The sequence below is a fragment of the Labeo rohita genome, chromosome 5 (assembly GCF_022985175.1).
Source record: "Labeo rohita strain BAU-BD-2019 chromosome 5, IGBB_LRoh.1.0, whole genome shotgun sequence".
Lineage (NCBI taxonomy): Eukaryota > Metazoa > Chordata > Actinopteri > Cypriniformes > Cyprinidae > Labeo > Labeo rohita.
The window spans coordinates 41,514,929-41,659,107 of record NC_066873.1 but is presented as its reverse complement, the minus strand read 5'-3'; the positions used below and the strand labels follow the sequence as shown (position 1 = coordinate 41,659,107).

The 144,179-nt window shown below is 34.1% G+C and overlaps 8 protein-coding genes and 1 pseudogene across 12 annotated transcripts; 5 read left to right on the top strand and 4 right to left on the bottom strand.

Moving 5' to 3' along the window:
• LOC127165483 (E3 ubiquitin-protein ligase TRIM39-like) overlaps window positions 1-3,774 on the top strand; it is a 4,550-nt pseudogene extending 776 nt beyond the window's left edge.
• Window positions 3,775-8,174: 4,400 nt separating this feature from the next.
• fgf10b (fibroblast growth factor 10b) lies at window positions 8,175-22,426 on the bottom strand. Its single transcript, XM_051110337.1, has 3 exons — window positions 21,836-22,426; window positions 9,976-10,079; window positions 8,175-8,853 (listed from the first exon to the last, which is right to left on the bottom strand). Exons 1-3 carry the CDS (start codon window positions 22,152-22,154, stop codon window positions 8,662-8,664), a joined length of 615 nt encoding a protein of 204 aa, XP_050966294.1. The 5' UTR covers window positions 22,155-22,426; the 3' UTR covers window positions 8,175-8,661.
• A 7,852-nt stretch (window positions 22,427-30,278) lies between these two features.
• Window positions 30,279-64,502, bottom strand: adamts12 (ADAM metallopeptidase with thrombospondin type 1 motif, 12). The gene is made up of 24 exons (XM_051110335.1): window positions 64,121-64,502; window positions 62,808-63,166; window positions 54,108-54,288; window positions 53,768-54,015; window positions 53,042-53,125; window positions 52,372-52,496; window positions 50,691-50,840; window positions 49,094-49,237; window positions 48,827-48,971; window positions 48,606-48,698; window positions 48,387-48,532; window positions 45,882-46,051; window positions 44,322-44,455; window positions 42,100-42,220; window positions 41,694-41,938; window positions 40,429-40,570; window positions 40,165-40,291; window positions 39,713-39,923; window positions 36,620-37,510; window positions 34,535-34,687; window positions 34,288-34,461; window positions 32,861-33,007; window positions 32,250-32,403; window positions 30,279-31,247 (listed from the first exon to the last, which is right to left on the bottom strand). Exons 1-24 carry the CDS (start codon window positions 64,230-64,232, stop codon window positions 31,132-31,134), a joined length of 4,572 nt encoding a protein of 1,523 aa, XP_050966292.1. The 5' UTR covers window positions 64,233-64,502; the 3' UTR covers window positions 30,279-31,131.
• Window positions 64,503-67,903: 3,401 nt separating this feature from the next.
• agpat9l (1-acylglycerol-3-phosphate O-acyltransferase 9, like) lies at window positions 67,904-80,613 on the top strand. Its single transcript, XM_051110336.1, has 13 exons — window positions 67,904-68,108; window positions 68,367-68,552; window positions 69,915-69,981; window positions 72,213-72,507; window positions 72,676-72,750; window positions 75,604-75,693; window positions 75,871-75,964; window positions 77,703-77,818; window positions 79,246-79,301; window positions 79,433-79,518; window positions 79,736-79,864; window positions 79,963-80,042; window positions 80,126-80,613. Exons 2-13 carry the CDS (start codon window positions 68,409-68,411, stop codon window positions 80,223-80,225), a joined length of 1,332 nt encoding a protein of 443 aa, XP_050966293.1. The 5' UTR covers window positions 67,904-68,108; window positions 68,367-68,408; the 3' UTR covers window positions 80,226-80,613.
• A 3,824-nt stretch (window positions 80,614-84,437) lies between these two features.
• Window positions 84,438-108,057, top strand: tnksb (tankyrase, TRF1-interacting ankyrin-related ADP-ribose polymerase b). 4 transcript variants are annotated; one of them, XM_051110049.1, is made up of 28 exons: window positions 84,438-84,985; window positions 86,037-86,261; window positions 88,782-88,877; window positions 89,381-89,417; window positions 89,804-89,879; window positions 91,865-91,885; window positions 93,787-93,881; window positions 95,397-95,463; window positions 95,576-95,762; window positions 96,847-96,965; window positions 97,046-97,137; window positions 97,274-97,352; window positions 98,291-98,462; window positions 98,592-98,671; window positions 98,852-98,997; window positions 99,082-99,247; window positions 101,209-101,428; window positions 101,536-101,645; window positions 102,054-102,242; window positions 102,365-102,602; window positions 104,840-104,919; window positions 105,011-105,131; window positions 105,228-105,325; window positions 105,415-105,489; window positions 106,497-106,602; window positions 107,089-107,275; window positions 107,376-107,532; window positions 107,628-108,057. In XM_051110049.1, the coding sequence occupies exons 1-28, from the start codon at window positions 84,487-84,489 to the stop codon at window positions 107,712-107,714; spliced, it is 3,825 nt and encodes a 1,274-aa protein (XP_050966006.1). In that variant the 5' UTR covers window positions 84,438-84,486; the 3' UTR covers window positions 107,715-108,057. The 4 variants fall into 4 exon arrangements, with proteins under 4 accessions (XP_050966006.1, XP_050966003.1, XP_050966007.1 ...); XM_051110046.1 differs by having other exon boundaries at window positions 102,365-102,629; XM_051110050.1 differs by lacking the exon at window positions 91,865-91,885.
• Window positions 108,058-110,358: 2,301 nt separating this feature from the next.
• idua (alpha-L-iduronidase) lies at window positions 110,359-119,457 on the top strand. Its single transcript, XM_051110740.1, has 14 exons — window positions 110,359-110,560; window positions 110,926-111,066; window positions 112,277-112,359; window positions 112,533-112,640; window positions 112,799-112,894; window positions 113,720-113,922; window positions 115,009-115,188; window positions 115,304-115,520; window positions 116,504-116,713; window positions 116,884-117,005; window positions 117,294-117,419; window positions 118,623-118,699; window positions 118,780-118,880; window positions 118,962-119,457. The coding sequence occupies exons 1-14, from the start codon at window positions 110,394-110,396 to the stop codon at window positions 119,060-119,062; spliced, it is 1,932 nt and encodes a 643-aa protein (XP_050966697.1). The 5' UTR covers window positions 110,359-110,393; the 3' UTR covers window positions 119,063-119,457.
• A 54-nt stretch (window positions 119,458-119,511) lies between these two features.
• atp5meb (ATP synthase membrane subunit eb) lies at window positions 119,512-121,781 on the bottom strand. Its single transcript, XM_051110742.1, has 4 exons — window positions 121,618-121,781; window positions 121,338-121,392; window positions 119,922-120,020; window positions 119,512-119,832 (listed from the first exon to the last, which is right to left on the bottom strand). The coding sequence occupies exons 1-4, from the start codon at window positions 121,651-121,653 to the stop codon at window positions 119,807-119,809; spliced, it is 216 nt and encodes a 71-aa protein (XP_050966699.1). The 5' UTR covers window positions 121,654-121,781; the 3' UTR covers window positions 119,512-119,806.
• A 1,226-nt stretch (window positions 121,782-123,007) lies between these two features.
• Window positions 123,008-127,336, bottom strand: kcnv2b (potassium channel, subfamily V, member 2b). Its single transcript, XM_051110741.1, has 2 exons — window positions 125,919-127,336; window positions 123,008-123,862 (listed from the first exon to the last, which is right to left on the bottom strand). The coding sequence occupies exons 1-2, from the start codon at window positions 127,218-127,220 to the stop codon at window positions 123,590-123,592; spliced, it is 1,575 nt and encodes a 524-aa protein (XP_050966698.1). The 5' UTR covers window positions 127,221-127,336; the 3' UTR covers window positions 123,008-123,589.
• Window positions 127,337-131,731: 4,395 nt separating this feature from the next.
• rchy1 (ring finger and CHY zinc finger domain containing 1) lies at window positions 131,732-136,583 on the top strand. 2 transcript variants are annotated; one of them, XM_051108787.1, is made up of 8 exons: window positions 131,732-131,818; window positions 132,271-132,390; window positions 132,746-132,861; window positions 132,980-133,058; window positions 133,141-133,244; window positions 133,381-133,410; window positions 133,629-133,749; window positions 135,919-136,583. In XM_051108787.1, exons 1-8 carry the CDS (start codon window positions 131,765-131,767, stop codon window positions 136,102-136,104), a joined length of 810 nt encoding a protein of 269 aa, XP_050964744.1. In that variant the 5' UTR covers window positions 131,732-131,764; the 3' UTR covers window positions 136,105-136,583. The 2 variants fall into 2 exon arrangements, with proteins under 2 accessions (XP_050964744.1, XP_050964745.1); XM_051108788.1 differs by having other exon boundaries at window positions 131,761-131,786.
• Window positions 136,584-144,179: the final 7,596 nt, after the last annotated feature.

Below are 144,179 nucleotides of genomic sequence, written 5' to 3'. Positions count from 1 at the left end.
TTTAGCCTAAAGATCAGTTCAGGGGTGCATTTCCCAAAAGCAACAATGGGTGCAAATGTTGTCATTACCAAGTTCAGTAGAACTAACGACCATAGTTACCCAACAATGCTTCTGGGAAATGCACCCCAGATTGATAAACTGATTTAATGAGTCACTGTGTTTCTCAAGAAATGATTCCCCCACAAAATAGAAAATAAAAATAAAAATAATAATATAATTATAATTGATTAAACAGACATAAAATTATTTTATTGTAATATTCTAATTTGAATTTTAAAAGGAAAAATATTTGGATCACTTAACTGCACTTTTTGTTAGAAAATATTTAATTCACAAACCTGACAGACTAAAAATTATTACAAGAAGCAACTCGTTTGATTTTTATCAATTCATTAATAATAATTTATTATACTGTGAAATATTATGTTTTTTTTCTTATGAAGGCTTTGAAGAAGGGAAGAGCAATGGCAGAATCATCACCAAAAAGAAGAGAAACCAGCAGACAAGATATAAATGAACCTCTAGGTAAGTCAATGAAAAAACATTTAAATTAGTGCATGAATGATTTTATATGGAAAATAAAATAAAATGTAGACTAATGTAGGTGATTCATTGTCATCATTTCCCTTTCCAGTCATGTCATCCTCCAGCAGTCTAATGACTGAGGAGCTTCAGTGCTCTATATGTCTGGATGTGTTCACTGATCCAGTCAGCACTCCATGTGGACACAACTTCTGCAAGACCTGTCTGAATAAGTACTGGAACAACAGCCAGACCTGCAACTGTCCTTACTGTAAAGAAACATTCAAACAAAGACCTGATCTCAAAATTAATACCACGCTCAGAGAGGTTGTAGATCACTATAAGAAGAAAACACCTGAGGAAAAAAGCTGAAGTTCTGTGTGACATCTGTGAGGAAAGAAAACTGAAAGCCCTAAACTCGTGTTTGGTGTGTCAGAGCTCTTACTGTGAAACTCATCTGGAGCCTCATTTGAGAGTGGCAGGTTTAAAGAAACACAAACTGATTGAGCCTGTGAGTAATCTGGAGGACTATATATGTCAGACACATGAGAGACCTCTGGAGCTGTTCTGTAGAGATGATCAGACATGTGTGTGTTCAGTGTGTGATGTGACAGACCACAAGAACCACAACACTGTTCCTCTAGAAGAGGAGAATGAAGAGAAGAAGGTAGAAGTTACTAACAAAACTGCTTTTAAACTGCTATCATATTATGAAGAATCAAATGTTGTTTGATTTTTTTAAAAAAGAGTTAATTATGAAAACATATTGTAGGTTTCTTCAGGAAAGAGTAAAACTGTTATGATAAATGTGTCTGTATCTGATGAAAACACAGAAGGACGTGCAGCAGATGATCCAGGAGAGAATCAAGAAGATTCAAGACATCAAACACTCAGCAGAAGTTAGAAAGGTGAGTCTAAAATAGTTTATTTAAACTTATATAAGTATGTATTATACATAATTTAGTTCAGGTCCTCCAAGAGTTCACAGAGAGTTACAGCGACTCTTTCTGCAGGTTACATCGTTAATCCAATAGGTGGCGACACGTGACTGTCTTTAGTGAGTCACTGAATTTGATTAATTTGTTCAACCGATAATCAGTTGTTGACTGTTGAGCAGAGAAACACAGAGGAGGAGAAAGCAGCCCGTGTGGAGCTTTTCACTGATCTCATCCGCTTCATTGAGAGATGTCAGACTGAACAGCTGGAGATGATGGAGGAGCAGCAGAAAGCAGCAGAGAAACAGGAGGAAGAGCTCATTGAAGAGCTGGAGCAGGAGATCACTGAGCTAAAGATGAGAAACACTGAGCTGGAGCGGCTCTCACACTGAAGATCACCTCCAACTCCTACAGGTCAGTCAACATGTCTCTGATCAATGATAATGCAGTATATGACACTCCTCATGCTGAAGGATTTCTCCTCTCTCCTGCTGTAGATTTCCTCATCCCTGTGCAGCCCTACAAACACCAGGAACTGGCCTGAGATCAGTATGAAGACTCATGTGAGTCTGGAGACTCTGAGGAGAGCTCTGACTCAACTGCAGCACACTCTAGATGAGAAACTCACAACAACTGGTGTGTCAATATCAAATACGGCCTATACAGATACATACGTTATTATCTTTTAATATCAGTAATGAATAATGAGTCTAAAGATCTTATGATGTTTTATTGTTGTGTGTCTCTACAGTACTGAAGAGGATGCAGCAGTATGCAGGTACAGTGAGCTGTCTGCACTGCACTAGTTTACATTCAGATACACTACAGTCTGATTAAAAACTGTTAAATATTAAAAACATCATCATCACAGAATATTTGTATTGTGAAGTTGAGATTCATGTTTTCTGTTGTCTTAGTGGATGTGATTCTGGATCCTGATACAGCTCATCCTCAACTCATCCTGTCTGATGATGGAAAACAAGTGAGAGATGGAGATGTTAGTCAGGACCTCCCAGACAATCCAGAAAGATTTGATTCATGTGTCTGTGTCCTGGGAAAGGAGGGATTCTCCTCAGGGAGATTTTATTTTGAGGTGCAGGTGAAGGGAAAGACTGAATGGGATTTAGGAGTGGCCAGAGAATCCATTAACAGGAAGGGAGAAATCACAGCGAGTCCCAGTGACGGATACTGGACTGTGATTCTGAGGAAAGGTGATGAATATACTGATTCCCCTGTCTCTCTGTCTCTGAGAGTGAAGCCGCAGTGGGTTGGTGTGTTTGTGGATTATGAGGAGGGTCTGGTCTCCTTTTATGATGTGGAGTCCAGCTCTCATATCTACTCTTACACTGGTCAGTCTTTCACTGACAAACTCTATCCGTATTTAAGCCCATCATTAAACAATGAAGGACAAAACTCAGCTCCACTGATCATCACACCTGTCAATTACAATTACAATAAATGAATTTACACTAAAAATTATTACATATAATTCTTTTTGTAAAAAAAAAAAAAAAACACAGAAAAATTAAAATATGTACAGTATGTGCTCTTGTTTAACAAAATGACAAAAAGCATCCCCTCTGTAAAACCACTATCTTGTGTTGGCCTATCTGAAAGACATCACTGGACCCTTGCAGGTCTGTGGATGATGCAGTCAACATGCTTCCTTCTGCTGACCAGCTTTTTAAAGATGCTGATTTCATTTTCCAGCAGGATTTGGCACCAGCCCACACTACCAAAAGCACCAAAAGTTGGTTAAATGACCATGGTGTTGGTGTGCTTGACTGGCCAGCAAACTCACCAGACCTGAACCCCATAGAGAATCTATGGAGTATTGTCAAGAGGAAAAAGAGAAACAAGAGACCAAAAAAATGCAGATGAGCTGAAGGCCATTGTCAAAGAAACCTGGGCTTCCATACAACCTCAGCACTGCCACAGACTGATCACCTCCATGCCACGCCAAATTGAGGCAGTAATTAAAGCAAAAGGAGCCCCTACCAAGTATTGAACACATATACAGTAAATTAACATCCTTTTTTCTAGAAGGCCAACAATTCACTATTTTTTTTTTATATTGGTCTTATGAAGTATTCTAATTTGTTGAGATAGTGATTTGGTGGGTTTTTGTTAAATGTGAGCCAAAGTCATTACAATTAAAAGAACCAAAGACTTAAACTACTTCAGTCTGTGTGCACTGAATTTATTTAATACACAAGTTTCACAATTTGAGTTGAATTACTGAAATAAATTAACTTTTCCACAACATTCTAATTTATTGAGATGTACCTATACTATCAAGCAGCTTCACAGTAATAAACAGGAAAATAACTGAATCAATGATGTAGACTTTAAATATGAATTCAAATTCTTCTCTAAAATGACAATAGTGTCATTATTTAGCAGTCAGTTCAGTTTGTTTGATAAAGTTTATCAATTATCAAACAAGTTCGATTTATCTATAATCAGCCAAACAGAAGACAATAGTGTTGTTATTCAGCTTAGTTTAGTGATGAATTAATTTAGCTAAATAACAGTTCATCAATTATAAATTAATTTGATTTATCTATGAGTGATATGATTCCAAGCTGCATCACAATTCAAGACAAATTCTTTTTGAATTGATAGCCAACATAAATCATGGTAATAAATATGGGACTAACAGTATGAATAACAATAACTACATATGTGTTTAAAATCAGCAAGAATGTTAATGTTTCATTCATTTATTCATTCATTCAAAAAACTTTAGAAACACAGACAAGCACAAGACCAGGTCTATGCTAATAGCAGTATTGTGAAGGAATGGCGTACTCTACTGGAGACTTCTGGAGATGACTGCTTCTTGTCTATGCATGTATTATTGCAAGACTAAAATATAAAGAGAACTCAGAATGTTTCTTAAATGTATGTTCTTGTGTATTAATAATAAATTGTTATCCATTTTATGCTTTTTATTTTTATTTCTGTTAATATATTTGTAAATATGAATATGTGTAAATATGCTGTAAGAATCTCATGGACAAGTGACTTTGCTCAGTGCAAAGGTTTGAATGTAATAATATTAAAAGGAAATCAAATAATTATTTATAAAAATATAAGACCAACTGTAATATCTTCGTAATAAAAAAAATATTATTATTATTAGTAGTAGTAGTATTTTATTATCGTAGGTAATTTACAGATTTATATAGAATTAGGCAGAATTTATGTAAGTTTTTACATGCTTGAATACTATTGAATGTATTAAAATAGTATATATATATATATATCTATATATATAGTTTTTGCTAGACTAGGGTTGTAAAAATTCCGTCATAATCTATTATTACCCATATTTTAATTAGAATAACACATTTAATTGCTTTTATTTTTATTCACATTTTCATTTTTAATCAAGAACCTACAGGACTACAACAAAGTGTTTAAAGGAGAAGTCCATTTCCAGAACAACAATTTACAAATAATGTACTTACCCCCTTGTCATCCAAGATGTTCATGTCTTTCTTTCTTTAGTCTTAATCTTTTATAGAAATTATGTTTTTTGAGGAAAACATTTCTGGATTTTTCTCCATATAATGGACTGGTATGGTGCCCCGTATTGTCTCCCTCAACTTCAAAATCATCCCATATTGCTGTTTTACCTTTTTTGTTAAGGGTGTTTGATCTTTGCATGTTCACTTTGCAAAGACTGGGTCGGGACTTCTGCAGCAATGTAGGATGATTTTGAAATGATTTTTGAAGTTGAGGGAGAACATATGGTTGAAGTTAAGGAGTTTTTCGACATACCCTAAACTGTCTTGACCTAGAATACACAAAGTTCAGGGAGAGCAAAACAGATAAGACCCTTCTTCTTCAGCTGGGATCGTTTGAAGCCGCATTTAAACTACATTTTGGAAGTTCAAACTCGGGGCACCATATCAGTCCATTATGTGGAGAAAAAAGTTTTTCCTTTAAAAAACACAATTTCTTTATGACTGAAGAAAGAAAGACATGAACAGCTACAATTTACAATAGATCACCCTCAGTATAATCTGTCAAAATGACGGACGTCCTTCAGACAATTTTCGGTTAACGCGACCTCTCTCTCTATATATATTAATCCATATATAAATATATACTTTATATGAATATTATTTACCTTAAAAAATATAACTCACTTTTAAGGCACTTAAAAGCATTACTGAGCCTAACTCATTCCTTCTGTACATTTCCATTAGTGACTGCTGACAGAAGATCAGCTTTTTTAACTGAAATGTCAGGACACATGGGGGTCTGATGACAGTGGGGTCATGGCGGCAGTGATTCAGAGCAGCACACACATGCTCAGAAACTCTTCCTAGAAATCGCCAGACTGAATCAGCATGACAGTCACTAATAAGGAAGGGCCCGTATAAACCAGGCCTGACCCCCCATAAGGCCTCAATGGGCCACGGCGGCCTCCCCACCCCTGCCATTAACAGTCTGTGTGTCAGAGTCGGCCCCTCCAAACAAGCACTCATTAGAAATCTCGCCCCAAGTCTTTTTCCGCTTGTTTCTTCAAGCTGGATCACATTATTTGAGTGAGTGCCTTTTGCTCCCCAAATTTTCTAGGACTATTTAGATAACAGATAGCAGGATTCAGTTCCCGTTACTGAATGTTTTCAGTCTGTAAATGGCCGATTGTAAAGGAAATGGAACAACTATTATTACAAGTGGATGCAAAAGGTGTGAAACTAAACAAATGATTTAATGGAGTCAGTGAGCGAGTGGAAAAGTTAATGAGTGAAATTGTTCGTAAGTTTGACTTTGTTTTATGTGCGAGATTGTGAGGGTGTCAGTAAAGCTGAACTTATCTTTCAGCTCACAATCGTTGTGGGGTTTTGTAAGTGTTGTTGTGACCAAACAACATCCGGGTTGTGGGAAGTTCATATCATTCCACTAAGATTTTCTTGACCATTAATGAATACATGTTTAAATGCAATGATAGATATCTAGATCTAAAAATAAAATGAAAAATCTAATATTTATATATGATTAAATATCAGCTTTATGTAAATTGCTCCACTAAATTATATTTGCTATTGTTCCACTAAAATCATCTTTATAGCAGGGCTGTCAAATGATTAATCCCGGTTAACCACATACAAAATAAAAGTTTGAGTTTGCCTAATATATGTGTGTGTACTATGTGTAATTATTATGTATATATTAATACACACAAATTAATGTATATATTTAAGAGACATATGTTATGTACAAAATATTTTTTATTTATATATAATATAAATTCTATACTAAAATTTAATACATATACTTGTAAATGTTTTTTTTAAATATATATACATGTATGTGTTTGTATTTATATATACATAATAATTACACAGTACACACACATATATTAGGCAAACTCAAACTTTCATTTTGTATGTGATTAATCATTTGACAGCCCTACTTCATAGTAATTTTGGTAATGCTAAATGAATGAATGAATTGCTGCATTTCATTTTACTGCGAGGTATTTATAAATTGCAGTGTTATATTTTATAGTTATAGTGTATCCATCAATATTTTGAATTCACATTTATTTTTATACTTTTTTAACTTTTAAATTAATTTTTAGTTGAAATATTAGTAATTTTGTTTTGTATTTTTAATTATTATTTTTTAATTAGTTTTTTTTATTACTACGTAGGTTTATTTTTATTTCAGTTTTATTTATTTACTTATTTATTTATTTATTCATATTTAATTACTAATTTTATTGCTTCACCGAACTTATTTCAGTTAGTTGCCAAGGCAAAACAAAATCATCTTATATTTATATTTTATTATATGTCAGCTTTATGTCAAATATATATATAAATTTTTTTTTAATAGTATTAGTTTTTGTTAATGATAACAATAAACATGATCATTTCTATTTAGCCTTTAACTGTCACTCCCATTTTTAAACACAGACATAAAAATGCACTACCCAGACTTAAATTTTTATAATTCATGAATGAAAACATTTGTAATATGATTTTGATGTACATTTTCCGTGGTAATGCAATGTCTGATTTTAAAATGCCTTTCAAAGGATGAATTTTGAGATTTTAAGTTTTGAACTGATATATAATTTCTTATGGTTTCTAAATTGTGATAGGGAAAAAGGCAACGAAGAAAGTCTTTGGTGACAAAGGTCAGAACTCATGTAGATTTTTTTAAGTTGCACTCTTGACATATATTAATCTATTACTTTTCCTACATCATTTGTAACACAAAAATATGGTAAAATATCTATTTTGGAGTCTTTGTCATGATTAGATTGTAATCATTTGTAATATGGTGAAGTAAACCTAGGCGTCCCACAGAGGGGACGGTGACAGTTAAGGGCTGCCTTTTATCTGCGATTTATATTAAAAAGGAAGTCATTTTATGATAATAACTGCATTAATGAGAATCACCAATAAGAACAAAGAAATTAAATTAAAAAAAAAAAGAAAAGAAATGTTTATAGTATAACTTCTAGACGCATTATGAGATCATGCCTAATTATTATGAAAGTAATGTTGCAATGCAATACACGCACAAAAATTAATTTAAAAAAGTTTGAACCTTTAAACTTAATGCAAAATATAATTTCTTATCTTTTTTCTTTTGATTTTGTGTTTCACCCTCAGTTTTGCTTCTTGTGAACATAAAACACATCACAAGCTGCTCTGCAGGAGGATAACAAAATAGACTTTATTTCACAGGATTAGAGGTTATCCATTTTATATGCTTTTAATATGTTTTTTAGAGTATTTTATTTAAATACAATACAAATAAATAATTTATTTACTTCAAAGCAGTCCAAAACAGTTTTCAGAAGATACAAATTTCCCATATACATCCCCATTATCTCTTTCTCCATGCGATGCATGCAGCCTCAGAGCCAGTCCTACAAGATGTTCATGTCCATTAGAAAGTAATGAAAGCAGACTTTCTTAGACACATCTTCCTATGAAAGAGAAAACTCTTGCACACATAATCCATAATTTTAGATTACCGGAATGATGCACAATGGAAATGAAAGCCTGCACTGATGAATGTTTACCATTTAATATCAAATGGCATAAAGATAAAATTTCATCTAGTGCCAAGAACCAAAGAGCAAACACTGAACCATCCCAAAGGAGAGTCGCATGTGGACAAAGTCTTTATCACCGATCTCTCTCCATCCCATCAGCATTATGAACAAAAGTCACACCAATATGGGTAAGAAGTGTGTAGCTGTGTTCTTCCTGCGGTTTTTTCTCCCACGCAGAGGCCTTCCACGAGCGCTCAGACCTACAAACATCTGCCGGTTATTGTTCTTCCATTCGGCAGATGCATATGTGTTATACCCGTTCTCCTCGATGCGCTCCTTCAGACGGCAGTTTATATCATAGTTTCTCTGAAATGCACGAAATGAAGAGTTATTACATTTCTGCTGGTTTTTAAAAGATGCCTAAGGTGGTTTGTCAGCTTTAACCAGATGTAAATACACTAGCTATCCATCTGATTAATCATCTAGACCTGCTCGGACCGTCTTTTGTTTGCAATCTTGGAGCAGCTAGAAACCATTTAAATGGATTCACTTGTGTAATGCTAAAATAAATAAGCAATTTCTATATTTTCCCTCAAAAATGGGACTGTAAGAATTTAGTCAACACAATGACTGTAAGAATTCAAACTACTGCAACACAGTCTCAACCAATGAGTGTGGGGCGGGGCTATGTTTTTATTTGACCAATGATAATATAGAGTCCTGCATAAATTACACGTTCATGTTTTTTTTTTTTTTTTTTTTTTTTTTTGAGCAGGTGTAATTAAAAAGTGTTTTTTAAATGTTTTGGTACTCATTGTGAGACACCTAAAATATAAGCTGCACATTTCTGTATATGGAGTCCTATTTATACTGTGAAAAACAGCAATAATATAAATATGTGAAAAAATATTATCGTTATATTAAGAGAAATATAAACTATAAACAAATAGCAGAACAAAAAATGCAATAACAATGTAATAATAATTGTAAAAAAACAACTAGTGTAGTAAAACTGTAATAACCCCTTATTTATTTATTTAATAAATAATCCTATATATATATAGACAGACACATACATACATACATACAGTCAAGCCAAAAATTATTCAGACACCAGATATAATTTTTTTATAATTAGGACAATCAACTATAGTTGATTTATGGATATAGTTTATATAGTTCAGTTTGACATTTTATATCCAAAATCCTTCATACAGTGGCCTACCAGTAAAATTGATAAAAATTTGGGACCAAACATTTGATCTGACACAATAATAATTTCTCACATGATAATAATCTGTGTCTGAATAAATTTTAGTTTGACTGTAATTCATTTGTAATTTTTATTTTATTGTATTTTATTTTATTTTATTCACCAGCACCCCCTTGTGGACCCTAGATATCCCTTTAATCTCTGTTGAAAACCCCTGGATTAAATTGCTTAGTCATTTCTATATTTTTATGAATAGTTTTGAGGTTGATACTCACCGCTCCATAAAGTTCTCCCTTCTTATTGATAGCCAGGTAAAGGTTACTGCCAATACCTCTGATGGCAACGATCCCAACATCCACTGAGGTGATCTCCAGAATACCTGAAATACACAACATATTATCTATTAATGTAAAAATGGAGGCTTTCATTTGAAAAGTGCAAATCCTGCTTAAGAAGTGTTTTAAAATACATATTTTCAGTTTTCATTTTGATCTTCGTTTAATGTTTAGTAATTTTGTCATGTGCTTTAGTCATTTTTATTAGTTGTTTTGTTAATATTGCTATTTAGGTTAAATGTTAACAATTTTTAAATCATTTTAATTGTAGTTTTAGTTCAGATTTAGAGCAACATCTTGAAACCATGCACATGCAAAAAGTCCTTAAATGTTCAAATTTTTCTGGTTGTGCTTTAAAAACTCTTTAAAGAAATAATGTTTTTGGCGAAAAAATGAAATAATGTGTTTGTTTGTGTGTAGAGGTCAGAGGTGAAATTACAGTTTTGGTTGACCTTTGCTCATTTGCGCATTTTAATTCAGCTCCTAAAACAGCGAACACACACACACTCTCTCTCTCTCTCACATGGGCGCATGTGACGCCTGGCTATCGGAGCCTGATAACCCCAGCGGCTGTGGGTGTGAACCCTGCGGCTGGAGTTGCGGGGGGTTTGCTGCGGCTGCCCTTTGATCAGTGCAAATGTGTCGAAAGATGCTTCTATCATGACAGCTAAAGTTGCCACTCAAAACAGTTCTGCTGCCCCCCTACGAAGAGGAAGATGCACTGGAAACTTCCTCTGTGCAGCTACTCACAGATCTGTGTTTGTATTTCTCTCAAAATCACTCCTGTCTGCTGTGGCTAAGTTAAATGTTTGTATGCATGTCTTTATATGTGATACTGTATATCAGTGAGCACATCACTATCAGTCAATATTCGTTTTTCATAATTATCAGTATCAGTTTGATTAAGCGGATAATGGATGCAGATAATTAGCAGCTGTGAAAGATCAACTTTTGTTTTAAATGTTTGTCCATTTGTGTGAAGTCAAAAGTTTAAATACACTTGCAGAATCTGCAAAATGTTAATTATTTTACCAAAATAACAGTGATCATACAAAATGCATGTTATTTTTTATTTATTACTGACCTGAACAAGATATTTCACATAATAAACATTTACATATAGTCAAAAAGAGAAAATATTAGTTGAATTTATAAAAATGACCCTGTTCAAAAGTTTACATAGGTTTGATTCTTAATACTGTGTTGTTACCTGAATGATCCACAGCTGTGTTTTTTTGTTTAGTGATAGTTGTTCATGAGTCTCTTGTTTGTCGTGAACAGTTAAACTGCCTGCTGTTCCTCAGAAAAATCCTTCAGGTCCCACAAATTCTTTGTTTTTTCAGCATATTTGTGTATTTGAACCCTTTCCAACAATGACTGTATGATTTTGAGATCCATCTTTTGACACTGAGGACAACTGAGGTACTCATATGCAACTATTACAGAAGTTTCAAATGCTCCAGATGGAAAAACTATGCATTAAGAGCAGGGGGTGAATTTTTTTTGAATTTGAAGATAAGGGTAAATTTTACTTATTTTGTCTTCTGGGAAACATGTAAGTATCTTCTATAGCTTCTTGAAGGGCAGTACTAAATGACAAAATATGATATTTAGGCAAAATAAGAAAAATGTACGCATCTTCATGCTGTTCAAAAGTTTTCACCACATTGTGTTTCCTTCTGGAGCATCAGTGAGCATTTGAACCTTCTGTAATAGTTGCATATGAGTCCCTCAGTAGAATGTAATATTCAACTTAAGTGTTTAAAATATGTTTTTTAACACTGGTAATCAACTCGATTTTTGGCCATAACAATAAAAAATACCCATACTGTATCAGCATTATTTGTGAATATGACCAAGCGAATGTGTGCGCAGGTAGTGTGTGCACTCATCTGTCCGTGTACGTGTGTGTGTGCGTGTGTGAAGTGGCTCCATTGGGGTTTCAGGTTGCAGGTATCAAGTGAGACGGTAAAACTATCTGAGTGCTCTGTGTCCTCTCAGCGCTGGGATGAAAGCATGAAAGGAAGGAACAACACAGACAGGATGACAGTGAGACGGATTAGAGAAGCTTCAATGATCAGTGATCAAAGACGAGAGAGACGACAGCAGACCGGAGCCTCAATGAAGCTCCCACACACACACATTCAGGCCCGAACCACCAACATGTTCATGTGAAGCATAAATACAAGGCTGACGTACATGCATGTCCGCCTGCCATATGTTTGTACCACACACATACACATCAACCAGAACCAGGTACATCCAAGGTAACTTGATACTAAAATAACTAAAACTAAAAATTAATGAAAAAATAAATAAATTAATAAATACAATTTGAAAAAAAAAAAATGTTAATATATATATATATATATATATATATATATATATATATATATATATATATATAAACTATTATTAAAAACTGTAATAGTATCAAACTGAAAACTTGGTGTACAAACAATTTTCACTCAGGAACTGTTTGTAAATTTTACTAATAATTACAATTAAATGGCAAGTAACATATTGAATTAAATGTGAAATTTTTGAGGTATAAAGACTGAAACAGTATTTTATTTTTTTTTTTTTTTGGACATTACATAATTCCCATATGTCTATTCGTGTCATTTCATAGTTTTGATGACATTACTATTTCTAAAAACGACAAAAAATAGCGCTAATTTCTATATAAAGCCTCGCTTTGAAGTTCCATGTCAGCGAGGCCACACTTAACTAACCACAAAAGAGAGCTTGGAGAACAAGCCAAGCCATTACAGTAAATGTGTTTGTAATCCCACCTCCATTTAACTCATACAAGCCAAACACCTGTGAGAGCGACCGAAATGGAGAAAAACCTCAGCAGATGTCGAGCAGCACACCAGGAGGTCAAGTTTAAACTGGGCTTATTTGCTGGTTTTTCTTGCTTTCCCGAGCACGTCACGCTCTGCTGCATGTTACTAAACGCTGCATCGTTGGCTTGCAGTTGTTTGTGCAGACATGCATTTTCCACAGCACTCTGCCAAAACCGACTGTTTTTTTGTGTGCTGGCATTATGTCTGGTGCCTAAAAAAGCAAAATAAACAGTTGTATTTTTTTAGGGCGAGGAAAACAGCATTGCGCAAATCATTGCATCATGCCTATGTGTCACTGATATTGAGGCGTTGGCGCTGATTTTATTGTGTTGTGGAGTTGTGAAGCCATCTGTGGCACACATGGCAGCGATCTTGCACCGTACTGGTGGTCTCCTGTACGTCCGGCTCATGCCTGAAGCGTCCTGACTGCTTCCTGCGACAACTACAAAGAGGATGTTTGAAGACATGATAGTGGACTATGGTTCAGATGCAACAAATAAACCATTCTGCTACAACTGATATGTAGTCTTTCCTAGCATATAAATAAGCAAAATAAGTACTTACAGTGTCCAAAAACCATTAACACTGTACATGTTTTAAAAAAATGTCTAGCTTTGCATATATTGTGCAATAAATAATAAATGGTATTACCACTATGATTCACCATAGTATGTTGGGAAAAAACAACAAAAAACACAGTATTACCACTGTACATGTTAAAAATTGCCCTAGATTTACCCTAGTATATGTTGCGAAAAACAACAAGAAAAACAAACAAAAAGTGGTATTACCACTGCACATGTTAAAAATACAATTTAGTATGTTGAGAAAACAATAACAAAAAATATGTATATTTTAAAAAACATGGTACTAACACTGTACATGTTAAAATATAATTTAGTATTTGTTGAGAAAAATAACAAAAACATGGTTTTACCCCTGTACATGTTAAAAAATACATGGTATTGCAACTGCACATTCTAAAAAAACATGGTATTACCAATGCACATGTTTAAAAAAACATGGTATTGCCACTGTACATGTTAAAAACATGGTATTGCCACCGCACATGTTAAAAACATGGTATTGCCACTGTACATGTAAAAAAACATGGTATTGGCACTATACATGTTAAAAACATGGTATTACCAACGTACATGTTTAAAAAATCATGGTATTGCCACTGTAGATGTTAAAAATATGGTATTACCAATGCACATGTTAAAAAACAAGGTATTGCCACTGTACATGTTAAAAACATGGTATTGCCACTGTACATGTTTAAAAAAAAACATTGTATTGCCACTGTATGTGTTAAAAAAAACATGGTATTACCAATGTACATGTTTAAAAAATCATGGTATTGCTACTGCATATGTTTGAAAAACATGGTATTGCCACTGTACATATTTAAAGAAAACATGGTTTTGCCACTGTACATGTTAAAAAAACATGGTATTACCAGTGTACATGTTTAAAAAATCATGGTATTACCAATGCACATGTTAAAAAAAAACATGGTATTACCACTGTACATGTTAAAAAAACATTGCATTACCACTCTGCATGTTTTAAAAAACCATGGTATTGCCACTGTACATGTTAAAAAAAACATGGTATTGCTGTTGTATGTTAAAAAAATAGTATTACCACTGTACATGTTAAAAAAAAGACGTTATTGCCACAGTACGTTAAAAAACATAGTATTACCACTGTGCATCTTAAAAAAAAAAACTTTATTGGCACTGTATGTTAAAAAACAGTATTACCACTGTACATGTTAAAAAAATGGTATTGCTTCAGTACACATTAAAAAACACGGTATTGCCACTATATATGTTAAAAACACGCTATTGCCACTGTTAAAAAAATAATTTAGTATATGTAAAGACAAAACAACAAGACATTGTATTACCACTGTACATGTATAATATATATATATATATATATATATATATATATATTATTTTGTTGTTGAAAAACAAAAACAACAGAAATATGGTAATTCTATGGTACGCCAATGTATTTTTTTTAAATACTATGCTAGTACCATTTTAGTTCAAACCTGTCTAATTTTTACCCAAGTGACACTCTTAATGCAGTGCATAGATAAACTTCACTGTATTTGTTTCACTAACTGTCTTTTTTAGCATGTGGTTTAGTTAGCATGAGCCATTATTAGCATCAAACACCATTCTAGTCAGACAGACAGCAGACTCCTGCTTTATCAAACAGCATCAGGATACACGTGGGACAGCTTTACACTGGAATCCCCATAAAAGCTCATAAATCTGTTGGAGTCTCTCACAAGGACAGACCAGACGCTGCGTTAAACACCCCCACAGCGCTATAATCATTAGTCTGATTCAATTCCTCAGGACTTTTACATACAATTCAATCTGGCATACACAGTGTAGGACACCAGCAAAGTTGTAGTTTTCAATGTCTAACTGTTTTAGCGTAAAAAATAATGCTAAAATCTATTGTGAGACGTTCAACCAGTTTAAATCTAGTAACATTCCAAATGTTGTTACAGCTGTACACAGAAAAATTAATTTGTAAAAAAAGAAATGAAATGTACTGTTGCTACCTAGTTGACATGAAACTTTTGTTTATTTATTTATTTATTGACGTATTTCTGGATGTGAAATAGGATATGAAACAGGACAAAAACAAGTAAATAAATGACAACAAAAATAAACAAAACTGATTGCAAAACAATTTTGAAAATTAGGAGTTCTAAAGTTGCTTCATAGACTCTTCTTGATAAAAGATAAAAGACAAACCACGTTTCAGAATTAAGGATGTTTTTATACCTGATGTGACCCATAATAATTGCTTTTCATCCCTAGTAAAGAAATAATAGATTTAAAAATGCATTTATTTTATACTAATATAGTTCAAGTCTAATACACATTTTTACTGAAATATCGCTCAAGACTTGCTGATATAAAAATTGTAATTTAACTCAAAATAAATACTACTTGTGCACAATGCACATTTCTTAAAATTAAGCCTAAAATATGTTTTAATGTCACTACTGATGAGGATTGTATGATCTTTAAATAATACTGGTCTTTTAATGCAAAATATTTAAAGTGAACCTAAAGTATACTTGCAATAGTTCCACTTTAGCAGTCAAATATACTTAAGTATATCTTTAGTTGGATGTCAGCACTACTTTTGCACAATTAAAGTGCATTAAGTACAAAATTAGTTGTTCCAATTTAGCAGACTTTAAATATACCAGTTTAGTATACTAAAAGTACAATTGCAGGGTATTTTTATTAAGTACATAATGTGTAAATGTATTTGTAGTATAGTTAGCATGAAATGAATGTATTTTAAATACATTTTAGTATATTTATGTTTCACTAGAGATACATTACCGTTTTTAAAGGTTGGTGTTGGTTAATGTAATTTTAATGAAAGAAATACCCTGTGCTATTAGCACAATATTTCTAATATTTCTATTAGAATATATTGTAAAATGTAATTTATTCCTGTGATGCAAAGCTGAATTTTCAGCATTATTACTCCAGTTTTCAGTGTCACATGATCCTTCAGAAATCATTCTGATATGCTTATTTGCTGCTCAAGAATGTCTGATTATAAATGTTCAAAACAGTCATGCTGCTTCATATTTTTGTGGAAACTATGATACATTTACAATAACACAATGGCCTGCATCTAAAGTTTTCTGGAAAAACATATTCATTCATACATTTGTGAGATGAGCTGCTAAAGTTGTGCATCATGGTCATCAGAATGATGTCACGTCCCTCACAAGCCCATTGTTTGTGTTTTTCCCAGCCAGCGGTGTCTTTTCAAACGCGTGACATCATTCAGCAGCACAAAGGCCAGTGTTTCCCAAATCATGTCTTGCCTAAGGACAGCATCACTACTGCAGTATCCATTTCCACCAACACTGGATCTGCGTTATAAAGACTAGTGTAATTTCACCCGCCGAGGATTATTCTTTTGTAGGAGCCCATTGCTGAACGTAAAAGACGCTCACCTTTGATGTGTCGCTGGCGATATTCACATCACGCCATTCATGAAATTCTGCCTGCAGACTAACAGTAGCTGCACTGTTTCTAACTCGCATGGATGTAATGCACTATAAATATATATAAATATAAATAAATATATGCAGGATAACTGTTTTAAACAGTGATAATAAGAAGAAATGTTTATGCAGATCACCACAGAATGATTTCTGAAGGATCATGTGACACTGAAGACAGGAGTAATGATGCTGAAAATTGAGCTTTGCATCACAGGAATAAATTACATTTTAAAATATATTACAATAAAAAGCAGTTCTTTTAAATTGTAATAATATTTCACAATATTACTGTTTTTACTGTATTTTTTTTAATTAAGTGTATGCAGCCTTGGTGTGCGTAAAAGTGTTTTCAAACATTTCTTGCAAATTCCACATTTTATAGTGCTGTACTTGTACCGTGTGTCAACAATTGTCTCATTTGTGCCTATTTTTACTTCCTTCAGGATAAACATCTGAGATAAAGTTGATATGGTGGAGCAGTAACATGTTCCTCTGGGATCACATGTTGATCGCTGTCACATTTGTTTTGCTCGTTCTCACCGTCAGGAACTTTAACCAAATGTGATGTTTGAGTCTCTCAAGAGGCTCTTTAGGGCTGGTTAAAGTTGAAAGCAGTTAAGTGAGAACATGTGTATTACTGCTGCTGTTCCTGACACACACTGTAAGCTCACTCCTATAGACATAAGAGCAACCAGCTGTGCTGTACACTGCTTAAATTAGCTACTCGCTTGTGAATAAATGAGTTGTGAAATTCAGAAAGACAGAGTTAAAATGGAACAGAGCTATAGAGATCCATGTATGTTTAGTTTAACATTCATATTTGCTCATTAAACATAAAAGCTTACCAATTTAAAACACACTGACATCATGGTTTTTCTTTTTTTTTTTTGGCAGTGTGAGTTTTATCATCCAGCAGGCGGAATGGGTCTGATCACCTGATGATTGCTGATGATGTTTGATTTTAGCTGGGTGTAGTTTGCATAGTCTGGTTGGGTGCTGTGTGTCTGTTGTTTTATCACAGATGAGACTATCAGAAGGAAACTGACACACACACGCATAGATCTGACAGACATTTCCTCTCAACGCCTGATCACCTCTGAGGGCTTGATTACATGTTTACACAGCCAGATGTCACAGTGATGTCTGATGCTAGGCAAACACACGTTGCCCCCTAACAGGGACAACTCAGCTGGCTGGTACATTTCCATGCTGATCTCAGATGAACTAATATTGCAATCGGAGTGTTCACTTTCTTGACTGTTTAGAAAAAAAGATTTTAATAAAACTTTTATACAAAAACTGTGTTCAAAATAGAGGCTAAAAAGGTCAAATCAAACTTTTATTGCTTAGAGGTTGCTCTTTTATAGCTCAAAATACTTTCCATTATGTTTCATTATTTTTTCCCCTAAAAGAAGAAATAAGACACAAATGAGTGAATAGTTGTCATATACTCTCACTACACTCAGAAAAAAAAAATACAAAAGTTGTCACTGGGACGTACCTTTTCAAAAGGTAGACTTTTGTACATTTTAGGTACTAATATGCACACTTTAGGCACTAGTATGCACACTTTAGGTACAATTATGCACACTTTAGATACTAATACAGACACTTTAGATACTAATATTTACACTAAGTACTACTATGTACACTTTAGGTAGCCTACTAATATGCTCACTTTAGGTATTAATATGTCCACTTTGAGTACTAATATGCACACTTTAGATACTAATATACACACTTTAAGTGCTAATATGCACACTTTTAGACACTAGTATGCACACTTTAGGTACTAATATGTACACTTCAGTTACTATATGTACACTTTAGGTACATGCACACTTTAGATACTAACGTGTACACTTCAGGTACTAATATACACACTTTGAGTACTAATATGCACACTTTAGGCACTAGTATGCACACTTTAGGTTCTAGCATGCACACTTTAGATACTAACATGCAGATTTTAGGTACTAATATGCACACTTTAGGTACTAACATATACATTTTAGGTAGTAGTATACTCACTTTAGGTACTAGTATGCACACTTTAGATACTAATGTGCACACTTCAGGTACTAATATACAAACTTTGAGTACTAATATGCACACTTTAGGATTTAGTATGCACACTTTAGGTACTAATATATGCACTTTAGATACTAAAATGTACACTTTGAGTACCAATATGCACACTTTAGGTACTAGTATGCACGCTGTAGATACTAATATGCACACTTTGGGTACTAGTATACACACTTTAGGTACTCATTTCTTTAGGGTAGTTTTTACTTACATTTTTTAATAAATTTTATATAATTTTATTGTTTTATTGTTAAGTGTTTTGAATGTATGTTTTCTTTTTTTGTTTTTTAAAATAATTTTATATGGTGTAGTTTGATGTTTTATTTGTTTATGTAAAGCACTTTGAGAAATAACAGGCCCTATCGAAAATAAATATTATTATTATAAGATTATTATAGTATGCACAGTTTAGATACTAGTATCCACATTTTAGGTACTAATATGCATACTTTAGATACTAATATGCTCACTTTAGGTACTAATATGTACACTTTAGGTAGTAGTATGCTCACTTTAGGTACTAGTATGCACACTTTAAGTACTTATATGTACACTCTAGGCACTAACATGCTCACATTAGGTACTAATATGTACACTTTATGCACTAATATGCTCACTTTATTTACTAATATAGAGACTTTATGTAATAATACACACACTTTAGGTACTAATATGAACCTTTAAGTTACCCTCATGGAACCCTTTAGGTACAAAGATGTACTTTTTAAAAAGGCACCGCCCCAGTCACAGCTTTGAGATATCTCAGCACAGTTTGAGACCTTGTTGAGATCTCTCTTGACAAAAGGAGACATCCTGGGCTCTTTTTGTGAAAGGAAAAATCTGAGAAGTACCAGACATCTCATTGCTGTCTATGAGAAACAACTAAGACATTAAAAAGAAAGTTTGATTTAAAAAGCACCAGACACAACAGCCACACACGCCTAAATCAAGATGCCCCGTGGCCTTAAAAAGGAAGGGATGTCAGTGCGAGACACCAGACAAACACAAACACACACACGCAGAGGAAACAGGAAGACCCTTATCTGCACATGGGCTCCATATGAGTAATGGCTAATTAACTTGTTCTGCGTAAAACACAGAAAACACATTGTGCATCTCGCTGATAGGCTCATAATATTTGAAAACAAACCAAACACGATCTAATAACAAATCCATGACTCTGTTAGGTATATATAGCCATTGCAAACATAAGCTTAACCTTTGATCACAGTATAAAGGATGTGTTTCCTCCTTTGCTGTGTCAGGGGAAACATTTACGGCAATATGTGGGTTAATTGCTCTCAGGTTTCTGGGTGTCAGGACACAATTATGCATTTAGAAGGATATTGCAGCCAACAGCACCATTCCTTAACGGCCCATTAAATTTGTTTGGTTTATTTGAGCAGCTAATTTCATTCATGAGGTTTAAATATTAGTAATATTATTCCTGTGTGGTTCATTAAGACAAAACAGCCTGCTCCCTGAATTTAGTTTTGCATCAGGTGTTTTGCTTACATATAATTTGCAGTGATTTGCCATTTGCAAAAAGTTACTAACAAATATTGCAGGCTACATAAATGTTGACAGAAAAGAATAAAAATGCTACAAAACATTTGATTTATGTGGGAATGCACATGAGGAATTTTATTATGGAAAAGTACAAGTATGCACACTTTAGGTACTAGTATGTACACTTTAGGTACTAAAATGCACTGTTTATGTGCTAATATGCACACTTTAAGTACTAGTATGCGCACTTTAGATACTAATATTTATACTTTAGGTACTAGTATGCTTACTTTAGGTACTAATATGTACACTTTAGGTACTAATATACACACTTTGAGTACTAATATGCACATTTTACATACTAATATGCACACTTTAGGTGTTAATATGTACACTTTAGGTACTAATATAAACACACTTTGAGTACTAATATGCACACTCCCTGAGTTTTGTTTTGCATCAGGTGTCATGCTTATACATAATTTTCAATGTTTTGCCATATGCAAAAGTTATTAACAAATATTGCAGGCTATAGAAATGTTGACAGAAAAGAATAGAAATGATATAAAACATTTGATTAATATGGGAATGCACATGAGGAATTTTAAAAATGATCTATTAATAACAATTTTATTATGAAAAGTTATAAAAAGTCACTCATTTAATTATACATTTAGTAATATTTTTAAATTAATTTCTGGATTAAAATTAAAATTAAATGATAAATGTATTGATTTAATTCGAATTTAGATCATTTTCAATTCATTCACAATTCATTTCATTGTAAATAATTGATTTCATGTGACAATAGTTAATGTTTTTACCTATAATCCAGAAAAAATCCATAAATAAACTAACATATACTAAATCTATCTATCTATAAATTAAAAAAGCATTATAGTACTTTTAAACCATTAAAAGAATTCATTAAACTTTAGATATTTTTAGATATATTAACAATGCATCAATACAGCAACTATTGATCTGTTAAGCATATGATAGGCAATCAATAGAGTTTAAATCTAATTAAACCAAACGAATAGCCTATAATCCTTCATCCTCTTTTACTTCTTCTTATTATTCACATCAGAATGTTTTGACGTAATTTAAATCTAAATGACAACAGTTCATAACTACCATTACCAATATTACTACATGATTAGTAATTGTAGGCTACATTCAGACAGGTCAAATATTTATTTTAGTCGGGATTAGTTAAACTTTAAACCTGATTAATGACGTGATTCTGAATAAACGGGTGTGTATTTATTATGACGTGACTCACTGTAGGGATCGTCTTTGCTCTTGGTGCCGTTGACTTTCCCGTCTTTCCCAATCCTAAGGAAGAACTTCTGGAAGGAGAAGAGTTTCCGCTGGCGCACGTCCCCCTGGAGGTGCACGTAGCTGCGCACATGCCGTCCAGAAGTGGAGGTGAGGGCGGATGAGGAGTTGGAGACCCTGAGCGCCCGCTGCACGGAACATGCGCTGCGACAGGTGACGCTGGACGCGAAGATCACGGAGACGGCGAGAAGATAGATGACACACACCGACCAGCATGCAGACACACTGTTACTCACTGTCCATCTCCTCATGGTACTCCTCATGGAACATGCTGCTCAGTGAATGTGCATGGATGCCTCTCACTCCAGAGAACTCCACTTAAGTCCGGTGAAGAAAGCATGAAGTTGTGGAATTAGGTTAAGGAGCGAGTCTGTGAAGCTTCTGATGGTAAGATAAAATGCTTTATTAATCCCATTTGGGAGTGATTATCATGGCAGCACTTATTCCTTCTGCGTTCCAGGGAATGTGCGTCAAAATGACCCTGTTTCTTGCATCCTGTCTCCTGATGTGATCTACCTCCAGGAGGTTCACAGAAATGCTGCTGTCTCTCTCTCGGTTCCTCACCCCTCCCTACTTCTTGTCTGTCATTCTAGGTCCCTTCCTCCATTCTCACATTCACACGCAGCGTTTGCTCCTCCTCATCATGCCCCCCCCCAGAATTCCCTCCGTTCGGGGTCTGTAGGTGCAGGGTTTGTCTGATAGGGCTTTTGTGAATAACTGTTATCTGGAGCTCTTTGAAAGTAGACTAGGAAGAGAGCACAGACGCTGGAGTAGATGAACAAATCTAACCAGAGGCCACTCATGATTGGTCCCATCTGATGATAAGAAGCTTTTAGTTTGATAAAGTTTGGAATCGTCATGTTTTGTCTTTTCTTTTCGTCATGGATCACGTCCCTTTCACCTCGTACAATATCTTGTGGTTTAAAGCAAACTGCTTAAAGAGAAGATTTTGGTTTTGTCTGTTACACATTAAATGTCATTATTATTCTGTGGAAGGTGTTTGTGAATTATTTTATTAAAGCCACAGGCATTTAATTAACTTTTCAATGAAGAAAACATTTCAAAGCAAAAGATCTATTCAAATAAACTCAATAAATAATTTGAATAAATTCAAAATTATGAAAATTCTAAATTGGCACCAAAACAAGAAATTCAAATCACAGAAAGATTCCAAGAGCTAACTTTGCTGTTTAAACAAGGTTTTACACTGTGGAAAAGTCTGTAAAATAAGGCACAATGTATTGTGTTAACATGAAGAACTGATTTTACAGGTGAATTAAATTATGCTTTGCATTGTGTTGTGGTCAAAGGAAATGTCTATAAACTTAACAGAAAATGTCCTTGCAGAAAATTATCTTTTCTACAGATTTTTGTAATTTATTTTGTATAAATCAAATGAATAAAACCACTTTTGGTCTTAAGTTGAACACAAAAGATATATTGAAGAATGATCACGCTGCTCTTGTCCATACAGTGACAGTTCATAGTAAGTATGCCTCAAAAAGACGTAAAAACAGTGTAAAAGTAGTTCAAAATACTCACAGTACTCACACAAAGTTTGAAATTTGGACAATGTCCAATTTTCTCTTTTTATTTGAGTAAACGAAATGGTTATTGGAGATGTCAAGCTGCAAAAATGACAAAAAACACCATGAACGAATTATAAAATTAATGATTTAGATGCTATACTTCTCTAAGGCCACATGATATAGATTTGTGTGAGGAAGTTCTGAAATTTCATTCATGTTTCAACTGAAAAATGGCACACTGAAGCCTCATGCTAAGTCATGCCTATAACTGATATGCAATTGGTTTTCACACGTTGCCAAATATAACATACAAGTTTAAATGTAAGGAATAGAAAATGAAATTTCAGAGCTTCAGCAAAGAGAAAGCTGTGTAGTATGTTTCTGACACAAAAGCCATTATATGACTTAAAAATGTAATATAGTGCATATGGATTTTATGCTGCTTTTTGTGTTTTAAAACACAGAATGTCAAAAAAAAAAAAAAAGTGAATAATCATTTTGAGGTGAACTATTCTTCTAACTACACTTGTGTATCAGTAGCTGTGCAAGTTCTAGCTCAGTTTGTCTTTTCTGTTGCTCTTTAACCTCATGCAAAACAAGAGCTAAACACGCCTCCATTCCAGCCCTCAAAAAGTGGAAAAAGTTATGTGACTTCTACACAGATTATACTGATCCCACAGTTTTATGGAGTATTGATGAACTGAAATGTGTTCCCAGTGACCAATGGCTTGTGTGGTTTGGTTTATCTGGCTTCTCAAACATCACTATCTTATCTGCATTTCCTGCTTTGTTTCCGCCTAAAAGCCTTTCTGGATTCTTCACTGGAAATGAGGCTGGCTTACAATCACACCATTAATGTGTTTATTTTATCCTAAAATATGCAATCATAAAAAGTCATAGTGCCATAAATCTTATCCAGTCCTAGTCACACATTCCTGCATTTTAACATGCTGTGAGTGTGCAACAAGCTTTGCTTTCTGGGAGGCTTTAGTTTTTGTAACCCAGGGATAAAACTCAAATAAAATCAAATGCTGCAGTAACCAACAACCTCCCCTTATGTGATCTCACGGTCACGGATTTTATTTGAAAAACATGCAATAGTCAGTGCAATTGAATTGTGGCATTCCGTCTCCTTTTTCAGGCCACATGTAATATAAGAAAGATTTAGAGAACTTGTGCAGAAGCCAGAGGTTTATCTTTCTCTGTGATCTGGGTTTTAACGGTTAGTTTTATCTCGATAGATCTATCTCTCGGTAATGCTCCTCAAATCCAGTTAAAAAACAGCACAGTTACCCGACTTCCAATGAGAGACTTACAAAAAACAGCATGCTTATAAAAGTGTAAGTACAGTTTTTTAACAAAACAAAACAAAAAATAAATAAATGCATGATTTGTTACAATATATCTGTACCATTTTTTTAAGTAAAATATTTTTAAACCTAAAATAAATCTCATGTTTTTAACAGTCAGTATGCAGTTGAAATGCACAATATGAAATTTTCAGCAGATTATTTAGAATGGCATCTGCCAATACCTTTCATACATACTATTAGAGGTTAAAATTAACAATAATGCTAGCCTATTATATTCATTGCTATTTATTCATTATTTGTTTAAATTATAAGCACACTTAAAAGCGTTTGTGAACACTGGATAAAGTTCTTGAGGTAAACACAAAGTCAAATGGCATTTGTTAACAAGCTGTTTTATTTGATGTCTTTCTTTCAGTTGAAACACTGAATGATTCCAGAGACATGATACATTTCGGTAAGTTTACTGTATCTTTCAATACCTTTTATGATGTCCATTCATGTTTATTTCGCGCTATAACCTGTGTTGAAAAAGAAGAGACTCATGCTAGTTCCCGCTAAAACTGAGGTGGCTGAGCGCCAAAACGGCATTTATTTTTTAAGTTTTGTGATAAAACGTACAGGATTTGAAAGCTGAGACCTTGTTTCTTGGCAGACGTAACAAAGCACCAAGCTTTTTGTGATTATTTGATGAGAGGTGCATTACAAATAATGTTTTGTAAATGGAAAAACCGCCAACCTGGCAACCAGGTTTGAACTACGGTTTGAGTTAACGATGCTGCCTTCATGCATTATTATTACTTTTACTTTGAAAGCCCTGCATTTCAACACAAGAAACATTTTCTAAAGGTAAGTTGCTTTGTTATACATTTTGATTGACAGGATATAATCGGTTATGATTAGCGGCTGTTTTTAAACAATGAGTGTTTGAGTTTTTTCACGACGTGTCATCAGTCGGCCATATTGGCGACACTGAACGTAAACAAGCCACTGAACCGAACGAAACTGGCATATTTTGCTGATTATTGCTGCTGAAAATGATCAACTATTGTCATTTTTTGGCTGTACTAATCAGTCAGATCGGGAAAAACATTTGGAGTATTACATACTGCCAAAAGCTATAACAAATAAAGGAGAAGAGTGCAAAAGACTGTCTGAGGAACAAAAGGCATTTGTGGTTGGCCAAACTGAGCCAAGATTTCCAAGACAAGAATCTTGACAATGTTTGTGTCTGTTCTTATAATTTCCAGTCAGGTAGGTGAAATATTAGCTTAACATCTTAATTAATACTGCTCATACGTATCTTTACCACCTATTAACTTTAGTTTGTCAAACTATTGCACCCTTTCCTGCTTACCAAGTCCTTCCTTATATGATTTAGCAGCTTCCACACATTTTTTTTCCATGATAGCATAAATTAGCAGAACAAAGTATTCAGTAGTACATTAAACATGTAATCCATGCTGTTGTTCACATCCGAGTATCGCCAGTATGGCCATGCATCTGGGTAACTCACCAGATCGTAACATAAGTGCAAACCCTCTATAGTGCAGATAACTAGTGTAGATAACAGAGATGTCACAATACTCAATATAATATCGAACTGTTCGGTACAACATCCACGGTTCAGTACGTGCTTGTGAATTGCGTTTTTCCGGTTTTGCATTTAAATAACTTCCTTGTTTTATTTCTCTCGGAATTTGCTGTATGTGTGCCCACGATTTCACATGCTAAAATGAGGAAATGCTTCCCCGCTTATATTTGAAAAAGAAACACACGCAGAGCATATTCCATTTTAATGACATGCAATGATAAGCTGTTGTCCAACAAAAGAGTTATAAAAACAAAAGTTATAAAAAACATTATAACTTGTTTTTAATTCACAACATCAGTGGAATGTTTGAAATAACTTCCTTATGTGATCTGATGTGGATTCTTATCACAGAATGAGGCAGACAATAAATTCTATACTCATATTCAATGTCAATTAGCAATGGCTTATGAAAATACCTGAGATGGCTTGAAGAACACAGATAAACCATATATTATTGCAGTGTTTATTGTCCTTACATTTCGTTATTCAAAACGTTTAACGTTATATCTTGTTTTTAATAAGTTACAGCAATAGCGATGCTTTTATTCATATTAGAGAAGGTGGAACAGAACGTAATCAGTGTTTTTTTTTGCATGAGGCCACCCTCTGGCATCCAGTATGAATCAAACCCATTCTATTTTGCGTAAAAATTGAAAAAATAATACCTCTCTCAAAAGAAAAATTAAGCAGACATATACTAAACCACACTTTTTCTAGTGTACAGAGGTTAACGGGAGTATTTTGTTAATTTGTTCCAAAAAAACCCCACACTGAAGTGGCAAGATATCAGAACCGAACCGAACCGAAAACCGTGGTTAAAAACTGAGGTACGTATTGAACCGTGGACTAACTGTATTGTTGCATCCCTAGTAGATAACCAGTGTGCATCGGTGCATCCCTAAAAAAGCAAACAGTCAAGTTAGTACTTAGAGTTTGGGGTTTGTTCAACCCTGTTAACCTTTTGTTGACCCTGAGTATTGTGATTATTGATTTGTCGTTTGTTTATTTATATTTTTTATTTAGTAGATTTAAACCTGGTGCAGAAATCTCTGTCTCTTTGAGTGCTATTCGTTTTTGTCCATTCTGGCCGTGAGGAGTTTTGCCAGTCACTAAAAGTAAATATTTGATGAGGCAAGTGTCCATTGAAGGTGTCGGGGTGTCCGCTTGCAGCGATGGTTTCTTGTTTTCCGGCTTCTGGACATGCTTGTCATGAATTCATTGATCAGGTGACCTGACCTTACATTATATGTAAACCAACAGATATAATTATATACTCATCATAATCAATGTCATATCATGTAAGCTGTTTAATTTAACATTTAATTGAACTTGTTCACTCCACAATGCACTGTGTGCTCATGATAGGCTATCGCAGTGCGTGCGCATCCATTGACGTGCCGCCATTCGGTCCGAGGTGTAAAGCTAGACAAGTTGTTCCAGTTAAGTAATATTACGAAGTGATCTGCTTTTAGTTTAATCAGGACCATTGAATCTGCTCTGACTAGATGTCTGAATTATTTAGTGGTACACAGGAAAGGGAAGTCGCCTCCCTGCCATTTAAGAATCTCACTGCGTATGTAGACGTCTTTTGCTGGATGCACATTAAAGTAATGTGTGATTATATAACTGTGCTAAAATCAAGGTTAAGTAATGCGCTTTGCCATGAAACACACAAAATCTAGGGCGCTAACATGCTTTGACACTGCTGACAAATGTGATCATTCTGTGACCTAGCTGACAGCACTGTGGTGCCAAGTGGGTTTCAAGTTATAAAGGACAGAAAAACCGGCCAAATCTGGCCTAATTTAACCCGACCTCTGTAATGGAGCCTGAATCGGCACGGTTTGGATTGCAAAGTCACCTCTTCCCATTTTACGGTGACCTGAAAAAGTGTTGCTAGTAAAGAACAAACAATTGGTGAGTGGCAGGCTACATCTAGTAGTGGACTAACCTGTAAAGTTTGTGAAAACATCAAGATTTCTGCATGTCCTGTCAAAACCTTTAGATGTAGTGTTAACCGTACGTCCAAAGGTCTGAAGCTACATCAAATATCTGGAAATTTTTATTTACATTTTTTATTTTTATTACAACATATCAGACACTGAAGACTGGAGTAATGATGCTGAAAATCCAGCTTAATACCAATTAATAAATAAAAAATTGATATTATATAAAACAATGTACTTGCTTCCATTGAAGCTCAAGATGCTCCTCTGAACATCTCAAATCATGCTGGGGAACATGATCATCTGGTTTTGTGCAAGTCGACTCCAGTGCCAGTGCAAATATGCTTATTAACTGAACAAACCAAATATTTATTATGGTTAAATATCTGGTTTTGTTCTCTAAACCAGTTTGCACCAATACACTAAGACTGAAATTTGAATCAGAAAACTTTTGTAACATTATAAATGTCTTTACAGTCAATTTTGATCAAATCAGTGCATCCTTGCTGAATAAAAATATTATTTTCCTAAAATATTCAGATCAAGCAAAATAAACAACAGACAAAACTCTTGCACACATCATGACTGCATTTATTGATAATCATATCAGCAGTACAGATGAGCAGTATAAAACGTTCAGGCCTGTTTTAAAGGCCAGAGAGGATTGACCTGCAACACCTCCATCCTCAGTGACAATGTGCATTTAACTGGTTAACAGTATCTTAAACGCTTGAGCACCCTGCTGATTATGCCTCGTAAGCATAGAGCACCATTAGTCTGTAGCACCATAACAGCACCATGAAGCTCCATGAGCTACACCAATACAACATTCACACAGCTGGATCCATATTTTCAAAAGACGTTAACGAAAGCACATTAACTAGAAACACCTACCACAAATACAGTGCAGATCAAGGAACAGTTCACACAAAGTGTACTCACTGTCAGGCCATACAAGAAGTAGATGAGTTTAGCTCTTCATGGGAACAGATTTGGAGAAATGTAGCATTACATCACTTGCTCACCAGCGGATCCTGCAGTGAATTGGTGCCGTCAAGATGAGAGTCCAAACAGCTGATGAAAACATCACAATAATCCACAAGTAATCCACACCACTCCAGTACATCAGTTAACATGTTGTGATGTGGAAAGCTGTGTATTTGTAAGAAACAAATTCATGGCGTTTTAACATTAAACAGATTGCTTCTGGCTTCAAAATATGAGTGATTTCTTCAGTAAAAAAGTTATCTGAATCAGAAGAGAAATATGCACAGATCAAGCACTGTTTACGAGCAAAACAGGTCCAAAATGGCTCTAAATAGATGTTGGTGGATTTTGATCTGAGAGGACAACAGGGGATGGACTTTTTCACTGGAAGAAGTGTTATTATGGACTCTTTAATGATTTGTTTCTTACGAACATGCAGCTTTTCATTTAGCAAGTCATTAACTGATGGATTGGATTGGTGTGGATAACTCGTGGATTATTGGGATGTTTTTATCAGCAGTTTGGACTCTCATTCTGACGGCACCTATTCAGTACAAATGATCCATTGGTGAGCAAGTGATGTAATGCTGCATTTCTCCAAATCTGTTCCCATGAAGAAACAAACTCTTTTACATCTCGGATGGCCTGAGGGTGAATACAGTTTCAGAAAAACATTTCTAAGATCTTGTGTAAAAATTCATTAAAAAAACTATTTACGGTTATAATTTGTTGAGTGGTAAGAAATGTGATTTTTATTAAAATGACAATAATAGTTAAATGGAAACTAAACTAGACTAGATCTTTTGTAAGCTCAAAAAATCTTATTTACTGGCTCATTTGGATTTTTTTTGTACCTGAAATATTCGTACCTGCATTTTTATCACAAGCCTAAATACGATTCGCTGACTGACATTAACTTTCACTACGTAAATTTGTTAAATGAAGTTACAAATACATACTGCTTATAAAGTACCATTTCTCGTCTCTTAATAATGTAAAACAGCCTGTTACTTCACAGTCATTTCCTTTTTTAATTTTCTCTGCATTTGTAATGATATATCTTAGGCCATCACATTTATAGCAGGAAATGACTTTTTTCTTTTATGTCAATATCCACTGAATTAAAAAATTAGAAAATGTTGCAAAAAAAAGTTAAAATTCTCCAGTAATGTCAAGATGTTAGTGATGTTATTTGCTTTGTCCATGCAAATTTTCAAAGCATCTTTCCTAGCGAAGAAAAAAACAACCTGAGACTAAAATCAAATTTATGTCCTACATTTTTCTTGCAGCCTATTAATGTACTTTCTAATAACAACTTGGGTTAATTTGTTAATAATTTTGCACACGTATCCGTGTTTCCATATCATAACCTTAGCTTTGTGAAAAATGTAAGAACTGCATATTGACTCGGAAAGTCTTACTTAATGTTCCTCAGACGGTGGTCACATGACACTTCAGATAATAACAGCTGCTACTGTTTTTAATGAATAACCTAAATATCAGCCTGTACGTGCAAAAGCTTTTGCTGGCTCCATGGCCATTATTAAAAAAGGGGGTCCATACACAAATCTTTTTGGGTTAAAAACAAGAAATCCAAAATGAGTGCAAAAAATAACATATTGCTTAGCCGTATAATGGATGTAGAATTCTGTAACTAAAGCTTGATGTATCCAGAAGTGTTTCAAGATGCATTTTAAGACGAATGGAGAAAACACGTCATCAAATGCTAGGGTTCCTTTGTTCAAGTAAAAACCACATATTTTTCATATATTTGAGAGGGACGTCTGCGTTTCTAGAGCACCACGAACCCCTGCGCGCAGTGTGTCCAGTAGTTTGCGCTTTTGGTCGATGACCCAAGCTTGACCTCTGCAGTGTTACATCATGCAAGTGACACAACACTGCTTGCGGATCGAGCGCAGCGAGCAGCGACCCAGCAGCTTGAGTTTCTCACAGAAACGTGTCGACATGCTGTTTTTCTTACAAACTAGACCTGCAGAGAAAAGAAACAAAATAACAAAAACTTTTTAAAGGGCTGTAACATTAAAAATAAACTGTAAAGCCATAGGATGGTGTATTAAAATAATCTATGTTAGCACGGGTTTATATTTTCCAGAGTGTTTTTTTTTTATGTACTTGGGGGAAAAGATTTTTGGTCTCCACAAGACCACATTTTTCATTGATAAAAATGTAATACAGTGGCACATATAGGCCATGCTCAACATAAATTGTCATTGCATTAGATAACAAAATATCAAACTAAATAACTTTTATTAAGCTCATAGACAGCTCAAAAAGAAGTTAGTTGGGTTTTAGTAAAATAACCTGTTGATAGAGGATCAGGATGTTAGTGGATCATGTTGATAGTTAATGTAATGAAATACACCTGTGGTTTTTCTGCTAGGTCACCTGTCTAAACTTGAGGAGAATGGACTTCATACATCCACTAAAAATCAATGTTGTTGTAGTATCATTGAGAGACTAGTATTTTTTTTTAATGTTTTGAATGTTTTTATTTTTATATTTTGTAGTTACATTTTTAGTAATTTTGGTATATTTATTGTTTTTCTTTCTTTTCAATATATCAGTATATTTGTATATTATTGTACCTATATTGTATTTTTTTATTTCAGTTTAGTTTGAAAATTAGAAATGTTGTTTTAGCAACAACCTAAAATAAAACACATTTTTAATATTTTAATTTAAGTTAAAGTTTAGTTTAGTTAAAGAAGTTGAAATGTTTTTTTACAGTTTAGTTTAACTAAGGACGCTGTTAGAAGTCATCGGCTGATTCAAAGACACTGAACCAAAGAACAAAAATGATTAAGAATTGATGTTAGTGAGGATAAAAGATCCTACAGCAGTTTTTTGCTATTTTGTTATCAAATGCAATGACATTCATGCATTTTTAAGTGTCCAAATACATTTTGGGACCATTGTATGCTTTTCATTAATTATAAACAAACAGAATACAATATTATATAGTAGAGTTTACCTAAATCCATTTTACACTCCTCTGGGTTGCAGTTCTGCGCACTGTCAGGCTTATTGTTTTTTGCACACAGTGACATCTTTTCTTCCTTGCCAGATTCCTGATTCACACATCTCACCGTTCGCTTCTGAATCCCTCCACCACAGCTTCTGGAGCACTGTCAATCAATAGAAACTGTGATGACATCATAGATGCTCAGGGAGGGGCCTACACCGATTTTTGTCTAATGAAATGCGCGTTTGTACATAAATGCCCCGCCCACTTTATTTTATAAATACCACATACTTACTAACAAAGGCAAATCACAAATCATGGATTGTAAACTACAGCTGATTAGGCTTTTAAAAATGGACATTCCCTTTGACAAGTCCCAGCCCAACTTTCTGTTTTAATAAGAAATACATTACAGTTCAAAAGATTTGAGGAAGGTAATGCATTTATAATATTATTTATGTCTTTATTGTCATTTTTGACCAATTTAAAGCGTCCTTATTGAATAAAGATATTACATTTGTTTAAAAAAAATCTTAATCTGGCATTTGCCACAATATCAAGTCCCACACTATATTTACTCCTTTCTATAAATGAACACTGAGGTTTTTGCGGTGCATTACCTGATCCCAGGCTTCAGTCACCCAGCTAGTGCAGGGCTGCATATTGCAGGACTCAGTGTTGTTGGGTTTGAGCGTGATGTTGCAGTGCTGGTACTCGGGGCAGTACACACGTCTTTCCTTTACTCCGTGCCCACAGCTTTTAGAGCACTGTCAATCACAGATGAAAAGAAAAAAAAAAACAGTCATCAACTACTCTGGACCATCGTTATAATAGTTTACTAAGACTAAAACCATTTTCTAAAAACATTTCCATTACTTGAAATTAAATAAACGTTAACTGAAATAAATAAATCATTTTAGCTTGTTGCTAGAACAACATTTGTCATTTTTATTTAGTTTAAAGTAAAATAACTAAAACTAAAAAAGAATAAAAACTATAAAGACATTTTTAAAAATGATTAAAAAAATAATAAAAACACAAATTAATTAAACTTGAACTAAAATTGAAGTGAAAACAGAAAGTATAAAAATAAAAAAAATATTTCAAAATATTAGCAAAAACTATAATAGTATCAAATATGTTAAAAACAAAAACTTAAAAACTACAAAGACAACAAAATTACTAAATCTTTAACTAAAATTAAAATAAGAACAACAAAATAAAAGAAACTAATTCAAAATATTAGCAAAAACCAAAATAGTAAATCAGTGATACTAAAAACGAAAACTAATAAAAATGACAAAACAACTAAATTACTAAAACTTTCTAAATTAAAGTGAAAATATAAAAATAAAAACAAAATCAAAAACTATTGTAGTAAAAATGAACTGAAAAAACTATGCAAACAGTATAAACAAAATCACAAAAATGAACAAAAACTATAACAGTATATTGATAATACTAAAAACAACTAATACAAATGACAAAAACACAATTACTAAAGCTTTCAAATTAAAGTGGAAATATAAATGTAAAAAATAATTCAAAATAGTAACAAAAACTATAATAGTACATCAATTGTACTAAAAACAAAACACTAAAAATTGTTAAAACTTTAACTAAAATGAAAAGGAAAACAGAAAATATTAAATAAAAATAATCCAAAATATTAAAAACTATAACTAAAAACAAAAACTAAAAAATTACTAAAGCATTAAATAAAATTAAAATAAAATAGAAAATAGAAAGAAAAACACAATTTTGAAAATAATAACTAAAACAATAATAGTCATACCTGTCAACACTCCTATTTTCCCCCGAGACCCTCCCGTGTTTCATTTCACATATGGCCCAAACCTCATTATATAAATAATCACATCAATATACTATTCCAAAATTGTCCAAAACTATCATACAAATCTTAACCTGGCAACCTACAACCCTGTTGTGCTGTTCATATCCACACAGGTGCGGGAAGTTAAATCATGCATCGCTGCCATGGATCACTGGTAGAAATTTTTCACCAGCATGCCATTACTATTAGTACCTCTCCCCAGGGTGAGAATGTCCACTGCTGGCAGGGCCGGGTTTTGCAGGGCAAACTGCTGTGTGGTTTGTATGAAAGAGCTTGACAGTGAAAAGGCCTCAATGGCCGTCTGCTCCGAGTGTCGATGCACTGCACTTCTCGATGCTTCATATCAGTCCCACAGCCTTCAGGACACTAAAGAGAGGAGAACATCACAGATTATTGTCAGATACAGTCATTTAGGTTTGTTTTGAAATTGTGATTTTACTTTAGTCCAATTTCCACTCTTCCAGGTGGCACAGGGTCGCAGGTTGCATCGTCGGGCAGGTTCTGGCTTCTTCACACTGGCACAGTCTTCCTCACGCTCTGAGCTGCAGGCTACGGACCGCCACACCGCACCAAGACCACATGTAGTGGAGCACTGGGACAAAAAATACATATCAGTAAATAGAGTGAGTACATTACATGCATTATCTATACTGTATAACTGCATTTGCTTGGTACAGATACACTAGCACTTAAAGGAGAAGTCCACTTCCAAAACAAAGATTCACATATAATGTACTCACCCCCTTATCATCCAAGATGTTCATGTCTTTCTTTCTTCAGTCGTAAAGAAATGTTTTTTGGGAGGGAAACATTTCAGCATTTTTCTCCATATAATGGACTGCTATGGTGCCCCGATTTTGAACTTCCAAAATGCAGTTTAAATGCGGCTTCAAACGATCCCAAATGCGGTTGTAAACGATCCCAGGCGAGAAAGAAGGGTCTTATCTAGCGAAACAATTGGTTATTTTAAAAAAATTAATATGATTTATATACTTTTTAATGTCACACGCTTGTCTTGCCTTACCCTGCCTGGACAGTTTTTTTTTGGTTCATGACAGTTAAGGTATGTCGAAAAACTCCCATCTCATGTTCTCCCTCAACTTCAAAATCGTCTTATATCGCTGTTTTACCTTTTTTGTTAAGGGTGTTTGATCTTCTTTGCATGTTTACTTTGCAAAGACTGTGTCGGTACTTCTGCAGCGATGTAGGATGATTTTTGAAATGATTTTTGAAGTTGAGGGAGAAAATACGATCAGAGTTTTTCGACATACCCTAACTGTCTTGAACCAGAATACACAGAGTTCAGGGAGAGCAAGGCAAGAGAGCATTTGAGATGAAAAAGTATTTAAATTGTATTTTTTTTTAAATGAAATAACCAATCGTTTTGCTAGATAAGACCCTTCTTCCATGGCTGGGTTTGTTTACAACTGCATGTGGGATCGTTTGAAGCCCCATTTAAGCTGCCTTTTGGAAGTTCAAAATCGGGGCACAATATCAGTCCATTATATGGAGAAAAATGCTGAAATGTTTTCCTCAAAAAACATAATTTTTTTTTTATGACTGAAGAAAGAAAGACATAAACATCTTGAATGACAAATCTTTGCTTTGGAAGTGAACTTCTTTAAAAGTTTGGCTCAGTAAGATGTGCAATAAATCAATATTTTTATTTAGCAAGGAACATGAAACATGCTAAAAATCATTTTAACTCCATAGCAATGCCCATGCAACCCATCACAATACTGCAAAACTCATCTCATTTTCTTCAGAAAATGCTGTTCTTCTGCACAAATTTGTGCAATTAATTCAGTTTGAACCACTTAATGCACAGACTCTTTCAAACTTTGCCTTTTAAAGACTTACTGCCTTGCATGTGCCATTTAATTTACTGTAAACACTGGTTTTAATAGGTATTTAAGATTAAAGTTTGAAAACCCCCATATATTTAAATGATTAAATGTTCACCTTCCAAAATACCACAATAAAAAGTGCATTTCTATATTTATTCATATATTTATCTTTTTTCCCCAGTGCAAATATCTAAACATTTTAATGCAAAATACATTAACTTGAGATGTATTGTTTTCTGAGGTATTTATAAAAATTGAGTTTATGCTTAAAACAAGAAAAAAATATCTGCCAATGGGTTGTAAGTAAATTTTTCTTACCCCTTTGGCAAATATATTTCCTGTTTTAAGCATTAACTCACATAATTTTAATATATGTATCAACAAGACTTAATATCTGAAGTTATTTTGCTTTTCAAGACAATGTAACTTGATTAAAATATGTTTAGATATTTGTACTGAAAAACAAGACAAAAATACTGAGGAAGAAATTCATTTTTTGTCATGATAACAGCGACTCTGCGGCATCGTTTTGTTTAAAGTCTAAACTTACCCAAACCTTTAACACTATTCTTTTGCAGCCATGCATGCACTTGTATTTCTTTCTGGGAATGCAAATCTAATCATAACTCAATGCATGTAATATAACTTAAGATAATTGCTAAAATTTGCATTCTTACCTCACTCCAGTTGCCCACTTTCCAAAATGCATTCCTGCTGACGGGATCTCGTGCATTCAGGTTCCTGTAGTCAGCGGTGGTGGTCCCCATCTCTGGCTTCTGCCTGACCGCTTTAGGCATATTGTCTTTGTTGGGATTGTTTGGTGTTTTTGAGGCTTTTCTCAGTATCTTCACTGTAGGAACAGTTGCTTGTGGACTTTGAGTATTCAAATATGGCACTGCTGGGTTTGGAGTGGTATGTGCTTCATATGAACTTCTTGTGCGTTGGTATGTTGTCAAATAATCATTGTATTGGGTTCTACTAGTAGTGGCTGGTTTTGTCGTGGGAATGTTAGTATGCGATGATCGGACAGTAGATGTGGAGACTTCTTCCAGTGTGCTGTTAAATATTTTGTCCTCACGTGCACTTTCTTCTCCGGTTGGATCTTCTACTATGTAATCATAACCAGGCTTGTAGCTTTTATCCGGAGGCTGCAGGTCTGTGCTTCCCTCCTCATCCTCAGTGTTTTTTGCAACCGTTCCAGGACCACCACTGCCTTTGTGATCATTCTTCACCAGGATAAAGTCTTGGTCATCTTCGTGGATGATGTCAGATGTTGTGGACACTGAGGAAGTGATGGTCGTAATGGTAGTAGAGGTGTATGGGGGCACAGTAGTGGTACTATATCCTGGTGTTTGTGTCCCGAGGGCCTGCGTTGGGATTTTAGGAGGGACTTTAGGTCGGAATCGTGGTCGGAATGGGGAACCTGTCCATCTGTTAGTGGATGAGCAGCTCTGGAGGTTACAGAGCATCGTGGAACGAGGTCGATTGGCAGGGTTGCACTGGCTGGGTTGTTTTGCCACACACTTGACGACTCTGGACTTTATCCCTCCATCGCAAGATAGAGAGCACTGCAGCATGAAACACAATCATGAGTTTGGGTACACAAAAATTAAATAACATGACCATGCAACTAATTACTATGCAAAAATACCCTATGCAGTCAAACCAAAATTTATTCAGACACCTTCAACATTTCTTACATTACTAGTTTATTCGCTAGAAAAGGTAATAAAATATGACAAGAACTCAAAAGTTAAACTGTATCATAACAAGTTCACCTTGATAATGTCAGATAACTTTGATAGAAAGGTATGTAACAAAACATGGTCAGGTCAAAGTGTTAAATCAAATTTTTGGTCCTAAATTTGTATCAGTTTTACTGGTAGTCCACTGTATGAAATTTTTTGGGGTATAATATGTCACAGATTACTTTATTTTGCTATCCTCACTTACATAAATGAACTATAGTGACCTGCACCCACTAATAAAAAAATATCAAAAATTATATCTGGTGTTTGAATAATTTTTGGTTTGACTGTAAATCAGGGCTGCATGATTTGAGCCACAATTTTTCTGAAGACAAAAAAATCACCAGGTTTGCTGTAGTTCGTAAGTATTATTTGTAAGGCTGTAAAATGTTGCCAATATTTTGTGATTATATATCAGTATGGCTTTAAAACAATATTATTATTGTAAAATGTAAAAATATGTTTTTTTAAAAAAAAAAAAAGTACTAATAATAATAAAAAAAAAAAAAGAAATATTGCCGCTGTGATATTTCACTGTAAAACAGTGAGTATTTAAGAAACATTATAATAACTTTATTGGAATTCATGAATGAATTTATTGAATTTATTGGAATAAATTACTTGGAATTTTATAATCGCACTAAGCCATTTCACAATTTTGCTTTTATTTTGATTAATCGTGCAGCACTGCTAGAATATGTACATGCATGACTGAGTTTTGACATGCAAAATATTTTCTAAACCTAACTTAAACTTTGGTTTCTTCCTCACACAAGGCTATTGCATAACGTCTTCAGCAGATATGAAATATTGCACAAATCATATATATAGAAGTTTTTTTGAACAGTTTCATGACTTTTACTATGATTTTTGTCCTTTTGAGTTTCATAGCTCAAAGTAAGTTAAAATGAAAGAAAAAAGTTGTGCAAAATATGCAACAAAATGAGAAAATGACAGAATTATTTTTTTTTTCCTGAACGATTCAAAGCAATCCACAAAACATAAAACTGATACACAGCCCCTAAGGGGACATATTGATAGAAAAAAAGAGACTAAAAATTATATTTCAATGCTTTTGCATAGGGCTGGGTGATTTTTAAGATTTTATCGGTTAATTCGAATTTAATGTTATGACACGATTTTATTTTTTAGAAATCGAGGAATTGCGATTGCAATTGAATAAAAAACCTTTGAAGAACTACTACTGAATGTCTGATAATTCATGTTTGCATCATGGTTACAGGCTGAAAGCTTGAAAACAAAATGTAGCTGTAGTTCATGCATCTTTTCTGCAAAGATATTTAAGTAATTTTTCAACATTTACATCATGTTTACACATTCATGTGTGGTGCACTTGGAATAGAATTTTCTTTAACTAGAGGGTTAATAAAGGAAAAGTTACTTGAATCGTGTTGTTTACATTTTCAACCTGACTAGTTAAAAATTGTAAAAAATCTAGAATCAGTCAGACGTCCTGCAAAAATTGAGATTTTAATTTTTTGTCATATCGCACAGCCCTACTTTTGCATTTGAGGGCAAAATTTTCTTGTGGTCTCTCAAAATGTTCCCTTCTCCCGTCAAACTTTGTATTCACTTGCAAAACACTTGCATTTCCTGTTTGCTCGCAGAAGCATTGAAATTTAGTTACACCTCATTATGTCCATCACAAAAGTTTTTATGAAGAAAGTTTCTTGTGAGAATGCAAAAATTTAGCGAACAAATGCAAAGATTTTTGTGAAGTGAGCGCAATGTTTCTTGAAGGAAGGCAAAAGTTTTGTGAGTGAACGCAAAGTTTCTTGGGCGTGCGCAAAAGTTCCATGAGCACATCCAAAAATCTTACAAGTGAAAATTAAATTTCTTAGAGGAGCGAACACAAGTGAACACAAAAGTCTTGTAAGTGAACACTGTGTTTCTCTGGGGGAATGCAGAAGCATTGAAATATAAGTTTCCCTCCATTTTTTACCATCACCGTGACAAATGTAAAGAACATTAACTAGGTACATTTATAATAAAACTACCCACTTCGCTCCAGTTCCCCACAATCCACTCTGACCCACATGGTACGTCTCGGTTGCAGGGTACCACAGGTTTGGGTTTGAGCAGCTTCTTACAGTCCCCAGGGTGCAGAACTCGCTCCTCTCCGGCCACCGTACGCACACACATAATGGTGCGCTTTCTTACTCCGCTTGGACCGCATGTAGCCGAGCAGGTCTGCCATCCTCCCACCCACCACCTGAGGTCAGTAAAGAGTTTAGGTGTACAGAGCATTTCACAAAAGATTTCTATTTCAAATAAAAGCTTTTGCAGCAAATCATCAATCACCAAGACCAAACATTTGAAAGGTAGTGCATACAATTCAAACTGAAGCTAAAAAGTATTGCACCACTGTTTGTGAGAAGTTAGTGGAACATGTTGACCGTTAGATACTGGAGTTAGATAGATAGCCAATTAGCCATATTTATACTGTAGTGTACCTTGCAGGGCAGTCCATGTTCTTGCATTTGCGATGCCTGTCAACAGGACGTGTGTTGAGATCACACAGTGTTTCCTCGACCACGCCAACCTCTGGCTCAAAACAGCGCACAGGCTGATGCTGTTCACCTGTACAGAGACATGTGGTCACATGCTATCAAAGCCTAACTGGAAGAACTTTTATCAGTATAAACACACAAAAAAATCCTGTAATGATGCTGTAGTTGAACTATGGATTGAGTAAAGAAAAAAATCTTGCTCCGTACCAAGTCCACAGGTGGTGCTGCAGTCAGTCCAGGCTCCATATTTCCAGATGTACTCTGGTTCCAGAATTTCATTCCCCAGTGGGCGACTCCTCTTAATAGTATACTCATATTTGACACCAGGGTTTGTCTCTTGGAACAACAGCTGAACATTTCACGTCGCAAGAAAAACATTCATCATCTACTGACAGCGTTTAACAAATCATCTTGTTTTGCAAGTGCTGCCAGTTAGAATCAACAACTTTATTTTTTATGCTTTCTCACACAAACAATGTCAGAAGTAGAGTAATAAATCAAAATTACTGTGTGCGCTATGATTATTAAATTATTTTTCAGAAGAAAATTTAATTAAATATAAAATTCTGTTTTCTAACAAAAATGCTTTCTGGGCAAATTGTCCATTGGTTCATTAAAGAAATATTCAGGATCATTATAATGGGCTGTTTTTGCAAAATGTTTACCATGATAAACACAGAAAATAACACTGACTCTTTAATCAGTTTGTCAAAAATGAATAAAAATTGCATTTTTTAGTGAAAGCACAAGAACAAACGCCAAAATACACACTGTTATAAAAGAATACAACAGGAATAAATAGTAAATGACTTTACATTTTTCATATTTGTGACCCTGGACCACAAAATCTTAAGTAGCATTGGTATATTTGTAGCAATAGCCAAAAATACACTGTGTTTGTGAACAGTATTGAATTTTCTTTAATGGCAAAATTAATTAAAACATTAAGTAAAGTTACAAGATATTTTGTAAATTTACTGTCGTAAAATATATAAAAACTACATTTTTGATTGGTAATATGCATTGCTAAGAACTTAATTTTGACAACTTTAAAGACGATTTTCTCAATTTTTCTTTTTTTTTTTTTTTTTTTGCACCCTCAGTTTTTTTTGTATCCTAACAAACCATACACCAATGGTAAGCTTATTTATTCAGCTGCCAGATGATGTATAAATCTCAATTTCAAAGAACTGACCCTTATGACTGGTTTTGTGGTCCAGGGTCACATTTATATGAAAAAAAAAAAAAAAATCACATGCCAACCTTTTCTGTGCTCAACAAAAATGAATTTGTCCCAGAAAGAGATGCAATGCAGCTATCCATAAACATTATTTTAATAATTATTATTATTCTGTATTTTTTTTCTATAGTGTTTAACTGATATTGAACTCAGACTATTCCTTTTAATATGCTGACATGTTGATTTGATATGTTAATATGGCAAATGTGTTTATGTGCATGAAGTTCAGTACCTGGATCATGACAGGTTCAGTTGTTGGTCCTGCTGAGGTGAGATTCTCCATATTACCGGTCCGATCGTAGTAAAACTTTGTGCCACCTGCCTCATACTCTCCGTTCCACTGAATTATGTAATTCCCGTTGAGGTAATACTCATCTGAATCACCTGCTCGGATCGCAAAGAAATTCCCAGCCTCTTCCACTTCCTGTATGAAGATATCTCGAGCTCCCTCAGGGATCAAAACCAGGTCTGTGTAACCTAAATCACATAATCTCACTTATAAACCATTTGAAACATTGCTGTTTCAACACATAGACATTGATCTGAACATGTGTCTTTTTTATCATTTTTGGAATCTAATTTAGTACATAGTATATAAATATGTAAAGTTTACAAGTAAGATTACAAGTCTTACACACCAAATCCATCTTGTGCCACAAAGTTCTCCTTCACTGTCTCACAAGTGGATCCATCACCAAGACAAACGCCACAGCCGTCTTCTTTAGCATTAGAATTAATGCCAAAATCACAACCCACCTCCTGGAGAAAGATTACACATAAACATATACATGCATCACACACATACAAAAACACAAAATATAGTTTAAGTCTTTGGTTCTTTTAATTGTGATGATTTTGACTCACATTTAACAAACACCTACCAATTTACTCAACAAACTAGAATATGGTGACATGCCAATCAGCTAATCAACGACACCTGCAAAGGTTTCTTGAGCCTTTAAAATGGTCTCTCAGTTTGGTTCACTGGGCTACACAATCAAGGGGAAGACTGCTGATCTGACAGTTGTCCAGAAGACAATCATTGACACCCTTCACAAGCAGGGTAAGCCACAAACATTCTTTGCCAAAGAAGCTGGCTGTTCACAGAGTGCTGTATCCAAGCATGTTAACAGAAAGTTGAGTCGAAGGAAAAAGTGTGGAGAAAAAGATGCACAATCAACTGAGAGAACCGCAACCTTGAGAGGCTTGTCAAGCAAAATCGATTCAAGAATTTGGGTGAACTTCAGAAGGAATGGACTGAGGCTGGGGTCAAGGCATCAAGAGCCACCACACACAGACGTGTCAAGAAATTTGGCTACAGTTGTCGTATTCCTCTTGTTAAGCCACTCCTGAACCACAGACAAGGTCAGAGGCGTCTTACCTGGGCTAAGGAGAAGAAGAAATGGACTGTTGCCCAGTGGTCCAAAGTCCTCTTTTCAGATGAGAGCAAGTTTTGTATTTCATTTGGAAACCAAGGTCCTGGAGTCTGGAGGAAGGGTGGAGAAGCTCATAGCCCAAGTTGCTTGAAATCCAGAGTAATGTTTCCACAGTCTGTGATGATTTGGGGTGCAATGTCATCTGCTGGTGTTGGTCCACTGTGTTTTTTGAAAACCACAGACACTGCACCTGTTTACCAATACATTTTAGAGCACTTCATGCTTCCTTCTGCGGACCAGCTTTTTAAAAAGATGCTGATTTCATTTTCCAGCAGGATTTGGCACCTGCCCACACTGCCAAAAAGCACCAAAAGTTGATTAAATGACCATGGTGTTGGTGTGCTTGACTGGCCAGCAAACTCACCAGACCTGAACCCCATAGATAATCTATGGGGTACAGTCAAGAGGAAAATGAGAAACAAGAGACTAAAAAATGCAGATGAGCTGAAGGCCACTGTCAAAGAAACCTGGGCTTCCATACAACCTCAGCAGTGCCAAAGACTGATCACCTCCATACCACGCTGAATTAAGGCAGTAATTAAAGCAAAAGGAGCCCCTACCAAGTATTGAGTACATATACAGTAAATTAACATACTTTCCAGAAGGCCAACAATTCACTAAAAATGTTTTTTTATTGGTCTTATGAAGTATTCTAATTTGTTGAAATAGTCAATTGGTGGGTTTTTGTTAAATGTGAGCCAAAATCATCACAATTAAAAGAACCAAAGACTTAAACTACTTATATATATATACACACACAAGTCCTGAAAAAAGCATTACAGTTTCCACAAAATATTAAGATATTGATACATTAATAATAAGAAGAAATACAAATACATATCAGCATATCAGAATGATTTCTGAAGGATCATGTGACACTGAAGACTGGAGTAATGATGCTGAACGAAATTCAGCTTTGCATCAAAGGAATAAATTGCATTTTAAAAATACATTTAAACAGAAAAACGTTATTTGAAATTGTAATGATTTTTCAAAGTATTGCTGTTTTTACTGTATTTTTGATCAAATAAATGCAGCATTAAAAATCTCACCGACCCCAAACTTTTGAATGGTAGCATAACGTTAAAACAAAGCTAAAAGTATTGCGCCACTTCGTGTTTGTGAAATGTTAGTGGAACATGCTCCTAGTTAGTGTGATGAACTAAACCTGTGTCTGCTTGAGGAGAAATGATTTCATACATCTACTAAAGATGATCAAAACACCAGCTGATTAAACACTAAGCAACAATAATGAAGAAACGTGATGTTAGTGAAGCTTGTGCAGCACAGAAACACGCTTGTCTTCATATTTTGATAGATTATATGCTAAAGTGTCACTTAAGTGCACTTTTTATTCATTACTGTACATCAACGAACACATGAGCACAAATGGGTTGAAAGTAAGACATACCCAGCCACACTACCTTGCACACACCATTGACACAGATGTTTCTGCTGTTGTTGTTCATAAAGCAGGGCGTTCCATCTGTAACCGCATCCAACATCTTCTCAGAAAAGTTTTCATCCACAGGCTTGCAGTGCAGCTCGCATGGACGTGCTGAGAGAGGGAGACATGTGCTACTTACTGTATTATATAGTGAAGCAATTTCATAGAATACTGTGTGCAAAAGCATTTTACCAAAAGTTTGAGGTCTGTAGGAATCACTTATGCTCACCAAGGCTGTTTATTTTATCAAAAATACAGAAAAAACTGTAATATTATGAAATATTATTACAATTTAAAATAACAGTTCTCTGTTTTAATATATTTGAAGATGTAATTTATTCCTGTGATGCAAATCTGAATTTTCAGCATCATTGCGCCAGTCTTCAGTGTCACATGATCCTTCAGAAATCATTCTAATATGCTGATTTGCTTCTGAGGAAACATTTTTTTAGTGTTGAAAATGGTTGTGCTGCCGAATATGTTTATGGAAAATCTTTCTTTCAGAATTTTTTTGATAAATAGAAAATTCAGAAGAACAGCATTTATTTGAAATAGAAATCTTTTGTATCATTACACATGTTTTTACAGACACTTGTTGTATTTATTCCAAAAAAAAAAGTTCTAAGTGTTACTTAATTCTAACTCTAAGTTAACAAAGTCAGACAAAAGACCCCCCCCCAGAAATCACATAAAATGTATAATTAATTGGTGTTGTTACCATGCAAACATCAAATAGTGTTTAGACTATAATCTACAATCCAGAACTCACGCTGCGCTCAAACGACCTAAACAGAGCAAACAACAATGACTAAACACTTGTGTCAGGAATCCACACGCCTCTAAAGCTGGCTAATAAAAGTGGGGCATTCTTGAATGTGAACCAACAAACTCTATAAAATTGTAAGCAGCCACGTGTAAGAAGTTTTATGTTAATGTCAACAGGCCTCGACCCGCCGCAGCGTGCATTAACACAGTATCTTGGCTCAGCTGTTCAGTTGTAGAAAGCACATGTTTTCTTTTTTCAAGTCTTCAAGTCAGTGCAGCTAACATTAAATGCCTCACAGTTGTGTAGCCAGTTGTTTATTCAAACAGTTTTTGAGAAAAAATACATATAATGGACTTTTTCCAACTTCTGAAGAAAATGCAAATGATGCTAGGGTGTTCAGGCATGTTTGATGATAATAAAAAATGTTTCTTGAGCAGCTAATCAGCTTATTAGAATGATTTCTGAAGGATCATGTTACACTGAAAACTAAAGTACTGATGCTGAAAATTTGCATCAGGAATAAATTACATTTTAAAATATATTCAAATAGAAAACAGGTATTTGAAATGCTAATAATATTTCAGAACATTCCTTTTTTGTATTTTTTGATCACATACAATAAATCCAGCTTTGGTGAGCATAAGAGACTTATTTCAAAAACATTAAAAACTTTACTGGCCCCAAAATGGACCACCAATTTTGATTTTGTATCAGGCGCATATACAAATTTGAATGCAATATTTTGATGCATGTCATTCAAAGTGATCTTACATGAGCTTGCAACAGGTATCCACTCGTAGAGTTCATTGTGGTATGGCACAGTGTTAAATTCACTGCACTGCATCTCTCTGAAGGATGGATGTTTTCTGGCACAAGGCTTTGTGTTGCAAATTCTGTAGCGCTTTCGCTCGCCTGTACAATATTTGCCTCCAAACTCAGGTCTGTCAATAGAAACAAAAAATCACACTACAGATCATGTTCAGAAAAATGTACAAGAAAACACAGAGATGGTGGAGGAATTGAAATGGGGAGAAAAATTGAGACTCAAACATGGTTACTTAAAGACTCAAAATAGTGTGGTTTTAAGATGCTAGTCAATTTATGACAGCAGTAACTACAGAGCGAAAGGCAAAGGGTTGTAAAATAGTTACATGTGTGCCATCTAGTGTATTCTGTTGGTAGTACAGCAGATAACGGGTAAAATACATAAACTGAACAGCACACTACCACAATGTTTTTATGCAGTGTGTTTCTTGTGCCCTGTATGCGAACTGTATTTAGATTTTTTTTTAAACTTTTAGTTGTTAATCTTCCTGGCACATAATGTATTTTTCATAATATTTTTAATTGTATTTAAATTGTGTGTGTGTGTGTGTGTGCATAAAATACATTTTAAGATATATTCACATACAGTTATTTTAATAATATTTTATTTTATTTTAATAATTGTAACAATAGTTCACAGTATTACTGTTTTAACTGTACTTTATTTTTAAATGTATACACTACCAGTCAAAAGATTTTGAATAGTAAGATTTTTAATGTTTTAAAGAAGCCTCTTGTGCTCACCAAGCCTGCATAAATTTGATCCAAAGTACAGCAAAAACAGTACAATTTTGAAATATTTTTACTATTTAAAATAACTGTTTTCTAATTGAATATATTTAAAAATATAGTTTTAATTTCTTTTGTGATTTCAAATGTGATTTCACACATTTTTAGCATCATTACTCCAGTCACATGATCCTTCAGAAATCATTCTAATATTCTGATTTGCTGCTCAGTAAACAATTAATATTAATATTATGTTGAAAACAGCTGAGCAGCATTTTTCAGGTTTCTTTGATGAACAGAAAGTTCAGAAGAACAGCATTTATCTGAAATAGAAATCGTTTGTAACATTATAAATGTTCTTATTATCACTTTTGATTAATTTAAAGCATCCTTGCTAAATAAAAGTATTAATTTCTGTCAATTTTTTGAATGTTACAGTGTATTATGTTACAAAAGCTTTTTATTTCAGATAAATGTTGATCTTTATATCTTTCTATTCATCAAAGAATCCTGCAAAAAAATGTACTCAACCATTTTAAATATTGATAATTGAATAATAATTTAATAAAAAAATGTTTCCTAAGCAGCAAATCGGCATATTAGAATGATTTCCGAAGGATCATGTGACACTGAAGATGAGTAATGATGCTGAAAATTCAGCTTTGATCACAAGAATAAATTACGTTTTAAAATATATTCAAATAGAAAACAGTTATTTTAAATAGTAAAAGTATTTCAAAATGTTACTGATTTTGCTGTACTTTGGATCAAATAAATGCAGGCTTGGTGAGCAGAAGAGACTTCTTTAAAAACATTAAATATCTTACTGTTCAAAAACTAAAAATACACAAAAAAAACTTTATATATAAAATATAAATTTTATATATACTTTATATCTACAGTATATATATGTATACACAAGAACATTGATATTTAAAAAACTGGCTTGTAAGATTTGTTTATGTTTACGATGGAATCTCTTCTGCTTACCAAGGCTGCATTTATTTGACCACAAATACAGTAAAAAGTAATATTGTGAAATATTAGTACAATTTAAAATAACAAGTTTGTATTTGAATATATTTTAAAATGTAATTTATTGCGATAGCAAAGCTGAATTTTCAGCATCATTACTCCAGTCTTCAGTGTCACGTGATCCTTCAGAAGTCATATTAATATGCTGATTTGCTGTTAAAAAAACATTGATTATTATTTATGGTTTTTTTGGAAAAATTTCTGGATTTTTTCAGAATTCTTTAATGAATAGAAAGTTCAAAAGAACAGCATTTATTTGAAATATAAATATGTTATAATATTATAAATGTCTTTGCTGTTTGCTTTTGATCAATTTAATGCATGCTTGCTGAATAAATATATTAATTTCTTTTTTTTCTTTGTTTTTATGTTATTTTTTTTGGGCTTTTGTTACTTTTTTATTCAGATAGGACAGTGGAGAGTTGACAGGAAAGCATTAGGTGGAGAGAGGGGAGCAGGATCGGCAAAGGACCTCGAGACGAGAATCGAACTCGGGTCGCCGTAAGTGCAGTTGCGCAGTATATGTCGGCACACTAACCACAAGGCTATCGGCGCCGACAAATGTATTAATTTCTTATAAAAAAAAAAATCTTACTGACCATAAAAATGGATGAATGAAAGAAAATCACTGAGAAATAATAAATAGAAGATGCAGTAGAGAGTGATGTGATGTGATGTGATGTGTACTTGGGTTGGTTGCATTCCCTGTCTGCTGACTGGACGCCGGCTCCACAGGTGCGAGAGCAGTGAGACCAGGTGCTCCAGGGACCCCAGCCTCCATGCACTGTTTCTGGTAACTTCCCTACGATCACACACTCACCGGAGATACACCACTGACACACACAGACACAGAATTAAATATACAATAATACAAAAGACTTATATCTAAATGTAAATCTCTTATACCTTCTCAGGTCCACACCTGGTTCCATCTATCGGCGAATCCAGTTTGGAACGGCATGATCCATTTACAGAGCACCACAGAATCTGACACACATTCTGGAACCAAAAGAACCTGAATTAATGGCTTGACAACCAGAAGATGCCCGTTCATCATTCGAGACAACAAAATATTTTACAACTGTGTTTTATTAATCTTGATTTTTTTGAATGAATGCACTCCTTACTTCCACTTCTGAGCAGAAAGTGGCATTCGGTCCGTACTGCAGCTGGCACTGGTGCTGAGGGGTGTATCGCACTCCTGGCGCCGCCATCGGGGAGCTGAGGTCCCTCTTAGATGGCCGGTCATCCAGACAGAAACCCCAACCACGACTGAGAGCATAACAGAGCTTTATGAATGAAGTTCAACGTCTGGAATATTCAAAAATTAGCAGTAAGATGTAAGATATAAAGCATGCAATTACATGTTCCTGTACATGAATGCATGTTCTCACTCGAGAAAACGTGTTATGTATTCCTTGCTGCAGGAGGACCAGGTGAGAGGAGAGGAGTCGTAGTGGAGCTGGCGGGACATGATGAAGGGATGCCTCCCTGCTAACTCACAGTCATTCCCTTGACCGTCATGATGGATTCCAAAACTACAACATAAAACAAGGTGATGTCACCTGTTTTCCTTTTTAAACAGTACAGCTCAAAGGTTTAGTGTCTGTAAGATTTTTAAAATGTTTTTCAAAGAAGTCTCTGTTGCTCAACAAGACTGCATGTATTTGATAAAAAATACAGTAAAAACAGTAATGCTGTGAAATATTATTACAAATTAAAATAATTGTTTTCTATTTGAATGCATTTTAAAATATAATTTATTCCTGTGATGCCAAGCTTTTTTATAGCATCATTACTCCAGTCTTCATTCTAATATGTTGATTTGCTGCTCGAGAAACATTTCTGCTGCTTTATATTTTTATGGAAACTAGATAAATTTTAGGATATTTTTGATAAATATAAAGTTCAAAAGAACAGCATTTATTTAAAACAGATTTTTTTTTGTAACATCATAAATGCATTTACTGACACTTTAATGCATCTATGCTGAATAAAAATATTAATTTCTATTCAGAACAAAACAAAAAAAGAGAATCTTAGTGATTCCAAACTTTCACCCATGAATCATGCAATATAACACCAGAAATGCATAAGTAAATTAATGTAGTCACATTATTTGATAGATTTAACATTGTACATTTTTATTTTTATATTTATTTATTAAAGACACACGATATATATTTTGAAAATATTTACATGTATATTTATATTCATATAATTTATATTATACATAAATACATTTAGTATATAAACATTACATAATTTTTTCGTAAATATACACATGCATGTGTATTTATATATACATAATAAATATACACAGTACACACACACACATTGTGGATGCGATTAATCACGATAAATCGTTGCCCAGCTCTAATATTTTTCATGTATGATTAAAAAATGCAGAAAATGCATGTATTTTTTTTTCAATTTCTGTTCAACCACATAAGGCTGTGACATTTCCACTGTTAAACCACTGTTTATTTTTTTTAATAACAATATTGTTATTATTATTATTACTATTATTTAAGAGTGTCGTCTTGTAGGGCTGTCACAATTTCTCGATTCAGTTTGAGTACTCGATTTTAAAAAAATTGTGTCGAGTAACCGGCAAAATGCCGGAAATGTTCAATAAAAGCAAATAATTACTTACTTTTGATACTTTATTTGACCCAGTTATTATTGCCTTACTGCTATGCTATATGTATTTTAAGTCATTTTAAAGGCTATTGTTTTCTTAGGTCTATTTTTGTTACCTAAAAAAATTAGAATAATCAACCACTTACTCGATTACCAAAATAGTCATTAGTGACAGCCCTATTATCTTGTAAAACAAAACTAATTGTGACCAGTTTTTCAAGAAAAAAATATTCTTGGCATGAACACTGATGTGAAATAATGTGATCTTTCCAAATGCTAAATGAAAAATGAATGCCATATTTAGACACCAATGGCACAGTTTCATGAGAATGACCCATATAAACGTACCTGTGTCCGATTTCATGAGCGATGGTGAAAGCGACAGGTAGCCCTGAGTCCTCGTTGATATTACAGGAGCGATGCGGCTGGCACATGCCCGACAGGTGAGACAAGCCCAGCGTCTCACACGGCTGGTTCATGCCTGCACAGATATCCTTCCTGAGAGGAGAGATCACATCAGGTCAGACACAACAGCTGCTTTGATTCACTTTATAGGCTACTAAAGTCACGCTGCAGGGGTGAAACTGCTGAAGAAGAGTTATGGCAGTGGTTGAATTCTTTGTCATTTATTTGGCTGTTCAGCATGAATGAGCTCTGGAGAATCTCAAGCCTTGGACACTGAACATGGTGAAGTCATTTGTGGTGCTCTGGGTTTAGGGTCTGTTAAATGCTCAGAGGACAGCTCCATTACTGTAACCAAGACACTGAAATTTATGATAATAAATGAGAGTCAACAAGTTCACATGTGTTTCACAGCACTTTATCCTTTGGTAATAGCGTTATTATGTGTTTTACTAGGTAATATTTGTGCAATTTTTTCAGGGGTTTATTTAAGTGTATTTAGGTTCATTTAGCAATATTAAATAATTTTATGGATTTGAATAAATGCAGGTTAGAAAAAGATAATGAGATATTATTTAGATCATTTAGATAATGTTTTGTCAACTAACAACTAATTTTATAACCATATTATAATCATAACCATAAGAATGCACATATGTGACCTGTATTTGACAAAAATGCTATACTTGGCAGTAATATTGTGAAATATTAATACAATTTAATATTAATTATCATTATATTTTAAAAAGTATTTTATTCCTGTTATAAAAGCTGAATTTTTAGCATCAATTACTCCAGTCTGTTACATGATCCTTCACAAATCATTAATATAAATATTACATTAAAAAATTTACTAACTGAAATAAAACTAAAACGGAAATAAAAATTATTAAAAACTGTTTTGAAATATATTTTAAATACAAACAATTGTAAAAATGACAATAACACATAACAAAAGTACTGACATCAAAATGCTAATTAATTTAAACTAAAAATATTAAAATAAAAGCTAATACTAAAATGAATAAAATATATAATATTATATAAATAATTCTAAAATAACATTAATTGAATAAATAAATAAATAAGTACAAATATATGGGTCAAAGGTGAAAAGGGGTTTAAGCATAAAAGAGTAATACTGCTTTAAATTGTTGTTGGTTTTCCCCAGTTTAATTGCATTTTTGTTTTTGTTTTTCCGGCCATAAAATTTATATCATACATTTTTCCCTAATTTACAGAAGACATCCACTAAAATGTCATTCAGTGTAACAATCTTGTCAGGCATATTTACAACAAAAATCTATTTATTTTTCAGTACGAATTTTTTTATTCATTTAAAACAATAAAATGCAATATGCTCCCTTATTCTTTTATATATTTTAATATGTGCAAGTCAGAATAAGCATGTTTGTTTGAATTTTGTGTTATACTGAATGACAATGTAACATTATTTCAACCAAATTTTGACATTTTATTCTCCAAAAATGTATTTGAAACCTTAAAAGTAGACACTTTACTTACATTTAATGTGCTTTCTAAGGACATAAAATCACTTTTGTAAATTTCTTGTGATGTGGACATCTTAATGTGTGCAGTGTGCATATATGGGCCTGGGTATTTTTACCGTGTGATGAGTATAGCAACATCATGGTGAGCTGGATGAGTGTCACTTTGAGGATTGAGGGTTTTTTGCCAGGTACAGAAGCTGTTGAGAGTTGTATCAGCATGGTGAATGATCTTCAGCCCTTTCTGAAAACACACAAAAGTAGTAAAGTAAAAGTAGTATTAGTGTCCAGTAACCCTGCTAAAAAAGACCAGGTAATTTTTTTTATTTTAACAAGCATAACCAGCCAAGTGTCCATGTTTAACCAGCATAAATTAATTTTGGCCCCCTGAAAAACAGAAACGGATTCTTTAATTCAGCAAGGATGCATTAAATTAATCAAAAGTGACATTAAAGATATCTATAATGTTACAAAAGTATTTTAAATAAATGCAGTTCGTTTGAACTTTCTATTTCTCAAACAATCCTGAAAAAAGTGTCAGTAAATGGTTTCCACAAAAATGTTATGCAGCATGATAATAATCAAAAATGTTTCTTGAGCAGCAAATCAGCATATTGGAATGATTTCTGAAGGATCATGTGATATTACTATTTTACTGCATTTTTGATCAAATAAATGCAGCTTTGGTGAGCAGAAGAGACTTCTTTAAGAACTCATGCTGGTCTAAGCTGATCTTTTCAGCTAAGAAGGACTGAAAGTAAAGCAAATTATGCCTTGATTTATATGTACCTCCTCTCCATGTAGCAGAATGAGTCGAACCAAGACGATATGGATAGCATTACCAATGCTGGCATCATGAAAAATTCCAGCTACCTATAAAAAAAAGTCATATGAAAGTCATATGATGTATTCAAGTCATGTTGGAATTACTACTATTAATTTAAGAGCTGAATGCACATCAACAACTTCACAAAGTCCTAATTATGAGTGGGAAACTTTCGGTACCACTTTGTTTTGACAATAAGCTGACAATAAGTAACTTTGCAACTACATGTTAACTACCAGGCATTAGAGTATTAGTAAAAAGCCTGCTTAATATCTGCTTTGATGGCCCCTCTAACAGATATTCTGCTGACTATAAATAACTTTGAAAGTGCATGTCAACTTATTCTGCCAACCCTAACCATAACCTAACAATACTTTACTAATACTCTAATAAGAGTTAGGGCCAAATGTAGCAGCCTGCACCAGTGAAAAAAAAATTAATAAAACTTAATTTACTATTAAAAAGGTGTTGAGCAAAATTAAAATGGAAAAAAATGGAATCCAAAAAAATTAAAATGGAATTTGGGAAAAAATAAAATGGAATTTGGGAAAAAATAAAACGGATTTCATAGGGTCCTAATTTCCATCTCTGACAAAAGTGACTTGAACACACCTGACATTATAATTAGGATTTCCCAACAGGTGAACCTGCCAGAATTAGAAGTACTAGAAGTACTTAAATACACTTACCATATTCATGATGGTAAAGATGTAGGACTCAGCATTTCCGCTTCCATGGTAGTCCACAAGTTTGGAGTCGCCCACCACCATGGTCTCCACCCAGCGCTCTTTGCTAATGGAGCGAGGGGAGATCCTCCGTGGTCGTTCCCACTCCTGATCCGGTCCATTATTACAATCCCCACCCTGCTGGCGTTGCTCCTGCTCCCGCTCCCAGCGCTCTCTCTCCTGCTCCACCTGCTGGGATAACTCAGAACCATCTGCACCGGAAACACACAAACACAATAAATGAGTTCCCCAAAGTAATTTTTTGGTCACGTATTATGATTTTTAGACACCTAAGATATATGACCTTTGACCCCACAGGGACTATGATGAACGCTGTGTGCATCAGTGCTCCGTCGCTGCCTGAGTCCACTCCAGGCTGAACTCCGGTAGATCACATGTGGGTGTCGTGGATGAGTGACGTTTGGAATGTGGCCACGGACCGGCTCGACCAATAACGGCCCCTGTGGTAAATTTAACAGCCCTCTCTATAAAAAAAAGACAGTTTAAAAGTTTAAAGGACAAATTAAAAGAAATGAATACTTTTATTTAGCAAGGATGCATTAAATTAATCAAAAGTGACATTAAAGACATCTAATGTTACGTAAGCATTTTAAATAAAATTTCAACATTGTTTTCAACAATTTTCAATAATAATCAAAAATGAGTAGCAAATCAGCAATTTAGAATGAGTTCTACAAAATCATGTGACACTGAAGACTTGAGTAATGATGTTAAAAATTCAGCTTTGAATCACAGGAATAAATTACACTTTAAAATATATTAAAAATAGAAAACAGTTATTTTAAATTCTAATACTTTTTCGCAATATTACAATTTTCCTGCATTTTTGATCAAATAATAATGCAGCTTTGGTGAGCAGAAGAGAATCAAAACCCCAGAGCCCACACTCATGTATCTATGATGTGGGGGTTCCCATGGGTTTGCACCATTGTCTATAGTCATTTTTTGCCTATTTTATCATCCCCCAGTTGAAATTGGAACATCCAACAACTTATAAAAATAACAACCCAAATCCTCAAGAAGCCACACATTTTTGCAGTGTCATTCATGTCTGTAGTCCAAACAGTGTTGCGCATTTGTGGTTAATACTTAGGGATTAGGGTTTGTTCAAATTGTTTAAAGTAGTTTGTACTGTAATAACACTTCAGCTGTCAAGGCTCATTATTGAGATGTGTTGGAATTCCAGTGAATTCAGGGAAGGTATTTTTTCCTGTCACACTCCCTGTTTGTTAATGGTCCCTGCAAGTGCTTGCCAGTCCTGGCATTTTCTCCACACTGCAGGGCCTTTAGCAAGTTTATTCAGTGTGCCTGAATGTATCACATGCACAAGCCAAAACAAAGCACAAATACATTATAATACTTTTAATGCATTCATTAAACATCAAACATCCATGCAGCTTGAAATTCAAGTATTATATATTTTTTTTATGATTCCATAAAGAACCTTTGACATCCATGGAATCTTTCCATTCCACAAAAGCTTATTTATAGTAGAAAAGGGTTTGTTAGATTTTTTTAAATCTTTGAAATGGTTCTTTTAAGAACTTTTCACTTTAAGGTTCTTTGGGGAAACAATAATGGTTCTTCTATTACATCACTTTGGAGCCTTTATTTTTAAGAGTGTGAAATAAAGTCAATCATATTTATTTGAATTAGGGCTGGCAAACGATTAATCGCGATTAATCGCATACAAAATAAAAGTTTGAGTTTGCTTAATATATGTGTGTGTACTGTGTGTAATTATTATGTATATATAAATACAAGCACATTTATGCATATATTTAGATTATTATAATTTTTCATAGAATTTATATATAAATAAAAATATTGTGTACATAACAAATTTCTCTTAGATATATACATTAATTTGTGTGTATTGATATATACATTATAATTATACACAGTGCGCACACATATATTAGGTAAACTCAAACTTATATTTTGTATGTGATCAATTGTTTTCCAGGCCTACTTTAAATAATTATCCTACAAAACATTTTTTAAAAGTGCATTTTTATATTTTTGAGAGACATCTCTTCTGCTTAGCGAGTCAATTTATTTAATTAAAAATACAGTAAAAACAGTAATATTATGAAATATTTTACAAAATTTGAAATAACTCTTTTCTTTTTGAATATATTTTAAAATATATTTTATTCCAATGATGCAAAGCTGAAGTTTCAGTAGCCATTACTCCATGTCTTCAGTGTTCTTATTATGTTAAATGTTGAAAATAGTTGTGTTGCTTAATATTTTTGTTCAGGATTTTTTGATTAATAGAGTTCAAAAGAGTAGCATTTGAAATAGCATTAAAGAAATCTAAAGACATGTCATAAAAATCTTTACCGTCACTGCTGGTCAGTTGAATGCAATCCTAAACATCACTGCAATTGCTTATACTTAAAGAATTAGTTCACTTCCAGATTAAAAATTTTGGCCAATTTACTCACCCCCATGTCATCCAAGATGTTCATGTCTTTCTTTCTTCAGTCAAAAATAAACAAAGTATTCAAGGAAAACATTCCAGGATTTTTCTCCACATAGTGGACTTCAATGGGAGCAAATGAGTTGAAGGTCCAAATTGCAGTTTCAATACACCGTCACTGAATAAGGGTCTTATCTAGCGAAACAGTCAGTCATTTTCTAAATAATAAAAACAAAAACAATATACTTTTTAACCACAAATGCTCATCTTGCACTAGCTCTGCGATGCATGTCTGAGACTATGCATTACATAATCACATTGGAAAGGTCACGTGTGGTTAGTTCTTCATCTGTGTACTTCAGTTCAAAAAGGTAGGGTAGGATGAAAAACTCCATCACATTTTCTCCTCCATCTTCAAAATCATCCAATGTCATTGTTTTACCTTTGTAAAGGGCGTTTGACTTTCTTTGCACGTTCGCTTTGTAAACACTGGGTCGGTACTTCCACCTTCATGCGATACCTTTCCATGTGATTACGTAATGTGTGAGGTCGTATCAAAAGTATCAACATTTTTTTTTTTGTAGAAAATGAGCAATCGTTTCCCTAGATAACACCTTTTTCCTCGGCTGGGATGACGTAGAGCCCTTTGAAGCTGCATTGAAACTGCAATTTGGACCTTCAACCCGTTGGCTCCCATTGAAGTCCACTATATGGAGAAAAATTCTGAAATGTTTTCCTCAAAAACCTCAATTTCTTTTCGACTGGAGAAAGAAAGACATGAACGTCTTGGATGGCATAGGGGTGAGTAAATTATCAGGAATTTGATATTCTGGAAGTGAACGAATCCTTTAAAATTAGGGTTTTGTTCAAACCTGTAAGCCCATATGTTTGACTCACATTTTAAGGGTCAAATCAGCTTGCACATTCACTCTTTACAGCTTTCTTAAAGTCTGTGTCCATATGTCTTGGACTTCAACCCATGAGATTTCATTTGGCAAAGAAAACATCTCTGAAACGTGCCATTTTTCTCTTATCATCATGTTTTCTTGGAGATGCAGTGAAATCCCAGCTTTATGGGAATAAGAACAATTCTCCTGATGCACTTCATCCACTCGTTCACCGCCCTGCTGAATGAATCAGTCCCACAGGCCAAAAACAGGTGTGTGTATGTGTGTGTGTGTGTGTGTGTGTGTGCGTGTGTTCACCACAAACTAAATAAACCGTGACCAGAAAAAACATTCCAAATGTTTCGAAACTGGGCTCCACGTAACACAAAACAGACACTAGGATTTGTGGAAGGGCGGAGGAATACACCATGAATTCTCCAGGGGGCTGGAAAAACAGTCATAATATTGACTCAGCCGAGTCGATCATCCACAGAGCCTAAACAATACTGCCACTGCAACATATGATACACAGCTATGGCATGAAGCTCTTAGATATGTTCTCAAATGAGACTGCGTTAGAGTCTCTATTGCTTTCCCTAGACAAAATGATGAGTAAATGTAGAATTTTTTTTGTAGGGATTTGCTTTAGATTTGCTCAGATTTGCCATCAAAACTCAGAGATCTCAGTATGAACTCAAACAAGTATAGTTCAAGTCTATTAACATACTTACTGACATATCACTAGAGACATACTGATATAAAAATTATAATTAAACTTTATTTAGAGTACTTGTCCACAGTGCACATTTCTTAATATTAAGCCTGTTTTAATGTCACTATTAATGAGGACTGTATGATCTTTCAATAAGATCAGTCTTTAAATGCAAAACAGTGTACCTAACTTTAAATGCATAAAGTGCATTAAGTACAAAATTAGTTGTTCCAATTTAGCAGACTTTGAATATACCAGTTTAGTATACCAAAAGTACAATTGCAGGGTATTTTTTATTAAGTACATAATATGCAAATGTATTTTTAGTATACTTAGCATTAAATAAATGTATTTTAAATACATTATAGTATTTTTTTTTTCACTCATGCTACAAGAAATTGCCAAGATTTTTTAACATGCACCATGGCAGTACCATGCTTTTGGGCATTTACCATGAAAAAATATGGGAATATAATACAAATATTACAGTTCTTTATATATATATATATATATATATATATATAAATATATATATAAATATTATATGAGATGTCAATGGAAGCCCGTCTCCACCACTGAATTTAAAAAGAAGAAAAGTCAGAATTGTGATATATGAACTCACAATTCTGTGAATGTCTTTTTTTCCTCCTAAGAAATGGACTTTTGGACAATTGCGAGTTTATCTCTCATAAGAGATACAAAGTCGCAATTCTTTTTTTCTCACAATTGTGAGTGTATATCCCGCTAATGTGACTTTATAACTCACAATTGTGCGTTTATATCTCACAGTTCTGAGAAAAAAGGCAGAATTGTGAGATAAAAAGTCGCAGTTACCTTTTTTATTTTTTATTCATTGGCGGAAACGGGATTCCATAGATGTCCCATTTTAATGTCTGCATCAAATAAATATTCAAATATTCAAGTGTTGGGGGTATATAAAAGGCAAAGTGTCTACTTTAATGCCAAAATATGGGTGAAATAATGTTCCATTGTTATACAGTGTGAAAATGATTAAAATATTAAATACTTAATGCTGACAAGTTTCAAGATTCTAGTTCTAAAATTACCTGACAAATTTTGTTACATTAACTGTTGTTACACTGAATGATATTTTATTATGATAGTCTTTAGTTTTTGCTCAGCAAATTTAAAGCTGTATTAAACTTGTATTATTTGGATGCTTGAAAACCCCTTTTTGTCTTTGTCCCATGTATCTCAAAATACAATATAATAACTGTCATTATACTGCCAAAGTACTTTTTACGAAAGCAAATCAGATGTTTAATTCATCTCTGTCTTTTGTGGGGCCATTCTCTCTCTCTCCTCATCTGCTCTCATTCAGAAACGTGAGCTTTGGTGTCAGGGGGCATTATGAAAACAAAAGCTGAACAGCTAAATACAGAAGCCATGTGTGTGTTGCTGGACTTCCAGAGTTCCTGCAGGTTTTGGTAAGGCTTCAAACAGAATATATAGGACTTCCATTTCATGTAAAGGACTTCAAACTACAGTATAGTAGCTCAAAACCAGCCGTACGTCCTCTGGAGGGCAAGAAGAACGTATGGATCTAATGACTAATGCAGAGCAGGTTAGTGAGGGGTAGTTTTCTGTATCTGTAACTGCTCTGGTTTGAAACAAAAGTCGAACAGGAATGGAGTCGACAGAGTTCAGTGTTAATGGCTTTTTCACAAGGACCATAAACCAAACAGTAAACAATCTTAAAGTTCCGTTTATTGTGCAATGAAATGTACCGCATTACTAAAATACTTTGTCCCATAGTTTCACGTGTAGAGATGACTATAAGTACGGGACTATAAGTACACAAACTCACTGTCTAAAAGTTTGCTCTCAGTAATATTTTTTTTAAAAAAATTAATACTTTTATTCTGCAAAGAATAAAAGTAAATTGACCAAAAAATTAAATTGACCAAAAATGACAGATTTTTATTTCAAATGCTGTTTTTTTTTAATTTTGTAATTATCAAAAAATCCAGCACAATATTCCACATTGATAATAAACGCTTCTTGAGCAGCAAATCAGCATATTAGAATGATTTCTGAAGGATCATTTGACATGACGACTGAAGCAATAATGCTAAAAATTCAGCTTTGATCAGAAATTAATTACGTTTTAAATTATATTCAAATAGAAAACAGTTATTTTAAATTGCAATAATATTTCACAATATTCCTGTTTTTACTGCATTTCTGATCAAATAAATGCAGCCCTGGTGAACATATACTTCTTCAAAAAACAAAAATAAAAAAAATCTTACTGATCTCAAACCTTTGAATGGTAGTGTTTTGTTTGTTCAGGCATTTTGAAACGTCAACTTTTGGCTTAACCAATGCCATGAATTTGGGGCGGGACAACCTTATAGATCAAAAATAGAAGATGGGACACAGCCAACGTTTTTGCAAAATAGTAGTGATTACTATGAATTCTCCTTGTATGGAAAAAAAAAGGAGTAAAAAAATCACAGCACGATGAGATAATTTTTATTTTCGGGTGAACTTTTCCTTTAAAAACTATGGAAAATATTCCACAATCGCTGCTAAGTGTAGCTTTTGGCCACTGCTCCACCACCAAATGCATTGCAGAAAACATTAGCACATTGTTTTTTTAAATTCATGCATGTTTGCAGTGCATAAATGTGCTAGGCTATAATCAGATGCATCTCATTACATTTTAGTTTGGACAAAGAATCCTGACTTTATCCACACTGAAAGCAAAAGCACCTGGCATCATCTCAACATCCTGCACAACATTACAGAAGATTATCTGTCTGTTATTTTCTCCTTCTCCCATACATTAAACACCTGAGTCTCTGAGAAATTAATGCATAGAAGTTAATGGAATGTGAGCATAATGGGACCTTAAAGCAAATGTTTGGGAGAAAAGATAACATGAGAACGGAATGAAGCACTGTTGATTGACATGAACACGACCTTACAGGAGGAGCATACATGCTCAGGCAATGACTGACAGACAGAAGCGGCATTTAGTGCAGGTACTGCATGCATACTTGTGCAAATTATGCATGAACCTAATAAATCAAAGCTCATTTGAAAGTCTAGAACTTTTTCCTGTGCTTTCACCAACAACCAATTTACTCTGCCTCTCCTCTTTTCCCCCTTTGCAACTTTTTGTTCAAATGCCAAGCTAGAATAAGTCATGTTATGTGCTGACACACTGACCTGGTTACAGTTCTTCTCAAGTTCCCCACTTTTTATGAGCGCCCACTCTGAATAACAGGCTACTATTGGATCTTATTTCATGGCTCTCTATTCTGAGTGGTCAATCATGGCTTTTTGCAGTTAAATATAATGAATGTTAAATAGAATAATTGACTGTTCCCACACAACTCATTTCCAGCTCTCTTCATTCTTGGATTATAAAATCATTTGAACTTAGTTCAATGTTTCATGTTCTTTTATATTTTTATTGGGTCGGTATCCGTGCAGTGGGATAATTTAATGTCAGACAGTCATAATCAGGAAAATATTTGTCGGCCCACACACTGATGTTTCATTGTAAAGTCACTCTGAGAGCCAAACACTGATTACTTTATGCAAACAAAACAAGGGCCAAGGAGTTAAGAGTCTTTATTTTTATGATTTCAGTCATCAGTTTAATTTTATGTTTTTTTTTTTTTTTTTGTATGTATATTTTATATATATACATACTAAAAAAAAATCTAAAATTAAACCGATGACTGAAAATATAAAAATAAAAGCCAGTTCAAAATATTAACTTATATAATACTATATGAACAGTTCTAAAATAACATTGTTCAATAGGGATTTCTCCGAGAAAGACAGTTAGATTGATTTAAAACATTACATGTGATAATGCAATAATGACATTAAAGGAGAAGTCCACTTCCAGAACAGGAAGGGAAACATTTCAGGATTTTTCTCCCCGAGTTTGAACTTCCAAAATGCAGTTTAAATGCGGCTTCAAACGATCCCAAATGCGGTTGTAAATGATTCCAGCCGAGGAAGAAGGGTCTTAACTAGCGAAGCGATCGGTTATTTTAATTTAAAAAATACAATTCAAATACTTTTTAATCTCAAATGCTCGTCTTGTCTTGCTCTGCCTGAACTCTGTGTATTCTGGCTCAAGACAGTTAGGGTATGTCGAAAAACTCCAATCGTATTTTCTCCTTCAACTTCAAAAATCATTTCAAAATCATCCTACATTGCTGCAGAAGTACTGACACAGTCTTTGCAAAGTGAACATGCAAAGATCATCAAACACCCTTAACAACAAAGGTAAAACAGCGATATACGACGATTTTGAAGTTGAGGGAGAACATGAGATGGGAGTTTGTCGACATACCCTAACTGTCATGAACCGAAAAAAAAAAACAGAGTCCAGGCAAATAAGACGAGACCAGCGTTTGAGATTAAAAAGTATATAAATTGTATTATGAAAATAACTGATTGTTTCACTAGATAAGACCCTTCTTCCTCAGCTGGGATCGATCAATTTTGATGTTGACAATAAAGAAATATTTCACCCAAAAATGAAAATACTCACCCGCAGGCCATCCAAGATGTAGATGAGTTTGTTTCTTGATGGGAACAGATTTGAAAAAAATGTAGCATTACATTACTTGCTCAGCAATGGATCCTATGCAGTGAATGGGTGCTGTCAGAATGAGAGCCCAAACAACTGATACAAATTTAACAATAATCCACAAGTAATCCACACCACTCCAGTCCATCAATTAACATCTTGTGTAGCGAAAAGCTGTGTTTATAAAAATAAATCTGATCCAACGAAGAAACAAACTCATGTACATCTTGGCTGGCCTGAGGTGGTGTACATTTTTATTTTTGGATGAATTATTCTTTTAACAGCCAATGACAGCATTGGTACTAATGCAAGTACAGTTACTGAATTCACACCAGAAATAAAGTGCATGATAGATAAAAAAAAAATCTGATATTTCTTACCAGTCCCTCACAGGTGCTGATGGCAGCAGTTCCCTGCACGTTACCATCAGTTACTGTGCCGATAAGATGACAGGCGCCGTTCCCTGATATTTGTGGTCCTTTTTCCATTAAACTCCCGTTGTGTTTCTCCAACACATATTCGTTGGAGAGCAGATTGTCATTGGTGGTTAAATTGAGAGTGAACTCCTGACCTTTGTAGTTGACTTTGTAAAACACTCGCCTCTCTGCTGAATTCAGGTCCCTCTTATGTCTCCTGTCAGTGAAGTGATGCGATAAAGAGTATGAGATGAAATTTCCATCTCTGTCCACTTTCTCAGGATGATCCACGAAAAATTCAGAGTGCTGCCTGATGAAGAGCTCTAGAAATGAAAATAAAACAATTCTCCTTTGAAAACAAGACTATGTTTTTTGGAGCTACTCTTGTTTTGGGGTCAATCTCACAAAATAAATAACAATATATATATATATTATCAAATTTTACCTTAATATTAAATGAGAATACAAGAAGAATAGATATTTATAGAAAGAAGGCAATTGTACCTTTAGGGGGTTTTTTTATTTTTTTTTTTTTACATTTTATAAAATTATTATTTTATATACTAAATATTTTGTGTACATTTTATTAAATGTACATGCATGCATTATATATACATTATTTAAAAAAACCTAAATATTATATATATTTTAAACTATTTTAATATATTTACACAGTATTTATGCAACAAAAAAGGCCAAATTGTAATGCTCATAAAAAGACTACATTGTAGTTGTATTTTAATGTCGTTTTCTTTTGATATGGTGGAATATAACCCAGGCATTCATTCATGAGATTTTTTCCAAGTCATTTTAACCATTCAGAGAGCGATGTTAGAGCTAAACCACCATGAGTGATTGCCTTTGATCCTTATACATAATTATATATTACCGTCCTCTTCATGTCATGCAACATAAAACAGTCAAAATGACTGATGCATGTGTTGATGAACCAACTACTTTGTGATACAATGAACAGCTGTGTAAGTCTCTCAAAATGCATGCTATACAAAAGTGAGTGTGATTATATTTAAGTAAAGAAAGACACATTAAGATTTTGCCTTTAAACAATTCAAACATTAAAGGGTTAAATGTGCTTTTAAAGAATGAGATTGTATAAAGCTCAGGATTCCAGAAACAGAAACATGGACTTTGCAAGCAGCTGACCGCTTGCCTAAGTGAAACACTTGGCATGTGGATTTACCAGCTCTTTGAGTGCATAAAACAGCCTAAATTTGGCAAACAACATATTATTGATTCATTTGCATGGAAACACAAACCTTGTTCTGAGTCTGGAAAGAGGTAGTCCGGTTCAGAGCTCTTGACGTGGCTCGCAGCCAGAAAGAAAAAACAATTGAACCGCAAAATCGCAACGCTGACCCGACTTGGCATGTTTCTGCAACGCAAAATTAACGGAGTAAATAAGCGCTCTACGGCATTGACGCTGAATAACTGGTTAAAAACAGTCCTGAGGGGAGTTTCTGGTGAAAGCAGGAGACATCTGGGGTCAGGGAGACGGAGAAAGCAGAAAGAAAGTGAGCGGAGAATGAAGGAATATGATGTGGAGTGGGAGGAGAGATTCCAGTGACTGACTGTCCTCCTGTTTCCACGCTGGAGGAGAGGAGAACAGCACACGAGTCTAAAAGTCTGTAAACAATGAGCTACTGGCGCGAAGGGATGTATTACGCACGTAAATGGAACTTTGCAAACTTGTTTCCTAATTATTTGTTAAAAATAGACCGTAAAAGCTGCTTATCCTTCAGAAAATGTTGATGCAACCCAGAATTTGGGACGTGTTTTAAATAAGGGATAATGTGCGGTCAGATGGTCATTATGGGGTTTATTTTGCGATAATGACCAGCTGTACACTGTACACAATCCCGCTTACTGCACGACTACTCCCCAAATAAATGAGTGCGTTTAATGTAAAATGTTCATTTGATTTTAATAATTTGATATATTTTTATATATTGTATCTAAAACTAAGCCCTGCGTGTTAAACATACTCTAAATTAGCGTGTTTGAGCGCTGCGCTCTATTCTCTTCTTTTTTGTCATGTTTCGCGCCAAGTCACGGCGTTCTAAATCGCGGGAAGTCGTTAAACTTTTGAAACCGGGTCTTTAGATCTTGCGATTTCCCGTTCCAAAGCTCGCGATTTTCAAGCTTTGAAACCTTTGCGAAAATTACTTGTTTCGAACCAGTGGTTCGAAACGTATTAAACCAAATCAAACGGCCAAAGTTAAAGGAGAAGATGACTAAGGAATAAGGGTCTTATCTAGCAAAATGATCATTATCTTAAAATGCATATACTTTTTAACCACAAATGCTTGTCTTGCACTAGTTCTGTGACGCGTGTCCACGACTTCACACATTACGCAATCACGTTGTGTTTAGTTCTTTGTCTGTGGAAGGTACTGCGTTTCAGAAAGGTGGGGTAGGGCAAAAAAGGTAATCTCATTTTCTCCTCCAACTTCAAAATCATCTGTCATCATTGTTTAACCTTTTTTGTAAAGGGTTTTTGACTTTTTTTTTTTTTTTAAAGTTTGCTTTGTAAACACTGGGCTGGTACTTCCACCTACGTCACGTGTGCGTAACCACGTAATACGTTAAGTCGAGCTATATGCAAGATGAGCATTTGTGGTTAAAAGTATATCAGTTTCTATTTTTCTTAGAAAATGACTAATCATTTTGCTAGGAAAGACCGCTTATCTCTTGCCTGGGATCATGTAGAGCCCTTTGAAGCTGCATTGGAACTGCAATTTGGACCTTCAACCCATTGGCCAACACTGAAGTCCACTATATGGAGAAATATCCTGGAATGTTTTCCTTAGAAACCTTACTTTCTTTTCGACTGAAGAAAGACATGAACATCTTGGATGACATGGGGGTGATTAAATTATCAGAAAATTTTCATTCTGGAAGTGAACTTCTCCTTAAGTGATTTCAGTAAACAAGTCTTTGTTGTGTTGTTTGAAATTTCAAGGTTCGCTGGTAGGATCATTAGTAAACATTTTAATGGCACATATGTAGGCTAGATTATAATAAAAAGGAAGAATTGTAGTCACCGTTCCCAACAACAGTCATCACCTGTGTGTGGCACTTCTAGCGCTTTGAAAAAGTGAATAATTTTGTGAAGCATTTGGTTTAGTTGATTCAAAGTTTTGCACCTTATTTTATCCCATCATCAATGTTAGTGTGACATATTTTTTTTTGGCTTAACTTCTTTTAACATGATGATAGGGTTTTTAGAAAACGGCTTCAACCAGGAGACACAGGAGCAAAAGTCAATTAAACCTGTATGTGTGTTGTATTGAAAAACAATACGAACGCTACAATTCGCTGATTTAAAAAAAAAAAGCATTCTGTATAAACGGCCGTGTATACAGTGTAAAAATCTATCCACCATATTTTTCCCGTTAGAGCGGACGCAGCCATTTGTAAAGGTTATGGGTCTGGCTTTCAGTCTCACTCGCATTGAGCTATTTTTAGCTGTACAAAACAGTTTGTTTTGCTGCTTGATATTTTAAATTGTTGTGTCTTATCATATTATTTTAATGCATTATTTTAATTATGAACACATTGGTTTGTAGTGCAAACAGTTTACTTTGTTGTTATTCTTTTCGTTATTTCCCAATAGAGAGTTTGCACTTACATCACATTTTGGTCAGTTACTTGGATGCGTGTCCAGGATGTACTCGGATGTAAACAACAGCATGGATTGCACGGTTGATGTACTACTGAATACGTTGTTTTGTTCATTTATGCTGTCTAAACTACAGAAAAAACGTGTGGAAGCTGCTAAATCTTAGGACTTTGTAAGCAAGAATGGGTGCAATATTTTGACAAACTAAAGTTAATAGGTGGTGAAGATACATATGAGCAGAACTTAACACAAATGTTAAGTTTGGTCAACCACAAACACCTTTTGTTCCTCAGTTTTTTGCACTCTTCTCCTTAATGTGTTACATCTTTTGTCAGTCTATAGTACTCCAGATGTTTTTCCCTGTCAGTACAGCCCAAAACATGACAGTAATTGACCTTTTTCAGCAGAAATAATAAGTAAAATATGCGAGTTTCGTTTTGTTTTGTGGCGTTGTTTACATTAAGTGCCGTCAATATGACCGATTGATGACGCATTGTGAAACCCACTAATGAAGTCTCACCTATAATTTTACTTCCACGTTGAAGAATAAGATGCATAACAGTATTAATACTGAACACCACTTAAGACGTTTTACTAAAAATTCCGTTTGTATGAAGCAAAAGAGCGCCAATGTTTTAGTTACCCTGATGAGAAGATATACCACGTTGTCATAGACAACAGTAAATGTAAAGAAATACCTGTCCACTGGAAGGCGCTATTGATCAGTTAATTTTTATTTATTTATTTAAGTTTAAAAAACCATTGATTGTAGCAGTGATGTGAAAAAGTCACATTTTGCTCATGTTCTAAATTTAAAAGTGTACTTCGTAATATTTTGACTTAATTCTAATGCAAAACCATTTTATCTCGTTTTAAAGCTAAAGAAGTTCATGTGTCTCGTCTTGATATGGTTATGTAATCAAAGACTTACTAATTTTAGAAAACATTACGTATCCATATGCATCACACATGCTCTCACACACGTTACACAGCCAAAATTGCTCTGTTGTTGCAAGAGGTTTAATTTCTGATCAAAAGCACTAAAATGTTTAACTTCATTAACCCTTAAATTTACTGCATTATTTTCTGAAGTCTTCATTAATGTGGTAAATGCTGTGAAAGGCTAAGGAACACTTTGAATTTTTGCGTTCATTTAATCAACAAAGTAGACAGAAGTGTGTCAACTTCTAATAAAACTTGTTTAAACACGTAATTATTACGCTTGCAGTTTCGTAGGCTTTGTAAATTTGAGATTTTAAAATATTATTTAAACAGAAATAGTAAAGTTTTGGGATTCTGAAGTTTGATTACTTAAAATTGCAGACTAGAGAGAGAGGGGAGGGGATTCCGATGTGAGTGCATTAGTGCACTGCACAACTTATTCTCACGATGGCGCAGTTTTCTATTGTCGCGGTTGAACTTTGTTCCACATTTTACAGGTCTAGGATGTCTTCGAACATTGCTATTTCCCAATCACTCTGCGTAAAGGCAGCAGAAGTTCCTTAAACGGACTTTTAAACACCGTAGGTTCCAGTGTCCATCATGTTAAGGGTCAGTGGAGTATGACAGCGAGAAACATTCTCTGCTTCCTGTCCTGTAGAGCTGCTGTCATTTCATAAAACCAGGTGAGCTTAAGCTTAATTCATTGAGAAAACAAAAGTTACTGTCTGACTGACTTGACTGACTTGTTTGTGATACATTGCTCCGTGTTGCCTCGACTGATAGTAGGGTAAAAGTGAAATATAGGTTAAGTCTTTATGCTGTGTATCACATCATCAAAAGTCTTTTTTCCCAATCAAGTTTTGCTATTATCATAAGTGTGTATTAATAAACAAACATGGTTGTTTAGAGATAATACATGCATTTTATTTCATTCCCCCCAGTGTTGTAGTGTTTGTAGTGGAAGTGGTCTGGTCTGTAAGGTTATGGAGGGGTTCTGGGCTGTGTTTTTCCCTGTGCTGAGGGTCTGGTTCACCAGTTTGGTGGTCCTGATCATGCTGCCTGCCATGTTTGGGATCTCACTAGGCATCACAGAGACCTACATGAAGATTCTCATCAAAACCTTAGAGGTAGGTAAGATGAGTGCTGTTATAATAATAAATAAATAAAATGTTTGAAATAAAGCTGAAATAAAATATAAATATTACATGAAAAACTAAGTTAAAATTAGAGATAAAAATAGTTGCAATGAAATTCGTAAACTGACATAAAAAATTGCTCCTGAAACAAAAAGTTTAACTATTTAGAATACAAAAAAATATATATTTAAAATGGCAGATGTAACTAAAATGCAATATAAAATCTATAAATAAAAACTACTTCAAAATATTAATGAAAACTATAAAGTATATAAATAACGTTTAAATATTTACAGGCATAAAAATAAAGGACATATAATGTCCATGACCTTTTTTCATCAAGTTTGATGTGAACAATTGGATTGTGCACATTATTCCAAAGAAAAAGTAGTTTTCCTCGTAATCCATAATCAAAATGTTGTAACTTCCTTCACAAATGTCACTTAAGATGTGCAAGCAATGGAATAATATTAACCAATAGTCATATATCTGGCTCCATTCTACGTTTTAACACCTAATTTTCCTCCCTATCAGCTTCCAAAAGATAAAACTGAGTCATGCCCTACATTATTTATATTATAGAAGTAAAATGGGTTACAAAGCCATTCAATTTACCTTGACTTTAAGCTTTTTAATCTCTCTATAGTTGCAAATTGTAGACCTTTAGTAATGAATTTGTGGTTTCTCAGTTGATATGAGCTATTAAAACTGTATATATATTAATCACACATGATTTAGACATGTTTTAGAAAGGTTTAAGCAGTACAGTATGACACACTCCAACAGTTCTTGACGTGCTACATCTGCCAAGACACTAGGCTATTGCACACACTCACCAAGGGGAAATGAAAAAGTTTTGTTGACCAATGAACATTGTGGCATAATCAGATAGTATATACTTCTCAAACTGAAATGTACTGCGTCATCACTGTTGTGCCCTTTGGTTTTAATTGTGATTGATTATGCAAGATTAAAGCCTAATGTCAGGAACAAATGGAAATAAAACAGTATGTGACCCTGGACCACAAAACCCGACATAAGGGTCAGAGGGTGCAAAAAAAATCTAAATATTGAGAAAATCACCTTTAAAGTTGTCCAAATGAAGTTCTTAGCAATGCATATTACTAATCAAAAATTAAGTTTTGATATATTTATGGTAGTAAATTTACAAAATGTCTTCATGGAACATGATTTTTACTTAATATCCTAATGATTTTTGCCATAAAAGAAAAATCGATCATTTTGACCCATACAATGTATTGTTGGCTATTGCTAAAAATATACCCGTGCTACTTATGACTGGTTTTGTGGTCCAGGGTCACATATATTAAGCTTTGCCTGGTGTTTTTGCAGTGGGCAACACACAGAATCCAAAGGGAGAGTAGAGCAGAAGAAATACTGAAACGTTCAGCATCAAATGGTGAGTTTACACACATACAGTCACAAACGCATCTGGATCCAGGTGTTTTTTAAGTAAATAAAATAATATAAGACTATCTTTCCTTTCCCTCACCCCAAATCTAAATTCTGCCATCTTTTGTTCATCCACATATCCCAAACACACGCTCTCATGCTCGCCAAGGCTGCATTTATTTGATTACAAATACACTAAAATTGTGAAATATTATTGCAATTTAAAATAACTGTTTTTTATAGTTATATTTTTTAAAATGTAATTTATTCATGTGATGCAAAGCTGAATCTTCAGCATCATTACTCCAGTCTTCAGTGTCATATGATCCTTCAGAAATCATTCTAATATGCTGATTTGCTGCTCAATCTATGATAAAAAAAAACAAAAAACAGTTGTGCTACTTAATATCTTTGTGGAAATTAATACTTTTTTTTTTTTAAGATTTTTTGATCAAATACAAAGTTCAAAAGAACAGCATTTGAAATTAAATCTTATGTAACATTATAAATGGATTTACTGTCACGGTTGATCAATTTAATGCATCTTTGCAGAATAAAAGTATTAATTTCTTTCAACAATCTTACTGACTGCAAACTTTTAGACAGTGAATGATCTTGAAAGCAGGGCAGTTGTATGCATTTTCTTACTTACAGTCATCTCTACACGTTAAACTAGGATGCATATCATTGCACAGTAAACTAAGCTTTAAGATTGTTTACTGTTTGATTTATGATCCTTGTGAAAAAATCATTAGCAAAAACACAGTGTCATGATCCTTGAGAAATCATTTGAATATGCTAATTTGCTGATTTGAAATCAGCTTATTTTAATATTTTTGTGATACTTACTTTTTTTCAGGATTCTTTGATGGATCAATAGAACAGCATTTATTTGAAACAGATTTTTTTTGTAGCATTATACATGCCTTTACTGTCACTATTGATCAGTTGAATGCATCCTTGCTGAATAAAAGTATTAATTTCTTTAAAAAATAATAATGAGCCCAAACTTTTGAACAGTGTTTTAGTTTCCATGCAGTTTTATTCCAGTCTATAGTGACTGTCAATCTCTAAAAAACATCATAAATCACCATCACTATATATCAACTCATTTGAAGTCATATGATAACTTTGTGTGAGGAACAGTCTGAATTTGAAATCATTATTTACAATTTCTTAGCTTAGAGCGACAGGTCAGTGGGTCATTTTGATGAATGCAAATGAGATTGCAGATCTTTGTGACATAGTTAAAGATTATCAGTGAATAATGGCTTAAACCTCAGTCTGCTTCTCACTGTATAAAGACTAAGGATTTCTGTTTTTGCATTCAGTGCAAAGAGAGCTGCTGTCTTTTCTATATCGTTCCTCAGGTTTTTTAGTTTTGCTGCATGATGTTTTTTTTCCTCTAGACACGATCAGTGATCTGACACAAGGAGTGCTCTGATATTTCTCAGCTTATCTGTCTACTCAAGCAATCACACGTTACACAATGACGACAGTTTCTCTTGCACTCTCTTACACACTCACGGTGGACTTTAGCCTGTCTTTATCAGTTACGCCCTGCATTAGATGTATAAATGCTCTTTATCAGTACCTCACTGATCTTCACTGATTTATCATCATCTCAGCTGATGAAAGCATTATTGATTATACTTGGTTATGAAGTCTGTCTTGTCTGAATGTGTTTCTTGGCACAGAATGGGCACAGTATTTTCAGTGCTTGCGTCATATCAAAGGGATAGTTCACCCAAAAATGAAATGTCTGTCATCATATACTAATGTTCACATTATTATTTTTCATATGATAAACGTGATTGGGCACAGACATCTTCTGATCAGATTTTTTTAAAGAAATTAATATTCATTTAATTATTTAATTATACATTTTATTCAGCAAGGATGCATTAAATTCATCAAAAGTGACAGAAAAGACATTTACAATGTTACAAAAGATGTCTATTTTAAACAAAAGCTGTTCTTTTGAACTTTCTGTTCATCAAAGAATACTATAAAAAAGTTTGAATGGTTTCTGAAGGATCATGTGCCACTGAAGAGTAATGATGCTGAAAATTCAGCTTTGCATCACAGAAATAAATGACATTTTAAAATATATTCAAATACAAAACAATTCTTTCAAATTGTAATAATATTTCATAATTTTACAGATTTTACTGTATTTTTTTAACAGACTTTCATTATGAATAATAATTAACCAGCACTTTTGTTTGTGTGACTCAGGTTTAATTCAGCGGGATAATTCATCTTTGGAGCAGGAGATCGAGGAGTTGCGCCGGAACAGGCCGAAGTCAGCCGAACGTGGGGACTTCAGTCTAAGTGACATGCAGTACTTCATCAGGAAAGGCATTGAGAGTATAGTAGAAGACGATGTCACGCAGAGATTCACCTCAGAGGAGCTGGAATCCTGGAACCTCCTCACTCGAACCAACAACAACTTCCAGTACATCTCTCTCAGGCTCACTATACTGTGGGGAGTTGGCGTGCTCGTGAGATACTGCATACTGCTTCCTCTACGGTAGGTCTATCACACTACTGTTTGGGGTCGGTGGGGTCAGTAGGATTTTCTTCAGCATGGTAGAATGATTTCTGAATGATCATGTGACTCTGAAGACTGCAGTGATTTTTCACTTTTCACTGTTTGACAGTCATGCATCTGTCCTTCTGTTATTGTGTCTGTTTGTAGGGTTACACTTACAGCTATAGGGCTGAGCTGGTTGGTGATTGCCACAACGATGGTGGGTTTCCTCCCCAATTTCAGGTAATGCTTTAGTGATGTTATCGGCTTTACAAATGCATGAATAACACGTCTAAACCAAAAAGCAATGTTTTTTGCTCAATCTGAGGCATTTCTACTGCTTTATGTTGTATGTTAAGCACAAAGAAAGTCTTTAGTTGTAAATTCATTTTTCAAGAATAATCAGCAATAAAAATCTGTCGTAACATGGGATCATTTTAAAGACAAACCTATTTCTCAGGCAGTGCTACTTCAGTATTATTTAAATTATATATATATATTTTTTTATTATATTTTCAGTAATTTTACATTTTAATTTAATTTATGTGCCTTTGTCATTTTTATTATTTTTATTATTTTGGAAATTACGTAAACTTTTATGTAGGTGTACATTTTTAATCTAATATTTACATTTTGCTTTATTTCACATTTAATTCAGTCAACAAAAATGAGTGCTGGGCAACGTTTATTCACGATTAATCGCATCAAATATAAAAGTTTTTGTTTATATAATATATGTGTGTATATTTATTATGTACAGGTGCATCTAAAAAAATTAGAATATTGTAGAAAAGTTCATTTTTGTGTTTGTAACTTATTTCAAAAACTGAAACTTTCATATATTCTAGATTCATTACATGTAAAGTAAAACATTTAAAATGTTTTTTTGTTTTCATTTTGATGATTAGAGCTTACAGCTCATGAAATTCAAAAATCCAGTATCTCAAAATATTAGAATATTTCCATTTGAGTTTCATTAAATGTCCATCCCTACAGTATAAATTCTGGGTATCTCTTGTTCTTTGAAACCACAATAATGGGGAAGACTGCTGATATGGCAGTGGTCCAGAAGACAATCATTGAAACCCTCCACAAAGAGAGTAAGTCACAGAAGGTCATCACTGAAAGGGGTGGCTGTTTACAGAGTGCTGTATCAAAGCACATTAAATGCAAAGTTGACTGGAAGGAAGAAATTGGGTAGAAAAAGGTGCACATGCAACAGGGTTGACAACAAGCTTGAGAATACTGTCAAGCAAAGCCGATTCAAACACTTGGGAGAGCTTCACAAGGAGTGGACTGAAGCTGGAGTCAGCGCATCAAGAGTCACCATGCTCAGACGTCTTCAGGAAAAGGACTACCAAGCCACTTCTGAAACAGAAACCATGTCAGAAGCATCTTACCTGGGCTAAGGAGAAAAAGAACTGGACTGTGGCTCAGTGGTCCAAAGTCCTTATTTCAGATAAAAGTAAATTTTGCATTTCATGTTGAAATCATGATCCCAGAGTTTGGAGGAAGACTGGAGAGGCACAGAATCCAAGCTGCTTGAAGTAATGTTTTGGGGTGCAGTGTCATCTGCTGGTGTTGGTCTGCTGTGTTTTATCAAGTGCAAAGTCAGTGCAGCCATCTACCAGGAGATTTTGGAGCACTTTATGCTTCCATCTGCTGACAAGCTTTATGGAGATGCTAATTTGCTTTTCCAGCAGGACTTTAGCACCTACTCACAGTGCAAAAAACACTTCCAAGTGGTTTGCTGACCATGATATTACTGTGCTTTATTGGCCAGCCAACATGCCTGACCTGAACCCTATAGAGAATCTATGGGATATTTTCAAGAGAAAGATGAGAAACAGTCGATCCAACGATATACAGTCGATCTGAAGGCTCAGTACTGCCTCAGCAGTACCACAGGCTGATCGCTTACGTGTCACACTTTACTGATGCTGTAATTTGTAATTTGAGCAAGGAATTTTCTGTAATATGTGCTGCCGACCAAGTATTGAGTGCATAAGTGAACATACTTTAAAGAACTTTTCTGTTTTGCAAATCCGTTTTTTGATTGATCTTAGAAAATATTCTAATATTTTGAGATACTGGCTTTTTGACTTTCATGAGCTGTAAGCTCTAATCATTAAAATGACAAAAACAAACATTAGTAATGTTTAACTTTACATGTAAAAAATCCAGAATATATGAAAGTTAAATTTTTTTAAATTAGTTACAAACAAAAAATGAACTTTTTTTACGATATTCTAATTTTTTTTTGTTTTAGATGCACTTGTATATATAAAGACACATGCATACAGTATATATTTTAAAAATATTTATATATGTTTACATGTATATATTTATATTCATATAATTTATATTATATATAAATATATTTAATATGTAAACATAACATATTTTTCTTAAATGCTTATGTGTATTTTTATATACATAATAAATATACACAGTACACACACATATATTATGTTTACAAAAACTTTTATTTTGGATGCAGTTGTTCGCAATTAATCGTTGCCCAGCACAAACAAAAACTAAATATTTTTTAATATATTTTTAATATTTATTTCAATTAAGTTTTATAAATTACATCAACTGTTATTTAAGTTTAAATGTTTAATGTAATATTTACATTTAGTTTGATTTCAGATTTAATTCAGTCAACAAAAACTATATAAATATATATAAATAGTTTTAATAGCTTTAGTTTTAGTTTTAGTTTTAGTTAACAGTAACAACACTGGTCTCAAGGGGCTTGATAAACAGATGAAATCAAAGTCTCTTCCAAAAAGTTTGGTAAATGGGTAATAATTGTAGGTAAACAGTTGAGACATCAATTATTAAGGTTAGAAATGCAGATTTGTATTGATATCAGTGAGTTACACATAGATACAACTTTGTTCAAAAAGATATAATTTTGTATATCATACAGACGTGATGCCAGTGGTTGATAATTCCATGTTAATCATTTTAACAATGGACTAAGGTGGTAAAACACCTGTTGAGTCTGTTTTGAGTCAGTTTTTTCTGGGTGTGTCCATTAAAGTGTTATTTAATCCTAATCATATTCATTACAATCTTCTGTTGTTGCAGAGTGAAGGGTTGGTTGAGTGAACTGGTCCACTTGATGTGCTACAGGATCTGTGCAAGAGGCCTTTCAGCTACGATTCACTACCACAACAAGTGAGTTCAAGGCTCCATTTAACAACAGCAACCGTTCTAATCAAGTAACAAAAATATGGTTTAGACTTGTACAGACACTTGCACAAGCCATTATCTGAACTCAAATATCTGTGTTAAATGTGTGAATTGTGTGTTAAAATGAGTGTAATTGTGCAATACTTCTTCTTTTCTTTTCAGACAGAACAGACCTAAGAGAGGAGGCATTTGTGTAGCTAATCACACTTCGCCAATTGATGTTGTTATTCTGGCTAATGACGGCTGTTATGCAATGGTGAGTGAGACAGAAATAACACTTCAGGGCAGTGGTTCTCAAATCTTGCTATTTGCACTTTCATACAGGTTTGTACAGGTTTCTGTGCACTTTTATCTTATCTTTTATTTGTATATTGTGCTCAGATCTGCAGCTTTACTTAATACAAATTAAAGTGAATGTGACTTAAATTACATCTGTTTTTCACATTAAGCAATCAAATAAATTCAGAAGACACCTGGTGACAACCTCTCATTCTTGTGTTTAATTGTGTTTAGACACAACTGGTATTTTTAAAAAATATATTCAGTATAATATTATTTTTGTTATTCATCATATAAATAAATAACTAAAAATATAAATAAACTGAAGGAAAATGCAGATAATTAATGTTTTTCAATAATACATATTTTTCAGTAATATTGATACAGAATTAATTAATTAATTTTTGGGGAATATATTAAGAGCCATATATGAATACTTAAAATTTTTCTATTTTTTAAGATTTATCTGGTATAATTCTCTTGTTAGTTATGTTATAAAAATATATAGAGAGCCAAGAAACAATAAAATATTTTTCAGTAATATTAAAATTAGTATATAGGTAATTAATTTTTAATATTTTAAGAGCTATGTTTGAATACTTACAATTTTGTTGTTGTTGTAGTTTTTTTTTTTTTTTTTTTTTTTTTTACTAAAATAATTAATCTATATAATTTTTCATTATTCATCATATAAAAAAGCTGAGCTGATGAATGTCTTTCAGAATGTTTTTCAATAATATTAATATAATTAATAATTCATTTATTGTGGGATATTTTACGAGCCATATTGAAATACTTGAAATGTTTTTTTTTTTATAAAAATGATATATCTCATATAATTTTTCATTATTCATCATATAAAAAAGATGAGCTGAGTGAAAATACTTAAAATAAATGTCTTTCAGTATGTTTTTCAGTAATATTAATATTAATTCATTTATTGTGGGATATTTTAAGAGCCATATTTGAATACTTAAAATGTTTTGTTTTTTTATTTTCTGTTTTTGTTCATTTAGATTAATCTGGTATAATTGTCTTGTTATTCATCCTATAAAAATACATAGAGAGCCAAAAAACAATAAAATATTTGTCAGTAATATTAAAATTAGTATACAATTAATTTATTTTATTTGTTTAGATAGTTTAAGAGCCATATTTGAATACTTAAAATATTTTGTTCCGTTTTTTTTTTTTTTTTTTTTTTTTTTTTACAAAAATGATTTATCTCGTATAATTTTTTATTCATATAAAAAAGCTGAGCTGAGTGAAAATACTTAAAATGAATGTCTTTCAGTATGTTTTTCAATAATATTAATATGCATATACAATTCATTCATTTATTGTGGGATATTTTAAGAGCCATATATGAATACTTAAAATATGTTCTTCTGTGTTTCTTTTTCAATAAATGTAATTTATGCAGTATATTTGTTGTTATTCATCATTAAAAACAAAATATAAAGATTAAGGAAAAAGCTGAATTTTTTTTTCAATAGTAACATTACTGCTAATATTCTGGGCAACTTTTTTAGAAACTTTTTTAGTATTATCTAAATTAGTACATGTCAGTGATGTGGGTTTATTCAATTAATTTTGGCATCACCAAAAACATTTGAAAACCGCTGCTGTAGTGACAGACCAATTAATTCTCTGCCTTATACACACTTAGTTCCAAATTGCTCACAATTAAACAAACCCTTTTTTTTTGTAAACAGGTAGGGCAGGTTCATGGTGGTTTAATGGGAGTCGTCCAGCGTGCCATGGAGCGATCTTGCCCTCATATCTGGTTTGAGAGAGCTGAGATAAAAGACCGCCATCTAGTGACACAAAGGTAAAGCAAAAATAATGACATTCTGCTATTGTTAATCAAGCAAAGTACTACTAAAAACATTTTTTGAATGATTTTCGAACTTTTTATCTCTGTTTTGTTTGTTATTTTCTACAGTATAAAGCTGCAAATATGCATGCATATATTTCTCTACATATTTTCTCAGGCAAAATACCTCCTGTTGCATGCTGTGTCATGTCTGTCTGAGTCAGCTGCTATGTGCCTCATAGCACAACAGAAACACGTTTATTTAGAAACAACACACAGTGTTCTGACATGCATTGAGGACTTAAGCAGCACTGGAAATTACATTTCACAAACACACAAATAGACTTCCAATTTAGCAGACTTTAAATATACTAGTTTAGTATACGAAAAGTACAATTGCATACATAGTATGTAAATGTATTTGTAGTATACTTAGCATGAAATAAATGTATTCGAAATACATTTTAGTACATTTACTTTTCACTAGGGTATATATATATATCTGAAATGATATCATCTGTTTGCTATATTTTAATATAAAATCAATTTAAGTTAATTAAGTTTTCATTATATAGGTTTTTTTTAGAAAGTCTTTATCCCTTTATATTTATTTCAGTACTATTCTGCCTTTAAATTTAATCAAAACTAAATCTAAAGATTAATTTAAAAAATGTTATATTTTTATAGGCTTAAGGCTTTTTTTTAATATTTGTTTTTGTTTCCTGAATATCATCCATTTGTTATTCATCACCATCATATTTTAATATAGAATAATAAAGAAAATTCAATTTAATAAAATTGTTTGTTTGTTTTTTCTGAGAAAATCCATAATTTATCCCTGTCTTGCTATTAACTGCTACTATTCCACCTGTAAATTTAGTCTAAATTTAATCTAAAGTTAAATATTTATATTTTCAATATCCACCTTTTTCTGAATGTGGAAGTCTTGCCCAACTGGAGTGGTGCTTTATATTTCAGGTCTCTGGTGTTAACATATTTTCTGTGCTGATAATATAATGTTAAACCTGCGTAAATTGTTATATTTAATTATGTTTAAAAAGTTTCAATTCAGTCAATTTTTACCCCATTTTAGCATGGGTTTCTATGGAGACTGGAACACAAAAGCAAGCGGAAGTTAGAATCCTTCATGGTACTGCTCATTGTTTACTCATGAAAAAGCTGGATAAATATAAAAATAGTACAATATTTTGTATTATTTATTTATTTTTAGATTTTTATAGACCTAAGGATTATATAAAATATATATATATATCAATTTCTGTGCATTTAAAATCCTTTAGCAGAGGCCAAGGGGCTGTGTATATATGTATATAATTTCATGTTGTGATTTGTTCAATTTATCAGTTTTTCCATCTCTTCCTCATACCGTCTTTGATAACATGCTGTTCTATTCATCTTTCTTGTTTTCTCTCCCTTCCCAGGTTAAGAGATCACGTAAATGACAAAACAAAGCTGCCAATACTCATCTTCCCTGAGGGTAGGTGCATAATAACAATGAGAAACACACTGAGATATAGTTTCAGTCATATTTCAGGTCCTGTTCTACTGCATTGTTTCTAAAAAGCTCAGTGGTTGAAGTTTAATACTTGCACCTGGTTGCCCCTGCAGGAACTTGCATCAATAATACATCAGTAATGATGTTTAAAAAGGGAAGTTTTGAAATTGGAGGAACTATATACCCCGTGGCTATAAAGGTAATACTCAGTACTTGTCTTTTATGCACATTACCTGTTAGAAGGTAAATTGTAAGATGACAGGTCATTTTCAGAATTCTTGTTGACTTGAAAAAAAAAATAAATCAGCAACAGAGTACTGTGCTTTGGTTCCATGTTGCAGTGATCTTCATAGTGTGTGTGTTTGTATACTGACCTACTATGACCCTCATGCAGTGTCTGTGTGTGTTATATATAGTATGACCCTCAATTTGGAGATGCATTCTGGAACAGCAGCAAATATAGCATGGTGAGCTATCTGCTGCGGATGATGACGAGCTGGGCCATAGTCTGCAACGTCTGGTATCTGCCTCCAATGACACAGGAGGTGAGAGCTCGAGCTGTAAAGTGTAAAATAGCTGTAGCTTTTTGTGGCACGATGTTGATGTGATTGATTGCGCCCTCACACATTTCCTGTGCGCACAGGAAGGAGAGGATGCTGTGCAGTTTGCCAACAGGGTGAAATCAACCATTGCACAACAAGGAGGTTTAGTGGACTTGGCCTGGTGTGTAAATGAGTTTGTCTTTAGCTTTCTGGCTTCAATGATTGACTTTAAGTTAAAGGCTTATTACTATGTGTGTGTCACAGGGATGGAGGTCTAAAGAGGGGAAAGGTGAAGGATTCATTTAAAGAGCAACAGCAGAAAAAGTACAGCCACATGGTGGTGGGTGACGACAGCAGTGAATAAACACAAACACAAACACCAACGATCAAAGATCTTCTCTGGAAAACTGGAAATACGTCAACTTGTTGACAAAAGTATAGGAGGGTCTATTTATACTCCTGCTGCTAAAATACATTTGAAATATATTTATAAATGGGGAATAAATATATGCATTGCAAATGCTAAAGATCCCAGTTTCATGGGCTTCTCTGCTTTTCTGTGAAGAGTTTTATTTGCCAGAATATTAATTGGGTGAAAAAAAAAATTGATTAAATTTTTTGAGTTTTTGAATAGGTTTTGAATTTAAAATGTATAAAACGGGCACAATTATAAATGCATGATTAGAGGTAATATTGAGTTCAGGACATGCTAATTTATTTCTCAGAGCAAATAAACTTTTGTGCCTTTTTCACATTTGTTTCTTGTCAGATATGTCTAGTATTGTAATTATTTGCTGACAAAAATTACTTATTTTTTTAGACTCAGGGTTCCAACATCCACGGAAATTGTGATTGATTTTCACAATTTTAACAAGCAATTTTTGTAGCCAATATATTTTTTTGTAGTTTCTAGTTTTTTAACTTCTGATGTGAGACGGTGTTGGTTAATGCAATATAAATTGTCACAGTAGGGAACTAACAGCATTTATTTAAAATAGAAATCTAAACTACCATTTAAAAGTTTGTAGTCAGCAAATTTTAATTTTTTTTTTTTTTTTTTTTCAAGGAAATTAATACTTTTTTAAAGATTTCTATTTTTAATAAATGCTGTTCTTTTGAACTTTTTATTCATCAAAGAATCCTGAAAAAAAGAATCTCAGGTTCCAAAAAAATATTAAGCAGCACAACATTAATAATAAAAGTTATAAATCAGCATATTACAATGGTTTATGAAGGATCATGTAACACTGACGGCTGGAGTAATGGCTGATGAAAATTCAGTATTGCATCACAGGAATAAATATATATTTCAAAATATGTTAAAATAGAAAACCATTATTTTAAACTGTAATCATATTTCACAATATTACTGTTTTTCTGTATTTTTAATCAAGTAAATGCAGCCTTTATGAGTATAAGAGAATTCTTAAAAAAAAAAAAAACATTTTTTCCAAGTATTTCAAAAAAGAAAAAAACATACTGCAAAGGAATAAAATAGTATTTATTTCTATTTACACTCAGATCTAAATTATTCGTTTAGCTAGAAGTTGTTCATTTTGATAGCAGTGTCTGCTAAATGTTTTTTACATACCTAAATAATCATAAATTACTGGAGAATTTGTGGAAATGCCTTGCTCAAAAGGTGTGCAAACCCTGTAAAATGTCATTGGCAGTATGTTTTAACTACTGACCATTTGTTTTTTCACTTGTGATCAGGTCTACCACATGTATGTACACTTGAGCATACAGTAAAACTAATTACAAGCCAGTTGTGACTAACTAAACACAACTTTATATATATAAAAACAACTCAAATCTAATATCTAAATATCTTCATTTTGATCTTAGCTGTTCAGAGCAGGCTAAATGTTGTTCAGAAACGGAAGCTGCAGGGTGTTTGCTTCACATTTTTATTATCTTCACATCTGTTTTGGAGGTGTTGCTGTCTAGCTGTGTTTTACAACACACTAAACTGAACCATTTGCTCATATTTGTCACACTCCTTCTGTGTGAAGTCAAAAATGCAAAAGGCACTATTGGTAAAATTGTTTTTGTCTGTTTTGAATCTGAAACAAGCACCACATTTTAGTAAATAGACTGTGGTATACATTGAATCTGCCAGTGCTGTTGCACAGAGATTTAGAAAATACAAAACACTCATTTATTATTTCTTTGCACTTGCCAAAATGTAGATTCAGACTTTTTTCCCCATACGCAATATTTATTTTCAAACCTGAACTTATGAAGTGACACAGTGTTGGTTAATACAAAAAAAAAAGTCCCAGTGGGTACTGCAGATTTCAATTTTATCATCAGTTGTCACATAACGTCTTATTAAACAGAGGGGGAAATGTAATGCAACTAAACAAGTTTAAGGAATAAAAATAATACTGATAATACAAAATATGGCATTTAAATTAGCATTTTCCAATAGGTTCAATCTGCTGAAATGATTAGGACTGGCAAGTTTTTATCAGTGAGGTAATTCTGAATATGTTAATGTACGATAAGCAATGTTATAACACAATGCATGTGGAGGATTTTTTGGATTCTTTGCCTTCGTTATCTTCAGCATCTGCCCCCGTCTTGTGTTCAGTACCTTTTTTTGTATCAGGAACTACACACAAAGAAAAATACATAAACATTACATCTGATCAGTTAATTTATTTTCAAATCTCAATGTTTTGGACGTCTTACCTTGTCTGGAACCACCAACACGCCCCTTCCCAAGACCACTGACGTGTGCTTGGTCATTATGTGCATTCTGGATGAAGAAAACATGGTCGTTATAATTTCTCAAATAATTTGCAATACCTATTATTAAAAAGTTGATCACAATAGTTCAACCAGAAATGAAAATGTCATTATTTATTCTCCGTAAAAGCTCCAAAAATGAAAAAAAACTGTAATAAAACGACAACTTGACAGTCACAGTTATTTTCTACTATGATTCAATTCAAATAATAACAATTTCATTGTTTGTGTCTTTAATGTAACATACCATTAGAGACTTTTCAAGCATCAATCGTTTTTCCTCTGGAAGCGTTCTGTAATACCTGTGAATAGATACTCAAATGATATAATTTATAACAGGGACTCAGCTTTAATTTGCAGACACCAAACAGCCTGCCATATTTGATTTTAATAAAACTGGTTCTGTTGATCATATTAGAAATATGTATATAAGCTTAACTCACCTCTTCAGATAGGAATCTTGATTCCCATCCGTCTCTGGAGCATGAGAGGAACCAGGCATCTCTCCAGCTACATATTAACAACACAGTGCACTAAAACACTCACAATCTTTAAGTTCTTTTTCACCCAGAACAACCAACAAAGCACAAGCTGGTTCTGAACTAATACGTATATTGTTAAAATGACTTGGATATCATTTCTGTCCACCCAAACAACCTGCTGGTCCTTGTCTTATAGTGCCAGTGGAGGTTTTTGTTGTTGTTTCCATAGCAACAGGGCCCTATATACCAGAACAGTTTGAATGTCTACAAAGAGGTGTGTCATATAAAGAGGTGGAGGAGCAGATCATTTCACCCTGGGCCAAACTTTTGGGTGTAGCATTGTTTTCGGTTTTATTGTTAAGTCATACACCTGGTTTAAAGAGATAGATACATAGATAGATAGATAAAAAAATATATATTAAAAACCCTTAAACTTGTTTTATTTCAACTTGTTGCCTAAGCAATATTTCTCATTTTTCATTTAGTGTAACAAATCAATAAGTAAAATAAAAAAGGGTAACACTTTACAACATTCACTTTTTGTTGTGATGTAAATGTTAAGTTGTGTTTGTTAACATTAGTCCACTGTGGACTAACATGGCTGTATTTTTATTAACTAACATTAACAAAGACTAATAAATACTATAATAAATGTAATATTCATTGTACGTTCATGTTAGTTAATACAACGAATGACACCTCCTTGTAAAGTGTTACCTAAAAATATATGTTGGCGTACAATAACTAATAAAAATGACAAAACACACACAAAAAATGCTGACACTATAATTCAGAATATCAAAAACTTTTAATAGTATTTCAGTAATACTAAAATTAGCAGACCGATCGATCGATAGACAGAAAGATGCATAGAAAAAACCTGAAACTGAATTTCTTTGAGGTTGTCGCCAAAGCATTATTAATTAGTTTTATTTAGTTTAGCTATTTAGCTAAAAAATAACGAAACTGAAATAAATATTAGTTTAAAAAACTATATACGTATTTTAAAATAAGAATAATAATACAAATACACAATACAACAACTATTACGAATTTAAAAAAAAAAACAACAAAACTGCCTAAATTTATTTAAAATATCAAAAAATGTAACAGTACATCAATGATAGGTCTACTAAACGACAGACAGACAGATAGACAGATAGATAGATAGATAGATAGATAGATAGATAGTATTCCTTCACACGGTCACTATAATTTTAATATATGTAAAGTTATGTATCACACATTAATTACATTACAATTAATTTAAATGTGGAATAAAAAAATGTAATCCGTAGCGCCTAGCTTCCAACCGGAAGTCTCCTCACACTGAGCGGAAGCGCAGCGGCTCCAGCTGTTATTGTTGACAGACGGAGCTTCGGGGGGAAAATGGCGGTGTCCCGTCGATCCTCACAGCACCAACAAAGCAGCCTGCAGCCGTCTCCGCGGAACGCTGTGATCGCATCCCCCCCACCCGAATCGCCGTCCGCGATTATTCCTGAATCGACGAGTTTATTGAGCCCATCGGCCACTGGCGCAGCGGAATGCGGCGGATCGACGATGGAGTCCGCAGCGGCCTCCTCCTCCTCCGCCTCTTCCCCAGACCGGCCCGCCCCAGCAACAGCAGCGGCCGCCGCAGCGTCGTCAGCACTCGGCAGCTCCAGCTGCAGCAGCATTAGCTCCAGCGCGACCGCAGGCAGCCAGAGCCCCGGCTCAGGAGCGGCCAGTCCCGGGGACGGAGTGTGCGGGGCCGGCGGGGCGTTCAGAGAGCTATTCGAGGCTTGTCGGAATGGAGATGTGTCGCGGGTGAAGAGGCTGGTGGACTCGGTTAATGTGAACGCCAAAGACATGGCCGGACGAAAATCAACCCCTCTGCATTTCGCTGCAGGTCTGTATTTATGTATTTGCCAAATATAATGCGTGTCTGTAAGCATCTCGCTTTGTTTTTGACCTTATGAAACGACAAGACGTCACCTTTGTGGATTTTGGTTCCACTAGATTTAATTATACAAATCTGAGCTTTTTCAATGGAAGTATACATATTTATATATATATATAAAATGTTGTTTTTATACAAAAGTGTTGTAAGTGGCTATTTGTCATGTTATAAAATTACATAATGTGTCGTTTGATTCAAATATACATGAGTAAAAGATGATTTTATGTGACTGACACATAATTGTTCAGTACTAAATTTCCCACAGACTATGTCTGTAAACAATTATATCTGTTCAAACTGTTTACATTTCATAACTCTTATGGTTTAAAATCATTGTGGGCAAGAAAACAGATGAACTATTTTGGCATTATCTATAAGTCTGTGCATTCTGTGACTAAATCCATTTCTAATTGGGTATACCAAGAAATTTGTTAACCAGGAGTCAAAAGAAAATTAAATAAAGATGTTTATAAGCTTAAAAAGTTCCGATTTTGCATCTTGTCTCCTGTTGTTAATTAAATGGACATCCTTCCATATAAACATCAGCCATGTTCAGTCACAGTGTGGAATTTCTACATAATGAGACATTTTCAGCATTAGTAAGCATAAGGATGCAGTTTTCATGATCTCATTATAATTGAGAGACTATATTTGGATTGTTTGCACTTAAAATGCATCTGTCACTGTCAGGACCATTTAAATTAGCTAAGTAATGACAGCTAGTTATTAAAGTTGATAAATAAAAGACTGAGAATGATGCTCATTATCGTATCTTCTTTTGGGTTTAATGAAGAATGAAAATCAAACAGGTTTGAAATGTCATGAACTTATCCAGCATTTTTGGATGAACTATGCCTTAAAAGGATGTGTATCTGATATACTTGCAAATCATTTCTTTTCGATCAGATATTAGTAAGATCTGATATGTCTTTTTTTTATTAAAGTCATCTTATTAGATGTGTTGCATTTTAAACCAATTGTCCTATGTAATGTTTGACAGGCTTTGGCAGGAAGGACGTGGTAGAGCATCTCCTGCAGACTGGAGCAAATGTTCATTCCCGCGATGACGGCGGTCTAATCCCGCTCCATAATGCATGCTCATTCGGGCACGCGGAGGTGGTCAGTCTGCTGCTGTGTAGCGGCGCGGACCCCAACGCAAGAGACAACTGGAACTACACACCTCTGCACGAGGCCGCCATCAAGGGCAAAATAGACGTGTGCATTGGTATGCATTAATTTGAGAAATTTTCTCTTTCCAATTACAGTCCAAACAGACAAATTCTGATCATTAAAACAGCTCTAATAAGACAAATTCTGATGGTCACCGATATATCGCACATCCCTAGCAGAAAAGCAATGAATCAGGCATCTATTGAGACACAGTCAACATTGTGTGTCGTTGCAGCGGCCGTCGATAGAGCTGGTTTTGCAGTATTGCTGTGTTGTGATAGCAATGTTGTTGTCCTGCAGTATTTGTCTCCTGCACCCTGATGTCATAGAGCACTGCTGAATACCCCTGTGCTGAGACAGCACTCTGTGTGTGAGTGAGAAAACTGACAGGATCTCTGAAGTTTGCATTAGTACGTGATGAATGGGTTTGTCCGAGTACAGTGTGTTACTTTATTTAAAATGGTTTCGTAAGAGTTATTTGGCAAAGTGTGGAGAGTGACGTGCAATATATTGGTGAAAATATTGTTATTGGTCAAAATTGTACTGATTAGTATGATATCAGAAGGAGATTTTATTAGAATTATTAAATAATTAAACAATAAAAAGTTGTATTTTATATTAAACAGGAGCTCAAAAAACAAGTAAGACCTTCATAAGCTTAAAAAATTAAGTTGATTCGTTTTACCTTCTGCTAGGGACATGTCATAACTGGACAATGAAAAATAATCAATTGAAATGCAGAACCTCTAACGACATAATTTTCCTGTGTTGGTTATTTTGTTTTTTAATCCTGTTAATAATTTCTCCTTAAAAATACTAAAAATACTCCTTTTAAATACTACCGCGTGTGTAGTGTTGCTGCTGTACGGACAGGTATACGGACTGTTGTGTGAGTGGCATGTTTAAGATGCTGTGTCAAGTTAATAGAATTTCACCTTTTTGTATGCAGCACTGCTCATCAATGTCAGTTTCAAAACAGTAGACCAATCAGAAGACCAAGTGTTGTAAGCTTTTGTTTACAGCTTTTGTTTTTTCATAAGATGTCTTAATTTCAAGCAATGTGTTGTTTGATTTCAAATGTTTGAAATATTCAGCAAATAACCGTAAATAATTTGTTTCGTCCGATTATTTTAAAATCACAAAGATAGGAAAATCCCACCTTTAATAGTTGAGTATATTTACAGTACAAACTTTTAATGAACTACAAGGTCTGAAAAATGAATCAAAAAATCGTTCATTAATCGTAAGCGAGGTAAAATGATCAATTAATCAAGATTTTCATTTTAGGTCATATCGTCCAGCCATATCTCCTGATATCAATTGAACAGATGTTGCTCCACATAAATCTTACCTATGTTCAGTCTGGTGGTGTGGCATTTCCACATAACATGAGGTTTTCAACATTAGTAAGCATAAGTATGCAGTTTTCTTGCTCTCGTATCATTTGAGAGACTAGATGGATCATTTACACCCATAATAATGTATCTGTCACGCTCCAGGAACATCTAAATTAGCTAGTTAATGACAGATATTGAAGCTGATACTAAAGCTGATGTAGATGATATGATGATGCTTTTTGTCAGTATCATTAACACTGCTAAACATCTTGTTTTGTGTTTAATGAGGAAAAAATTTCAAACAGGTTTGAAATGTTCTGAAAAATGTAATTATTTTGTGTAAAACTATTTCTTCAGAGTTTTTTTTTGTTGAGTGACTGGTTGGGATGTGCAATATGTTGGTGAAAATATCAATATTAGTCGATAGTATTATTTTCTTTCTGCCAGTTATTTACTCACCCTCATGTTGTTCCAAACCTGTAAGTCTTTCGTTCATCTTCGGAACACAAATTAAGATATTTTTGATGAAATCCGAGAGCTTTCCGACCCTGCATAGACAGCAACGCAGCTACCACATTCAAGGCTCAGAAAGGTAGTAAGGACTATCGTGTGACATCAGTTGTTCAACTGTAGTGTCATGAAGCTACGAGAACACTTTTTGTGCAAAGAACATAAAAATAATGACTTTATTTAACCATTTCTTCTCTTCCGTTGTGGTACCGTCTTGAACGCACATCGAAGACTGAAAGAGAAGAGAAGAAATGGTTGAATAAAGTCATTATTTTGTTTTCTTTGTTCACAAAAAGCATTCTCATAGCTTTATAAAAATAAGGTTGAACTACTGATGTCACATAGATTATTTTATCAAAGTCCTTACTACCTTTCTGGACCTTAAACATGGTAGTTGTTTTGTTGTCTATGCAGGGTCAGAAAGCTCTTGGATTTCATTATAAATATCTTCATTTGTGTTCCGAAGATGAACAATCGTCTTACGGGTTTAGAATAACATGAAGGTGACTAATTAATGACAAAATGTTCATTTTTGAATGAACTATCCCTTTAATATATATAATATGTATATATATATATAAACATTAGGTAACTACACTAGTAGTAAAAACACTTTAGATGGAAAAACTCTAATTATAATTACTGACAACAACATAAAACATTATCTGGTTTTTGGTATTATCAGTTTCAGTACTGGTGACACTATTGCTTGGTTCTGTTTCTTACAGTGTTGCTTCAGCACGGTGCTGATCCGAACATCAGAAACACTGACGGCAAATCCGCTCTGGACCTGGCAGACCCTTCTGCAAAGACAGTCCTCACCGGTGAGACATATACAGATGCACATCTGCTTTACAGTCATTGACAGCACACATAATCTGATGAGCAGACGTGTAAATGCACATGGAGTATGAGTTTACTACGTGCTACTAGCTTGTATAAAGTAAATTTTCCTAGAATGCCAATACCGCAAGAGCATGCTTTTTAAGTGCTGTTTACCACAATGCACTGCATTCCAGTCTGAATATTAATTGATCGGACAGCTGCATGTGTAATTATTTGCACACAAAGTTTAATTAAAATGCCAACCTGATGCCTCTCACAAATTAAATGTGGTGAGGTGAATGTAACACCCATTTGTTTGAAATGTTGCATCCTGCATACCATTTCACATACTAATCCAATAAGGTATGTACTTTATGATAAGCAGTATGTTAGCATTCCAATCTGAACGTAGGCATTGTAACATTAAAAACATCCACACATTCATTAATGAATCTTTCAAATCAAGACTATCTGACACTTCCTGTCTGTTTTAATTCATCAGGTGAATATAAGAAGGATGAGCTATTGGAAGCAGCGAGGTGAGCTTTTGCCACAATATAATTTAATATCACTGTATTGCTAAGTTTATTACTTCAATAAGTTGGTTTTTGGCTGGTTGTTCACATCCTGTTTCTTATGTTGGAGTCCTTTGAGAAGAATGTTGGGAAAATGTACAGAGCTGTAGGTGCTACACATAACCTGGCACAGTTGTATGTTAATGTTAAGAAAACTTTGACTTCGGAAATCCAAGAATAGCAGAATGAGATGTTTTTGACATTTTTATATTGAAACTTACAGTAAGTTTTACATTGTGCATATTTGAAAAGATATTGCCATTTGAATCTTATTTGACTGTCACTGATCCATAAATGTCTTCTCTAAGTTAAGTGTTTGTCTCCCTTTGTTTGGAAAACCTCTTTCTTAGGAGTGGAAATGAGGAAAAGTTGATGGCACTTTTGACCCCGCTTAATGTCAACTGTCATGCCAGCGATGGACGCAAGGTAACACAGATCAGCATTACTTGATTTAATCTTCAAAATGTTCCATAATGTTGCGTTTAACATTTGATATATCTGATAAGATGTAAATGCCAACTATGACTATTTTAGAAAGTATATCTGATTGTTGTTTCTAAACTCAAGCTCTGTTTAAACTCAAACGCAGGATGTGATTTCATATATTTTATTGGTTGTTTAAATGACATATATGTAGGTCAAGACAATCCCAAATCCCCCTTGTTTGAGTTTTTTCTTTCCGTAATTCTATGTTTAGAGTAAACAGCGCTGCCCTAGTTTTACCCATGAAGACATTAAGTCTGGACATATGGTTGATGTCATTTAATAATGTTTGTTTCGAGGTTAAACTGGTCCTGGGTTCAGTCTGGGCAGCTTTTGGATGTCGGTTATTTTTATAAGGGATTTCAGATGTTCTTTGATGCTATTGAATGCACCTGTGACCTTCATGAAGATTTAGGCCAAAGCTTTTTTTGATCCATTTCTTCCTCTAATCACAACATAATAACAGGACCTCGATTTCCCCTCAAATCCTCTGTCATCCCTGATCATTTCAGGTCACTCCCTCCCTCCAGACCTATGTGTCTTTATATCAGAAGTGCTTTTTAAGAAAGAGTTCACTGTGGATTTGTTGCTCTGTTAGTCTCCTGTTCATCTCATGGTGGATGTGGAGTTATGTACTGTAACTCATACTGTAGTATATTGATAGAAAGAACTATTACTGTTTTTGAGGCTGAGTATTGCTTCCTATTTCATTTGCGTACTCCGATACTGATCTTGATCTCATTTTTAGAGTAGCAGGTTAACATCAAATACAGGACACTATAGTTTAACACATTGCTTTGTTCTTTAGCAAATTGCTTTGTTCCTCCTTTGTCACTTTTTTCTACATCCGTAAATGTAAATAGTTGATCACCAAGTATAATACTTGAACGTACTCTACATAGTTGCGTATATTGGCAGTGACATCATACCGTAGAGTGACATTTTGTTTTGTAGCCAGAGTTTATTTGCGTGGAAAGGTTAATGCTAAAAAAATTGTATATTATGCTGCATGGTATTGTTTTTGAGCACAGTACATGAGCATAGAACTGATATGGTATTAAACATTATGTTGTGTAGAGAATATTGAGGAAATATTGTGCAAAAATGAATATTTTTGTGTGTCATTTTCAATCATTAATTTGTGTGAATATGTACCGTTCAAAAGTTTGGGATTTTAAAGACATTAATACTTTCAAATAAACGAAGATTAAATTGATTAAATGTAAACAAATGCATTAAAATGATCAAAAGTCACAGTAAAGGCATTTATAATGTTATAAAACATTACTATTTCAACTAAATTCTGTTATTTTTAAGTTTCTATTTATCAGTGTATCTAAAAGTATCTAAATTATTAAACTATCAAAAAAACAATGCATCCACAAAAATTCAATTGAAAATGTTTATTAAGCAGCAAATCAGCATATTAGAATGATTTCTGTAGAATCATGTGACACTGAAGGCTGGAGTAATGATGCAAAAAAAAATTAAGCTTTGCATCACAGAAATAAATTATATTTTACAAGATATTAAAATACAAACTAATGATTTTAAATTGTAATAATATTTCTGTTTTTACTGTATTTTTGATCAAGTAATTTCAACCCTGATGAGTGTAAAATATGTCTGTTAACAACATAAAAAAAGAGCCAAAACTTTTGAACGGTAGTGTTTATTAGTATATTAGTCATTTAAAATGTCAAATCGGCTATAGCATTTATCTTCCTGTGTGAACTGATTCCTAAAAAGAATATACAGTGTTTTTTTTACAAAACTAAAGTAGCTAAACATTTTTCATTATTTTATTATAGGATGTGGTAGCTGGTAAATTATTAGGTTTTAAGCACCACAGTCAGCTTTGATGGATAATATGTTAGTTTATAGCTAATTTTTTGTTTTGTTTTGTTTTTTGTTCTGGCGACATTCAGTCAACATCACAAAAAATGCTGGTAAGTTTATTTTGTGAAACAGAAATTAGTTTTATTTGGTCTTCTGTGATTTTATTCTTTTTTCCTTACGATTTGTTTTTAATTTTTGTCCCTAAAAAAAAATCCATCCATATGCTGGTTCACACTTAAATCGCACAGAAACCTGCCTTATTTTCTGCTGGTCACAATCCATCAATCAACCAATAGCTCGGCTAACGTTTCGTTGATTCCTGCAGGTTCTGAAAACAAGGCTTTCATTTACCTCTTTATTTAACTTTTTTACCACACTCCTCTAAATTATCTGCCTTTGCAAGAGCTCCATCATGTTACCACCCCTAAACCCAACCTCTGCATCCATGCATCGCCTCACATTCTTGAATTCGTTTGTTTGATTTGTTGTGATCAGCACGCATGCTCTCCACGAACGTGGTGTTTAACTCCTGATTTCTGATTGACATCCTGTCCTGTTTAGATCCATTGTGTGTATGCTAGAAACATTGCACTGTTGCCCATTGCTTGTGCTGTACTATTTTAGTAATCATAATAGTGATTATAAACATGAATGCTGCCTCTCCATCCTGCACCGATTAATATAATTCTCTCAGAGAATGCATCATACTTCTGGGGCAGATCTTTATTACTAAATGGCTGCGTTGAGATTGGTTGTCATGCTGATTGTTTTGCTGTGGTTGTGTTCAGGCTGAGCCTGTCATATAGGCATGTCACCATTCTTTCTTCATTATTCACTGCATGACCTGGGAATGAGTTTGTAACTTTTTTATGCTTAGACTATTATAAGTTACTAGTAATTTGAGTCACTTATTATTATCTTTTTGTAAGTGATTGAGGCTCAAGCCTCAGTTGTTAAGAGAGATCGCAGATATAAAGGCCTACTTGCACCAAGAGGCAGTAGTTCACAACAGTGACCTATTAGTTCAGAGATAGTATTACTTTTGGCCCCATTTTCTTTGAAGGAGTTTCAATTAATCTTTCATTGAAGGGCTTTAAGCCATGAACCAAACCAACCACTCTGACAGGAGCATTACAAACTTGCTGGTCTGTGTACTTGAAGCAATGCAAATGATGTTGTTTTATTAAAAACAATAGCACAGTATAAAACTATTGGTTTAGAGTCCTCCAATATAAGGATAAAACCAATATATGTTTAATTTTAATGCAAGTAATGTTGGATACTTGACTCTTGTGTCACTTGCAATGCTTCATGGGAGTTTGTGGTTGGCGCCGAGCTCTTTTGCATCTGTTTCTTTTTTCTTGGTACTGTTGATTTTCTCTGATTGGTGCTTCTGTCTTAAGGATTATGGGTAGAAACACTAAACTTTTCACCTTTTAAGGCATATGTCAAATGAGAAGTTAGAAACTGACTGGTGTAAACATCTAAAAACAAGGGAATAAATTAACAAACTAGACACAAATAAATAGTGGCTATACAACACCTCCTAATAAGTAGGCTGAATATCTTGCATAACTGTATAATGAATTCAGTACAGAAAAAACATCCTATTTATTAACTGTACATGTGGAAAAAGTCAGCTTTAATCTGTGATTTGTTTCTTTTTTGTTTTGTTTTTGGTGTGAGTAGGCCTTTACATGTTCTTTAAGACGTTAAAGTTACGTCCATATATGCTTACAACTCAAAGTGGATGCTAGAATAGGAACGGCTTTGTAATTTATATCACAAAACATCATGAACTTGGTTTCAGAACAGAAATACATTACACAGAACAGCTCACTGCATAAAAAGTTAGCCATTGTAGTGATTAAACTAATGATGGGATGGGTTACAAGCAGGTTTACGTAATTATATTTGAGGTTGGGCTTTGTGCACTTGTGTTATTGTTGATCACTTATTTAGCTTGATTATATTCAGAGAGGTTATTAATATTTCTCTGGTTCTTTTGCAGTCCACTCCTCTTCACTTGGCCGCTGGGTATAATCGAGTGCGTATAGTGCAGCTGCTGCTGCAGTACGGTGCTGACGTCCACGCCAAAGACAAAGGGTGAGCAACATCTACGACTTACTTTCTCTTTAACATGTGGTGTCCAGTATGGAAGTCAACATGAAATGCAACCTGTTTTTACAGTGACAAGATTTCTGTTTCAAATAAATGCTGTTCTATTCATCAAAGAATCCTGAAAAATCATAGTTTCCATAAATTTTAAGCAGAACACTTGTTTTCAACATTGATAATAATAAGAAATGTTTCTTAAGCAGTAAATCAGCATATTAGATTGATATGTGACACTGAAGACTGGAGCAATGATGCTAAAAATTCAGCTTTGCATCACAGGAATAAATTACGTTTTAACATGTATTAGAATAGAAAACATTTATTTTAAATTGTAATAATATTTTACAATATTATTATTTTTACGGATTTTTGTTTAAATAAAGGCTTGAGACTTCTTTCAAAAACATAAAAAAAACTTATCAACCCTTCTTGCATGTAATATTTTATTTCATATACAAGTTATTTATTTTGAGTAACATGCGCTGATAAATTAAGACCAGAAGTACGCTACCGCTCAAAAGTTTGGGATCAGTACGATTTTATGTATTTTAAATAAGTTTCTAATGCACATCAAGGTTGGGTTTATTTGATCAAAAATACAGAAAAAAAATTATATTGTGAAATACTATTACGATGTAAAACAACATTCTTCTGTTTTAATATATATAAAAAATCTAATTTATTTCTGTGATCAAAGCTGAATTTTTCAGCATCCTTACTCCAGTCTTCATTGTCATATGATCCTTCAGAAATCATTCTAATATACTGATTTATTATCAGTGTTGAAAACAGTTGTGTTGTTTAATATATATTTTTGGAACCTGTGATACCTTTTTTTTTCATGAATCTTTGAATAAAAAGTAAAAAAAAAATGTTTATTTAAAATGGAAATCTTTTCTGACAATATACAGTACTGTTCAAAAGTTTGGGGTCAAGTAATTTTTTTTATTCTTTCTCTTTTTGAAAGAAATTAATACTTCTATTCACCAAGGATGTGTTAAATTAAAACATTGTTAGAAAAGTTCTGCTGTTCTTTTTAACTTATTCATAAAAGAATCCTGAAAAAAAGAATCACAGGTTCCAAAAAAAATATTTGGCAGGACATTGATAATTCTAATAATATATGGATATGATGTATTATATCAAAATGATCTCTGAAGGATCATGTGACACTTAAGACTGAAGTAACAGTTGATGAAAATTCAGCTTTACATCACAGGAGTAAATTATATTTTAAAGTATATTAAAATAAAAACATTATTTTATGTTGTAATAACATTTTGTAATATTGTTGTTTTTGATCAAATAAAAGCAGTACTGATGAGCATAAGTGACGTCTTTAAAAATATTAGGTTATAATTGATCCCAAACTTTTGAGTGGTAGTGTATGTGTTAAGAAAGTAATCACAGCTGTTTTTGAGTTTATGTTGGCTTTAAATTCTTTAATCATGATTTTTAAATAATTCTGAAATGTTTTCTGCTCTTTCACTCTCTTTTTATCAGTGGTCTAGTTCCTTTGCATAATGCCTGCTCTTATGGTCACTACGAGGTCACCGAGCTCCTGCTGAAGGTAAAGGAAACAATCCAGCCAGTACTTACTGATCAAAATATATTTGCTCCCCCATCACAGAAATAGTTACATTAAAACACATGACTGATGGTCTCCTGTGTCTCGCTCACAGCACGGGGCGTGCGTTAACGCCATGGACCTGTGGCAGTTCACGCCGCTGCACGAGGCGGCCAGTAAGAATCGAGTAGAGGTGTGTTCACTGCTACTGAGTCATGGCGCTGATCCCACACTGCTCAACTGCCACGGCAAAAGCGCAGTGGATGTGGCGCCCACACCTGAACTTAAAGAGAGACTCACCTGTAAGTGACATTCATGCTGCTTTCTCTTCAGTATCACCGCCCTGCATTGTATTTGATGAGTGATATCCAATACTTGTTTCTTACTAATTTGGGGTACTGATTCCAAAAATAGTGCTAGTTGTGCTCTAGCACATCATGCTCTATCACAAAACGTGATGCATTTCGTGGCATCTTTGCTTTTGACAGCCATTTATAAGGTGAAGAAGTATGTCACTTGTATTGTCCCTTAATCACCAGAAAAGCTGCCACAAAGACATTATTCCTGTTATTATCTAGGCCAGGTTACAACTATTTGTTCAGTTCTCAGCTGATATTCACATGTATGGGATTGTTTTATGCCTAATCCTGATTACAAGGTTAGAATTATGGACAATGACAGAAGAAAATGCAGATATGACCTGGATGTTTTCTACTACATCTGCGTGTATTTTAGTTTAGGTTAGTTTAGTTTTATTGATTTATATAGTGCATTTAATAAAGATGGGGTCGACCAAAGTGCTGTACAAAAGTTTAAATAAATATATGAAAAACTAACCATAAAAACAAATCACAAATTTATAACAAAGATAATATCACACATAATAAAATATTTGACAGCATTTACTCCAGACCATAAGCCATTTTAAAAAGATAAGTCTAAAGTAATGATTTAAAAACCTGAAAAGAGAAGGCTGATCTTACAATGGCAAATTATAATTTTTACTACATCCAAGTTTTTTTTTTTTTTGTTTTTTTTTTAGTTTTTTAACTAAAATGTGTTTTTGTAATGCCTTTGCAAAGTGTAAGTTAAATGATACATTTTGAATATTTTTTTACCATTAAACCTTAACATTTGACTGCTTTTGTAAGTGCAGTAAATTTTGGTAAGTACATTTAAAGCTCATATGCAAATTACAAAATGCTTTTATTTTGTAAAAAAAAAAAAAAAACATCTGTATGTGATAAAGATTTTATTCATATTTTTAAACTCAGCATCATCACATTAGGTAATCTTTGGCCTTTTTTTTGCATTTTTTTTTTTTAAGATGCAGAGTTGCCTATTAGTTGGCACTCATTTGACCTTTTTGCAATTTCCTTCATCCAGATGAGTTCAAAGGACACACGCTTTTGCAAGCAGCCCGTGAAGCAGACATGGCAAAGGTCAAGAAAACAGCTCAAGAGATCATCAGCTTCAAACACCCTCACTCGCACGACTCTGCTCTGGTGAGCACATTATTTGGTTTCCTCTGAATACTGAAGGTTTTAGTGATGTTTTTATTAAAATCTCTTTATGATGTTCACAGCACTGCGCCGTAGCCTCTCCTCATCCCAAACGCAAACAGGTCACAGAGCTGCTGCTGCGGAAAGGTGCCAACATTCATGAGAAGAACAAGGAGTAAGTGTTTGACTTTAGATATGAAAAAACATTATTTGAAACGGTTTTCACTCATAAATTGCTAGTAAATTTATGAAATAATTACAAATAAATGGCAAGTAACATTCTTTCTTTATCACATTCTTCCTCCTCCTAGTTTTATGACTCCATTCCACGTAGCGTCTGAACGGGGTCATAATGACGTGCTTGAAGTCCTTCAGAAACACGGAGCAAAGGTACCAGCTAAGCACCTATATATATTGTATAATGCAATTTATTCCTGTAATGCAAAGCTGAATTTTCAGCACCGTTACCTGTGTCAGTGTCAGAAATCATGCTTATATGTGACCCTGGACCACAAAACCAGTCATAAGAGTCTATTTTTTTGAAAATGAGATTTGTACATCATCTGAAAGCTGAACTAATAAGCTACCACAATTATGTAATCATTCAAAGGCACAATTACAACAAAAAAAACATAGCATGCTGTTAACATGCTATAACATGGTTAACAAGTCAGTACCATGTTACTAGCATGATTAGCCAGTATTAGTAGTTGTTAACGTATTTCTAGCATAATTAGCATGTTGCTAGCAAAAGTTATTATTCTGCTTTAAGACGTGTGGGTGTGTGAGAAAGTGTGTGTATTTTTCCTACAGGTTTTTTTTCTTATTGTTTTTAAAATGTATTTTTTATTTTATTTTCTATTTACATTTATGTATATTTAAAAAGGAACAATATATAAAATGTGGCATGCAGTTGCTTCAGATAGTGGTATAAAGCTATTCAAAACATCATTCAATGTAAATTGGGATAATCGTAATTAATAAACGCAGTTACAATTTCAAGGAAATAAACGAAAATTATGATTTTTGTCAGAATCGTGCAGCCCTACATATTACAAATTAAAAATTACGTTTTGATAAAATGTAAATTTAAAATGCCTTAATGAAACATGATCTTTACTTAATGTCCTAATGATTTTTAGCATAAAAGAAAAATCAATCATTTTGACCCATTTTTTGTATTGTTGGCTATTGCTACAAATATACCCGTGCTGCTTATGACTGGTTTTGTGGTCCAGGGTCACATATAGTTATTTTTTTCTTCTTATCAGTGTTGAAAATGGCTGTGCTGCTTCATATTCATAGTAAGCCTTTGCGTGTGTGTGTAGGTGAATGCTGTGGACACACTGGGACAGACAGCCCTGCACAGGGCGGCCCTCGCTGGTCACATCCAGACTTGCAGACTGTTGCTGAGTTACGGAGCTGACCCTTCAATCATTTCACTTCAGGGCTTCACCGCGTCACAGATGGGCAATGAAGCTGTTCAACAAATACTCAATGGTACTATTACAGTATTACATCTATTACTCTTGAGTCTTATTACAGTATGATTAATGAATTATATGTCTGACTATCTTAACAACACAATCTCTTGAATCTCTTATGATATTTCTGCATTAATTTCTCCAGAGAACATTCCTCCTCGTAATTCGGATGTGGATTACCGCTTCCTCGAGGCTGCTAAAGCCGGAGACCTTGACACAGTGAAGGTAAATGGCGGTTTCACTTTTGCATTGTGATATAAGATAGCACATGTATTGAAAATAAGACACTTAAAAAAAAAAAAAAAAAAAGACTTCATCTGTATTAAAGATTTAAAATCAGTCAGAAAATCAAATGTTTATTCTTTTGATGACGTGTCAATAAAAATGTTTGTGTGTCTTCCGTAGCAACTGTGCTCCCCTCAAAACGTGAACTGTCGTGATCTAGAGGGCCGCCACTCCACCCCGCTGCATTTTGCTGCAGGCTACAACCGTGTGGCTGTGGTGGAATACCTGTTGCATCATGGGGCCGATGTGCATGCTAAAGATAAAGGGTATGATCATCATTTCAGTTAGTGTGACTGTCATTGCTCTGTGTTGGAATTCTCTGACTAGTTCTCTTTATTTCTCTTTATTAGTGGTCTGGTTCCTTTGCATAATGCATGTTCATACGGTCACTATGAGGTGGCAGAGTTACTGGTGAGACATGGGGCGTCTGTGAACGTGGCGGACCTTTGGAAGTTCACACCACTACATGAGGCTGCAGCCAAGGGGAAATATGAGATCTGCAAACTGCTACTCAAGGTTTGATACTTCAGATGGAGATCAAATCATGCACATGTTGACAATAATTATCATGTTAATCATGCTAGTAACATGCTACTGGTTTGGTAACCATGTCAAAAACATGTTAACAACATACTAGTAACTTGCTAATCATTCTAACAACATGCTAGTAACTCGGTAATCATACTAGCAACATGCTAGTAACTAGCTAATCATGGTAACAACGTGCTAGTCAGTGATGGGAATAGTGGCGTTAGAAATAAACGGCGTTACTAACGGAGTTATTTTTTTCAGTAACGAGTAATCAAACGAATTACTGTTTCCCCCATTATAACGCCGTTAACATTACCGACGATGAAATGCGGCGTTACTATTATTTATTATAACTTATTTATTTTTCAGTTCATATGAATGGATGTGTAGCGTACCTGTATTTGATGAGCCGTAGACTCTAGTGTGAAGGCACACAATTAGCCGTCGCTTTCTCTTAGAATCAGAATCACGAGAATTTTGTTGTGAAAGAAAGATACAGAGTGAGAGAGTCTTTTATATCATGCAGAACTGACGCACTATATGTAAACAATATTCTTTGTTGTATTTTCCTGTCAAAATAACGGAGGTCCTTCGGAATTCTTCAGCTTCTAAGAACTGCCAGTTTCTCCGGTAGTAGGCGGAACTAATGCGCAAACGGCAGTCTCATTGGCTGGCGCTCACCAATGATCGTCCCTGTTTTGATTTGAGCAAATCAGTTCGAGTGAACGCAGACAACGTAATTAATATTCATGAGCCCAGCAGATCATTAATCTTTAGTGCATTTTATATTGTTGTTAGTAGTAGAATTCGTAGTAGTTTTTATCAGTATTATTTTTTCCCCCTTTTTTATAGATACACTAAATGACAAACAATATCTTAAGCACCACCACCAGTCCTAAGATCAGTCAACATGACAAATGCATTCGTACATGGCTATTCTAGTAGTTCTAATTACTAAAGTTTAATGCTAAATTATTATAATATCATATTATACTGCTTGACAGCAAAAGTGTACTTTCAGATATTTAAAAAAAAACTAGCAACAACAACAACAAAATGTACTAGCCAATGGCTATTCTATTGCCAAGGTGTCCATAGAAGGTTGATAATATTTACAATATTTTTTTTTAATTTGATAGGTGTCTCTCACATCAACATTAAAATACATTATAGTAGATTAGTGTACAATGATTTATAATAATAATTTATTCTATTTAGTGTCCATTTCATTCATTTAACATACTTAATATTGGGGACATCCAAGTTACTTGACACATTTGAGCATTTTTCTAAAAAAAAGTAACACAATAGTTACTTTCCCTAGTAATTAGTTACTTTTATAATCATGTAACTCAGTTACTAACTCCGTTACTATTTGTGCGAAGTAACTAGTAACTCTTTTACAATAACATGCCCAACACTGGTGCTAGTAATATGTTAATCATGCTAGAAACATGGTAGTGACATGCTAATCATGGCAACAACATGCTAGTAACGTTCTAGTAACATGTTAATCATGCTAGTAATATGTTAATCATGTTAGAAAATTGTTAGTAACATGCTAATCAGGCTATAAACATGTTAGTAACTTGATAATCATGCTAGTATCATGCTATTAACTTAATCATACTAACATGTTAGTAACATGCTAACAGCATGCTTATCATGCTAACAACATTGTAATCAGCCTATAAAAATGCAAGCAACAAGCTAGAGTGCTAAAACATGCTAACAACTAAAGTGAAAAATGTGACTTGGAATATATAAATTCTATAAATATTATAGCCAAGCAAACAGTGACCTAAAAAGATTCAGATTTTTCATCTGCCCTTTACATTAAATCAAGTTTTTCCTCACTTTCTTAAATGTAATTAATGTGGTATTAATGATGATTATTAAGAGTGTAACACTGCCCTTTTGCTGTAACATCTCTTCTCTTTATTTAGCACGGTGCAGACCCGTCTAAGAAGAACCGTGATGGAAACACGGCTCTGGACATGGTGAAGGACGGAGACACGGACATCCAGGACCTTCTGCGTGGAGACGCCGCCTTGTTGGACGCTGCCAAGAAGGGCTGTTTGGCCCGTGTGCAGAAACTCTGCAGCCCTGAGAATATCAACTGCAGAGACACACAGGGCAGGAACTCCACACCACTACACCTTGCAGGTAACGTACAAGCCATATTCTCCCTTTCATCATTAAACACGCATTTCTGTCATCCTGTAAAAATGACAACTGGTGGTTTAATGATGGATTCGTTTGTTTTTGTTCAGCTGGTTACAATAACCTGGAGGTGGCCGAGTATCTCCTGGAGCATGGAGCAGATGTAAACGCTCAGGATAAAGGAGGACTGATCCCTCTGCATAATGCTGCTTCATATGGGGTAAGAGAATGCAGGAAGGTCACAGGTCTTAATCTGGATAAATGATAAATCTATGATGAATGGGTTTTGTAGAATAGAAAATTACAAAGGGATCAAGGGATTGAGGGAATTATGCACTGTTCAAATGTTTGGGGTCTGTGAATTAGTTTATTTTATTATTTTTTTCTTTTTAATATTTTTGAAAAGTCTCTAATGCTCACCAAACCTGCATTTATTTAATCAAAATACAGTAATGCTAGGAAATATTATATTCCTCTAGTCACATGATCCTACAAAAATCATCTAATATGCTGATTTGCTGCTCAGGGAAGATTTCTGATCATTTTCAATGTTGGAAACAGTTGTTCTGCTTCATATTTGTGTCATTAATACTGCTTCTGTAATTGCTTTCTTTCTCATTCTGTCCAGCATGTGGATATCGCTGCCCTCCTGATCAAATATAACACGTGTGTGAATGCGACAGATAAGTGGGCATTCACACCGCTGCATGAAGCTGCACAAAAGGGCCGCACACAGCTGTGTGCATTACTCCTGGCACATGGTGCCGACCCCACCATGAAGAACCAGGAGGGGCAGACGGCTCTGGACCTTGCCACGGTAAACAACACTACTAAAGCCGTTAGATAATACTCTAATTAAGAAAAGATAGAAGTTGACTTAAATTGAGCCCTGTAAAACCTGACATAAAAAAAGTTTACTGAACCGTTTTTGTTTCACAGGCTGATGACATCCGTGCGCTGCTGATGGACGCCATGCCCCCTGATGCCCTGCCCAGCTGTTTCAAACCACAGGCCACCGTGCTCAGCGCCGCTCTCATATCACCCGCCTCCACGCCCTCTTGCCTCTCCGCTGCCTCCAGCATCGATAACCTGGCCGGGCCCCTCAGCGATGGGGCCAGTGGAGGGGCTACAGGACCTGCTGATGGGGCATCAGGAACTGAGCGCAAGGAAGGAGATGGTGAGAAAGAAATGAACTGTCTCAGAGGTATTTGTTTAGGAATCGGCCTGCGTTGATTGTGGTGTATGGCTTTGTTTTACTTAAAAGAACTGGTTCATAAGAATAATTTAAGGAATCAGATTACACTGGTCAGGCTGTATGGTTTTGATATAGTGAAAAAAGAACTGCCTCTTAAGTGTCATTGTTTCTGACAATGATTCACTAAAATTACATCTTCATAAGAGTCATTTGTTCAGATATGAGACTACACACAACGTGGTGTAAAGAACTATAATGAGCCACCTCACGAGAGAGTCATCCATTTGCAAGTCAGAATACACTGATTGGTCTGTATGGGTGTGATTCACTACGAAGAAGCACCTCTACAATTCATTTATTCAGGAATCGTTCTACTGTGATCAAGCTGTACTGTTTTGATTCACTACAAAGTCATTTGTTCTGGAATCAGGCTAGAGTGATCGATTCACTAAGACAGTGTTCATACAAAGTGCTTAAGGTGCTTGAAGAACTTGAATTTATTTAATTTTTTTTTTTTTTTTTTTTTTTTAAATTTAAGGCCTGGAAAACACTTAAATAAAATAGCATTATTCCTGAAGAGGTACTTGAAAAGTGCTTGAACTATTAAAAGACAATATGTCTATAAAATAAGTGGTTAATTTTGTTAATAAGCACATATCTTTTCTTGCAAAAGACATCATACCCTTTCCGATTATATCAGTTAATGTAAAAAAAACAATTGAGCTAAGCAAGTAGTAGTACTGACAGTGTCATGTAAACATGGCTGAAGACATGAAAAGAGGAACAGATGAACCAAATCTATTGAATCACTTACTCTGGAGCCACTCTGATTGATTCAAACTCATTGATTCAAACTTTGATCATTCATTTCGAGCAATTCACTAGCAAAACCCATATCAAATGAAAAGAGCCACTCATTTTCAAATTTTGACATAGATTGTAATGATTTTAAAAACCACATAGTGACAGCGGGTGGAACAGAGCTTTTTGAAACTCTGAATCAGTTAAGCCGTTGCTTTGCTAAATGATTCACTGTTTTGAAGTTCTCCAATTGTTTAGCATATTGCTGATTTTTCTTAGATCGGGACTTTGTCACGTTTTTCAAATCATTTGATTCAGATTGGAATTTTGTTTATTGTGAATCATTTGAGTCAGATAGGACTTCGGAGCACGTATCATGGATCATTTGATTTAGATCAGAACAGATTTGTGAATTATTTCGCAAATGAAATGATTTAAATCAAATGATTTAAGAAACATGATATGATTTGATTTGAATTATTTATAATCCGAGCTCAGAGTCCTCATCTGAAACGATGGTTCACGAATCATTTTACACATCGGGACATCGGAGCGTGGATCCTAAATCATTTGATTAGATTGGAACTTCAAAGCGTGTTCGTGAATCGTTTGCTTTAGATCGGAACTTTGGAGGGCAGATCGCGAATCATTTGCTTCATTTGTGAATGAGTAGTTTCTCTAATCTTTTTTTTCTTCCAGATTTTTTTTTCCCCCTTAAACAGTAACAAAACATCAAACCATTAAGTCAGTACAGTTATAAAAACAAAACAACGAAAAATAGTATACACAAATACAAATCCCTTAAATTTAACCATAGTTTTACTGTAGTAAAATTGCAGTAAACTTTGTAATACTTTAGTAGTAATACTTCGCATGTGCCTCACTTTATTTCTGCCATTTTTATTAGTATATTTTTATTCATCTTTGTTTAGAATTTGAAATGGAAGACATTGTTCGATAAGTAAGATCTCTGGAGTCCTTGAAAGTCTTGCAATTTCATTTTACAGTGTCTGTACAAACCCTGCTAAGAATAACCACCTTATTTGTTCGGGAGTCAGACTGCACTGATTGTGCTATATGGCTTTGATTTACTTAAAGGAAGCATCTCATAACAGTCATTTGTTCAGGAAACAGAGTACTTAGATCGATTTGCTAAAAGAACAGCCTCGTTAGAGTCATCCATTTAGGAATCAGACTACATTAAATGCACTAAATGGTTTTGATTCACTAAAAAGAACTGCCTCATCAGATTTTTTTGGAGATCAGACTACACTTAATGTGCTGTATACATCGTCATTTGTTTGGGAAGTGACTACACTAATCACTCTGGCATTCATTTAACAGTTTAATATGATGTTGTTTTAATGTCAACTTGTCCAGCATATTTAATTTGTTAAAATTGTGTTTTTGCCCTGTAGCTGTCCTGGATATGAACATTTCACAATTCCTGAAGAGTCTGGGACTTGAACATTTGAGGGACATCTTCGAAAGAGAACAGGTGAGAAAGATGGAGACATCTTTGAACTTCTGAATTTCTTCTGGCACAATGTTTCAAGTTTTCCTCATCTTTTTAATGTTGTGTTCATTAGATCACTCTAGATGTGTTGGCCGATATGGGTCACGAGGAACTCAAGGAGATCGGCATCAATGCTTACGGACACCGTCATAAACTTATCAAAGGCATCGAGAGGCTGCTGGGAGGACAGCAGGGTAAGTGTCTCTCTCATAAAGCTGCTTCTAAATGCCGCTCCTGCTTGAATTGAAGTATTTTCAATACATTTGAACCTCGTTATCTGTAACACACAGGTGCCAACCCATACCTGACGTTCCACTGCACCAATCAGGGCACAGTTTTGATTGACCTGGCAGTGGATGATAAAGAGTTTCAATCTGTTGAGGAAGAGGTACAAACATGAACTTAGAACTCTAGGCTGTTTCATACACCCATCTGCTTCAGCTGTGTGTGATGAGTGTTTGTTTTTTTTGTTAACAGATGCAAAGCACAATTCGGGAGCACAGGGATGGAGGAAACGCAGGTGGCGTTTTCAGTCGATACAATATCATCAAGGTAAAACCCACCAAATGCATTAATCATTGATATTTAACTCTGTTAAAAAGGTATTGATGTCCTTAAAGGGTTTACATAAAACATACCAGTCAATTCTTTAATTAAAGAAGTCTCTTCTGCTCACCAAGCCTGCATTTATTTTATCCAAAATACAGCAAAAGCAATTATATTGTGAATTTTTACTATTTAAAATAACTGTTTTCTATTAGAACATATTTTAAAATGTCATTTATTTCTGTGATCAAAGCTAAATTTTCAGCATCATTACTCCAGTCTTCAGTGCCACATGATGCTTAAGAAATTTATTCCAGAATTATTATTATTATTATTATTATTATTATTATTTAAAATAGTTGAGTACATTATTTTCAGTATTCTTTGATGAATAGAAAGATCCAAAGATCAGCATTCATTTGCAATAAAAAGCTTTTGTAACATTATACACTATACTATTCAAAAGCTTGGAGTCAGTATCATTTTTTTTCTGGGAAAGAAACTATATAAATTAATACTTTTATTTAGCACGGATGCTTTAAATTGATCAAAAGTGATGATAAAGACATTTATAATGTTACAAAAGTAACTATTCTATTTCAGATAAATGCTGTTATTCTGAACTTTCCATTCAATAGAGAAACCTGAAAAAATTCTACTCAGTTGTTTTCAAAATAATACTTTTAAAATCAGATTATTAGAATGATTTCTGGAGTAATGATGCTACAAATTCAGCTTTGAAATCACAGGAATTAATTGCTTTTTAAAATATATTTATATAGAAAACAGTTATTTTGAATAAAAATATTTTAAAATTTTACTGTTTTTGCTGCACTTTGGATCAAATAAATGTAGGCTTGGTGAGCAGAAGAGACTTCTTTACAAACATTAAAAAATCTTACTGTTCAAAAACTTTTGACTGGTAGTTTATGTTGGAGAATATGATATTTGTATGGATATCTCTTGTATGTCTGTTCTATTCTAAACAAAATCTAACTGAAATCTTCCTGTAGATCCAGAAGGTGGTGAATAAAAAACTGAGAGAGCGATACACACACAGGCAGAAAGAGATCGCTGACGAAAATCACAATCACCACAATGAACGAATGCTGTTTCATGGTAAGTGCTGAACTGACTTAAATCAAAAAACTAATGCTAATCGATGCATTACATGAATTAAAAATAGCAGTAAAGACATTTATAAAGTTAAAGGATTTATATTTCAGATAAATGCTGTTCTTTTGAACTATATATTCATCAAAACCTTGAAAAAATCTATCATGGTTTCTACAAAAATATTAAGCATTAAAATGTTTTCTTGATCAGCAAATCAGCATATTAGAATGATTTCTGAAGGATCATGTGACACTGAAGACGAGTAATGATGCTGAAAATTCAGCTTTGATCACAGGAGTAAATTACGTTTTAATATATATTCAAAAATAAAACTTTACATTTTTTAAAATTTAAATAATTATTCGCAATATTAATGTTTTTATTGTATTTTTAATTTAAAATTCAGTCTTAGTGAACATACTAGATACAGAAATGCTTAAAATGCTTTTTAAAAATTATTTTAATTATGCATTTGGGTTTTTTTTTCAGGATCTCCGTTCATAAATGCCATCATCCACAAAGGATTTGATGAGCGTCATGCATATATCGGTGGCATGTTTGGCGCTGGCATATATTTTGCAGAGAACTCCTCTAAGAGTAACCAATATGTCTATGGCATCGGTGGTGGCACCGGCTGCCCCACTCACAAAGACCGGTCCTGTTATTTGTGCCACAGGTACATAACCAAACCTGACACAATAAGAAATGCAACATAAATAGTCCATTATTGCACTGAATGGTGGTCATATTTCTCCTCTGCGTTGATTTTCCCACAGGCAAATGTTGTTCTGCCGTGTGACACTGGGAAAGTCCTTCCTGCAGTTCAGTGCCATGAAGATGGCCCACGCTCCCCCTGGACATCATTCTGTAATCGGCCGCCCCAGTGTCAATGGCCTGGCCTATGCTGAGTATGTGATCTACCGTGGAGAACAGGTACTGTCTCTTTAAATTCAGTTTTCATCCATTAGTGAAAAGACTGCAGGCTGTGATGTATTAGTGTAACTGTCGTGTGTATTGTTGTTTTCTAGGCCTACCCAGAGTATCTCATCACTTACCAGATAGTAAAGCCGGAAAGTACGCCTCAGTCCTCCACAGGAGCAGAGCAGAAATCATAGTCAGACACTGCATTTCTTCACTGACTCACTCACTCGTTCACTCACTCGCTCACTCATTCTTTCTCACTCTCTTGTTGCACAAAGGAAATGTGAACTTTCCCATGTACCCACGTCTTGGAATTCCCATTTATGAATTATGAATTTGCACTTTTAAAAACAAGTTACTTAAGTTATTTGAAAATAGTTGCAATTGTGAAGTCTAATGTACAGGTAGTATAAAGAAAACATGTAAAACTGACTGTGTTTAACAATGCTATTTGAGTTGTATTTTAATGGAACTTTTTTTTTGAGTCTGTTCATTTCTTTTAAATAAATCTCATCAGAACAGGACTCTTTCATATGGCTTGCTTTTGATTTGTGTTTTTTTATATGGAACATTATCGGCTTTATTATATATAGTCTCTGCATTTTAAGGTGAAATTGCAAAGGGGAGTAAAAACAATATAATACACTACTTCTCAAATGTTATATATTTAAAAAAAAAAAAAAAGGTTTTAAGAATTTTCTGATTTACACCCAGGCTGCACTTTTTTGATTAAAAATACAGGGGAAAAACAGCAATATTGTAAAATATTATTAGGGTTTTTCTAGTTTAAATATTTTAAAATATAATTAATTCCTGTGTTTGAATTACTCCAGTCTTCAGTGTCACATGATCCTTCAGAAATCAGTCTAATATGCTGATTTGCTGCTCAAGAAACCTTTCCTAAAAATTGTGCTGCTTCATATTTTTTGTAAAGACAAAGTGTGTTCCTTTTTTTGTTTGAATAGGAAGTTCAAAAGAACAGTATTTCTGTCATTACAATACAAATGTCTTTACTGTCACTTTTGAACAATTTAATCTGCCCATGCTGAATAAAAGTATACATTTCTTTTAATAAATACACAGAACTCTTAGTGCACCCAAACTACAAATAAATCCTTACTGTAAATACTACACATGTTTGACAATTCAAGTATTACATCATTTCCTCATAGGAAATTCATTTAAAAATCCCCATGAAAATAAAATAGGATTTATTTGTACATTAATTTAGAAACAGATACCGTGTTCTGCACAACTAATGTCCACATCAATAATGTAAATACAACAGATTTTAATATACTGCTCAACATTAACACAAGCAATCACATGGTGTGAGATATGAATGTTTCAGTACAAATAGCATAAAACAATCAATGCACATGAACATGGAACTGGTGTATAATTTATGTGAATCTAAATTACTAGACATACAAAAGCTAAGCAGATTGTAAGTATATTTAAAATTACAGTTAAAAAAAATGTGGATGTGAAGTGTGAATATGCATAGAAAGCAGATGGATAGGGGTGTATGAGATTTGGGAATCTGTAGGGGTAAGTTGTGTTTAATATTGAGACATTTTAGGTGAAATGATACAAAACAGCATCGCTGATTGGATAATACCCAAATCTTACAAAATTAGGAAGCCTTAAAAACATCTTTAACACCATTAATACTCTATTCTGAGAAATCTTCAAGTGTTCACATAACTAAGGTAAGAGATTTATTGGCTGGTGGCACACAAACTGTTAATGCAATGTTTGATGTTTTTATTAGTTTGTTTAACAGCACCTGTACATTAATAAATTAAAGAAAAAAAGCTGGTTGGCTGGTTTTAGCTGACCATCCGGGCTGATCTTAGCTGGTCATAGCTGGTCCGCAAGCTGGTTTTAGAGGGGTTTTGGCCACTTCCAGACTGGGAGACCAGCTGGGACAACCAGCTAAAACCAGCCTGACCAGCCTAGCCAGGCTGGGAGACCAGCTAAAACCAACTAAGATTAGCCAACCAGACTGGTTTTAGCTGTTTTTTCAGCATAGATAGATAGATAGATAGATAGAACACATTTTAAGCTTAATATTAAGAAATGTGCATTGTGCACAAGTAGTACTCCAAATAAAGTCTAATTACAATTTTTATCAGTATGTCTCAAGCAATATATCAGTAAATATGGTAATAGACTTGAATTATACTTAGGATAAAATAAATGCATTTTAAATCTATTCCTTTTTTTTTTTTTTTTTTTTTTTTTTTTTTTATTAGGGAAAACAACTCAACCTTGCCTGTTAGCCCTGGTGAAAAACCAGCATATGCTGGTAGGTATGTTTTGATGCTGGGATGCTGGTTAGGTATCACAATAAAAAGGACCTGAAAAAGTCTCTCACATCTCTTTTATTATCCTAAAGCACTTAACTTAATATTACTAAAGATATGTGCTTTAAAAATGGTCAAATTAAATAATAAAAAAGCAACAACCTTTTTTAGCGCTCAAGGAAATGTGAACATTAGCATGAGTGTGTGTACTGGGCTGCTATATTGTCATTTTATCTGTTAAATAGCTATGCAAGTAAATTAAAACTGACAAAAAAATGAGTAAAACACGGGGTAAATGTGAAAAGAGTAACGTTACTTTCATTGCACTTTTAAACCAGTAGGCTGCGACATTCAGCTGTTAGAAACACCAGTCGCCAGTCAATGACGTCAGTGCACCAACTTTACTGAAGAGCGCAGATGGAAGCCCGTACATCTTATGAGCACAGAAGTTGGAGAAAATGTGTTTTAATGTCACCGAATACGATTTCGGCAACTCGAAATATTAGATAATATGTTGTGAAGTTGTTACAGTGAACGTGAGTGTTTTTAAGTGACGTCAGCAGCATGTCTAGATGTAAACATAACATTAGTTCATTCATACGGACAGTATTTCTGTCAGTCCTGATGATAAAACCGCAGCAGTTTGTTATAGCTTCTTCTGTGGAGGTTCAAGTGAATGTTGGCAAGCCACTACGAAATTTAAAGCACTTTTGGAGAAGCACTGGATTCTGGTAGGTAAAACTAATGTTGTAAACGACCCCTTACTTATAATACCATGGTAAAGCGGGTATCAAATGATATTATCGCAAAAAGTGCCATGGTACTACTTTTTTTGTTTTTTAAATACATATGATAGTATAATTTCATTATTGGAAATGCCTTCTGATATTAAAACTGATATGTCATGGTACTGCCACACTACATAGTATAGTATACTACATGTATATGTACCATACGTATGCCATATTATAGTGCATATTTGCAAAATATTACTACTATAATATTATGGTACATACTTGAACTGTGTTATCTTATTAAAGAAAAAAAGTAGATAAAAATCATAAACACCCATTTGATTTTTGTCTCTTTTTTGCAGCCCTCCACAGCCACACACTGATGCACACCTGTATGATCTCAGTGTAGACCAGCAGATAAATCTGGCTTTGATCGGCTCTGTGCCACACAGAGGAATCCAGCAGGTACGGATACACTGGATGCTGGAGCTGGTGTCTGCAAGGTCAGTTAAATCATATGACCAGAGGCAGACTATCTCTTCTTGTCTTTGAATGAATGTAAAATATAAAAATGTTATGAAAAAATGATGAAAATATCTAGATTGATATTAATATGCAGATGCATCTGTGAAATAATATTACAAATTAAAACAACTGTTATTTAGTTGAATATATTTTAAAATGTAATTAATTTCTGAGATGCAAAGCTGAATTTTCAGCATCATTACTCCAGTCTGGCACATGATCCTTCAGAAATCATTCTAATATGCAGTTATTGGTATTAATGTGCATTTGCATACAGTATATCTGTTTAAATCGGTGATTGTTGTGTGACCTTGCAAGTAAGAAGTGCTGTTAACATAAGATTATGCTTACTTAGTAGCCTTCACGTTTCTTAATATCGTATCTAGACTTAATATTAATATTATATGCATCTCCTATATCATCTGTTGTTCATGCATCACTTTTACACTTTCATTTCCATGTAAACTATATGCATATTGCTTAAAATGCCAAAAAAAAAAAAATGCACATGCATAAATACATCTTAATACTTAAAAACTTTTCTGTCTCATATAATAATTTTTCTGTCTTGTGACATATGTGACCCTGGACCACAAAACCAGTCTTATGTTGCACAGGTGTATTTGTAGCAATAGCCAAAAATACATTGGATGGGTCAAATTTATCGATTTTTCTTTTATGCTAAAAATCATTAGGATATTAAGTAAAGATCATGTTTCATGAAGAAATTTTGTAAATTTCCCACCATAAAAATATATCAAAACTTAATTTTTGATTAGTAATATGCATTGCTATGAACTTTATTTAGACAAAATTTAAGTCGATTTTATCAGTTTTTTTTTATTTTTGTGCACCATCAGATTCCAGATTTTCAAATAGTTGTATCTCGGCCAAATATTGTCCTTTCCTAACAAACTATACATCAACGGAAAGCTTATTTATTCAGATGATTTACACTTATGACTGGTTTTGTGGTCAAGGGTCACATATTGTTTATTAGGCCTCATTTTTTAATTGTCTGTTTGCGCATGTACTAATAGCCTAATCTTTAATTAAATGCATTATGTATATTATATACTTCTCTTATTGTCTGCTGGTTGCTCATGCATCCCTGTTACACTCTCATCTCCATGTAAACTAGATGTAGTCCATTGTAGTACTAAGATTTTGTCTCTAAATTTTGTGTAGCATTTACAGTGGAGAATATCACTATAACTTTACTCACTTGGACCAGCTGATTGACCTTCTCTGGCAGAATGGACTGCAGCCGGGTATGTAATGCATCAGACACAGGCTGCGTACGGAGCATGAGATTTCAAGTATTGTTATTCAGATGTTACTGGATCTCAATTTCACAGCGAAATCCAAATTTTAATGCTTGTGTAACTGGACTTAGGGTACTGCCTCTAGGGTTAATTTAACCCAAATTTGCATTGTGTTATAGGGTTTGAACTAATGGGCAGCGTGTCCAACACCTTCAGCAACTTTGAAGACAAAAGCCAAGTTACTGAATGGAGGAATTTGGTCTATTCGATTGCCAAAAGATACATATGTGAGTATGACACTGAAGTCGTAATGTTTTAGATGGTGATAGATCATGAGTCACCTCCTGTGATGTTTGACTGTTTTTGTTTTTTAAGCCAGATCTTTACCACAAAGCTCTAAAAGTTCTGACTGTATTTGTTCCTGTTGTTTTATCTATGTCTGCAGGGAAATACGGCCTCGGCTTTGTCTCTCAGTGGAACTTCGAGACGTGGAATGAGCCAAACAACCACGATTTTGACAACATGACTGTGTCAGTCCAAGGTACAGCGTAATATAATTTGTTGTTTTCTCAAATCATCCACCACCAACTCAAAGTTGATCTTACAGTATGTGCTGCCATAAGTGCTGCATTTTTCAGATGCCATCCCAAGTTAATAATAGTCCAAGTTGTCCAACTTTTGAAACGTGTCTTGACACCCCCATGGGACTGTGACATGTGGGTACCGTAACATCAGGCCCTGTAATTGCAGCTATATTTTTTATGTTCATATGTTAAAATAGACATATGTAAGTCATTGCACTAAACTGAACCAGAGTCCATGTATATGAAGTTTTTTTGTTTTGTTTTTTGATTAAAAAAGATTATTCTTGTGATGCTAAGCTGAATATGCTGATTTGTTGCTCAAGAGACATTTCTTATTATTATAAATGTTGAAAACAGCTGATTAATATTTTTGTGTTACATTATACAGATATACACTGAATAGAAAGTTTAAAAGAACGGCATGTTTACTGTAACTTTTTAATCATTTTAATCCGTGCTTGCAGAATAAAAGTATTTATTTCCTTCAAAAACAAAAATATTACTTCAATAACATTAACTGAATGAATGCAACCTGTTTGAATATCTACTTGTCCATCTGTAAAATGTAGCTTTTTGTATAGTAGTCCTTGTGCTGCTGGGAGATGCTTTTTTGTGTTGTATTTCTGCACGTTCTCAAACATGCCTTTCGTGGTGTGGACAAAACAAGAAAGTGTCTGACAAGTTTTAATTTAATGCTACCACATAGAAGAATTAGTTGTGCTGAGGGCAGTCCACTAGCCTCAATGTTGCAAATGTTTGTTTTTCTGTCTCCACTCCTCCAGGGTTTCTGAACTATTATGATTCCTGCTCTGAGGGCCTACGTGCAGCAAGTCCTCTCTTGAAGTTCGGTGGTCCAGGAGATTCCTGTCATTCTCCACCCCGCTCGCCGTACTGCTGGGAGATGCTACAGCACTGTTATAATGGTACAAACTACTTCACTGGAGAGACGGGAGTACGGCTAGACTACATCGCCCTACATAAGAAGGTGCTTAAGGGTTGTAGTAATAATAAAACATAAGTGATAAAATGCAAATATATCATGCATAATTTAGTCCTGACCTAGATGGAATAAACAAAAAGAACAGTAATTGCGCCATTTTCCCAGAATTACAAATTCAAATTTTGCAGTTCTGTCTTTGTTTCACAATTCTGACCTTTTTCTCAGAATTCTAAATTGATATCTCACAACTGAGTTTATGTCTTGCAATTCTGAGTTTATATCTCACAATTCTGTTTATATTTTGTAATTCTTACTTTTTCTCACAATTCTAAATTTATATCTCACAATTCTGAGTTTATATCTTGCAATTCTGAGTTTATATCTCATAATTCTAAGTTCATATCTTGCAATTCTGAATTTATATCTCATATTTTTTTTATATCTCACAACTGAATTTATATCTCATAATTTGTTTATATCTCACAATTCCAAGTTAATATCTCAAAATTCTGAGTTTATATCTCACAATTCTAAGTTTATATTTCATAATCATACTGTTTCTTAGAATTCTGAATTTATGTCTCACAATTCTACATTTATATCTCGCAATTGAGTTTATATTTTGCAGTTTTTAGTTTATATCTCACAATTGAGATTATATCTCACAAATCTGGATTTATATTTGGAATTTCAGAATTCTGAATTTATATTTCACAATTCTAAGTCTGTTTCTCACAATTCTTTGTTTATATCTTGTAATTCTGACTTTTTTTCACAGTTGGGCTTATATTTCGCAATTCAAATTTATATCACATTTTTAAGAGTTTATAATTCGTAATTCTGTTTATATCTCAAAATTCTGACTTTTTTCACACAAAATTCTAAGTTTATATCTCAATTCTGTTCATATCTTGCAGTTCTTACTTTTTTCTCATCATTCTGAAGACATGTGAGATACAAAAATATGCAAATATATGCAAATACTGCAAAATATGATAAAAAGAATTGTGAGGAAAAAGTTGCAATTACCTTTTTTATTTTTTTTATTCTGTGGCAGAAACAAACTTTCGTACACATAAATAAAGGAAAATAATTTTTGATTATTGTAATATGTATGTACTTGTTTTTGAGGGAGGTGGCAGCTCGTTACCCATCCTGCAGCAGGAAGTGGCCACTGTGCAAGAGATCCAGCAGAAGTTTCCACAGTTTCGTTCTGTCCCGATCTACAATGACGAGGCAGATCCGCTGGTTGGCTGGAACAAACCTCTCACCTGGAGAGCAGACGTCACCTATGCAGCCATGGTGGTTAAGGTGGACATTTGTGTTTTTCTCTGTTTCACCAGATTAATTGCATTCCTTAATAATACATTAAAACTTGTTAATTTAGTGAGTCAGATATATTTTGTCCTTTCATGTCTCATTGTAGGTCATCTCACAGCATCAGAACATGCTCATCGCTGACCTGAACAGTACCATCAACTACACACTGCTTAGCAATGACAATGCTTTCCTTAGTTACCACCCGCACCCGTTTACCCAGCGCACTCTCACCGCCCGATTCCAGATCAACAACACAAACCCGCCACACGTGCAGTTAGTACGGAAACCAGTCCTGACTGTGATGGGCCTGTTGGCATTGTTAGGTAATAAAACTTGGTGGGCAATATATAAGTTAAAACATTAGTTGAAATGACTATTAAATATAATATTTAGCTACATGTTTTTTTTTTCATTCTTGTTATACAAGAAAAATGCATACATTGATCAAGACAACAATGCAAGAACATTAATACAATTACAAAATTGTTAACCGATATGTATAACATCAATCCTAAATACAAAAAAAGTTTTATATTTCCCCACTTTTTAACTGCAAACTCCTTTCCATTCAATAAACACATTTTATTTTAGTAAAATCTGATTGTGTAGGTTTGATGTATTCAGATTTATTAAGTCGAATTGGCTGAAACTTTGAATTACTTTTCCATAAAAATGCGTACATTGTGATGTATTGACCAAAGTCATATATTATATTCAATACAACTCAAAATTATCTTTAAAAAGATAAGATATTTAATAGGATAGTTTGTTACATTTTGGTATTTTGAATTTTTTTGTTTTTTATTTAATTTTTAAGTCAAATGGACTTCATTTTTAAATTACTTTTTAATATACATGTATCTTAAAAATCTTATATATAATTATTTTATTGTTATTTTAGTTTAGAGCTGCATTTCTGAGTTAATTTCTTTTCCATAAAGATGTATATGGTGATATATTGACAAATCTTGTATTTGATGCAACTCAATTTTATATTTAATAAAATAAATAAAATATTTTATGTAATTTATTTATTTATTAATATTTTTGTCAAATGGGCTGCATTTTTGATGACTTTTCCATAAAAATTTGTGTATTGTGAGTGACCAAAATCCTAATATTTCATATAGTTCAATATTATATTTAATAAAATATAGGTATCCTATATAACCTACCACTGTATCACTGTTGACTTCGATGATTATGCATTTGTTGCATCTATGAAATGACAAAAACCATCACTGTAGATAAATAAGAGTACACAGTGGTACTTATGGGAGTTTGTGATATTCTCTTATTCATTCAGGTGAGACTCAGGTGCAGGCTGAGGTGCTGATTGACGGCTCTGAAGTGAATTCATCAGTGGGTGTGCTGGCCACCGTTCACGTCCCTCAGGTGCCGTACACAGCCGATAGCTGGCAGACCACCGTCCTGCTGTATAACAGCAGAGATAACAAGACCTCCTCCACCGCAGACATCATCACTCTGTGCCTCACTGGAATACCTCAGCGAAAGGGTCAGTAACTACAAACAAGCACCTTATGCAAAAAACACTACACTTAGAATTAAAGAATGCAAAGGAATGAAAATATGTTTGTATCTGTAAATTAGTAATATCAGTCTTAAGAATGTAGAATAGAACAGAATATGCTTATATTTACAGTTCTGTCTTCTCTGTGTTTGTAGGTCTGATGTATGTGACACATTACATGGATAACAATGTGACAAACCCATTTAAACTGTGGGAGAACATGGGCAGCCCTGACTATCCCACTGCACAACAGTTCACACAGCTACGGAACCAAGAGGTTCAACATACTTATGCACACTGCTTTATAATATACTTTTCCTTTAAAGTTCACTTTTTATGATGTTACTTAAGGTTTTTGCACCCAAAACAATTTTTGTATGACCGTTTCCGTTTTAAACAGGTTGTTTTTTGCTATTATACCTTTACGACTTTCTCGTATGGTTATCCATATGTTAATGAGCTAATAAGTTGTTTTTGTTCAACTTAGATTGAATAAATATCTACAAAATAGATATTTTGTAGATTTTTTTTCCATGTTATGAAGTCTTTAATGTGTATGTCGTAGGATCCACAGACTGATGGGCCTCTGCCGGTCCCATCTGATGGCTCTCTGACGCTGAAGGCAACGCTTCCTGTCCCCTCAGTGCTGCTCGTACACATATGTGCTCAGTCTAAGGAACGGCCCAATCAGGTTGGTGATAATATGACGTAACAATAACATGACAGCCGTCTTATTTGGGATGCATGTGGCACCAAAGGTTACACTACCAATCAGAGGTTTGGACACATGATTGAATTTATATTTCTCAGGATCTTAAAAACCTCTAAAAGGCTGATGCTGAACTATTTAAAGGAATAGTTCACCCAAAAATGAAAATTTGCTAAAAATGTAAATTTTTAGCCATCTGAGATGTAGATGAGTTTATTCATACATGGGAACAGATTGGAAGAAATGTAGCATTACATCACTTGCTCACTAATGAATTTTTTGCAGTGAATGGGCACAAAATAATGCACACCACTCCAGTCCATTAATTAATATCTTGCAGTGAAAAGCTGTATGTTGTAAGAAACAAATCCATCATTGAGATATTTTTAAGATCAGACTGTTACTTTCAGCTAAAATATGAGTCCTCTACACTATTTCTTTCTCCAGTGACATCAGGACAGAAATATGCACAGGTCAAGCACTGTTTACAAGCAAAAACAGTCTAAATAAAGATGCCGCTAGATTTTGATGTGAGAGGACAACAGAATATGGACTTTTTTTACTGAAGGAAATGTTATTATGGATTATGAACTCGTATTTTGACCAGGAATTCTTGCAAACACACAGCTTTTCACTTCATAAGATGATAATTGATGGACTGGAGTGGTGTGGATTATTGTGATGTTTTTACCAGCTGTTTGGACTCTAATTCTGATGGCACCCATTCACTGCAGAGGATCCACTGGTGTGCAAGTGATGCAATGCTACATTTCTACAAATCTGTTTTTAAAAAGAAACAAACTCATCTACATCTTGGATGGCCTGAGAGTGAGTACATTTTCAGCAATTTCTTCCTTTCTTTTTTGTGAACTATTTCTTATTTTAGAGTAATTGTATTGATTTTCTGAATTTTCAAAACAAGTCCAGCATCCCAGCATGAACCTCATAAAGCATAGTAAGGCACTGTTTTTCAGGGTTTGGAGCCCTTGAGTTCAATATAAGTCATGATGTGGGGTGATTTTATAGCATCTGCTGTTCCTCTACGCCCAAAGAATTTGTGTCTGTGCATGAAATTAATTTGAAAAATGTGATTGCAAAACTTCTGCATTCCAGGTGCATGTTATTCTTTGCAAAGATTGAGAAACTGTGTGGTTTGGTTATAATATCACAGTTATCATTCCGCAGGTAAACGGGGTGCGTTTCATCACCATCACCAAAGGACAGGTTCTGATCATTTGGAAGGATCACTGCATCGGCACGAAGTAAGACCTGCTTAAATACAGCATTAAACCATGTAGTACTTCATTCAAGAGTTCTAAACATAACGAAACTGTCATTTTAGGTGTATAAAAACATATGAAGTGGAATTCTCCAAAGATGAGAAAACTTTCCACAGGATTAATCAGAGAGACACTATTTTCACATACTTCACTTATTCTCCAGGTATTATTTTAGTTACATTCAGAACATTTAACTTCAAGCTTTGAGCCATATATTGACCTTCTTGTGTTTTTCTCTCCACAGAGAGTCTGGAGGTGAACGGTTATTATAGAGTGAGAGCTGTGGATTACTGGGGAAGAAATGGAGAATATTCTATCACTGAGCAATATTCAGAGAACTGGTAGTCTTGATTAGACTTTGACAGACTTTTGACTTTCCACATACAATAAAGTTCACTTTGTATCCTATTTTGATCAAAAACTGCTCACTAGGACAGTATGGCATTGGTTTGACCAACATGTAAAGTGTCCAAACAGTTAATTGTTTTTACATATCATTTAGGGGTGTTCATGATTCTGCAATAATTTATCTTAAAAACACAACTGTTTTTAACTAGCAAGTCTATAAGTCTGTGCAGCCTCTGTTTGTCGTATTTGTAGTTAAAATGCATACAAGACAGCCCATGGGTATTTTTTTTATCTAAGCTAAAAATAGATTGAATGGACCGTATAATAAATTTTTAAAACAACATGAAGTTTTATGTACCTTGTTACTTGTACTGAATTGATTAAAACAGACTTTGAACCACCTAAACAAGTTATTTTTAAATATCAAAATGACGTAAAAAAAAAAATTGGGATTAACAGGTTTATTAATAAATATTGTTGTGGATGTTTACCAAAGTGAAACTCTGATTCAGTGTATATTTAACACTACAAGAACAGTGTCAGGTCAGAGGAAATTTGTTTACGTATATTTGCATGTATTCAGTTATTATTTCACAAATTGAGGCATCTGACATGATCTATTATAGAAAACAGTCAAAGGTGTGAAAAGCAAAACCAAGGTGGCAGAATACAAGCATCATTCTTAATCCAGACAAATAAGATCTTTACAATATAAATGATACAGGCATCATTTTGGGTAGCTCACTTCAAGATTGTGTCCTCATTAGCTGTTGGATAAAAACATTTAGAGTCAGTACGACCAACGGATCAATCTGCAGAAGAATTACACTATTTAAATGTCAAGATGAAAGTGTACCTTCTGCTAGCTGTTTAGCAATGCGTTCCTTCTCCTCTCGTACCTTCTTCTCCTCCTCTTCTATTCTCCTTTCCTCCTCTGCAATTGGTTTCAGATGATCTGGAGAATAAAGGGGAATAAAAAGCATAAAACAAAACAGATAAAAAAAAAAAAAAAAAAAAAAAAAAGTATGTGTGTGTGTTTTTATCACGTTATGGGGACCAAATGTCCCCACAAGGATAGTAATACCAGTAAATTTTGACCTTGTGGGGACATTTGTGAGGTCCCCATGAGGAAACAGGTTTATAAATCATGCAGAATGAGTTTTTTTTTGAGAAAGTAAAAGTGTGCACAGTCTCCTGTGAGGGCTAGGTTTAGGTGTAGGGTGATAGAAAATACGGTTTGTACAGTATAAAAACCATTACGCCTATGGAATGTCCCCATAAAACATGTAAACACAACGTGTGTGTGTATATGTATATGTATATGTGTGTGTATATATATATATATATATATATATATATTCTTTTTTTTTTTTTTTTTAAGAAATTAATACTTTTATTCACCAAGGATGTATTAAGTTAATAATTAAAAGTTTATTAAAAGTTCATAATAAATTTACATTGTTATAAAATATTTATATTTTGAATAAACACTGTACTTTTTAAACTTGTTATTCATGAAAGAATCCTGAAGAAAAAAAAAAAATTACAGGTTCCAAAAAATATTTGGCAGCACAACTGTTGATATTATCCAACATTGATCATTCTAATAATAAATCTGCATATTAGAATGATTTCTGAAGGATCATGTGACACTTAAGACTGGAGTAACAGCTGATAAAAAAAATCAGCTTTTCATCACAGGAATAAATTCTATTTTAAAGTATGTTAAAATAAAAAACATTATTTTATATTGTAAAAACATTTTGCAATATTACTGTTGTTTTTTTTCTATATTTTTAATCAAATAAATGCAGCCTTGATGAGCATAAGAGACTACTTTAAAGACTATTACAAGTCTTACTGACCCCAAACTTTTGAACGGTAGTGTATATGAAGAGGTCAGATGCAAAAGGCTCTAAATCCATCTGACGTATTTCTTTAAAATAAGCATTTTTTCTGGCTACTTTGTATAGGTTTCTATGCAAGTACTGGTATGTCTGATTGGGCTGAGGCTGGAATTTAGCGAGTTTGAAGTAAAAGTATTTGATGGACGTATACTATGTGTTAGGAGCATTCACTTATTATTTCATTTACGACGTATCATTCACGTATCATTATTTCATTTTTGATCGAGATGGCGTTTAGCTGGTTTTGCATGTGAACTCTTCATATTATATTTGTATATATATGTATGCATGTGTGTGTGTGTATGTCCATATATTGTCATTTGAACACCAGTCACAGTGTTTCAGGTCAACTTGCTGGTTCTTACCATATCTGCGCTTTCCGTAGATAATGCCAACAAGCAATGCAGACCACCTGGCTGTCTGAAATACAAAATAAATCTCAATAATATCCATAATTCTGTTTTATTAACAGAAAACGAAGGAAATATCATGACTTTCAGCATGCAGGCCATGTCAACACATCACCGTCCGCTCTGACTTCTGACAGAAACAGGACAGAAAGGACGGAAAGACAGTCCTGAAGACCCCCTTCTTCGTATGAAACAAGTCATAAACGTCCAGAATAATGAATTTGCGAATACAAACCTTAATGAGCGGCGACACTTGCACTGGAGGAGCCATTTCCTTGAAGCTCAGAACCGCACTCAGTCTGCAGAGGTCAGAGAAGCGCAAGAACAAGACGCGAAGAAGTGACGCTTATGAGCGCAATGACGTCACACCGCCGCCTACAGGCCTGGAATACAACTGCGAGGTCAGCGTCGAGTCAGAAAAATAGGTTTGTCATTCATTTCGATTATGTATTCATTTATTTAGTCACAATATTATAAATATACGTGTGCTTAACATGTATTATGAGAGATGATGTTCCTCTCAAGTTTCTGCCTCGTTTATGATACAAACAGCTTGGGGAGTTTTTAGTCAGATTCCCTGTCAAATCAACTAAATTTTTAAAAACTTCGCCGGTTCAAATTTTGGATTTTGCTAATATTTTTTCTGAAGAAAGATAGCCACGTATAGTGATGAAAGCCAAAATATTAAATGTCATGGATGAATATTTACTGAGTAATCGACTATTTTGTAGAAGGGGGTCAAAATGGCAATTTTCACCTGAGATTTAGAGTCAAATTATAAGGGGGTAAAAATGACTTCAGAAAGAGGGCAGCATCATAAAATTATTTTTAGACAGAGACTGGTAGGTCTGTTAGTAAAATCTGTTGACTTTAGCCATCTTTGTTGCATAATGTGCCAATGGTAACCCTTCAAAAATGGGGAGACAGCATTTTTCAATTTTTTTCTCCAAAGTTTGCATGCCTGTAGCTCAAGATGTCTCTTTAGATATTGGGCCTTAAAGATGTTTTGGCAACTTCATTTTTAAGGCCCTATATGGTTTGGTTTCCCAGATATTGGAATTTCAATATGGCTCCAGGAGTAAATTAAATTGTACCCATTTTCAGTGGTCAAAAACCAAATGTGGGTTACTTTACTTCTTTTAAAGAGGAATGTCCCAGAGATAGGGATCTCAATGAGGCTCCAGTATTAAAGTTATCTTTATGACTTTTAGATGTTGGGATATCTAAAAGGGCATTAGGATATCTTCAACACTTCTTGAGTTACAGGCATGCAATCTTTGGAGAAAAAACTTGAGAAGTGCTGTTAACCCATTTTTGAATGGTCACCATTGGCACACAATGCAACAAAGATTGTTAACGTCAACAGATTTTACTAACAGACATACCAATCTCTGTGTAAAAATAAGATAATGATGCTGCCATCTTTCTGAAGTCATTTTTACCCCCTTATAATTTGACTCTAAATCCCATGTGAAAATTGCCATTCTGACCCCCCCTCTACAAAATAGTGGATTACTCTGTAAATAGTCATCCATGACATTTCATGTTTTGGCTTTCATCACTATATATCTTTTTTTTTTTTCAGAAAAAATATTAGCAAAATCAAAAATTTGAGCCGGGGGATCTTTGGTTGAGTTGACACGGAATGACAAAATATTTTTACACATCTTTGGAACGAGAAGTGTTGTGAAAATTTGACCTAACTGAACACAAAGGCTTGTATGGTCTCAAAGAACAAAAACACTGGAACTGCTAAGAACAAATAAGGAATTGCTGGGTCTTTGAAAGCTAAATACAGTTTTAATTCAGTTAATTGGACGCGTCATGGGAACTCTGTAAATTAGATTAATCTTCTATTTTGGTTGCCAGTCAGGTCAAGTTCAAAAGGCCAGGTCAGGTAGAGCGTCAACAGTGAATGCAGGTTAGCATCAGTGTAGAAATAAAACATGATGTCCAAACATTAAAATGTACTTTAATGCTATAGTACAACTTAAGTGTCAAAAATGTATTTATGTCATAAAAACTAAACAATCAATAATGCACCAGGAACAGGAGATGAGGAATAACAGACTATTTTCCACTTAATAATTTAAAATTACTTGTGTTTTAAAATTTAATTTGGCACTTTTTTCATATAAGAGGCTTTTTAGAAAATGATCTTGTTCGGACAAGATTCAGTACATCTTAACAAATCGATTTCACTAGTTCTATGAAACATTATTGTCATTCGTTTCAATGCAGCCACACTCTTTGAGTTTCTTCTTTGCTCTCAGGATGAAGTTAACCTTTCCTCTGTTCTTGATGTTGGAAGTGTATTCGTGAGACTTCAGTTTGGCGTAGTAATCAGAGAACTTATTGAAGAGGATGGAGATTGGAAGGCCATTCAGAATGATCCCAAAGGAAATGCAGCCAAAGGCAAATATCCGCCCTAAAAGAGTCTCTGGATACATGTCACCATAGCCTACAGTAGAGATGCTGACCTGGAATGAGAAGTTAATGGTAAACTGTTAAAAATTATAATGCTGTCATCATTTTTCCAACCTCATGAGTCTTTCCCAAACTCATACCAGTTTCTTAATTACATTAGACAACATTGAAGTTTAGCAGATAAAAGTGCATTGAGACCATGAGTGGCAAAGCACAAAACGCTTTGAAAACTTCACAAAAGTAGTTCAAAAGACTTTTCTTGATTAGCTTTATGTGAGAAACTTGTACTGAAAATTCACTGAAACACTTGCTTGACAAATATGTCACCATTCACTTTCATTGTTTTGGAAAAGAGCAGCTTGGACATTGTGTTATATAGATTGCAACAGTGGCCATTTACCCTTTTATAGCAGACTTGTAGGTATTTTTCCTATTAACATGTAATTTATTCCTGTGATCAAAGCTGAATTTTCAGCATTGTTACTCCAGTCTTCAGTGTCACATGATCCTTCAGAAATCATTTTAATATGCTGATTATTATTATTATTAATATTTAAAACAGTTCAGTGCATTTTTTCATGAATAGAAAGATCCAAAGTTCAAATTAATACTTTTATTTATCAAGGATGCTTTAAATGGATAAAAATTACATTTGTGACCCTGGACCACAAAACCAGTCATAAGGGTCAATTTTTCGAAATTGAATGAAATTGAATCATCTGAATGCTGAACAAACAAGCTCTCCATTGATGTATGGCTGAGATACAATTATTTGAAAATATGGAATCTGAGGGTGCAAAAAAATCAAAATATTGAGAAAATCACCTTTAAAGTTGTTCAAATGAAGTTCTTAGCAATACATATTACCAATCAAAAATTAAGAAAAAAGTTTTGATATATTTATGGTAGGAAATATACAAAATATCTTCATGAAACATGATCTTTACTTAATTTCCTAATGATTTTTGGCATAAAAGAAAAATCAATCATTTTGACCCATACAATGTATTTTTGGTTATTGCTACAAATATACCCCAGTGACTTAAGACTGGTTTTGTGGACCAGGGTCACATTTATAACGTTACAAAAAATTTCTATATCAGATAAATCCTGTTCTTCTGAAATTTATATTCATCAAAGAAACCTGGATGAATTCTACTCAGCTGTTTTCAGTATCATAATAAAAATAATAGATGTTTTTTTAAGCAGCAAATCAGCATATTAGAATGATTTCTGAAGGATCATGTGACTGGAGTAATGATTATAAAAATTCAGCTTTAAAATCACAGGAATAAGTTACATTTTAAAATATATTCAAATAGAAAGTTATTTTAAATAGTAAAAATATTTCAGAATTTTACTGTTTTTGCTGTACTTTGGATCAAATAAATACGTGAGCAGCAGAGACTTCTTCAAAAAACATTAAAAATCTTACTGTACAAAAACGTTTGACTGGTAGTGTATATATATATATATATATATATATATATATTGCAAAATATGCATATTATGCATACAAATATTTAAGCAATTTTAGAGCGTAGAGATACTTAATTATGTCTTTTTGTACAATTTGCTTGTCCCAATCTTCTGATTACAAAGGATTTATCTGCAGACTCATGGGTAATGTAGTTTTCCATTCTTAAACATGATTATTTTTAATACAGCATTAGCATATATCATCAACAACCTTGGAGTTTACAAGGTTGGAAATCATTCAAAATCAGTTTCCATTTCAACCTTATTTTTCCCATAAGAGCAGGTGTACAAAACAGCTCATTTTGCTGCTTGATATTGCAAATTGCTGTATCTTACCATATTATTTTAATGTATTATCTTTATTATGAACACACTGGTGTGCATGTGCAAACAGTTTTACTGTTTACTGCACTTCGTTATTCTTCTCACTATTTCCCTATAGCGGCTAATGAACCGGAAGTCTCGCCCATAAGCTTACTTCTGCATTGAAGAATGGATAGCAGGTGGATAGAGAAAATGAATAGGACTGTTGCATTCTATATTATATTATCTCCATTAGTGTTTTCCACAGAAAAAAAAGTAATACTCAACTACATTCATCATCAACTATATCAAATATTGTTTACTTACAGATGCCCACCACCAAGAATGTGGAATACTGGTGAATTTGGTATGAGGAACGTCATGTTCGACTGTATAAACCATGGCGGAGAATGTGAAGATCCCCATTGCGATAAAGAGGAAGAGACATCCCACCTGCTGGTAGCACTGCCTCAACGTGAAGCCAAACGCTCTGAGCCCCGTCGAGTGACGCGCCAGTTTCAGCACCCGAAAAATACGCATGAGTCGCATGATTCGTAACACTTGTCCCACCTTGCTCACCTGACCGACAGTCTCCATATCAGTGGTTTGTTTCCCAGGATTGAAGGTGTCAATGCTTTCAAGCACGAATTGGAGAAACTGCGGTAGGATGGCCATGAGGTCAACCGCGTTCAGCATGCTCTTAACGAAGCAACCGATATCTGGGGTTGAAACTAGACGCAGCAGGTACTCGGCGGTGAAGAAGATTATGCACAAAGTCTCTACGAACTCTCCATATGTCTTTCCACTAAACTCATTAGTAGATGCCATGTTCTCCATTTCTTCTACCGTAGTCAAAGTCATTGTAACCAGCGACACCAGCACAAACATACTCGAGGCGACCGCCATAAGCTTCGCCGGTACGGAGGAGAACGGCTTCTCCATGAAGTTCCAAAGCGAGCGTCTCATCTCGCCGAGGAGCATGTCATTGAACGCCTCCTCGTTTTCTTCGATTTCCACTTCCGCCTCCAGTTCCTTCTCAACCTTGAGCTGTTCACACAATTCGTCGTGTTTCTCCTCGAGCAGGATCCGACAGCACCGTTGCGAGTATTTGATCCGCACGCCCCAATAATTGATCTCCTCCAAAAAGTTCCTTGGACAAAGCTCGTCTTTGATCCACAGCACGCCGGTTCGGTAAAAGTTGAAGATGCTGTTGAAGACGTCTGGATCTCGGTCGAAGAAATACTCGTTGTCCTTCACCACATAGTCATCGCAGAGGTTCAGCTTCATGTTTAGGTCCGTGTAAGTGGCCAGACGGCCGATTCTGCTCTGTGGGTATCTTGCTGCCATTTTGTAGGTGATGCGGTAGGACTTTCCACCAACGTTGAGGTTGAGCATGCAATTCCTGCTGGGCGATGCGCTTGTGAACCACAACGTTGGTTCCCCATGGTTCTCAACCTCCTCATCGTCACCGAAGATGTCATAGATACCCGTATTTAGTTCACCTGATGAGTTCCAGTGTTTCAACAAACACGGTTTAGCAAATGGAACGGCATCGTCTGTTGACTCAGGGGTTGCTAGTTTGCAGTTGGGAAAAAGGCTCTGTCTCCTGTTTCTCTTCAAGTTGAACATCCTTGCAGTCCTCAGCTATCCTCCTCGAGGAGGATAGCTAGCGTACCGCGCGCCTGTAAATCTTAGAGCTTTACTGAGGTTAAATCTACCCTATTTAAGTATAAAGAGGCAAGCAGGAGGCAACGCCAGAGCTCTAATGCTCTCTATAAGGAGCTAAGAGTTCAACTTAAATGTCATTATCCTTTAAGCTTTTGCTTGATAGTGACGTCTGCTTGGAGTTCTTCGAAATGGCATGCTTGTTGTGTGTCAAGTTACGGATGATTTTAAGACCCCCTTCAACACTCAAATGCTTATTCATAAACTCTACTCTGTCTAAACTAAAGGCTCTTTAAACAGAGTAGTTAGAAATTGAGCACCATATTTACTAGAGGATAATGACAGTAACATGTAAACAAGCAGCCAAACAGACTTAGTGTATGTGAAGGAATTCATGAATGAAACTAGGAAACTAGGCATTTACTCTCTCTCTCTCTATATATATAGTTTGGAATAATTAAGATTTATGTTTTTTTTTTAAAAGTCTCACCAAGGCTGCATTTATTTGATTTAAAATACAGTAAAAACAGTAACATTTTGAAATATTATTACAAGTTGAAATAACTGTTTTTGCTTTGAATATATTTTAAAATATAATTTATTCCTATAATGCAAAGCTGAATTTTCACCATTATTACTCCAGTTTAAGTTTCACATGATGTTCATAAATTAAGATTTATTTTTTTGAAAAAAGTCTGATCAAGGCTGCATTTATTTGATTTAAAATACAGTAAAAACAGTAAAATTGTGAAACATTATTACATTTTGAAACTGTCTTCGGTTTGAATGTATTGTAAAATATAATTTATTCCTGTGATGCAAAGCTGAATTTTCAGCATTATTACTCCAGTCTTACGCGTCACATAATCCTTCAGAAATTAATTAAGATTTATGTTTTTAAAAAAATTTCTCACCAAGGCTGCATTTATTTGATTTAAAATACAGTAAAAACAGTAAAATTGTGAAATAATATTACAATTTCAAATGTGTTTTTGGTTTAAATATATTTTAAAATATAATTTATTCCTGTGATGCAAAGCTGAATTTTCACCATTATTACTTCAGTCTTAAGTGTCATATGATCCTTCAGAAATCAATTAAGATTTATGTTTTTAAAATAAGTCTCACGAAGGCTGCATTTATTTGATTTAGAAAACAATAAAAACAGAAAAATTGTGAAATATTATTACAATTTGAAGTAACAGTTTTCGGTTTGAATATATTTTAAAATATAATTTATTCCTGTGATGCAAAGCTGAATTTTCACCATTATTACTCCAGCCTTAAGTAACACATGATTCTTCATAAATCAGTTAAGATTTATGTTTTTGAAATAAGTCTCACGAAGGCTGCATTAATTTGATTTAAAATACAGTAAAATTGTAAAATTGTGAAATATTATTAGTTTCAAATAACTGTTTTCTATTTGAATATATTTTAAAATACAATTTATTCCTGTGATGCAAAGCTGAATTTTCAGCAGCATTACTCCATTACTCCAAGTGTCACATGATCCTTCAGAAATCAATTTAACAATTTAGTCCACTAATAATTGATTATAATTGACACCAAATCATATATATATATATAAACATATCACATATATTTCTTGAATAACATATGCAGTGTTTATCTGCCTTCAAAACTAATTCAAATGGACATGAATCTAGTTTTGTAAACAATGGAAAGAGCAGGACAGATAATACCAGACCAAGTCACTTAAGGTAACCGGGTCACTAAAACCTTCAAGCTTTAAGTTACAACCCCATGTCATGAGATTTGGTATTAATTTGTACTATGTGAGTCCTGTGAAACATAGGATGTTTAGAAAAAAATTAAGCATGAAAGTCCACCTTTAACCCCACCCAAACAAATTCGCCAGTAATTTACCAAAACTTGTTACAAATTGCCAGATGAGTGTGTAGTTAAGTTAAATTACTTATTTATTCCTATTAACTTTGTAGGTAGTATTTTTGACACGTGCCTCTTACAATGTCATGATGTTCATGACTTTTTCTCTTGCAGTTATGTTGTTCTTTGAATAATAAAAAAAAAATCTACTAGGCTTCTGCTAGATTTTCATTTTATCTATGTACAGTTCTTAATTTTATTTTATTTTATATATTTTATTTTGTATCCTGTATATAACAAACAAAAGTACCATCAAACACATCCACATCTTTCCAGATCTCAAGGGCATCTGAGTATGTTACTTCACAAATCATGCTTTCAAATGTAACATGAATATACTTGCATGTTCAGTGGCTTATAGACTCTTACAGGCTTAAACTCACAGTAGATCAGATTAAGCAATAATTTGGGGAGACAGTGAGCAAGTTTTTAATCTCAGAGGGGCCAGATACTGCCACCATCTGTCACTGTGGTCAGTTAATAACAAGACCCCCACAATGGTGGCATTTGGTTCAAGCGCATAGCGCGGAAACCCTATTGCAATTGTTAAAATGGTCACGGATCAGCAATCTCCACATAAATCTGATTGTGCAGACCAAACCGTAAGTCGTAGAGACTTGAAACTTGGAGGGATGGTAGTACTCACACCGCCTACAACCTGACCAATGCTTGCCCCAGTCAGCCTGATGGGGGCGCTACAGCGATCAAAAGTATGAAATCGATCATAACTCCTAAACCGTCAGTCGCAGACTCAAGTCTCGAAATTTTCTGGTATTTCGCATTTTTTGAAAAATCTTCTTTTGCGAACTAGTTCTAGGTTTTTCGCCCGATCGGAACCAAACCAGTGCAATATCAATAATTATAGTTATAATTATCAAAAAAGCTGAACTTCCGACTCACCGTCGCAAAGGGGCGCCAAAACATTCGAAAGGGGCAGGGAAAATTTTCCGGAAAAATTCCTAAACGGAAAAAGATATCTCCGCCAAACTAAGAACACTTATGTAAGAGCTCAATCTGAGGTCAGAGGGGGAAAAAAACACAGAGCTTGGCCATTTGGTGGTGCTATAAGAGGAAAAAACATAAAAATCGCTATAAATGCGCAATCATTTGTTCTATCAACATGACGGTCCGAACTGCCACAAGTGTCTACAACAGGGGTGCCCAACCCTGTTCCTGGAGATCGACTTTCCTGCAGAGTTTAGTTCCAACCCTAATCAAACACACCTGTCTGTAATTATCAATTGCTCCTTCAGATCCTAATTAGGTGTGTTTGGTCAGGGTTGGAGCTGAACTCTGCAGGAAGGTCGATCTCCAGGACCAGGGTTGAGCACCCCAGGTCTACAAGGACATCTGCGTATCTCAAAAAACATGGCCACCATTGGCCGCCGAGGTTTGAGCACCTGTTTGACAAGGTTAACGGAGGCCGATCAGAATAAAACTCAGTGGGCCTGTTTGACTTACGTCCCCAAAAGTCTGAGAGAAATTTGAAAGAAATTGACCACTGGGGGGCGATATCACATTTTTCAAGAGCGTAAACGATTGTGCGTCACACGGTTTTTCGCACAAACGCACAATATTCATATCATACTATAGGCCTCCTCATTCAGAGCAACTTTTCCTCTAGAACCACTGCTGTCAATCAGATCGTTTGTTAAATGATTAAGAAGATGTAAAGAACCTACTTTTGTGATCTAGTCCTAGGATTTGCCCTCAATCTGGGAAAAAAAAAACACTGCAGTACAAATTTCTGTACTCTCTAGGCCAATAATTAACAAAAAAATGTTGAAATTTACCCTTTGGGAAGCTATAACGGGGTCGTTTAGAAAAGGAGCCTTTCCAAATTTACCTAAAATCCTGTAAAGCCTAAAGGAAAACTCAAAACTTAACAAAACCTGCTGAGCACATGAGACGGGTGATTCTAAACAAGCATGCAAAGTTTTAAGGGGATCGGTCCACAGCTGGTGCTATAACAGTCATAAACATTAAAAAACATATTTCTATGGTAAATTACCTGGATTTGACAAAAAATGCATTTTTAAATCATTGATTTAGGTGGTTACAGGCTTGCCAAATATTGTCTTTTTTATATGTGCTTAAGTGCCTTACAGCACTTGAACCCAATAATCGCTGCTTGCAGCTATATTTTAGTTGTATTTGTTATTTTTAAAGCATTTTACTTTAAAATAAAAGTAATAATTTAAGATTTTTGTTAGAGTTAAGATAGATGTTTGAGTCAAAATGCTGAGCTATAACTATAAGCCTTTACTCTGTGACAGCTAGTCCCAGTCTTCCCTATAAAAACACATAGATTATAAATTGTGATGTCTGCATGTCATTTTATTAGGACTAAACATCAAATAGATTTCACTTTATGGATTAGAACATCTTCGAAAAATATCTGTGTTTACATAAAATTCATAAAATTAAAGCTTCACTATTTAACTACTGGATTAAAATAATAAAGCATTAAAATATATTTCAAATCAGTAATGAAGAAAGGTTTGGATAAAAGAAAAAATATCACATTGTCAATATTTTTTATATATTGAAAGTCAATGAAGGGCTTTTAAATAAAGTTTTCCAGTATTGAATAAAACATGGCCGCCACAGAAGTCGGATGTGAGCATTACGTTCGTAGCTGTTTGTTAAAAGTGAGCGACGTTTAGTTACATGTAGACTTTGTGTTTCGCATATGCTTGCTAATATCAAAAGTTAGCATGATTATTTTGGTAAATGCTAGCTTTGTCGTACGGGAACGTGTGACTGAAACAAATTAGCATAGTAGCTAACTATGGGGGATATGCATAACTGAAGCCCTGTTGACAGGTTTTTATGTTTGTTATAAAATTATTTGATGAACTAAAATCAAATTAGTATTGGCTTAAAGGCAATTCGATATGTTAGTGTAAACTTGTTGCTATGGTCGGTAATGTCAAAGAAGTGACAGTTTAGGGGTTTGTTATGGTTTTACTCTTGCAACATGTGCTGTTCTTATGTCATTGATGTGCTTGCTTTAATGTGGAAGGACTTGCATTACAGCTACGGGACTGTTACATGTGCTTTGGTCTGCATTGACAGGTTTTTGTGATCTGTGTCTCTGCAGGCGCCCTGCTGTGGGAAGTTTTATGTTTGCAGACTCTGTCATGATGCTGAAGAGAACCATCAAATGGACCGATTTAAGGTCCGAGAGGTCAAATGTGCAGCATGCAATACTATTCAAGAGGTAAAGTCATATTTAAGATCGTTATGTTATAAACAAAACATAGGCTTCGCTGGGATAAATCTCATAAAACCTGTCAAGATGTCTGGGTAATATTTCTGGATGATATTCTAGAATAACAAAAAAGTAATAAAAAGTAATAAAAACATTTTTGTGAAAACAAATGCATTGTGACGTGTATTTTAAAGGACAATTATACAATTTACCATTAAACCTTACTGTAATGCACAAAAAATCATAGGTCATTAAAAGTGTTTAAATGCAAGAAATATTACCGGTCGTAAAAACAGGCCTTTTTTCTTATGCAAAAGATATTTTTCCATACTTTTCAAGCTCTTGTGCATTATGCATTTTCCAGGCTCAACAGACATGTAAAGAATGCGAAGTGAAGTTTGGGGAGTATTACTGTGACATTTGTCATCTGTTTGATAAAGACAAGAAGCAGTACCACTGCCAGCCCTGCGGGATATGCAGGTTTGCATTTATTATTTAGCACATGCTTTCATGCCAAAAATTTTGCAAATTGAATTATTGAACCGAAGCAATACGTTTGTAACTTTTTTTAAAGAATATTCTTCTCCGCTACCTTTAGAATTGGCCCAAGAGAGAAATACTTCCATTGTACGAAGTGCAATCTATGCTTAGCTACTGATCTTAAAGATAATCACAAGGTATGAAAAGTGTTCTCCTGATTCTTGAGAATGACTGTTTTGTTGTTAGCAGTGAAATATTAATCAGAGCTTGCGGTTTCAGTGTGTTGAGAATGTCTCTAGGCAGAACTGCCCTGTATGTATGGAGGACATCCACACGTCCAGAATAGGGGCTCATGTGCTCCCCTGCGGTCATCTGCTACACAAGTGAGTGTTTGATTGTGCTAGAAATAATTCACTAGTAATATTTACTAACAGTTAAATGTTTGGACACTCTTAAATACAAATTCTACAAATTAAGGTCTTAAAAATGTCTTAAAGTCATTTTTTCTTTTGCTGGCAGAACGTGCTTTGAGGATATGTTCAAAACTGGGTAAGGAATGTTTTTTTTTTTTTTTTTTTTTTTGTGACTGTTGCATTAATGCATAGATTCTTATAGACATAATTTAGAAATGTCACACATCTATATGCAGTAACAGCCCCTCTGAGCTGTGTTTAAAAGTTTTGATCCTTCTGCACTCCATGAAACCATCTTAGGCTTACACATTAATGTTCTAAATTTGAGAGATGAGTTATATGTCTGTCCCACAGTGCTTACCGTTGTCCTCTGTGTATGCATTCGGCCTTCAACATGACGGAGTTCTGGGAAGAGAGAGATAAGGAAATCGCCCAGTCTCCCATGCCCACAGAGTACCAGGACACTAGAGTCAAGGTAACAGAGCCGTCATTTACATATATTCATTAAGCAGATACTTTATCTAAATGAACTTACAAATGAGGAGTAATGCAAAGTGAAGCAGAAGTGAATGCTCGTTTGTGATTCTGTAATATATGCTCGTATCCTGCAGATGTGGCAATATCTACTTGGTCATTTTACTGTGAACCTCAGAATTATTTTAGCTTACAGCAATGTTAATATTATGCAGTGTTATTTTAGAACTATTTATATAGTATTACAGTATTTATTCATATTTTGAATTCAGTTTTTTACAGATTTCATTTTAATTTGTTTTTAAATTTTTGTATTATTGTCATTATTTTTAAATTCATTTTTGAAACATTTTTGTTTAGCCTTATTTTATTTTCACTCAAAGATGATTATTTTCTCCAGTTTTAGTTTTAGCAGTTTTAGTTCTTTTAATGTATTATTACACTGTGTGCATAATTATTAGGCATGTTGATAATCTGGTCATATTTTTTTACCAAGCACATTTTACCAATTCCATACCACAACAATCTTAATAACTACTATTAATTTTGTATTTAATCATTTGTAAGTGATATATAACTGTCTGTGAAGGCTGGAAGTGAAAAACTCCTTATATTCAGGTGTGCATAATTATTAGGCATGTTTTCTTTTACAGAGGTAGGTTGCAGATCTGGAAAATGGTGGCGCTGGAGACTAAATGGTTCCTGATGGTGTCACACCTAATTCTTCACCTTAATTCCTAATTCTTTTGCAGTTAACATGCATCTTTTCTTCTCCACCTGTTTTTTCTGACCATGCAGACTCAACAAGCATTTCGCTGTCCAATGGTCAAGCCTCAACTTTGCAAATTCTTGTGATGCATTAGTATTGCATTCTTCTCATGGGCATTTAATAATTTGGACTTTTCAGTCTGGGTTAAATATCTTTTTTGGCTCATTTTATCTGTAAACGAAAACATGCCTAATATGCACACCTGAATATAAGGAGTTTTTCACTTCCAGCCTTCACAGACAATTATATATCACATATAAATGATTAAATACAAAATTAACAGTAGTTATTAAGACTGATGTAGTTTGGAATTGGTAAAATGTGTTTGGAAAAAAAATATGACCAGAATATCAACATGCCTAATAATTCTGCACACAAGTGTATGTGGTTTTATTTATAGAAGTGATGTTTATGATTAAATATTCTTTTATTGCATTATAAACATGCGTCTTCTCATTAAAATAAAATAAAAAATGCATGCTCATTATTGTTATGAAAATACAAAGAAAGAAAATATAATTCTATTATTTTTACCACATGGTAGAATTTGCCTTTAATTTATACTGATGTATTTTAAAACAATAGATATAGTACTTTTAAAATGATTTAATGCTATTTAGTGATTAATACTGGACAAAAAAACAAATAAAATGATCACACTGCATATGTTTTATTTTTTAGAATTTTATTTAAATAAAAATAGAATGTAGGTTCTTCTTTTCTCAACTTCCTCTAAGCTTTTCTTCTAGGATCTTGTCCTCAGAAATTCTTTAAATATTCTTTTCAGTAAAGAATTATTTTTTTTTTATCTCATGGTGGAATTTGACTAATTTTTACAGATTAAAAAAAGCAGTAGTCATAGTACTTTTGAAATTATTTAATGCTATTTATTGCTTAATGCTGGACAAGAAACAAACACTGTATTACAGTAATAAAATTACATTGCATATATTTTATTTTTATAATTGTATTTTTAAAAAAGGAATTTGTTTTTATTTTCTAAATTTCTAGAAAGGATCATATCCTCAGTAATTCTTTAAATATTCTTTTCAGAAAAGAATGCTGTCTTTAACTCATGGTTAACTCATTTGCATTAAATTTATACTGATTTATTATAAGACAGTAGTTATAGTACATTTCACTGTTTTTCACAAATTAAAATTGTAATTAAAAAAAAATATTGGGAATGTCAGAAAAAGTGTGGGTGGGTCATGATATATAAATGGTCCTAAAACTGGCTTTATTCAGTTGGTTTCATTTTATGTAAAAATATATATATTTTTTTATTTTTATAATTAAATTCATTTTTTTTCCTTATGATTTTTACAGTGAAATAAGACCTGTTTTTGTGGGATTTCCCCTTATAAGTCAGCTACAGTTTATGTATTTTTATGTTTACAGATCATGTGCAATGACTGCCAGGCTCACTGCACTGTCTCCTTCCATGTGTTGGGCATGAAATGCAGCTCTTGTGGCTCTTACAACACTGCGCAGGACGGCGGGCTCATCGCAGCCCCTGCTATAAACGCACGACAGTCTGCAGAGCAGCCGCTTGAAGAAGAGCCTGACACAGAGCACCACGAGTGACATTAGGCACAGAAATTATCTTTCAATTAAGCTTTTATAGAACTGATATGTAGAAACTCTCCTCCCTTACTGCTCATCTCTCAAGTCTGTACAACTGCTCTTATTTTTCTTATTTGATTAAAAAGGATTAGAACATATTTAAGGCTTCTTTAAATTTCTGCGATGGAAACCGACTGTGCACAGTCAGGTGTGTAAGATTTGCAACTTATATATTTCTTGACTATTCCACATGCATTTTGTCAAAAAATGTTAAAGATATTTCTTTGCTTTGTTTACTGAATACTCCGTATCTATCAAGAAGATTTTGGTTTATATTAAGGAAAAGTATCCTTAATATAATGTATTAACATGGGCTCTAATATTCAGTGGACATAATTTCAAACTTTTAATTAAAAAATTATTTAATGCTATTTATTGATTAATACTGGACAAGAAACAAACATTGTAATACAGAAATAAAATAAAATGATCACATTGCATATGAGAGTATTTAGATTCTTATTTTCTTAATGTTTCTCTAAGCTTTTCTAGAAAGAATCTCATTCTCTGTAATTCTTGATTGGCTGAGTATATACAGTGAAAGTCAAAAGTTTACACACACCTTGTGGGACTCATATGCAACTTATCCAAAGGTTCAAACACTCACTGATGCTCCAGAAGGAAAAACGATGCATTAAGAGCCGGGGGTGTAAACTTTTAAATAGAATGAGGATTTGTACATTTTCCTTATTTTGCCTAAAGATCATGTTTTTTCATTTAGTACTGCCTTTCAGAAGCTACAGAAGATACTTGCATGTCCCCAAAAGACAAAATAAGTTAAATTTACCCTGATCTTCAAATTCAAAAATTTTCTCACTCCCCTGGGCTCTTAAAGCATCAGTGAACGTTTGAACCTTCTGTAATAGTTGCATATGAGTCCCTCAGTTGTCCTCAGTGTGAAAAGATGGATCTCAAAATCATACAGTCATTGTTGGAAAGGGTTCAAATACGCAAAAATGCTGAAAAACCAAAGAATTTGTGGAAACTGAAGGAACTTTCTCTATTGGACTATAAGTAAACATCTATTATGTGAAATATTTTATTTAGGTCAGTACTGAATAAAAAAAAAAAATAACATGAATTTTGTATGATCCCTCTTATTAGCAAAGTAATTAACATTTTGCAGATTCCACAAGGTGTATGTAAACTTTTGACTTCAACTATAAGTATTAATGATTTTTTAAGACTGGTAAAACATAATTGCCACCTAAGGGATTCAAACCAGACACAATTTAGTCACCACCCCTGATCATTAACCATTAGATTGCACCACCCTGATATGATACACCTATAATAACATCTGCAGTGACTCCTGTTTTCCCGACTGTGGTTTTGGGCTATTTGTGACCTCCACATATGTTTAGTCTTGTGTTTAGCTGGCAGTGAATAGTGAGCTCACCATCACTAAAAGGGTTGTGAAATACAAGTTCATACAGTTTTCAGTCACAGGAGAGATGACAAACCATTGAACCACAAACCATTGAACCATTGGTTATATGCTGGTGTTTTTCACATGAATTATATTAATTATAGGCATATATGAATTATATATCCATATTAAATTTAAGTGGAGATCTTAAGTTAGTGGTCCTGAGTCATGGGATACCTCTGGATTTTCCTTGGGGTTTTTAGTATAACAGTTATGAGTGATAGTTGGTTTTTGGTTGATGTTACCTTGTCTAGGCTATCTTATTTTTAACATAAGAGCAGAAGCTTTATTGTGGGTTAGGGTTAATTGTGTACGGCTTATCCGCTACCGTTTATTTTACCTGTACAAAAATAGTGATGCTGCTTTATCCACCTTTTTCTTTAACATGGAAGTAAGCCTATGGGTGAGACTTACGGTTCATTAGCTGCTATCGGGAAATAACGAGAAGAATAACAACGCGCAGTAAATGGTAAAACTGTTTGCACTACAGACCAATGTGCTCAAAATTAAGATAACACATTAAAATAATATTGTAAGACACACCAATTTGCAATATCAAACAGCAAAACAAGCTGTTTTGTACAGCTGAAAATAGCTGGACACGGATGAGACCGGAAGCCAGACCCATAAAATTTACAAATGGCTGCGCTCGCTCTTACAGGTAGAAAAAGGTGGATTATAATATACTGCATATTGGTATACGTCATAGTATTATTTCAGTTTCTTATCATAATCATAAACACAATGGTTTGTAACACAAATAGTTCACAGAAGGGTCAAATGTAGGTTTCACGGTGCTGTTCTGCTTCTGTAATTCAGATGTAACCAGATGAGAACACCTCAGGTTTCTGAAAAAATGGATCGATAGTTAAAACGGCTATGTTACAGTGAACTAGCAGTTGTTGTTAAGCGGTTGAATTCTGCAGTCTGTGGTATCTGAGTGATAAAGATGTTGTGAGCTGCCTAAGAGACCATCAGCCGCAGACAGTTCACACAGAACGTTTTTATGGCAAGCCAAGAGGCTCAGAATATGGTATAGATAAATGGCTATTACATACAAATCGCTGTATTTGACGTGTTTAAAACAGAATTAGCACTGTCCTAATAGCAGCGCATCTGTGCAATCAGAATGGAATTTTTTTTTTTTTTTTTTTTTTTTTTTTTTACAATGTCCTGTGGTAAACCAAACAACGTTAAAGGAGAAGATCATTTCCACAACAAAAATTTCCAGATAGTTTGCTCACCACCTTGTCATCCAAGATATTCATGTCTGTCTTTCTTCAGTCATGAAGAAATTGTTTCTTGAGGAAAACATTCCAGAATTTTCCTCCATATAGTGGACCTCTATGGTGCTCGTGTGTTTAAACTTCCAAAATGCAGTTTCAGTGCAGCTTCAAATGGATCTAAACAATCCCAGCCAGGGAAGAAGCGTCTTATCTAGTGAAACCATTGGTTATTTTCCCCCCCAAAAAATTTACAATTCATATACTTTTTAACCTCAAATGCTCCTCTTGTCTATTCTCCGCGACATGCATGCAAACTCTTTGTAATCCGGGTCAATACAGCTAGGGTAGGTGGAAAAACTCCCATTTCTTTTTCTCCTCCAACTCAAAAATCATTTTACATCGCTGTTTTGCCTTTTTTTGTAAAGAGCATTTGATGTTCTTTGCCCATTCAGTTTGTAAACACTGGGTCAGTACTTATGCAGCGATGTTGGACAATTTTAAAGTTGGAGAAGAAAATTACATGGGAGTTTCTTCTTCCTCAGCTGGGATCATTTAGAGACCCTTTGAAGCGGCATTGAAACTGCATTTTGGAAGTTAAAACTCGCAAAGACTCACTATAGAAGTCCACTATGTGGAGAAAAATTATGTAAAGTTTTCAAGAAACATAATTTCTTTACTACTGAAGAAAGAAAGACAAACATCTTGGTGACAAGGGGGTGAGCACATTATCTGTACATTTTTGCTCTGGAAGTGGACTTCTTTAAAAGTGGCACTTAATATTAAATACACAGATTACAGATTACAGATTCTGCAATCATATTTGACAGTGCTAATTGTGTTTTAAACGCTGTCAAATACGCCGTTTTGTATGTAAACGCAATTTATCTAGAGCGCAATTCTGAGCCTCTTAACGTTCAGTTAATTTTAAAAACTTATCTGGAGACCTTGCATTCCAGTTCGACCAATTTTTAACCCAAAATGCGTTCTGTGCGAATGTTTTCAAGGTGAGTGTTAAAGGGCCTGTTCACAGAGCTCATTTTTGGAACGGCACGTTTTTATGCACTAATTTTACGTCCTCTGCGCTTGTGCCTCGCACATGAGCGTTACGTTTTTTAAACGTCTCGTTTTGACTACCTACAAGACATTGTACATGTACTCAATTTTAGCCACAGGAATTACCTCAGTAACACATAAGCAGAAGTTCATCTTCCTAGAACAGTAGTTCCACCTTTCATGGTGGACTAAAGTGGTCTATTAAAAATAAGAGCAGCATTTGTGGCTTTTAAATTCTCAAGAGAAGAAAAATGAGACGTTCACAACTCAAACACGAAAACTTGTCAGACAATCATAGACTAAAGGCCCAGGTAAAAAATGAATAAATCTTTTCTGTTTCTTACAACCTTATAGTTTTGTCTTGTTTGTGTGATCAACGTTTGTGTAAGCAGTAGATGTGTTAGGGAGGTAACACGTAATATTGTAATTATATTTTGTTAAAATGAACGAAATGATGTGAAAAAAGATTGATTCATTTTGCTGAACGAGACTCAAAGGTCTGAGTTGGTAAAATGATCCGAACTTCCCATCACTAATCATGACAAGCTATATGTTGTTGAAAAAGTCTAATACACCTAAATAGATATTTTACCACTGTTTTTTGTAACAAATTATGTGGGAACAATAATACATTAATTTACAACAAAAGTGTACCTTAAAAATCTACATCATAACAGGAGGCTTTAATTTTATAGCAATTTTAGATTAAAAACTATTTTGTAAAAGATTTATTTTATATAAAAATGTACAAAATAGTACAATACATTTTTTACAGTAAATTTAAACTATAATTTATTTATAGTTTCAGTTTTTAAATAATTTCACTGAATAATCTGCTGATTGTCTCCGCTTAAAAGAGACCAACTTTAGGTTTGTATTCAAAAGCGTTCATGAATTATAAGAATTTAAGTCTGGCTAGTGCACTTTCACATCCATGTTCAAAAATGGGGGTGACAGTTAAGGGGTTAAAAAATCATTACTTGAAATAAAATAAAACTAACTGAAATAAAAAACTGAAATAAAATAAATGTGAAGCTTATTTCAGCTAGTTGCTGAGGCAACATTTCTCATTTTTGTTTAAAATAGAACTATTAAAGTAACCAAGACTAATAAAAAATGACAAAAACACAATAAAAAATTAAAATAGAAAACAGAAAAAAAAATGTATTCAGAATATTAAAAACTATAATGGTATTTAAATGATACGAAAACAACACTGATTTGTATTGAACCCAGTACATTGATTTAACACAGGGGTCATTGTCCAAATGAGATGACAAGTCCCATTAATTAATAAAAAATGAGTTGAGTCTATATTATTTTGCACATTTTTATTACTTTTTTAATTTGCATAAGTTCCTGAAAAACGTATTGTCTAACAAGCATTAGGATGCCTATTTGTCGTTTGCTTTATATAACTAGTTAATATTTCTTAAGAAATACTGATTTAACTAATAATGATAATGAAAATGAAAATGAAAAAGACACCATTTTATTAAATGCAATAGCCCATTTTAACAAATACTCAAATGCTCAACTGACAAATGCTACTGAAGAACAGTGAAGATGATACAAGGATGGTCAACCTCTTACCAAGGTAACCCTGCCACAAACACCAACACATTTTTACGAACAGACAAGCCTAGAAAATATTCAGCACTCTGTCTAATTAAATGCTATCTCCTCTGGCAGGTTGTGGCTCAGAACTGGGCAGCGGGACCGTGTAACATCGTAGTTCTGGAGTGGTGACGTCTGGAGCCACGACTCTTTCAGTGTTTGGTCCACCAGTAACTGGCACAGCTGATTCGAGAGGAACGAAGCTTATATTCAATTCGAACTCCACAACCTCTTGTTGTATAAAGGCAGGGATCGGTGTGGTCTGCGGAAGACTTGGATGTGTGGTAGTGTTGTTGGTTTGGGCCAGATTGTCCCCCCGAATGTCTGGTGCCAAGGTGTTCAGATCAACTGGTTTCGCCGTTGTTCTCAGTTGAGAGACCTCCTCTGAAGAGCTTGACTCGTTTGATTCAGAGGATTCAGAACTGGAGTGTTGATACAGATTAAGCTGTCAGAGGATTGGAAATAGATAGTCAACAGGTTTCAAATGCAGAATTCATCTGTAAAGCATTTAGAGTGAACAACAGCACAGTAAAGTGCTGTACGGTTACATAAAAATAAAATATAAAAAAACAGGGCTGTCAAACGATTAATCGCATGCAAAATAAAAGTTTGAGTTTGCCTAATACTTGTGTGTACTATGTGTATTTATTATGCATATATAAATACACACAAATTATTGTATATATTTAAGAGAAATATGTTATGTACAACATATTTGTATTCATATATAATATAAATTCTATAACAATTATAATAAATTCATATACTTGCAAATATTTCTTAAATATATACATGAATGTTTGTATTTATATATACACAATAATTACACACAGTACACACACATATATTAGGCAAACTCAAACTTTTATTCTGCATGCGATTAATCGTTTGACAGCCCTGTTTTTTTATATTTTATTTTTATATTTTATTTTTATGCACTCTAAATGCTTTACAGATGATTAATCGTTTGACAGCCCTAATAAAAAAAAGGAAATGAAATCAAATTAAAAATAAAAACACTAAAGCTTGTTCAAATCCAGTGGTAAATTTAAAGTAGCGAAGGCTTAAATAATGTTTACAGAGATAGAGGATCTAATAACAATTGGTATTCATGTAAAGCACATTTTAATACATTTCAAACATCATAAATAGAACCCAATCTAAATAGAATAGTTTGGATTATAAAATTGATTAAAAGGAATAGAAAGCAAGGATGCAAATAGTTCACTTAAGTAGCCATGCTTAATTTGAAAATGCATAGATAAACATACTGAATAATAAAATATGTAATCTTCTTACCGGTTTAGAAACTGTGAATGACACTAAAAATATGCCAAACAGCGCTAGTCCCAAACCATCCATCTTTTATTAAATGTCTTCCTGTTAGAGAATAAAAATTGTTCAACTTAATAATAAACATACTTGTTAACATACTAAAAGAATGCATGCATAAAAGTATAAACTGATAAAATATTACCGTGTTTGTTCAAATGTCAGAAAAATGAAAGAATATTCCAAGTTCGTCAGTCTTGTGCTGAAAGCGGAACAGAACTGTGCATATTTATATACACTTTAATTACACAATTTACGTTTGGTGTCAAATCGTTGATATGTTTATGTTCCTTTTCTCTGTAATTTCATATTCGGTTTGCCGTTTCAGACGGAAGTCAGACCTACACTGAAGAGAACAAAAAAATTGACTTGTTAATTCCAGTAAACATGTTTTGTTTTGAGACATTTAACCACGAGTTGGTTGGCTGAGCTTAATTGAAAACACACCCAGGGGCTCAGCTTAGTGTTTGTTTTTAATCTAATCATTGTGTACTCTTTTGGGAAAGATGAATTAATCTAAAGCCCTCAAATGTTTTTATAACAAAACACATTAATCATATGTGTGGTGAAAACATGATCAGACCAGCCACAGTATGACAGAAACAGCCTACAGCAGAGATTCCAGTCGAGAGGACAGAAATACAGCAGGAAACCAGTCAAATCTTTCATTTTAAATCAACCCAAAGCACACAAACTCTGAAATAAAACCACAAACAGAAGACTGAGGACATCTTAGAGGGATAATCCACCCAAAAATAAACATTCTGTCTATTTATCGACCCTCATGCCACTCCAAACCTGTGTGATTTTCTTCTGTGGAACGAAAAAAGAAGATACTTAAAGAAGGTTGGGGTCCGACATTGGACCAAATTGACTTTCATTGCATGTTCTTTTGTGTTCTACAGAAGAAAGTCAGTCAAACATATTGTGGAAGGACATTAAAAGGTAGTAGTGATGATTTTTTTTTTTTTTTTGTACAGGATCCTTTTAAATGCAAGTCCTTCTCCAAAACAAAACAAAACAAAACAGGCTTCAAAATACGGTGTAATATGGTGCACAAATTATATAAACATTATAGTGCTTTTTGTCATTTGTTGAACTTGATAACTCTGTGGTTTCACTGCATAAAAAAGGAGCAACAAAGTTTGTTCAATATAAGAGCGAGTAATTTGTTGTTTAACATTTGATCTTGTTTAGTAAATCTTCAAACACGGTTTAAAAGTAAATGATTATGCAAGAAAAATGCATCGCAGCCTGCCTATTTCAGTGAATTATACAAATATCAAATGTATTCATAATGGCCCGTTTACACCAAGAACAATTTTTTTTTTTATCTCAACTTGGACTTTGTTTCTCGCAATTCGTAGAAAAAAGTCAGA

Coding starts and splice junctions, on each gene's coding strand:
- adamts12 (XM_051110335.1), bottom strand. CDS start 64,232: ATGCCAAGTCGGGTCAGCGTTGCGATTTTGCGGTTCAATTGTTTTTTC. Junction 46,052..48,386: donor AGGGAATGCAACCAACCCAA/GTACACATCACA, acceptor TTCTATTGACAG/ACCTGAGTTTGGAGGCAAAT. Junction 31,248..32,249: donor GGAGTGTAAAATGGATTTAG/GTAAACTCTACT, acceptor TTTTCTCTGCAG/GTCTAGTTTGTAAGAAAAAC.
- agpat9l (XM_051110336.1), top strand. CDS start 68,409: ATGGAGGGGTTCTGGGCTGTGTTTTTCCCTGTGCTGAGGGTCTGGTTC. Junction 72,508..72,675: donor TGCATACTGCTTCCTCTACG/GTAGGTCTATCA, acceptor GTCTGTTTGTAG/GGTTACACTTACAGCTATAG. Junction 79,302..79,432: donor AATACTCATCTTCCCTGAGG/GTAGGTGCATAA, acceptor TTGCCCCTGCAG/GAACTTGCATCAATAATACA.
- fgf10b (XM_051110337.1), bottom strand. CDS start 22,154: ATGAGGAGTACCATGAGGAGATGGACAGTGAGTAACAGTGTGTCTGCA. Junction 10,080..21,835: donor GAGCAAAGACGATCCCTACA/GTGAGTCACGTC, acceptor TGTGTATTTCAG/GTATTCTGGAGATCACCTCA. Junction 8,854..9,975: donor AGGGAGAACTTTATGGAGCG/GTGAGTATCAAC, acceptor CGTGCATTTCAG/AGAAACTATGATATAAACTG.
- kcnv2b (XM_051110741.1), bottom strand. CDS start 127,220: ATGTTCAACTTGAAGAGAAACAGGAGACAGAGCCTTTTTCCCAACTGC. Junction 123,863..125,918: donor ATTCTTGGTGGTGGGCATCT/GTAAGTAAACAA, acceptor TTCTCATTCCAG/GTCAGCATCTCTACTGTAGG.
- tnksb (XM_051110046.1), top strand. CDS start 84,487: ATGGCGGTGTCCCGTCGATCCTCACAGCACCAACAAAGCAGCCTGCAG. Junction 84,986..86,036: donor CCCTCTGCATTTCGCTGCAG/GTCTGTATTTAT, acceptor AATGTTTGACAG/GCTTTGGCAGGAAGGACGTG. Junction 93,882..95,396: donor GTCCACGCCAAAGACAAAGG/GTGAGCAACATC, acceptor TCTTTTTATCAG/TGGTCTAGTTCCTTTGCATA.
- idua (XM_051110740.1), top strand. CDS start 110,394: ATGTCTAGATGTAAACATAACATTAGTTCATTCATACGGACAGTATTT. Junction 112,641..112,798: donor GATTGCCAAAAGATACATAT/GTGAGTATGACA, acceptor CTATGTCTGCAG/GGAAATACGGCCTCGGCTTT. Junction 112,895..113,719: donor CATGACTGTGTCAGTCCAAG/GTACAGCGTAAT, acceptor CCACTCCTCCAG/GGTTTCTGAACTATTATGAT.
- atp5meb (XM_051110742.1), bottom strand. CDS start 121,653: ATGGCTCCTCCAGTGCAAGTGTCGCCGCTCATTAAG. Junction 121,393..121,617: donor AAGTGTCGCCGCTCATTAAG/GTTTGTATTCGC, acceptor TTTGTATTTCAG/ACAGCCAGGTGGTCTGCATT. Junction 120,021..121,337: donor CTACGGAAAGCGCAGATATG/GTAAGAACCAGC, acceptor TTTATTCTCCAG/ATCATCTGAAACCAATTGCA.
- rchy1 (XM_051108787.1), top strand. CDS start 131,765: ATGGCCGCCACAGAAGTCGGATGTGAGCATTACGTTCGTAGCTGTTTG. Junction 133,411..133,628: donor GAGGATATGTTCAAAACTGG/GTAAGGAATGTT, acceptor TCTGTCCCACAG/TGCTTACCGTTGTCCTCTGT. Junction 133,750..135,918: donor ACCAGGACACTAGAGTCAAG/GTAACAGAGCCG, acceptor TTATGTTTACAG/ATCATGTGCAATGACTGCCA.